Source organism: Zootoca vivipara, chromosome 9 (genome assembly GCF_963506605.1).
Source record: "Zootoca vivipara chromosome 9, rZooViv1.1, whole genome shotgun sequence".
In the NCBI taxonomy this organism is placed as follows: domain Eukaryota; kingdom Metazoa; phylum Chordata; class Lepidosauria; order Squamata; family Lacertidae; genus Zootoca; species Zootoca vivipara.
In genome coordinates this window covers 6,375,918-6,491,230 of record NC_083284.1, presented here as the reverse complement: position 1 = coordinate 6,491,230, position 115,313 = coordinate 6,375,918, and the positions used below count along the sequence as shown (strand labels likewise).

Here is a 115,313-nt window from a genome sequence, read left to right as displayed (position 1 = left end):
GACATGCTTCAAGTGAGACGGGAGGAATTACTCTGCTAAACAACCCAGCCACTGTGTCGCAGTTTTAATTTGGAAATCCGCCATATTGGAAGTCAAGACCGGGCTGCAGAATTATAAAAACTCCTTTTGAGTTCTACAGGGACAGAGGAGCAGGAAACTGACAGCCCCTGCCACCCCCTGGGTTACTTGGAAGTAAGATATCAGGAAGGTGACGACTAGCGGAGGGCAGACTCGGCAGGGTTGGTGTGCCCCATTCTGCTGCTTGAGGGCTGCCCTGCTGCTGCTGCCCCACCACTGTCGCTGGAGAAACATCATGCACTCCATGAGCTCCCACAAGATTTTTTCACGGCTTCTCCACCTTCTCATGTGTGAGCCGGGTCTGAGGCTGAGATTGGTGGGACAAAACAGAACAGCCTCCACTGTTAGGGGCTTGACATCCCCCTGTTTCTCCAGCCCCAGAGATGATGATGATGATGATGATGATGATGATGATGATTTTGATGATGATGATGATGATTTTGATGATGATGATGATGATGATGATAATAATAATAATAATAATAATAATTTATTCTTTATACCCCACCCATTTGGTTTCCCCAGCCACTCCGGGCAGCTCCCAACAGAATATTAAAAATAGAATCAAACATTAAAAACTTCCCTAAACAGGGCTGCCTTCAGAAAGTCAGATAGTTGATTATTTCCTTGACACCTGACGGGAGGGTGCCACCACTGAGAAGGCCCTCTACCTGGTTCCCTATAACCTTGCAGGGAGGGAACTGCCAGAAGGCCCTCGGAGCTGGACCTCATGTCTGGGCAGAATGATGGGGGTGGAGACACTCCTTCGGGTATGCTGGGCCACAGCCATTTAGGGCATACATTTAGGGCGGTGGGTGTGCTTGGCTTAGCAGGTTGTGGATTTCATGAGCCTGAGGTAAAGAGAAGCTAGGATTTCAGCCTGAGGAGGTTCCCCAGGTTGTCAAATCCGCAAAGCCTGAATACGGCAGACACCACAATTCCTTACACACAGGCCCGGCTCGCCCATTGACTCTAGTGGCGCAATGCACCACGGCGCCTGGGCGATCATGGGGCGCTGAGGGGCGCCCCAGCAAGTGGGGGAGCTTTGCGGCGGCCTCCCTTTTCCCTCCACCAGCCGCGCCGCGAGATCAGGGAGGGAAGCGAACGGAACAGGGGCACTAGGACCCTGTTCCACTCTGCAGCGCCAGGGTCATCCCTCACCCCGGCGCTGCGTTTCATTGGTAGAGGTGATGCCACATAGCAGCACCTCTACCAATGAAACACAGCGCCCTGTTGGCGGGAAGGAACCCGGCGTGGCCCGGCCTGCCCAGGCACCCCGCTCCACTGGGAGAAGGGAGGAAGGCCGCGCGGAGCAGCGGCGCCCCACCCCCACTCAATCCGGCGGCATCGGACAGACAGGCGTCCTCCAGCACAGTGCGGCCCTGCTGTGAGGTGTGGCGGCCGCCGTGAGGCTCCCGACGCCCAGCACGCCAGGTAAGAGTTTTCCTTTTTTTAAGAGTGGGGGGGCACCCGAGGGATCCCTGTACCAGGGCGCCCGATGACCTTAAGACGGCCCTGCTTACACACTTCCTTGAGCGTAACCCCCTCCTCCCCACCCACTTCTGATTTAAACATGAAAGCAGCATGGTCTGATTCAAAAGCAAAAGGTCAGGAACCACCAAGGTGTCTACTGTTTTTATCCCCCCCCCCCCCAAGAACATACAGGAAAACTTTTCCCATTTTGGTCGTATCTTTGAGCAGCTGGGTTTTGTAAGTCTGAAGAGAAGATTGTCGCTATTACGAAATCCGGAATCCTCCCCAGAACATCTCAACAGTGCAATTGTACAAATTCGGCTCTTAAAATGTTCTCGGCTGACAATGCATTTGCATGAAAAGATACGCACCATAAGAGAAAATCAAGCTTCTTTCTGCAAGTGTATTTTGAGCCATCTTGACAGGACACCCTCAGGCCAATCACAACAAGCAAACCGCCTTCCCTCTCTTAAGTCATCGCAGTCTCGCCTTACATCCCATGACCCGGGTTCAAGTTTCTTGGCTGCTCCCTCTGAGATCTAAAGAATCAGCGTTAGGGGTGGATCTGACAACGCAGAGGGTGGAAATGTTCCCATAGTTGATGTAGGGGTTTTGTAAAGGTGATGTGGGAAATAAATATAACCCTCTGCAAGCAGGGAGGAGATCGTTGGTTGGAGATCAGAAAGATATCCTGATTCATAACCTCAGATCTTCCTACTGCAGCTGTTAACTGAGGGCTGAAGCTCACCCAGGCTTCTAGCTGGTCACTGAGAGGACAGGATGCTGGACTAGGTGGGTCTTGGGCCTGATCCAGCATCCAGCTCTCCTTATGTTCATTTCCAGGAGATAACCGAAATTTTCCTCCGAACCCAGAGGCATCTCCTGGGGCCAAAGATTGGGGGAGGGGTGGCAATGGCACGGTGCACATGTGACATCACACAAGCATCACACGTCTGTGATGTCACACACATGACACATGTCGTTGGGAGGTGGGGACATAAATGGTGGGAAGATGCCCCTTTTGGACAGCACCAGCCCTTCCCTCCAGACTGGAGGGCAAATTGAGTTGGGGGAGGCAAAATCTATATGTGGATTTAGGCATTCCTAAAATGGAGTTAAGCTCCTGTCTCCAAGTCTCAAAAAGCTCAAATTTCAGCTATATTTCTTTCTTTCTTTTTATCAGTCAATAGTTATTTAATGTGCTGACATATTTGCTCTGGTTATAAAGATTTATTTCCTTTAAAAATATTTATGCATTTTTGCAACATTTATAAACAATATCCATTGTTTATCTCTATTTCTAGCTTGCTGAAAGAAAGGCACTTGCCATAACTGTCCACACACACACACCAGGCAGTCATGCCAAACCTCAGGGAGGAAGATCAGGGTAAACACAAGCCCCTGCCTTGGTTTATAAGAACTTAACTCATTAGAAAAGTATTTGCCCATCGCTGGACCTCGTTGATCCTCTGCAAACTGGGCACACAGACAGAGGAAGGGGTGAGGAACTGGTGGGTATCTGCTTGGCAGCCTTTATTGGCCTCTGCTGTGTGCTTTCATCATATTTGGGGGGGGGGGGTCCTTGAGCTCCCCACTATCAGCTCATCTATCTCTGTTAACAATATTCCCCACTCTTCTGCAGAAAAGGATAGAGAATCGGCCGATTTCAGTTTCTCTCAGTTTTTTGTTTCCTGCCTGAGCATTCAGTTTCCCACATTTCCACACTTGTTTGTGAATTTTTAAGTTCTGAATGAAAATGCGGCAGTACTTTACTGCAAATTTCTCCTAGCACACACATTTTTGGTGCAATTTTGCCAAATATACTGCGTTTCCAACTGTTTTCTGTGGGGTTTTTTTGCACAAATATTGCATTTACCTTACCTTTCTCGCCCTGATCTGGCCACAGTGATCCATGCAACGGTCACCTCCAGGCTTGATTACTGTAACTCGCTCTGCATGGGGCTGCCCTTGAAGCTGACCCAGAAACTCCAGCGGGTGCAGAATGCCGCGGCAAGGCTCCTTACGGGGTCCCTGCCGCCGGACCACATTCATCCAGTGCTTTACCAGCTGCACTGGATCCCGGTGGAGTACAGGGTCAGATTTAAGGTGCTGGTTTTAACCTTTAAAGCCCTATGTGGCTTAAGACCCTCGTACCTGCGGGACCGCCTCTCCTCGTATGCCCCATGGAGGACCTTAAGGTCCACAAATAACAACATTTTGGGGATCCCGAGCCAAAAGATGGTCAGATTGGTTTCAACTAGGGCCAGGGCCTTTTCAGTACTGGCCCCGACTTGGTGGAGCGCTCTCTCACAGGAGCATACCTGCCAAGTTGCTGTCGGAGAAATAAGGGACCGGGCCGGAAGTAGCAGACCGGAAGTAGCGCTGCCGCCATTTTGGAACTGGGCGGAGCATGCTCAGAAGTGACTTTTGATGCTGCTTTGCCCAGTTCCAAAATGGCCGCCACGCAGACGTCGCACTGCAGCCATTTTGGAACTGGGCAGAGCAGCATCAAAAGTCGCTTCTGAGCATGCTCCGCCCAGTTCCAAAATGGCCGCCGCACCAGAATAAACCGGGGGGAAACAAAAAAAATCCGTTTTTTCAGCTAGAAACTGCTGGAAAAACGGGGATTTCCCGGGGAATATGGGAGACTTGGCAGCTATGCACAGGAGACCAGGGCCCTGCGGGATTTGACATCTTTCCGCAGGGCCTGCAAGACAGAGCTGTCAGGGGACCACCAGGGGTCAGCGGAGAGCCCAGGAAGTGGGGACAGGAGCTCTCCGATGCAGTCAGAGCCCGGGATGTCAGCGCTTCGGAGCAGTCCGCGGAAGGTGGTGCTGACCCTCAGGAAGCGGTGCAGAGCCTTGAGGATGCTGAGAGGGCAAGGTTCCCAGAGGGAAGGTTTGGAGGGTCGGGCCAGAGCGCTCAGGAGGGGGGGGGTGCCAGAAGGGACAGCACCGGCTCCCCAGCTGGGCAGTTGGAGGGGGGGAAGAGGCACGAAGAGAGGAGGAGATTCAGGACGCCAAGGGTGTTCTGTTGGCGAAAGTCGCGACGGGCGGCGCTTCCAGAATCTGATTCGGAATAGAGCAGTCATGCATTTTGATCCTCTGCATTGTACACATGTATATAATAAAACTCTGTAAAAACCAGCTACAGAGTTTGGAGCGCTTTACTCCTGAGGAAGCAACCAGCACCATTACAGGAGCTGTTCCGCCTGGCCTTTGGGCTGGACTCAGTCTGACCCCTATGTTTTCCTCCCTTATGGTTTTGATTTGGGCTATTTTAAAATGAGGCTGCATTTTTAATTTTTTTATTTAAACTGTACTGTATTTTAACCCGTATTTTAATTAATTGTTTTTCTTTCTTTAATGTCTTATTGTAATTTTATTGGTGTCAGCCGCCCTGAGCCCGGTTTCGACTGGGGAGGGCAGGATATAAAGAAAATATTATTATTATTATTATTATTATTATTATTATTATTATTATGCAGACTTTATATGCACCCCACCACCCTGGGCATCAAGGCGTCTTTTTGTCACTCTCCTGCACAAACCTTGGCTTGGCTGCTGCTACTGTTGTTGTTGTTGAGGCAGCTGCTGCCGTTGTTCTGGGATATCCTGTCCTGAGAGAGAGGACAATGTCTGTGCAAAGAGATGAGGACAGAGGAAGGAGGAGGACAGTGATTGTATTCCAAAACTAAAGCATCCCATGGGATTTGATTCTTTAGTAGGAGCTGGGAAAACATAAGGGCTTCCCCCTGCCCCATTCCCTTTCTTTGTTCCCACCCAGTGCCAGATTTACGTATAAGCTAAACAAGTTATAGCTTAGGGTCCCACTCCCTTGGGGGCCCCAAAAAAATTTAAAGGGAAAAAACTGGATGTACATTTCAAAAATATTAGATTAAAAAACAAATAAAATAAAACCTACACACAGCAACAGTGTTTTGTATCATGTAGGCTCCTACGATGTAAGACATGGGGCCCGTCTGCTAGCCTGCTCCCTAAAATATCACTGGTTTGCTCATTTCTATATATAGGGTGCCTACATTCTGCATGGACTGGTTGCAGGGCAACATGAGCAAACGGCTTTAGATACCTATTAGGTCCATAAATTACCATATAGCATATATTTGACACACACAAAAAAACAGCGACAAAGGACAGCTGGACATATAAAATGCCTCATTACCTTCAGTAGCTTGGGGCCTCATCAAACCTAAATCTGGCCCTGTTCCCACCCCACTAAAAGTGTGGGTGAACGTTTCCTCTCCATGTTGTTTCTTGAACGTAAGAACAGTCTTGCTGATTTCGACCCACAGCCTTGGGGAGAATCCGAAGAGAGCTGCAAACCCCATTACCTTAAAGTTGCTAATGACTGCAGAAAAAGGTGCCGGCCCTTACATTGGCCAGGACTCGGGAGGCACAGAAATGTGGCACATTAAATGGTACCAACAGAAGTCCCCCCCCCCAAAAAAATAAAAAATAAAAGAAAGACTCTGTTCATGTATGCCACTAGGGCAGCCCAAACTTTTGCTTGCACAAAAACGGAGAACAGACACAGTACTGACTACAGAGGAACGGCCTTTCAAGATGTTGGAATGTGCGGAGTTAGCCAGTCTGACTAGTAAGACAAGAGAACAAGATGATCAAGAATACAAAAAGGATTGGGAAATGCTTGTAGAGTATTTTAGAAATCAGCATGAACAAGTGAACAGATTAGCAGGACTTGAATAAATTCAGCAGTAGGAGACAAAGAGTAAGAAAAGAAGGATCTGGTAACTTAGAATACGCCAAAGAGAGGGAAAATAAAAGGAACCAGGGAAGGAAAGGAAGTCCTTGTGTGTTTTGCTTTTTGTCTTTATTTTTTGCGATTTCTTCCTTTTTTCTTTCTTTACATGTCCTTTTTGAATAATATGTAAAAAAACACAATTATTATTATTATTATTATTATTATTATTATTATTATTATTATTAGAACAAATGTAGCAAGTGGGCATGTTGCAGATCTCCCCGATACCTTTGGCTTTTCCTGCTTCGGATGAACTAAATTCTTCGTTACAGGTAGGTAGCCGTGTTGGTCTGGGTCGAAGTAAAATAAAAAAATTCCTTCAGTAGCACCTTAAAGACCAACTAAGTTTTTGTTTTGGTATGAGCTTTCGTGTGCATGCACACTTCTTCAGAACTTCTTTGCACACTTCTTCTTCCTCTGAAGAAGTGTGCATGCACACGAAAGCTCATACCAAAACAAAAACTTAGTTGGTCTTTAAGGTGCTACTGAAGGAATTTTTTTATTTAAATTCTTTGGCTGACCACCAGAGGACAGCCAAGCACCACTTTCTCATTTAGCACCTTTCTCATTGCAACGGCTCTGTAAGGTAGACCAGCGCCATTGTTTGCATAATGATGTAACGGAGTGGGGTACGGGGAACATGAGGACTGAAGACATATCGAGCTGGAGCAGAAGTGCCCTGCAGCTGCCCAGGACTCAGTTTCAACTCACCTGAGTAGGAGGAGTTTAACCCATTGCTTTCCAGAGTCCTTCTCCTTGCCTACAGAAAACTAGCTCTCAATACCCAGGCCTTCATATTTTCAAGGCTGGGCTATACATGCTAAATACTCTGAGGCTCAAGGTGGGACCTATCTTCAGGTGCATATGGTGGTAACAGAGAAAGTCCAGAACAACCTAATATTGGGAATGTTCTATTATTATTATTATTATTATTATTATTATTATTATTATTATTATTATTCCTTCAACATCAACTTCGTTAGACTGGTCATGTTGTTTGGATGCCTAATTATCATCTTCCAAAGCAACTACTCTATTCTAAACTTAAAAATGGAAAGCGTAATGCTGGTGGTCAACAAAAGAGGTTTAAAGGCTGTCTCAAGGCAAATCTAAATATAAATGTCGTACAGTATAAACATCAACAATTGGGAAACACTGGCCTGCGAGCGCTCCAGTTGGAGAACAGCCTTTACCAAAGGTGTCATGGGCTTTGAAGACACTCAAACTCAGGACACAAGGAAGAGGAACGCACGCCTGGCAAATCCACACCGTGATCAACTCCCGCCCGGGAACCAATGTCCCCACTGTGGAAGGACGTGTGGATCCAGAACTGGCCTCCACAGTCACTTACGGACTCACTTTTAAAACCATGTTTATGGAAGGCAATCTTACTCGGGTACGAGTGATCACCAAAGAGAGAGAAGAGACTTAATATTTAAGACACTCATCTAGAGCACACATGGATCTCTTGAAAAGTAGGCACCAAGACTCAGTAAAAAGTACATTTAGAACTGTCCAATTGTGGAGATTTAAGTAGGGTTGTCGTACATCTGGGAATTCCTGGATATGTCCCCATTTGGGAGGTCCTGCCTGCTTATCCGGGGGGAATTTTACATTTTAAAGCAAATGTCCTGGATTTAAGGTTTTTTTTAAAAAAATGTTTTGTTCATTTATGTATTTATTTATTTTGTGCATGGGTGGCTCTCAGGCTTGGTGGCGGATTTTCTGGATTTTTACCTTTTGAAATATGGCAACCCTAGATTTAAGCCAGCTGTTAAGCAGAGTATATTGGGGAATGGATTATTGAAGTACACTGTGTGGACCAGGAACCGTATGTGGCAACCTCAGGCTTTGAGAAGGAACCTCCCTCTTCCAGGAAGAAGCTCTTTCTCCAACCTTTTCTGGTTCATCTTCCTGTTAGGGGAAGGGCCATAGCTCACTCATAAAGCATCTCCCTTGGATACAGAAGATCGCAGGTTCCATCCTCGGCTTCTCCAGGTAGGACTGGGAATATATCCCCCACCTGGAATCCTGGGACTCAGCTAGACTGGTAAAGAAAAAGTGATTTTTATGTCTTGTATGTGCGATACATCACTGTGCCGCCAGATGGCGCTGTAGAGTCCCGTTTTTCCCCCTACAGGATTTCCCTGTTTAAATTTACAACGCGTTTAAGTGAAACGCTTCTTTGAGGTGTCTAGATCCAGCCCTGGAGGGTCGCTGAAAATCAGTACCAATAATACTGGGCAGATGCAGTATTGGTCTTTATAAGGCAGTTTATGAAAGTTCACTATGCTTTTTTTCCTTCCTCCCCCCCCCTCCCCTCTGCAAGTAAAAAAACAAACCAGAATATTCCTCCCCCCCCCAACTTGGCTAACTTAGAAGAGCTACTCTCAAGAGGTTTCTTCTGTGATGGGGCTGAAGAAGCCTTGCAGGAGCAAGACGTGAATGTTTCTCTGATCTGCCTGGCTGAGCATCTCATGTCTTTTCTGCCGAGTCATTTCTTAAAGCAGCTCAAGATGGAATTTCCTACATTCCTCGATAACATCAGAGCGGAGAAAAGACAGAGAGAGGTCGCCCTGCCTGAAGGCCTCTAGAAAAATAACTGGTACTTTGGATCTTTTTTCTCTGCGGAGCCCCCTTCAAATTTTCAGCCACCCAGGGTGGCTGGAAAAACCCAGCCAGATAATAATAATATAATAATAATAATAATAATAATAATAATAATAATAATTTATTATTTATACACAGGCCATCTGGCTGGGTTTCCCCAGCCACTCTGGGCGGCTTCCAACAGAAATATTAGAATACACTAATTTCTTAAAGATTAAAAGCCTCCCTAAACAGGGCTGCCTTCAGATGTCCTCTAAAAGTCTGGTAGTTATTTTTCTTTTTGACATCTGGTGGGAGGGCGTTCCACAGGGCGGGTGCCACTACCGAGAAGGCCCTCTGCCTGGTTCCCTGTAACTTGGCTTCTCGCAGCGAGGGAACCACCAGAAGGCCCTCGGCACTGGACCTCAGTGTCCGGGCAGAGCAATGGAGGTGGAGACGCTCCTTCAGGTATACTGGACCGAGGCCATTTAGGGCTTTAAAGGTCAGCACCAACACTTTGAATTGTGCTCGGAAATGTACTGGGAGCCAATGCAGGTCTTTCAAGACTGGTGTTATGTGGTCTCGGCGGCTGCTCCCAGTCACCAGTCTAGCTGCCGCATTCTGGATTAATTGTAGTTTCTGGGTCACCTTCCAAGGTAGCCCCACATAGAGTGCATTGCAGTAGTCCAAGGGAGAGATAACTAGAGCATGCACCACTCTGGCGAGACAGTCCGCGGGCAGGTAGGGTCTCAGCCTGCATACCAGATGGAGCTGATAAACAGCTGCCCTGGATACAGAATTAACCTGCGCCTCCATGGACAGCTGTGAGTCCAAAATGACACCCAGGCTCTGCACCTGGTCCTTCAGGGGCACAGTTATCCCAGTTAGATGGGTGGGGTATAAATATATTATTATTATTATTATTATTATTATTATTATTATTATTATTATCATCATCATCATCATCACCAAAAATATTCCCCATTGCACAGCCTTGTGCAAAATTCCTTTTGCACTTCACAGTGAACAGCTACACCACCAGAGCTGAGCCCTACCCCAGATGAAGGCCAGGGGAGAGAGGTAGCTCTGCGGCAGAGCATCTGCTTGGCATGCAGAAGGTCTCAGACTCGATAGCAAACGCCTCTTGTCTAAAACCCTGGAGATCTCAGGGCGGTTCACAGCAACAAAATGCAAGATAAAGGGCAACGGGGTCATGGAATCATGCAATCTGGCAAACGGTGTTTTTGGTAGAAATGGATGCAAAAATTAAAAGTAGCAAGAGGCCAAAAGAAACGCAACCACTTTTATGCAGTTTGGTGTGATTTTATTGATTATAAAGGTAAAAAGGTAAATGACCCCTGGAGGGTTAAGTCCAGTCAAAGGTGACTATGGGGTTGTGGCACTCATCTCGCTTTCAGGCCGAGGGAGCTGGCGTTTGTCCACAGATGGCTTTCCAGGTCATGTGGACAGCAGGATTAAACCGCTTCTGGCACAACGGAACACCGTGACAGAAACCAGAGCACACAGAAACGCCATTTACCTTCCCACCACAGCAGTGCCTATTTATCTACTTGTACTGGCGTGCTTTCGAACTGCTAGGTTGGCAGGAGCTGGGACAGAGCAACAGGAGCTCAACCCATCGCGGGGATTCAAACTGCCAACCTTCTGATCGGCAAGCCCAAGGGGCTGAGTGGTTTAGACCACAGCACCCCCATAGTCGCCTTTGACTGGACTTAAACATCCAGGGGTCCTTTATCTTTACTTTATTGATTATACAAATAATGTGGCACATGGTAGAACAGGACCTATAATTCATAGGACAGTTTGGCAGTTTGGCATGCATGAAGTTTAGGTTTTCATTTTTCATTTTCTTCCTTACTCCCTATAAATTAAAATTGTTATTGATACAAAAGACCTTTTACTAATGGTTAGCAATCTAAGCATACACCTTCTTATCATTTCATATCCCCAGTAGTTATTATATATAAACTTTAACACAACTTTGTTAATATATTCAGAAACACTTATCTGAGCATAAAGTGTTGTTTTATTTTAACTCTCATTTTGTGTAATTTTTGCATGCTGTATGTCTAAATGTCATGAATGAAAGTATGTTTAATAATAATAATAATAATAATAAGGGGGGGTGCAAGGCAAAAGCAGAGGTTAAACCCAGCTGGAGCAGAGGATGGGAAATATCTCTGTGCAAGTTCCCAAAGAGCTGCTGCCAACCAGAGCATGCAATACTTTGCTAGAGAGATGCTATAAAGGCAGCATCTTGTGTTTAAAGGGGAAAGGGTGGTGGGCAGGGAACATGCTGTGCCCCATCATGGCCAGCAGGTGGCAACAGGGTTCTGGGATGGATCCTGCACTCTCCTTTCCAGTTGCATGCACGACACCAGCTTCTTACATAAGTGTAATGCCCGTCTTCCCACCCACTCGCCATCACTTTTTCACAAGTCGGATCAGTTACATTATGTAACAGATAAATTCAAGTGTTTCAAGTTGCAGATAGCACCGCGGGGGGAGGAGGATAAATGAATTAAGGGGCCGGGGGGGGGACAGGGAAAGGGCTTGCCGGGTACCTTGCCTCTGAGGTTGCCAACTTCCCCCCCTGACAGGGCTCCTGCACTTTTAACAGCTGCCCTACTATGTGGAGCAGCTGCTCTTAAGCAGCACTGGAGCCCTTCTGGGAAGAAAAAGTTGGCAACCCTGCTCAAGCCTTCAGCCTCCAACTTTCCTTCCTTCCTTCCTTCCTTCCTTCCTTCCTTCCTTCCTTCCTTCCTTCCTTGCTCGTTTAGTTTGCCCTGGGCTCTTTTGCAGAGAGAAGCTCTTTGCTCCTATCTTGCGCTCAGGACAGATGAAGAGGCTGGGCAATCCAGTCTTGGCATCCAATAAACTGTGGGGCACGTTCCAAAGAACAGGAAGAGCAAACTGTCTTTCGTGGACTGTGGGTGTCTGACAGGGCCAGCGCAAGCGTTGGGCAGAGGGAGGCGACTGCCTCAGGCAGCCGAGCATCTTTGGAGGGCAGAAGCAGCCGTGCCAGCGGCACAGAACAGACAGCGCTGTTGCTTATTTTAGTAATTGCACATTGACAGCTTCAGGTGCGTCCCATCTGATCTTGTCCAGGCGAGGAATCCAAAAGAGCTGGATCCCCATGCAAGCTTCATGGCCAAGGTAGGATTTGAACCCTGGCCTCCCAGGTCCCCATCCAACACTCTTAACGGTTAGAGTCTAACCACTACACCACACTGCCTCTATAATCTCCGCTGAGCTTTCCTCCTCCCCAGATGGAAGCATCTTTCCTCATTCCGTTGCTTGGCTTCGCAGTCATGAGTTGGCAGCCCTTGTGCCATCTCTCGACGAAAGCCTGGCTGAGTGCTCAAACGCAGCTTGCCTTCGTGTCGCTCCTCTGCCAGCTCCCAGCAGAACAGCGGAAGAAAGTAACCTGCAGCACATCGACGCCCTTATTATATAATGGCTTTGAATTTCAACCAAGAACCAACCAAGCCACCGTTGGAGTCTTGCCATTCGCAAGCAGATCAGCTGGGTTTTAAAAGAGTGTTAACAAGACTGATGGGAGGCCGGCCTGTTGGTGCCTGCTAGTGGTTGCGTTTGAAAATAGAACCTCCATTTCCAGAAGCAGTGTACCTCGTGGGGACCAGATGCTGGGGAGCCAAACAACAAGAGGTCGAGAAACACTCATATTTCTTTCTCAATAAGATCTGTATTGTTTTAACTTCAAGATGATGATGATGATGATCATTAATACTCCATCCATCTGGCTGTGTTTCCACTCTGAGCGACTCCCAACAGAATATTGAAAACACCATAAAACATCAAACATTAAAAACTTCCCTAAACAGGGCTGCCTTCAATTATTATTATTATTATTATTATTATTATTATTATTATTAATAATACCCCATCCATCTGGCTGGGTTTCCCCAGCCTCTCTGGGCGGCTTCCAACAAAATATTAAAATACAATAGTCCTTCAAATATTAAAAGCTTCCCGAAACACATGTCTTCTAAGTCAGATAGTTGTTTATTTCCTTGACATCTGGTGGGAGGGCGTTCCACAGGGCGGACGCCACTACTGAGAAGGTCCTCTGCCTGGTTCCCTGCAACCTCACTTCTCACAAGGAGGGAACTGCCAGAAGGCCCTCAGAGCTGGACCTCAGTTTCCTGGCTGAACGATGGGGGTGGAGACGCTCCTTCAGGTATACTGGACCGAGGCTGTTTAGGGCTTTAAAGGTCAGCACCAACACTTTGAATTGTGCTCGGAAACGGACTGGGAGCCAATGTAGGTCTTTCAGGACTGGTGTTATATGGTCCCGGCGGCTGCTCCCAGTCACCAGTCTAGCTGCCGCATTCTGGATTAGTTGTAGTTTCTGGGTTACTTTCCAAGGTAGCCCCATGTAGAGTGCATTGCAGTAGTCCAAGTGGGAGATAACTAGAGCATGCACCACTCTGGAGAGACAGTCTGCAGAACATGTACAAACAGTGGTACATACAGTAGCCAACCCAGTTACAGAATTCCTGCATAAATCATGATGCTATAAAAATAGGTGCATTGCTTTGTTTTGAGTGCCCTTGCAGTACTTGACCTTTCCATGTCCCATCATAAAAAGAAGGGAGGCTGAGAGAGTGATCCCCTTTATTTACATGATCCACACATAAACAACAATTCAATACCGTATTTTTCGCTCCATAGGACGCATCTGACCATAGGACGCACCTAATTTTTAGAGTAGGAAAACAAGAAGATTTTTTTTTGCTTTCTTGAATTGTCCTAGGCATAGCAGCCAACTCCTAGAGGCCTAGGTGCCTTTGCGCCCCCCCCCCTTAAATATTTGAGGAAGCTTCTTTTGCAAAGGGGGAAAACTCCATTTTTTTTAGGATCAGCTCAAAGTTGTGCAGCTTTTTTTTGCAAATAGGAAAAGCCCCGTGGGGGGGGGGGTTAGCTCACAGTTGTGCATCTTTTTTGCAAAGGGGGAAAGCTCCATATTTGAGGATCAGCTCAAAGTTGTTGAGCTTACCTTGCAAAGGAAAAAAAAATCCTGTTCTTATGGGGTTCAACTCACAGTTCTGCAACTTCTCTAGGAAAGGAAAAAGACCCATTTCTACAGTTTCCAGACAGATAATCTAATCAGCCAGTCACACGTCGCTGGGGAAACAAGCAGCGTCTCTCTGCAGACAACAATTGAGGCCTGGGCAAGGGGCCTGGGTGGGCCGGGAAGGGAGCTAGCTCCTTTATCCCCCTCCCCGATCTCTTGCAATCAGCTGCTGAGCGGGTCCTTTCAACACTCTTCCCCTCTTGTTAGCCTTTAGCTTATATATATATATATATATATATATATATATATATATATATATAAGCACAATCTGCCTTTCACCCCTGGGCAATTCGGCTCCAGGGACCACGCATTCACTCCATAAGACGCACAGACATTCCCTCTTACTTTTTAGGAGGAAAAAAGTGCATCTTATGGAGCGAAAAATACGGTATTTTCCTAGTCCTTAATGACCTTGTCTCCCACACAGCTCTTTAACCAACCAACCTGGAAATGGGAGCGGTTATTTCTCCCAGCTATGGGGTGAACCCGCCTGATGCTATCAAGCCTTTGTTACTTCACTTTGCTTCCCCGCAACGTGACACCGGATCCACGTGGATTATGTAATGCATCCGTCGTCTCGAAAGGGAATTGGGAAATGTTGGAGGTGATTCCGCAAGGAGATATGGAGCTCTTTGGTGGTGGAAATGCTTCTCTGCAGAGCTGGAAAAAACGCCACGCCTCTTGCGAGGCAGAGCAATTTGGGCCCAGGATGGAATGTGCTGATGGATGGGATGTCTGAACTTGTGCTGAGTCAGACAAAGAGGCTCGCACACGCATTCGGCTTTGGTTTCTGCCATTGCATAAAACTGACACTTGTTTTCCGGGTTTATTTGCAACCAGCTATGGAAAGGTCCCCTCAGTGAAGAAACGCATGTTGGACACTTTCCTCCTTGGATGGGGAAATTGTGGGCAGCGGAGGTCCATTGAAAAATTGGTGCACCAATCCACTCACAAGCCATAGAATCATAAAATCATAGCTTTCTCCTGATTGAAGTGCAGAAAGTTTGAGGACCGGGACATTCGCAGGGAAACAAAAATGCTTGTTTACAAAGCTATTGTACTACCAACCTTACTGTATGCTTGTGAAACATGGACCACTTACAAACGCCATCTCCAACTCCTCGAAAGTTTCCATCAACGGTGTCTCTGAAAATTTGTACACATCACTTGGGACGATAGGCAAACTAATGCCAGTGTACTGGAAGAAGCAAAGATCACCAGTGTTGAAGCAATGATTCTTCAATATCAACTTCATTGGACTGGTCATGTTGTGCGGATGCCTGATGATTGTCTTCCAAAGCACCTACTCTATTCTGAACTTAAGAATGGAAAGCGTAATGCTGGTGGTCAACAAAAAAGGTTTGAAGACTGTCTCAAGGCAAATCTAATAACTGGGAATTCCCGACAACTGGGAAACACTGGCCTGCGAGTGCGCCAATTGGAGAACAGCCTTTACCAAAGGTGTCATGAACTTTGAAGATGCACGAACTCAGGACACAAGGGAGAAACGTGCTAAGAAGAAGGCATATTTGGCAAATCCATACCGTTATCAACTCCCACCTGGGAACCAATGTCCCCACTGTGGAAGGATGTGTGGATCCAGAATTGGCCTCTACAGTCACTTACTGACTCATTGTTAAAACTGTGTTTATGGAAGACAATCTTACTCGGCTACGAGTGATAGAAGAAGAAGAAGAAGAAGAAGAAGAAGAAGAAGAAGAAGAAGAAGAGAATCATAGAGTTGGAAAGTGTCCTTAAGGTCATCTAATCCAACCCCCTGCAATGCCGGAATCTCAGCTAAAACATCCAGGACAGGTGGCCATCCAATCTCTGCTTTGCCATCCCAGCTATGTTCCTGCCCCTTCAAAGTTCTGTCCTTCCTGTTCATTTTTCCTGGCTTTTTAAAAGTACGTTCTCCCATCTTTGTGTGTAGTTTCAGAACTAATCCAGGGACGGCATTGTATTGAATAAAAAGTTTCTATTCCCATCAGCAGGATTTTAATCTCACTTGTAATGTAACAAACGCTATGGACCATATGGACAGATAACAAAATACAGACTATGAAATAATACCGGTATGCCGTTGAAAATGTTGACTATAGGACACATGGAGGGGGGGTAGTCTCGAGATTCAGAGAAATCTCTGTATTTGGTATTGTTATAAATTTGTATTTATAATTTGTATTCAAATAAAAATTATTTTTAATATAAAAAATGATATCCCTACCAATAAAAGTTTCTATTTAAACATCAAGCAATAAATGTTTATGATTGATTGATGTTTAAATAAAAACTTTTTTTCCTGGTTGGGTGGGTTTGGGGGAATTAGGCTACCGCTGCTTACACACCTTCCTGTTAATCTTTCATTCAGGACTTTTCGATGCACTCCCTCGTCACTTTACTTGGGAATACAGTAGTCTGTTTCTTGGAAAGTGGGTTGGTTGTGCCAGGGTGACAGAGCGCTGCAATTCAACTTAATTGTGCAAACCTAAATTTCCTGGTATGCTCTTGCTTCTCCCTCCCACAAAATACTGACACTCTGCATGGGTGCCACAAATGTCTTTGGTTTTGCCTCGGTGGATGCTAAGCACTAATCGGTTCTGTGTGCATGCTTTGGATTTTTATTTTTATTTTTGTGACAGTTCACAACACTGCTGTAATTTTGAAATATAGAAGAATGACTGTAATGAAAGCTCTTAAAATACACTGGTGTGGGGTTGGTTTTGGGGGCAATTTACTAGTGAATATAAGGGACGCGGGTGGCGCTGTGGGTTAAACCACTGAGCCTGGGCTTGCCGATCAGAAGGTCGGCGGTTCGAATCCCCACGGCGGGGTGAGCTCCCGTTGCTTGGTCCCAGCTCCTGCCAACCTAGCAGTTCAAAAGCACATCAAAGTGCAAGCAGATAAATAGGTACCGCTCCAAGCGGGAAGGTAAACGGCGTTTCCGTGCGCTGCTCTGGTTCGCCAGAAGCGGCTTTGTCATGCTGGCCACATGACCTGGAAGCTGTACGCTGCCTCCCTCGGCCAATAACGTGAGATGAGCGCCACAACCCCAGAGTCGGTCACGACTGGACCTAATGGTCAGGGGTCCCTTTACCTTTACATTTACTAGTGAATATATCTAACGGAGGGCTGTAAAGCTTGCTGGGAATCCAAAACAAATGCAGATCAATGAACAGGCTCTCCAGCAGGGTTTACAGGGTCCAAGTCAGAAGTAAAACCCTACACAAATGCACCATTATCCTTATGAAAATCACACACACACTCTCACTCCCAATGCACTTATGTCCCTGCGGTGGTTCTCATCCTCTGTTTGCTTATGCAGAGAATTCTTATTTAAATGACTTGCCCAAAGTTATTCCAGTTGAGCCTCCAGGGCATTTTCCCAAGGCAGCACCGGCAACCAAATCAGAAGCCGTCCAGCCTGCAACCGAGAAACAGGCATGAGTTGAGCCAAAAGGAATTCCACAGTGAGACAAAGACCATATGTCCCTGGAAAGTAGGGGGGGAGGTGCATTATATTGTCTGCAATGGCTCCCAGCTTAAAGCATTCTGTCCTCCTTAGGAGCAATCATCTCCAGATGTTACTCCTTCTGATCGCTGCTCTTACATTCCGCCACACTTGCCTTCCTCTCCTGGCACACCACAAACTTTGAGAACCACTGGGTTGGATTGTTGAATATTAGGACCTGGGTTCAAATACTCACTCAGCCAGGAAGCTTGCTGAATGGCCTTGGGCCCCCTCACTCACTCTCAGCCTAACCTACCTCACAGGGTTGCTGTGTGGATTAAATGAGGAAAGGGAGGACCAGGCATGCCACCCTGAGCTAGATAGGTGTGCTACAAATGCAATCAGTGAAATGAAATAAACATTTCAGCCTTGATTGTTACATAGCTGCCAAGTTATCCCTTTTTTACAGGGATTTTCCCTTATGCTGAATAGGCTTCCTCGCAAGAAAAGGGAAAACTTGGCAGCTATGTTGTTATCATTTCTTATTCATATTGGCCAAACCTCTCTCCACATGCATTGAATGAATGAATGAATGAATGAATGAGAGATGCCTCTTTGGCCTTTTGATGAATGGCAGGGATACAGCCAGCCTGTCTTGGGGGAAAGGGAGACATCACGGAGGAAGGTCAAATGCACCTGAATCACCACTAGCACAGCACAACCACGTCATTGCATTTTGACTGCAGTCACCGAGAAAATCCATGTGTCACCCTTTGCGCCAATTAGTCACCGAGATCTGGAGTCCATTCCCAGGATATCAAATACGACAATTAGCCTCCAGTTCAGGAATCTTGCAACATTCTTCTGTTGTTGTTTTTTTTTAAAAAAAAAAACTTTGGCTAGGAGGGGAAAGGAAATCTTTTTAAAGGACACGATGTTCTGAGTCGGACAGAGGGTTGTTGTGTTTCGTTTCTGCTTCATTTGCCGGGCCTTGGGTTTCCTGGAGGCACCCATCTACCAGCCCTTTGTTTATCAGCATGCCCTAGTAGGGAAAGTCTTGCTCTTGACTGGGACTCTCCTTTTAAAAAAATAATAATGACAACTTGGAGGGGGGGAAGAGAACAAAAGGAGATAATTCAAATACATAATCGAAAGCACATTCCTAACCACATCGATGCAGAAGCAATTCCTAATGAGGGGGTTAGGCTTGCGGCTTAACTTACGGAACTCCCTGCTACAAGATGTGGCAGGTACTGCCAGGTTAGAGCAGGACTAGATGATCCAATCATGCATTTCACATAAAGACAGTGCAGTGCGATGGTTAGCATGTTGGACTAGGACCATAGCTAACAAGTTTTCCCTTTTCTCACGAGGAAGCCTATTCAGCATAAGGGAATTTCCCTTTTTTTAAAAAAGTGAGAACTTGACAGCTATGACTAGGACCTGGGGATGCTGGGTTCAAACCCCCACTCAGAAACAAAGTTCCCTGGGACTGTCACTGTCTCTTGGCCTAACCTACCTCGCAGGGTTGTTGTTGACTGAAATCTGAGAGGGAAGGGTAGACAATGGGTGACATTGACTGTTGGGATGCTTGCAGCTCACCCCAGAATCTCCAGTTAAGGGTTCAAGCAGCACTTGATGAGTGAGACCTCCACTGGAGACCCGGAAAAGCCACTACCAAACTGAGCTACATGGAGCAATGGCCTGATCTGTTATCCAGCAGTTTCATGTGTTCCCCTTTCACCCTAGGGACTGCAGAGGAGAAAAGTAGTGGCATTTGGGTCACTGTGATACATCCAATCCCTAGCCATAGCAGCCATACATCCAATCCCTAGCCTCTTCTCAGACCTATTTGCATGCCGAACAACCGACACACTTCATTCCAAGGAACAGCGAACAAAACGAATGTGCCGATGATGAAGAAGAATGAATGTAAAAATACCACCATGAGAAAGAATGCAGCGTAGCCAGAGTCTAGCCGAAACCCTGCCGATCAGGCAGTTTGGCAACCCTGGGTTGCGGTTTGCATGCCTAAATTTCCTCAGAGACATTGCACCAACGGAATCTGTGAAGGAAGGGAGTCTAGTTAACTCTAGAAAATCTTGCAGGGAGCAGATGATTTATCGGCGTGAATGGTGTTCCCTGTATGAGTCATGGGGAGGAGAGAGGAATAATGAGGAAGCCAGCTGATGAGGCATGTTGCTGATAAGCTAGGCTCACCTTGAGATCCGGAATCATGCATAAAAAAAGCAAAAACACAGAGGTGGAGCGTTGCTTGCCCCAGTGCCAACATATTCCCTTGAAACAAAGCATGAAGGATGCACTGACCATAGTCCAAGGCTCATTTCCTCGTCACTTGACAACCATTCTCTCAGTCTCATTCATGAAGTCAGGAAAGGGTAAACATTTGTGCCTCCCTCAGATGAGCCAATGTTGGGCCAGGTCAACCCAGGGCATCACCTTTGTGAAAACTTCATAAGCATCCTCGGGTGGGTCCTGTCTCTGTTCAATTGCCTGGATTAATGCCAAATGGTGCATGCAAATATAATTAATTGCCAAAAGTTTAAGCATGCTTGGTTTGCTCTTTTGGGGTGGAAGGGGGATTATGGTCCAGGCCTCCTGAGAAGCACACTAGGGCAAAGATGAAGAACTGCTGTGCAGTAGTGTAGCCAGGCCCAAACAGAGGGTGGGCCATATGGGCCATTTGGCCCGGGCCTCCGATTCCAAAGGGGGCCTCGGTCAGGCTCACTTGTCTTATTCCAGCCTACTGTACCGCAGCTTAGCTTCCTTTCTTGATTAGCTCCTGAACCCCAGAGACAAAGGCACAGGGCAGACTCATGTAAACAAATCCCAAAATCCCTTGCAGAATCCCAAAAATTTCCACTCCCCCACCACCCCAGGGTAGGTGGGCTTACCTGGCTGGTTGCCACCCATCTTTCTATAGCTGGGGGTGGGGCAAAGGTTCGTGAAGGGCTTCATCTTTGTTTTCTTAGCAGCTATACTGCTCTTGGTCTTCGTTAGGTAAGTGCTTCTTACCTAATTCTGGGGCTGGGATACGACCTGTTGGGCATCCTGAGGATGCCGGGGGTTGGCTCCGGATAGTTGTGAAGGCCTTGGAGGCCTCCCACGGCCTGTAGGCCGATCGCAGAGCTTCCGCAGGCCCGGGGGAGGTTGGGGCTTGCCTCTGGGAGGCTGCAAGGCTTCGGAGGCCTCCCACAGCCTACAGGCCCATCGCTGAGCCTCCGCAGGTCTGGGGGAATTTGGGGCTTGTCTCTGGGAGGCTACAAGGCTTCAGAGGCCGATTGCAGCCTACAGGCCCATCGTGGAGCCTCCACAGGTCTGGGGGAGGTCGGGGCTGGCCTCTGGGAGGCTGCAATGTTTCGGAGGTCCATCGTGGAGCCTCCACAGGTCTGGGGGAAGTCAGAGCTTACCTCTAGGAGGCTGCAAGGCTTCGGAGGCCGATCGCAGCCTACAGGCCCATCGTGGAGCCTCCACAGGTCAGGCGGAAGTCGGGTCTTGCCTCTGGGAGGCTGCAAGGCTTCAGATGCCAATTGCGGCCTACAGGCCCATCGCAGAGCCTCCGCAGGTCCGGGGGAGATCAGGGCTTGGCTTCGGAAGGCAGCAAGGCCTTCGGAAAGCTGAGGAAACTCACTTCCAGGTTGAAATCTCAAAGAGCAAGCTGCTAGGATCTGGCAATGCAAATGGTATCACAAGCCAGGGCTTAAATGACTCTAGATCAGGCATCCCCAAACTGCAGCCCTCCAGATGTTTTGGCCTACAACTCCCATGATCCCTAGCTAACAGGACCAGTGGTCAGGGATGTTGGGGATTGTAGTCCAAAACATCTGGAGGGCCGAAGTTTGGGGATGCCTGCTCTAGTTCATGGGTAAGCAAACTAAGGCCCGGGGGCCGGATCCGGCCGGATTGCTTTCCTAAATCCGGCCTGCGGACGGTCCGGGAATCAGCGTGTTTTTACATGAGTAGAATGTATCCTTTTATTTAAAATGCATCTCTGCGTTATTTGTGGGGCCTGCCTGGTATATATATATATATATATATATATATATATATATATATGAGCACATGTGTGGTTTTATTTAAAATGCATCTCTGCGTTATTTGTGGGGCCTGCCTGGTTGTTGTTTTTTAATACAGTGGTACCTCGACTTACGAAGGCGATCCATTCCATGGCTCTTTTCGTAAGTCAAAACCTTTGGATGTTGAAGCGTTCATTTTGCGCATGCGCAGACCGTGCACGCCGCTTCTGCACAGGCGCAGAACGTGTGCGCCGTGTGCGTGCGGCGAAAATACTTCTGGGTTTGCCAACTTCGTAAGTCGGAACCTTCGGAAGTTGAGGCATTCGGAAGTCGAAGTACCACTGTATATGAGTACATGTGTGGTTTTATTTAAAATGCATCTCTGGGTTATTTGTGCCGCATAGGAATCCATTCATTTCCCCCCCAAAAAAATATAGTCAGCATAACTTATTTGTCAGCATTACTTTTGTAAAAAAATTTATATACTTACTTATTTATAAGACTTCAGTGATCCCCAGGGGAAAAAGGGGGGGGGCACATTATCAACTTGGCCCGGGCCTCTGCCTGGCTCTGCAAGGGCCTGAGTGTAGCATGGGTTACCTGTGTCCGGGGCATTCATGTCACCCAGGAGATTACAGCCGCAGAGATAAGAAAAGGAGAGTCGTTCCGTTTTCTGGAGAGGTTACCTCCTGGTTCGCATGGAGTAGTCATTTTCAATGGAGCCCAGCTACGGAAACACTGGGTGTTGAAATTTTGTACCCCTAACAATTTTGCTCCTGGGGCAACTGCCCCATGTTGAATCAGCCAGGGGCAAGAACGATCCCCAGGCATAATGCAGGAACAAATCCAGCCCATCTCTCCCATCAGCGTGCAGCATGCAGCTCTAGAGAGTTTCGACAACCCTTTCCCAACGATTTATTACAACTCATGTCTTGGATACACTGAGAACATATTCAGAGTCCAGCAGAGATAAAACGCAGATGGAGCCAGGCTGAGGTTGTGTAATGAAAGCTACTTTATTAAGTGTAAGGCAGAACAAAAGGAAAACAAGTCCGAAGAAGAAGAAACAAACGGAAGCAGAATACAGCAAACATCCGCTCCCGGGATTCCAACAATCTTTACTGGAATGCATAAACACAGGCATGTGACCTGCACAGTGAGAGGAATAGAAACCTAACACCCCAACGCTACGTCACTGTGGAAGCGGCTTACCTGACACTTTGAGCAACTATGCCACAGACACAATAGGCAAAGTCTCTCCCCAAAATACTCCAAAGCAGGTATGTTCGATGTTTTTAAAATGTCACCCTGCTAATTGTTGGGAGTCTTGGAAGGCCATTAAAAACCTGTAGTGGGTGGATCTGGCCCATGGGTCTAGGTCAGGGGTCCCCAAACTAACGCCCGGGGGCCGGATGCGGCCCAATCACCTTCTAAATCTGGCCCACGGACAGTCTGGGAATCAGCATGTTTTTACATGAGTAGAATGTGTCCTTTTATTTAAAATGCATCTCTGAGTTATTTGTGGGGCCTGCCTGGTGTTTTTACATGAGTAGAATGTGTGCTTTTATTTAAAATGCATCTCTGGGTTATTTGTGGGGCATAGGAATTCGTTCATTTTTTTTTTTCAAAATATAGTCTGCCCCCCCCCAGGTGTGAGGGACAGTGGACCTGAGGGACAGTGGACCCCTGCTGAAAAAGTTTGCTGACCCCTGATCTAGGTCCTAGAGCAGGAGGAAGGAGCATCCAGACCGCAGGCCAATCTTTTCCCACTAGGCTATTTCCCCCAAACTGCACCCGCCCACCCATCTGCTGACATCACTGGAGCTACTTCTAGTGGGTTGTTGCAAAGGGTTTAAGAGTGTGGGGGCTGTTTTAAAGTATTTTGCTAGCTTTCCCCCCCTCCCCCTTTAAGTCCCTGATTTTGGAGGCTTAATGGGGAAATACAGGGAGACTTGGGGGTGATGGTGTCTGAAATCCTCTAAAGGATTCAACTTAAAATTTACCTTTCCAGTAATTATTATTATTATTATTATTATTATTATTATTATTATTATTATTATTTGTTATTTGTTATTTATTCAATTTATATACCACCCTTTATCGAAGGATCCCAGGGCAATGTACAACATTAAAAACACATTACAGAACAACAATGGTAAAAACATAATAAAAAGCAGAGTGACAGGCAGCCTAATAATAAAATAATCAGCATAATAGCAAATATCATTCAAATATCATTCCAAAAACAGCTGGCTGGCCAACCCCAATCCAAAGTGGTTTGTGGTTTTTAATAGAATCTGCTATACATATATATTTGTTCATTCTTCCAAGATGTGCTCGAGGCTTTTCCACCTCATGGTATTCTAATGCCTCCTTAGAAAATCTAATTATTTGTGCAAGGCAATGACTACAAAATACATGATGCAGTGAGTGAACAGCAGGGGAGCAAAGGAGCTACGTATTCGCAAACAACTCATTAAAGCAAACTGATTAATGGCAACTGAACCAGATTGGGTTCCAAAGTCCTAACAGAGAAATCTTCCCCAGAGAAGATTTTCTATTTCAAAAAAGTAGGATTTCTCTTGTGGTTTCAGCCCAACCACCAGAATTGTCATTTCAAGTCGATCTTCTTATTTTCTTAATCGTCCTTGCTAGGTTAACATGTTTGCACACTTGTAACATTTGGGTTAAGGATGGATTATGTGAGGTCTTTGAGTTCCTTTTAAAAAAAAGAAGAATCTCGACCTACAGGATATGTTTACACAAGCTGGGATGGCTTATTTGTTTTGCCTGATTGATGTGCTTTAGGGAATCCGGGCCTATTAGCCAAATACATGAGAAGCTTTGTTAATACTCCAGTGCTTATTACATCACTCACGGTCACCTCTTTCAAAAGTACCCATTCATCCAGCGCAAAGGACTTCCCCTTCGAACAAAAACAAACTGCGGACACGACCCAGAGGCTCACTCTTTAGGTTAGAGTGGAAGGAAGTCATCACACATCCTTCTTCTTTTCTCTCGGCCATTGAGATATTAATAGCCTTCCACGGTTTTTCAATGTTGCCACAAAGGGAGCATTGAGTATAGAGCGCAGGTCTCTCTCAAGAAGCATGAGCCCTGGCCGACAGCTTGGGAATTAGCGAAAGATGCTGATTCAGTCTCGAAATTTGGGGAAGCAGAGATTATTGTCATCGGCTGTAAATTCCGCCGATAGAATTACAGAACCATCCAACTCACACATATTTTTGGACAGGTTGTGCAATTTGCACGCTTTGTTCTGATGAGTGTGGAGAACAGAATGACCACGCAGATATTTACAGGCCTGCCCACCAGATACATCAAATCTGTAGAAGCATTTAGCATTAGCACATTCTTGTTTTAAGTAACATATTTAGGGAAAGGCGACACAGCGTCAAGGATACATGGAGTGGGGAGACAACTTTTCTCCTTGTGCTGCAGTGCTCCATGTGCCTTAGTGGATAAATGGATAAAAAAGTAGGTTTTCGGTTTTTTAAAAAATCCACACTGGAGACGGAATTGTTAGAGAACAAAACAAAAAATATTTCCAGAATGTATAATTTATTGTTGGAGTGGCATACGAAGGATGAACAAGTGTAATCTGTAATGATTCATTGGGCAGAAGATGTGCGGCATAACATTATGATGGAGAATTGGGAGAGGTTGTGGAAGAAGAATATTAAGTTTACAGCGTGTAATATCTTGAGAGAAAATATGATGAAAATTATGTATAGATGGTATTTAACGCCGGTTAAATTAGCTAAGATTTATCATACACATGATAATAAATGCTGGAAATGTAAGAATGTGGAATGAACCTTTTACCATATGTGGTGGACTTGCCCCAAAGTAAAAGACTTCTGGGAGAAGATTGATAATCAAATGAAAAAAGTGTTGAAAAACACATTTATTAAAAAAAACCAGAAGCCTTTTTACTTGGAAGAAATTCCCAGAAAGGATGTTACTTTCTATTTGTATGCCATGACAGCATCAAGAATACTGATAGCCAAGAATTGGAAGACACAGGAATTACCAACAGTGGATGATTGGCAAATGAAGATGGTGGACTTTATGGAACTAGCTGAGCTGACTGGGAGACTGCTTGACCAGGGAGAAGAGTCAGTGGAAGAAGATTGGGAGAAATTTAAAGTATATTTTAAAAAGAACTGTAATATTTGAAAGGTTTGAAATAGATTTAGAAGTGGCTATAGGCTGTAGGGAAAAACATGTTTAGTATTCTAGGATTTATAGGTATAAGTGTTAAGTAAGAATAGTTGAGATTTTACTCAATGAGAGATTTTACTTTCTTGGGTTCCATGATCACTGCAGATGGTGACAGCAGTCACGAAATTAAAAGACGCCTGCTTCTTGGGAGAAAAGCAATGACAAACCTAGAGAGCATCTTAAAAAGCAGAGACATCACCTTGCTGACAAAAGTCCGTATAGTTAAAGCTATGGTTTTCCCAGTAGTGATGTATGGAAGTGAGAGCTGGACCATAAAGAAGGCTGATCGCCGAATAATTGATGCTTTTGAATTATGGTGCTGGAGGAGACTCTTGAGAGTCCCATGGACTGCAAGAAGATCAAACCTATCCATTCTGAAGGAAATCAGCCCTGAGTGCTCACAGGAAGGACAGATCCTGAAGCTGAGGCTCCAATACTTTGGCCACCTCATGAGAAGAGAAGACTCCCTGAAAAGACCCTGATGTTGGGAAAGGTTGAGGGCACTAGGAGAAGGGGACGACAGAGGACAAGATGGTTGGACAGTGTTCTTGAAGCTACCAACATGGGTCTGACCAAACTGCGGGAGGCAGTGGAAGACAGGAGTGCCTGGCGTGCTCTGGTCCATGAGGTCATGAAGACACGACTAAACAACAACAAAATAATAGTTGAAAAGAATGATAAAAAATTAGATAAGTTGATTGAAAGTATGATATGGAAATTGCTAAGGATGATTTACAGTGAAGCACAGTAAGGGGGGACTTGAGGAAGTCATAATAATGTTAAGAAATAAGAATTATAAGTATGAAATTTTTCTTTTTGCTTTGTTTTCTTTTTTATTATTGTCATATTTTTGGTATTTTGTTGTTTATTGTTGTATATTGTTTTTATGTTTGTATGCGTTTGTGTTTTAGGTGTATGCTGTATGTTTACACTCAAAAGGAATAAAAAAAATTGGGGGGGGGGAACAGAGCTGGGAGACCAGGGTTCAAATCCCCACTAAGCCATGAAGCTCACTGGGTGACCTTGGGCCACTCACTTGCTCTCAGCCTAACCTACCTCACAGGGTTGTTGTGTGGATTAAATGAGGAGTAAGGGAGAGTCATGCATGCCACCTTGAGCTCTTTTTCTTTGGAGAAAAAGGTGGGGTGTAAATTCCATAAATAAATAAGTAATAAATAAACACTTTCCAAGCCACTGCCAAAATTGCAATTTGCTGGAGTGGGGAAAGTAACATCTTTCTCCTCACAGTAGACAGCTGCTTCTAGGAGTGGGGGGGGGATGTCAACAGGACCGTGGCATGGACAGAAAGGGTTAAATAACCCTCCCTATGTGCCACAGTCCAAATCAGTCCCCCTCCTATTGCTGTTTTTTTAAAAAAACAATCAATTGTGTAACCACAAATGTGATGTATAGTTTTGCCATAGTTTCCTGTTCTGGTCCTAATTAGAAGCCTATTAGGGACGCAGGTGGCACTGTGGGTTAAACCACTGAGCATAGGGCTTGCCAATCAGAAGGTCGGCGCTTCAAATCCCCGTGACGGGGTGAGCTTCCGTTGCTTGGTCCCAGCTCCTGCCAACCTAGCAGTTCGAAAGCACATCAAAGTGCAAGTAGATAAATAGGTACTACTCCAGCGGGAAGGTAAACGGCATTTCCGTGCGCTGCTCTGGTTCGCCAGAAGAGGCTTTGTCATGCTGGCCACATGACCTGGAAGCTGTATGCTGGCTCCCTCAGCCAATAATGCGAGATGAGCGCCGCAACCCCAGAATCAGTCATGACTGGACCTAATGGTCAGGGGTCCTTTTACCTTTAGGGTGCAATAAGGTTGGTTATTGCAGCACCACGGAGAGATCCAAGTTAGCATCTTTCAGTACCACGGACAGCTCCAGGTTGAGCCCACCTCCCCTGTACTCCTTTGCTAGAGAGCTGCAGACCCTTATGAGGGCCAACATTTTGCCTTGAAGAAAGCTCCTCCTCCTTTGCTCCCTGACCTCCCTGCATTGTTGAACTGCTGAGGTAGTGTCGGAGGCTCCTGATTTCTCAGGTTTAGGGTCCTGGACTCTGGTACTACAAGCTGAGCCCTGAGAGATGGGAGTTCTGGTCCCCAACCAGTCCTGAAGCTCCCCAGGTGAACTTGAGCCAGTCACTGTCTCTCAGCATAACCTACCTCACAGTGTTGTTGTGAGAATAAAATGGGCAGAGAGAGAACTGTGTATGCCACCATGAAGGAAAGTGGGATATGCATGGAATAAATGAAGGAATAAATAAAATACTATAGTCTCAGGGGTAGCCAACTCCCAAGAGACTGCGATCTACTCACAGAGTTAAAAACTGGCAGTGATCTACCCCCTTTTTTGGACTTCAGGTCAAAGCGTTTTTTAGGAAGGAGGAAGGCCCATTTTTAGGGGGTTCAGGTCAAGGTTGTTGAGTTTTTTCAGGGAGCCACAGTTGTTCAGCTTCTTTAGCGGGGGCCAATGATCTACCAGTGATCACAATCTACCTGTTAAACATGCCTGCTATAGTGCATGGCAATTCTCCTGTTGTATTGCTATGTATACAAGCACATTCTCTTTTTGAAGGACTGTCCGGTACAAGACAGCTTTGAAGATAAAATAACCCCAAGAAGAGATATCAGTCATCAGCTGAATAGATACTCCCTGGTCAGAGGCAGTCTACCTCTGAATACCAGGTGCTGGTAATAGAAAACAGGGGAGGCTGTAGTTTTCACACCCTGCTCATGGGCACCTGGCTGATTGCCCTTGGAAATTTTGGGTTAGATCCCAACTTAGTCATGCTTAAAGTAAACGTATTGAAATCCCAGTGCGTCCACATTTACTTTGGCACACTCCCACTAAATTCAATGGGACTTGCTTCCATGTAACAATGCACAGGATCACTGTTGAATTTATCTTCACGCTGCCAGAGTTTTCAGCTGTACACAATTATTTCCCATATATTTCATAAACGTTTCCCAATATTCTTTAAACGTATGTTCTTCTTGTTCTCTTATTCTATATGTTAAGTCTGCAAGTTAAGTCTGCATATTCTATCAACTTAAGTTGCCATTCTTCTTTGGTTGGGACCTCCATTCAACATTTTAAATAAGTTTTGATGGATGCAATAATGGAAAAACTGATTGGTATAGTTTTTGTAAAATATGCAGGGACAGTGCTTTTTCTCTGGGGGTATGCAGGGGTACGCATATGCCTAAACGTTTTGTGAATCTAAGTTTAGCCTAATTGAGGGGCTGTATTTCAATATGAGTAGGAAAATGAGAGTATCCCTAAACATTTTTTTTCCAGAAAAAACCACACTGTGCAGGGATATAAGATGTGTAAAATGAACCATGGAAAGAGAAGAAGGGAAGTCATTGTTATCTTAAATAAACATGTTAAATGTTTATTTGAAATTGTAAAACAGAAAATTTAACAAAAAAATTACACACACACACACACACACACACACACACACACACAATGCATAGGATCACTAAAGTGCCAGATTTATGTATAAGCTAAGCAAAGTATAGCTTTGAGCCCCACTCTCTTGGGGCCTCCAAAAAAAATTAAAGGAAAAAAACCTGGATGTATGTTTCCAAAATATAAGATAAAAAAATAAAATAAAATAAAACCTACATACAGCAACAGTGTTTTGTGTTGTGTAGGCTCCTGTGATGTAAGTCATGGGACCCAACTGCCAGCCTGCTCCCTAAAATATCACTGGTTTGCTCCTTTCTATATATAGGGTGCCTACATTCTGCATGTGCAAATGGCTTTAGATACCTATTAGGTCCAGAAATTACCATATTTGTTGTTGTTTAGTCGTTTAGTCGTGTCCGACTCTTCATGACCCCATGGACCAGAGCACGCCATGCACTCCTGTCTTCCACTGCCTCCCGCAGTTTGGTCAAACTCATGTTCGTAGCTTCGAGAACACTGTCCAACCATCTCGTCCTCTGTCGTCCCCTTCTCCTTGTGCCCTCAATCTTTCCCAACATCAGGGTCTTTTCCAAGGATTCTTCTCTTCTCATGAGGTGGCCAAAGTATTGGAGCCTCAGCTTCACGATCTTTCCTTCCAGTGAGCAAAAAAAATTACCATATAGCATCTATTCAACACAAAAAACAGCGACAATTTGTTGCTGACAAAGGACAGCTGGACATATAAAGGGCCCCATTACCTTCAGTAGCTTAGGGCCTCATCAAACCTAAATCTGGCCCTGATCACTACGCTAGTGTGACCACATGCCGGAATTCTCATGGGTTAAATCCAGGATATGCTATTTCCACGCACGCAGCCACTTTTGAGTTTCAGCCCATAAGCCCCCCCACAAAGCGCTCTGTCGGCAATGCAACCCCACCTCCCATGAGGCAAACCCACAGCCCATCGCTGATGCTGCTTCTACAGCAACCAGATTAGCTCTACTGACGCCAAGCGCAAGGAGGCTGGTTTAAGTGGATTGTGGATTACACTGGAAGTCTGACTCTTCCCGCGCTTCTTCAACCTAGGAGGATATGAAGATGAACCACCAGTGATCCTGGCAAGTCAGAAAATGGGTGGGGAGACCATTGAAATGATCCCTTCTGCTGAAAGGCAGGATTAAGAGGGTGACAGGTTAAACACAGCCGCAGCAGAAGCTAATTAAAGCCATCTGACTCACTGCCAAGCACCAGAAATTACAGATCAGGTTGGGTTTGGGTGAGCTGGACCTCTCCACTCAAGCAGAGACCTGCAAATCCATCTACTGAAACCAGAGAGAACTATTCCTGGCACCGGAGGGGTCAGCCAAAGTTTGGCATATTTTGTCATCCCATAGAAGGGCAAACGGCTTTCAGGGGGTCTCCAGTTTCATGCTCAGTCATTCACAAACATGGTCGCCTGGAAGAGTCTCTGGTCACCAGAGGCGACTATGTTTGCGGAGCACAGATCATCTCGGGAAAGAGTGACAAGTGGGCTTGTTGTTTTCCGAGGTCTTCATAAACGACTTGGATATAGGAATTGAGGGGATGATCATCAAATTTGCAGATGACACCTAACTGAGAGGGGTAGAGGACAGAATCAGAATTGAAACAATCTTGTTAAAAGGATCTATTAAATTAGGAATTGTAGGTACCGATATTCCAAAGGAGCAGAAAAGACTTTTTTATGTACGCTGCAACAGCCGCCCGGATGCTACTAGCCCAGAGATGGAAAAAATACAAAGTCCCTACCAGAGAAGAATGGCAAACTAAGATTCTGGACTATGCCGAAATGGCAAAACTGACCGGAAAGCTCAGGAACCAAGAAGACCAAAACTTTAATAAAGAATGGGGGGAAATTTATAATTTACTTGAGAGACCACTGTAGGCAGATGAAAACATTAGCACGGTTACAATAGCACTTGCAATGTAGCAAATAAATAAATAAATAGGATCTATTAAAAATCCAGATACGTAATAACAACAATAGAATTCCTTATGCAGATAGGAAAGGTGACTTTTGTACAGCCATGATGCCCATCACATTTGTTTTTTCAGAATTTAAGCACCGTCTGTGTCTGTGCAAGATTAGCCCAGTCTTCTTCTCCACCCCTGAATTGGATATATGGAGAGAAAGAATGCAAGAGGAAATGATGCCTAGATAACAGGCTGGCTTGTTAGGACATCCATTGCGGACTGATTGCTGTCAGCCTCGGTGGAATCAATGCCATTAGTCACTTCGTTTTCCCAGAGCAAACTGATCTATTGACATTCTGCCACCAAAAATAGTTCAGCAAAAATGCCGGCCCTGTAAAACACCCCTCCGGCATGCTGATCACATCCACATGGAGACAGAATTGTGGAGCAGTGAAATCTTGGAAGAACCTTAAACAGGAGGACTGGTAGACAGAAAACACAGACAAATGGCTGTTCACTAGGGCTGGGCGATAACTGGATTTCAATACTGTGATCTATCACCAGCTAAACACCGCAATATCTCAATACATCATGATATCTGAGATAAGGAAGGAACTACACAGAACTAAGCAGGACAGTGACCTGGCAACTGTTACTACTTAAGGGTCTAAAACTGATAAATGATGATATTATCAATCATCTCATGGCCACTTTCAGTAGCAGTCCCAGATTATTTGTATTCACTATGCCTCATTGCCATACTTTGGACTGTCCTGAACACCACCATTTGGTAGACAAGCCGAAAACCAAAAGTCTCATTTGGATGCCTTCTGGCTTACCTGTTGATGAAGCAGAGTGTGTGATCATTGATAATATTGTCATTTATTATTTTAGACCCCTAATTACCGGTAGTAGCAGTTGCCAGGACATTGTCCTGTTCGCCTCTGTATACTGTAGTTCCATCCTTATTTCAGACATTGTAGTAGATTGCAATGTTTAGCTACTGATAACATTGCAACGTTTTAGCTGGTGAGTTATCTCAATATTTAGCTGGTGTGTTATTGTGATGCTGAAAACCAGATATCACCTAGCCCTTACACACATTGTGATTCACGATATATTGTCAGCTCAAATATTATGAACCAATTATCACAATGTGAACTTCAAACCGGTTTTTGGACGATACATTCGTACCTCAGAAGTCGAACGGAATTCATTCCAGAAGTCCGTTCGACTTCCAAAACATTTGGAAACCAAAACGCAGCTTCTGATTGGCTGCAGGAAGCTCCTGCAGTCAACTAGAAGCCGCGGAAGCCCCTTCGGACGTTCGGCTTCCAAAAATAGTTTGCAAACTGGAACAATCACTTCTGGGTTTGCGGCGTTCGAGAGCCAAAACTTTCGAGAACTAAGCTGTTCGAAAACCAAGGTACGACTGTATATTGATATACCACCCACCCAGTCCTACTGCTAGCTACAGATTCAAGAGCTCCAGCTGTTGGCTAAGCTGCTGTGATGTCATGGAAAGTTTGCCAACGTTCTTACTGCCCAGCGTTGGAGCACAGACAAAGGGCACAGCGTCAGCAACAGGAATGAAAGGTCAGTGTGTCTTGGATGCAGCTCACGTTTGGTTTTGACACAGGAAGTCCACAAAAAGGCCATGCTTTTTTCAGGAAAGGAGGACAGCAGAAGAAAGATGAGGGCTGAGAAGCTAATTGGAAGTGCTGGGCAGTAAAAGACTTAAAACTAAGGGTCCGGAGATTGAATTGTGGTTTGTTTCCCCACCTGCGTTGCCCCACTCCTAGGAGGATTCGTAAGGAAGCAGACCCTCCAAGTGTCCCAGTTTGCCAGGGACAGTCCTGGAATTACAGAAGCCATCTCGGTTCCTGATTTGATCCTGGGCTGTCCCGCTTGTCCTTTTTCCTCCCCTCCACATATCAGAGAACCATTAAAAGTGGCGTGTGTGGGTGCAAAAACGGAGTCCTGTTTCTATGGAAAATAAAATCCCTGCACCAAATGAAGGAAACCGTGAAGCTGGCGTACGAAGCCCTTCCTATAATTTTGAATGAAAAGGTCACCAATCCACTTTAAATTCTTTAATTGCAATGCTTCCGCAACCAGCCACTTCTTAGGAAAATGTGGGGAGTGTTGATTCCTTTACTGTAGACGAAGCCTTACACTGTCTACTCAGAAGTAAGTCCCACTGTATTCAAGGTAACTGAGTAATGACTGTGCAGCCTTACACTGCAATCCAAAGCGTTTTTACTGAGAACTAAGTCCCACTGTTCAATAGGATTTACTGTCTGTTATGTTCCTGATCATTCTCACAGTTTCCATTATCATCATCACCCTCATCTCCTGCCTTTTTCTCTGACAGGGACTCAAAGCAACTTACAGCTGCAATTTTATTTCGTTCCATTTATCTGTTGAAGGCGTTGTACACGATCCCTTCCCTCGCATATTTTTTCTTTGAGGCAACCCTGCGAGGTAGGGGAGGCAGAGACGTTGCAATTGCCTCAAAGTGAGCGATGTCGATGTTTACATGCGGCGAGAGATCAAACATGGCAGCAGCTTCTGGATGTGGAATAGGACGCCGCTATTTTCATCGGAGAAACCCTGGAGGCTATGCAATAGTTTGGCTTCTGTGCTTGCTACGAAACAACAAAGGAACAGCATGCTCTTGCAGAACACATTGTCCTCGGTGGGCTGTGTCAGCAATCTGGCCCATTCTGTCACCGTGAATATATGCAGAAAGGCCTCCAGCAACACCACAAGCAAAGGAAGGCCTCCTGCCTGTAGCTCGAGGCCCCCACGCTGCTGACTCCGTCCCCTGAAATCTCGCATGTGGAGAGAGGCCAGTGCAAGAGCAGCCGACGACCGTTTGGGCCAGGGCTGTCTTAAGCATATCCGGTGCCGTGGTGCAAAGATCCCTCCGGTGCCCCCCAAAGAGGGAAAAAGGGAGGCTCCCCACCCCCCAAAAAACAACTTAAGCCAAACTTGAGGAGGACCGGCGGCCTCCGCCTCAATGAAGTCTCTCAGGCATCCCTCACAAGCACCGCCACCGCCGCCTCAGTTCCAAAAGCTCCCTCCGCGTCTGTCCCACCAGCACCAGCACCAGGGCCGTCTTAAGCGGGTTGGGCGCCCGGGCGCCATGGTGCGCGGATCACTCCGCCGCCCCCGCCCCGCCCCGTTTCTTCCTGCGGCTGGTGGGCAGGCACAGCGCACAGCGTGGTTTCCACGCGGCTTTGCCGTGCAGCGCCCCCTGTCGACCCGGCGCCCTGGCGCCCCGCGCCACCCAGCCTACCCCTAGAGCAGGCCCTGACCATCCCCGCAGTCCATGGGGGGCCGGCAGATGGCAAGGGGCCTGGGCGTGGAAAACGGGCGTAGAAGACGGGGCTCGGGAGCGCTCGTCAGCCTCTCTGCAGCGGCCCGGGGTGGCGGTTTCTTGGGGCCAAGGGGGCAAGGAGCTGGGCAGAAACCACCCCAACGTGGTGGTGGGGGGCTGAGGGAAGCGAGCGGAGCGGGTGTGAGGGAGGCTGCCATGTCTCTGCACTCCTCGCAGAAGCCCCCCACGGGCAGCCACTCCCCGATGGCAAGCTTCCCTTTTCTGGGGCCGGAGCCCTCCCGCCGGCAGCGGAGCGCCATGGAGCCAGCGGGGAGAGCCCCAGACTGCAGGAAGGCATCCGAGCCTTCCCGCCAACAGGGATGACCCTGGCGCTGCGTTTTCATTGGTAGAGCTGCTGCCATGTGGCATCGCCTCTACCAATGAAACGCAGCACCGGGGTGAGGGAGGACCCTGGCGCTGCAGAGCGGAACAGGGTTCTAGTGCCCCTGCTCCGCTCGCTTACCTCCCTGCTCTCCCCTGAGCCCTGAGTGGCGTGGGGTGCAGGAGCAGGGAAAAGTGAGGCCGCCGCGTAGCTCCCCCACTTGCTGGGGTGCCCCTCAGCACCCCTTCAGCGCCCAGGCGCCCTGGCACCCCGCGCCACTAGAGCCAATGGGCGAGCCGGCCCTGGTTTGGGCTATACCATCAGAACCAAAGCCCCCACTCCATGCACTTCGAGTAAGGGTGCAGAGTAGGGAATATCAGCTGGCGCAGCTTTGCTTCCTCCTGAAGGATAGGACATGTTGGTCCTCTGTCCAGGTGTTGGGCCATGGAAAGTCCATTGGAATGCGTTCTGTGAGACCCAACATCAAACTGACTGTCCGGTCTCACAGAGCACTGCAGAAGGTGCTTTGTTGTTCGGGACCGTGCTGAGGATGGCTGCACTGAGGAGTAATGGTGGGAGCCTCCCCTTCCCCCTCCCCCTGCTCGTGCACCTGCATCTTCCCGGGAGCAGGAGGACAGTATAGATTTGGAACAGTGGTTTGCAGAGGGACATAGTTCAGAAATGCAGAAGCTGGGAAATACTGGATGCGGAACAGCTAGGAGTCTGTGCAGGTTGCATTTTTTCTCATAAAGCGTTAACCCCAACTTGCATGGTGTGATTTACTGCCAGCACAGTGGCGCTGTGGGTTAAACCACTGAGCCTAGGGCTTGCTGATCAGAAGGTCTGTGGTTCAAATCCCTGCGACAGTGAGCTCCCGTTGCTCGGTCCCAGCTTCTGCCCACCTAGCAGTTCAAAAGCACATCCAAGTGCAAGTAGATAAATAGGGACCGCTCTGGCGGGAAGGTAAACGGCGTTTCTGTGTGCTGCTCTGGTTCACCAGAAGCGGCTTAGTCATGCTGGCCACATGACCCGGAAGCTGTACGCCGGCTCCCTCGGCCAGTAAAGTGAGATGAGCACTGCATCCGCGACTGGACCCAACGGTCAGTGGTCCCTTTACCTTGACCTTTACTCTCCTGACAGCAGAGAGGGGTGTATGATTAAATTAACATTTCTTGCTCTGCCCACTTTTGCTTCTGATTCTGCCCGCCGCTGGGATGTCGCCCCTGGAAGTTGGCCTAGGAAGGTGTGGCCCCCAGGATAAAAAAAGAGGTTCCCACCACCCCACCCCAAACCATCCACATTGGGAAGTATCCAGAGTCGAGCTACTGCAGGAATTGACCCCAGACGGCTGTTCATGAAAATAGCCTTTGGGAAAACCCTCTCTTTTCTGGGCAGGGGATTCCCACAGGAGTAATAAGGTTCTCATTAGGACAGGCTGTCTGGCTGTTTGGCTCACACGTCCCTCCGGCCAGAAAATCCCCTTTACAAAATACAGCAATAAGGGGAAAGCTGCTTGCATCATTCACAGAGACCAGTTAAGCTGAACCCTTAAGAACGGTGCTCGACCAAAATCCTGCTGATTCCCTGGGCTTAGGCCAAGTGCCGTCAGCTTACCTGTGTCAAAATCTCAGGCAGAATTTGCGAGCTCTCCCAGTCGCTTATTACACAACAGTGCACGGGGTTTTATTTTCCTGGCACGGAGGGCTTTCCCGTCATCCCGGATTAAAATGATGGTGGCTGAAAGGCTGAGAATTACACGGCAAACCCAGGTGCTGATTATGCACACCTCTAAGAAGGGCTTGCAAAACCTTTGGCAGCAGAATGCTACCCTGGATCTGTGACAGCGATGGTAACTGCTGCCCATATCCCTGTCAAATGATGTCTGAGAACAGGGTTGGGCCACATTTTTCCTGGGTTCCCTGGAGTTGCAGGTAGGGCCATAACTCAGAGCTACAGCAATTGCTTTGCATGAAGAAAGTCCCAGGCTCGAGCTGGGGATGTGTTTGTTTTTAAACTCGCTTGCTGCTGCCCCTCGTAGAATAATAGAATTGCAGCGTTGTAAAGGACCCCCAAGGGTCATCTAATGCAGGAATCTCAACTGAAGCATCCATAGCTGATGGCCACCCAACCTCTGCTTAAAAACCTCCAAGGAAGGAGAGTCCACTGCTTCCTGGGGGAATCTGTTCCACTGCCGAACAGCTCTCAATATTCCTAAAAGGGATACTATAGTACAGTTGTACCTTGGTTTTCGAACAGCCTAGTTCTTGAACATTTTGACTCCTGAACGATCGAAACCAGGAAATGACTGTTTCGGTTTTCAAACACTCTTTTGGAAGCCGAACATCCAGTGGGGTTTCTGTGGTTTCCAATTGGCTGCAGGAGCTTCCTGCAGCCAATCAGAAGCCGCGCTTTGGATTTCAAACACTTTGGAAGTCGAACGGACTTCCGGAACGGATTCCGTTCGACTTCCAAGGTATGATTGTAGTGGGTTTCCTGGATTGGCAGAGGGTCAAACTAGATGACCATGGGGAAACCCTTCCAGCTCTATGATTCTACAATTTTGTAAATCCTCGGCTGCAAAACGGAGCCAATATCCACTCAGTTATATAAATCCAGTGTTGCACATGTATTTTATGTATTTATGTATTGTATATAGCTTGTCTCACTCCTTATGCCACCAGGAGCCACCACGTTGGGCAAAAGATTTCCCACCTGCAGGCAGGGGCGGAGGAAGGGGGTGCGGTGAGGTGGGCCGCCCCGGGTGTCACACTGGGGGGGTGACAAAATGCCGGGCAGCACTCACCGTGGGGCCTGCAGCGTGCCCGAGCCACGCATCCCTCCTGGGAGTGACGCGGTGGCTTGGGCACCAGCAGGCTCCGCGCTGCCCCAAACGGTCCACCCGCCGCCTCCCCCTCAGCTGTAGGGTGGCTGAGTGGGAGGAGGCAGGCAGACTCCTCGGAGGCCCCACAGAGCGTCCTGCCCCAGATCACCCCGCCCCGCGGGCAGCTGGCCCTGCTCCTGGGCGCAGGGCATGTGTGCCACCCGAGGCGCCTGATCGGCTTGCTCCACCGCTGCCTACAGGTCCCTTCCAACTACAGTTCTGTGGTTCTGTAATTTTATTACCGTACCTATATGTCTACAGCTGAAAGCTCACATGTCCTAAATCAGATGTGAGCTCCTTGTGGCCCTCAACTGAATTTCATGCAGAACTGGGAGCAAACAAGAGAGAAAGAAGGGGGAATGTAAGGAATGCTGGAAAATATAGAGCAATAGAAGAAGGAGGTGGAGCCCTCTGCAATCTCTTCCTCATCCAGCAGCTTGCCCCACCCATTCTTGGCTCTGGCCCCACCCACTGCAGATCACCCCTTAAGACATGTAACCCTCAACAGAAAAAAAGCTTCTCCACTTCTTCACTAAAGGGAGATTGGAATTATAGGGACAGAGCTACCTAAATTGTATGGAAATTTATTTATGTATGCTACTATAGCAGCAAGAATTCTACTTGCCCCAAAGTGGAAAGAAGCAGAAGTCCCAGTAAAGGAAAAATGGATACAAAAACTAATGGAATATGCAGAAATGGCGAAACTTACTGGAAGAATAAGAAACCAAGATAACAACCTTTTTATAAAAGGATGGAAATGGTTTATTGAATATTTACAGATAAATTGTAAACAGATAAAAACATTAGCGAGGTTATTGTAATAACCTGCAGTTTCACAAGAGTATATATATTTACAGTAGATAATTAAATGAGCAAGGGAAATGAATTTGTGTATGCAGAAGACATTTTTTAAAAAATAAGTTTAAGGAACTGCAGAAAAAGGGGGGGAAGGAAGTCAAATTTTGAAATGTTAGATTGATTGTAAAACTAATGAAATGTATAAACTTGAAAAGTATAAATAAAAACTTTTTTTTAAAAAAAGCAAATGTTTCCACCAATTGTGGACCTGGGCTTACCTTTTGGGTGTTTCCAAAGATGTTCTTCATTTAGTTCTTCATTCCCCAAAGCTCTACCCAATGAATCACTGCCTTTGACCTCCAGAACCCTGGATCCAGCCCTCGGGTGTTGCAGAAGATGACTAGAAAGGTTTGGTTTGAAGAGCAGACATGGGCTTCTGCCATTATGCAATGGCTTGCATAAATTACGAGAGTTGGCAGGTGTGGAGTTCAAGTCTGTGATGCAACACTATTCGCTCACACAAGCCAGCCTACCTTGAACTACCTCTGGAAGCCAACACACATCACGATGCGTAAAGCCAGGAGTCCACAGAGCAAATATCTTGAAGCGACATTTGCTGCAGAACTTTCGGCTTGGATCTGGGAGCGTGAAAGCAGCAGCAAAATTCCTCACTAAGTTTTTTGGGGGAAATTCAGGCCTAGAGATGGCAAAACTGACTGGAAAACTCAGGAACCAAGAAGACAAATTTTTTTTACAAAAGAATGGGTAAAACGTATGAGTTATCTAAGAGACCATTGTAAGCGGATGGAAACATTGGCAGGATTCTGATTCTACTTGTAGTATAAAAATTACCATGGACAATATGGATTGATACAAAAGTTAAGAGTTTGGAAGAAGATGCCATTTTAAATGTTTAAAATGGGACTCCATGGAGGGCAGAAGTCCTGAGATTCGGAGAAATCTCTGTATATGGATATATATTTGGCTTTTTATAACTTTGTATTGGAAAAATCAAATAAAAATGATTTCCAAAGAGAGAGAAAGAGCAGAGGCGATAGTGATGGGTGCATGTCTAACTCCACCCATGCAAAAACGGAAATGTTTCTGACTTTTGTCAGAGGCGTCTGAGACACACACACCTTTCATCATCCCCCATCCAGGCAGCCAAGAAGCATTAGGACACTTTGAGGACCCACCTTCAAACAAGGCAAAGGTACAGGGATGTGGAGATGGGAGGAAGGGTGGTGAGAGGCGTGGCTTAGTGAGGGGTGTGGCTTGGGGAGAGTAATCTCTCTCCCTCTCTCTCTCTCTCTCTCTCCCCCTCACACACACACACACACACGCACACACATTGGCTGAAGTTTTACACCAACGATCTAACTCAGAAAAATGAAATTATTGCAACTTCATAGGAGCTGCCTGGGAGGTGCAAGGAGGAGCAAAATGCAGTCCATACCCTCCAACATTTCTCCAATGAAAATAGGGACATCCCATTCCATAATGATAATTTTACTATTTATACCCCACACATGGGACGCGGGTAGCGCTGTGGTCTATACCACAGAGCCTAGGGCTTGCTGATTAGAAGGTCAGCGGTTCGAATCTCCGCGGCGGGGTGAGCTCCTGTTGCTCGGTCCCAGATCCTGCCAACCTAGCAGTTTGAAAGCACGTCAAAGTGCAAGTAGATAAATAGGTACCGCTCCGGCGTGAAGGTAAACGGCGTTTCCATGTGCTGCTCTGGTTGCCAGAAGCGGCTTTGTCATGCTGGCCACATGCCAGCTCCCTCGGCCAGTAAACGGTCAGGGGTCCCTTTACCTTTACCCCGCACCTCTTATTGGGTTGTCCCAACACTCTGGGCAGCTTCCAACATATATAAAAATATAATAAAACATTAAACATTTTTTAAAAAAACCTCTTCCCTAGACAGGATTGCCTTCAGATGGCTCGGGGGTTGGATAACTCCATACCCTCAGACATTTCTCTGGTGAAAATAGGGACATCCTAAGAAAACTCCATTCTGAAGTAAATCAGCCCTGAGTGCTCACTGGAAGGACAGATCCTAAAGCTGAGGCTCCAATACTTTGGCCACCTCATGAGAAGAGAAGACTCCCTGGAAAAGACCCTGATGTTGGGAAAGATTGAGGGCACTAGGAGAAGGGGACGACAGAGGACGAGATGGTTGGACAGTGTTCTCAAAGTTACGAACATAAGTTTGACCAAACTGCGGGAGGCAGTGCAAGACAGGAGTGCCTGGCATGCTATGGTCCATGGGGTCACAAAGAGTCGGACACGACTAAACGACTAAACAACAACAAAGGAAACACAGGACATTCCAGGATCAAATCAGAAACTGGGATGGCTTCTCTAAATCAGGGACTGTCCCTGGAAATTAGGGACACTTCGAGGGTCTGGCACACACACACACCCCAATAAAACTGAGCCCAGGGTGACTGCCCCATGCAACCACCACTGTGTGGCACCAGGAAAAGATGGTGAAACTGGCTTTGATTTATTTCATTTTCACTATCCTGCTGGGGACATTTAAACTGCGTGAAGCAATTCCATAAGCCTCACTGCCTCTAGCTGTTTCCACAATCTCTGTCTTAGAAAGGCTGCTCTTCCCACCATGACGGGGGCCTGCTGCCACCCTCACCCCCCTAAACACACAATAGCAGTAAAGTATGCTGGATTATAAAATGCTTTCTTTCCTGTTCCAGCCACACTCTTTGAGAATTGGAACTCATTACCAAGCTTAAAACCATGGAACCACCTGGGATGAACAAAGACATAGGATTCTTATCTCATTATGCATGATCAAGCTTTCTTTAGCGCCTCAGCCCTTGTTCCCCCCCCCCGACCAATTGCAGTCATCAACAGTTGTTAACAGCCATCTACAGGTTTACCACTCCCATCAGCCCATCACCCATTCCCATCACCCCACCCTCTGAATATACATAAGGGTTTGGTGGACTCTGTTTCAGTGTATCTGACGAAGTGTGCATGCACATGAAAGCTCATACCAAAATAAAAACTTAGTTGGTCTTTAAGGTGCTACTGAAGGAATTTTTTTATTTTGCTTCAACTCAGACCAACAAGGCTACCTACCTGTAACTAGAATGCTGCACCACTGTGAGACTAATAATTTGCTGTTTGCATTGTTTTATGCTATTCTTAATATCTGTAGTTATGTTTTTTATTATCATTTATTACAATTACGTATATTATATTAGCTGTGATTAAGAATATTATATATATTATATTGAGTTCTCACTGTCTCCCTGCGTCAAGCCAAATTGCGCCTGCGCACTACGGAGCGGGAAGCTGCGCCACGGGGCGCTTTTTCCTTGCCCTTCGACGGGCAAAGTCTATGGGCGGGGCCTGAAAAACGGGGCGGGGCGGGGCGGGGGGTGAAGGGAGACGCGCGCGGGGCGGAGTGTTGCAGCATCCGGGTCCCTTTCCCGCTGTTGTGTGCCTGCGTTCCATCCCGCCTGGCATTGAGCGGCGCCTGTGCCTGTGAAGCGGCTGCCAACGTTCGGAGCAGAGCAGACTCATCTCCTCTGGGTGAGTAGCTAGTCCTGCGTGTGCATTGCGCCCCCCCATTCACCCCTCTTCTCCATTCAGGCTGGGGTGGGGTGTGTGGGTCGGGATCGTTTCCAGCCTGCCATGCAAAAATGAGGTGTCTGGGTCTTTCTCCTTAAGGTCTCCAGCCTTCCATGCAAAAAATGGGCTTTTGCAGCTTTCAGCATCTCGTGCAATAAAAAAATAAAAAAATGGGGGTTCTCTTAGGTATTTCTCTCTGCCCCTGCCTGGCTGCTAGGCTGCACAGGGGCACGGCAGTCCTGTCTGTGACTTACAACAAAGAGAGGGAAGGTGCGCGTTGGGAGGAGGGTTGCTATCTGCGCTGTCTTTCTGCTTCCCAGTGGCAGCATCTATAGGGGATTATTGGGGTCGAGGGGAGAGACTAGGAAGGGAGGAGGTGGGGGGCACCCGCCTGTCCTTTCTCTCTCCCCTCTTTAGCCCCAGTTCCCCAAGGAAAAGAGCATCCGTCTGGGATGCGTTTGGCTCCGGCCACTGGATGGGAGAGAGGTGGGTGGTCTGTCCTTGTGGGTCTCTGTGGGGCGTCCGAGTGGGGTGGCGTTTCTCCAGAGAGGCGGGGCGGTCCTCTCTGCACGCTCCCTGCTCAGCTTTGTCTTCTTATGGGGGCTGAGATGGGCCGGAGGGCTCTGTGAAGATGGCCTTCCCTAGGGGCGATGAGGAGGGGGTAGATGGGTCTTGGGGTACGTCGGGGATCCCCTCTATAGGGCCGTGAGAAGATGCGACGGGGCAGTCTGTAGGGTAGTGCATATGTCGCTGTAGAGCCGTGGGGAAGGAATCTTGTCTCATCTGTGGGGCTGTGAGATGTAGGGAAGACATTTGTCTGGGGCGGGCGGGTATCTGGAACTTGGGGGGTGGGGTGGGATAGGGGGCCCTGACCTCATATGCTCCCTGAAACTGCGCTCTTTTCATTCTTTGTATGGGGCTAAGGTGGGGGGCATAGCTAGACTTGGAGGAGTCCATTCCCAGGGCTTCTGTGGGGCTGAGGAGGCATATCTCCTCCAGAGCAGCTGTGGGGCTTGCCATCCCCCTCCAGAAACAGGACAGCCATTCTGCACAACCCTGTAGTGGCATCCCTTCTGCGGAAGCATGTGATGCTGGCGTTCTCCAGGTGATGTCTGGGTTGTTCCTGGGAACTGGGAGGTGGCCGTCCCTGTGGGTTCCTTTCCTGTCAGGTTGTGGGGTGTGTTATTCCCTAAGGGGTTATTTGACACGTGCGCGGCAGTTCGAGGCTGCTGTGGGGTGTTGTTCTGTGGAGCCGAGAAAGCCTTGCCAGGTGCGTTTGGAAATAATGTGGCATCCCTTAGGGGAGATTCCAACAGCGTCGTTGTGGTGGATATATATATTAATGTCCGTCCCGAAAGGGCTGTGGGGGAAAGGCCAGGTCTCCAAGGCACTGCCCCAGTTTCTAATTCAGTTGTTGCTGTTTTGTTTGGCTGGCCTCACAAGGTTGCAATGCCCAGTCTCTCTGCTAGTCTGTATTGAGCTGGGATATGCCAAATAGCATGGGCACCACTGAGTGGCTGCGTGGATCCCATCTCCCCCCCCTCCCGGATCTGGGATGGGTCTTCCTCTGTGCTGAGCACAGGCCCACATATCTGTGGATGTGCTTGCACTTTTAGCTGTTTCCAGCTCCTCTTTTAAATGCGAACCACCCAGCCTCCCGTCTTTCAAAAGTTGACAGGAGGAGAAACAGGAGGGCGAGTTCCCTGGCTTGTTTAAAGGCAGAGATCAGACAAGATTATGAGAGCGTCTTTTATATGTCTGGAGAGGAAGTTGCAGCGATTCTCAGCGACTCCCCTCCTTTGCAAAATAGCCTTTGATTATAGAGTGAGCCAGCAAAGCACAGGAAATTCCTAACGCTGAGTAGGAGAGAGTCTGAAAGCACAGTGCTTAGGTTGTGGCGAGTAGCGGGCGGGCAGAAGTGGGGGGGGGAGTAAGCACCAGAAAGCAGAGATTGCCAAAGTGGTGCTCTCCAGATGTTTGCATGGTTAAACGCCAAGGGTGGCAGGGAATCCACATCTGCAGGGCTCAGCCAGCGTTGGAAATTTACCCCCGGGTGTTTGCAGAGCAGCTGGTTTTGATAGCTTGAGGAGCCAATGCAGTTCTCTGGCCCCCTGATGCTGGGCCTCCACCACTCCCTTTTGCAAATATCACAGGAGATGCCAAAGATTTCCTGTGTGCATGTGTGTGTATTTCTAAAGAAACTTTGGCAATGCATTTCGATTGCATATTGCTTCTCTCCTCCGGCCTTCCCCTTTTCATCTGTAGTTCCTGATCGCGCCTGCAACGTGCTTAGCAACACGGAAAGCTGGCTTAGTGGCTCTGCTTGCTTGCAGGACTCCTTCGAAATGCAGTGTTTGCTTCCCCTGCTGTCTTCTTATCCTTGTTTTGAGTGTCTGCGATTCCCACAGACTCCCCCTTTTTGCTAAGTTGCCTGTGTGCCTCTGCACTTCTGCAAGTTCTCTTCTCCTCTCTTGAAGTACAGTAGGTGTACATTGCTGGAAATATCCAGCTTTTTAAGAAATAACGTCATTCTAACAACAACAAAACAGGCTTGTGGTTTTCTCTGGGGGAGCTGTGCAAAAACGCTCAGTGTTACAGCCTGAGACCTCTCTTCCTTTTCCTCTTTGATGACAGCTGTCTTCTCTGCATGTAGCCACACGGTGTTAATTTGAGACTAGATGTTTTGGTGAAATTAAACATTAATACATAGTACGTGGAGTAGATGTGTAGCTGTTTTAACAGAGCGGTGAGTTAATTTTCAAACACCAGTCAGACTCTGGGGCGGTTTTTTGTTTTTATAACGGTTTGTGTGAATCGTTGGTTGTTTTTGTGGTAGACTTCTGTGGAACTGAGAGGTTCTGGAGAGCTGGTGTGGCATAGGGGCTAAGAGGCTGAGCTGATGCTTCTCTCCTCTCTGCCGTGAACTTACTTGGTGGTCTTAAGAGAGCCGTGCTCTCTCTGCCTCAGTCTCCCCCATCTGGAAAATGGGAGACAATATTTTTGTACAGTACACTGCTCTGTGACTCAAAGGTGGAAGGTGGTTTACAAATAGTCATATAAATAAATAATGCTAGCTTACCTGACAGGGATGGTGAAGCATCACAACTAGATGATGCATGTGAAATCCATTGAACACCTTGAACACACTCTACAGATGTTAGACATTATCACGAACATGGTTGTTCTGATCTAAAGGAAACTTGGATTGTTGAAAAAGGTAAGGCTGTAGAGAAGCAAAGAGTTCCACGTGCTTGGCTCTACAAATGGATTTAAACAGAGCTATTTGCTTAATATTTGCATTGGGAACCAGAAGACCACATCAGTGCAGCAAAATACTGGAATGTCTCAAGACAAATTGGGAGGAACAGCTTGCATTTTAAGTTCTGCCAGATTAGAGAGTCCGGATATCGTTGGTTAGAGTGTGGTGCTGATAATGCCAAGGTTGCAGGTTCGATCCCCGCATGGGACAGCTGCTTATTCCTGCTTTGCAAGGGGGGTTAGACTAGATGGCCCTCAGGGTCCCTTCCAGTTCTACGATTCACTCTGACCCTTGGCATAGAAGAACCGGGGTCGAAGATCTAACAGCCTTTCACATGGGGCTCATCCTCCCACGACACAACAGAATCAGGAGTGAGACCTTTCCTGTGTAATTGGAACATTAATTGCTCTGTTGGGTTGCCTTTTCCACCTGCGGGCTTTGTAAGAACATCCAAACGACTTTCTTTGCGCCAATGTGCCGTCCACATGGCAGGTGGCAAAGCATGTGGTTTGGGGGAATGCAGCAGTGATTGTGTACAGAACTCCTGTCTGGAGTTGTGCATGGCTTTTCACTGCAGGTACCACTTTGGTTATTTGCCTAAGATCCGGAAGCCCAGCCGCTGCTCAAGCGATGCTTGATGTCCATATCTGGCCTTGGAAAGGGATATTCTTCCAGGTCACATTTGTGCAGCTCTGTCCCTACGGCAATGGTTGCACGTCCAATGTCTCTCCCGCTTGCATTTATTTCCCTGCCAGACACAGCAGCTGACAGGCTCTTTCCTGGGCCTCTTCTGCTCTTGGCACTCTGCAGTCTGCATGACGATGGCTAATAAATTAGGAATGTTCGGTTGCGGGGAATCCTCCCTCGGAGTTGAAGGCTACGAAAGCCGAGCTTGCCTTCCTTTTCAGCCGTCTGATTACTGGACATGTGTTTAATTTCAGCTGCTATAATCTACACAAACAGAAGATCACATGGCAGAAGTGTTCCTGGACTGTGGGAGTGTGGGAGCATTCTGTTCCATTAAAATACATATATACTCCCTGCACATAGAAAACTAAGTGTCAGGGAGAAGCGTTCTAGCCTAGCCTTCTGCCTGGCATGCTGTGAATGAGGATAGGGGAGCCATTCAGACATACAGTAAATACATTTCCCCCTGACCTGCAGCCTGCAGTGTAAAGATGGGTTAGATTCCAGGTCGTTGGAGGTCCAGGGCTGATTAGAAATGGCTCTAGCTTGGGTGCTTTTAGAGCAGGCATGTCAAACTTGCGGCCCTCCAGATGTTTTGGCCTACAACTCCCATGATCCCTAGCTAGCAGGACCAGTGGTTGGGGAAGATGGGAATTGTAGTCCAAAACATCTGGAGGGCCGCAAGTTTGACATGCCTGTTTTAGAGGGTATATGGAAATGACTCTGTTCTGCTGCAGCCTTTGGTTCATGAATTCAAAGGGCTACAACTATTCCCTCCCAACCAGCGTTCGAAATTCACCAGGAGCCAGGCGCATTTTGCACCTGACTATCGCCCACTTGTGACCAAGTGAAGATTCCTGGTCCACCATCTGGAGGCGCATGCCTGGGGATCCTTGGATCTTGACCGTTTTCATGCACTAGCAACACACCCTGTAGAATTCTGTCTGTGATGTTTTATCTGCACAATCAGAATGGATTTCAGGAACCAAAAGATCATATTGAAAAGTACAACTTCTGAGCCTCCTGGTTGAAGAATGGCAAGTGGACATTCCGTTTTGGTGACTGTAACCCTGGTTTAAGGAGCCATTGAGCACCTAGCTTATATATCTGAGTTTCTAACACTATGCCCTCAATGCACACACTTTGCATTACTATGCTTTGTACTAGCGTCTAGATCTAGAAGAAATAGGTAGCCTCCATTCTGTCCCCTAAGGAGTGGTGGGGAGGGGAGCCGGTGTTCTTCCAGAAGTTGCTGGATTGTAGCTCCCATCAGCATGGTTGGTGATAAGGGATAATGGGAGCTGTAGCGCAACAACATCTGGAACACTGCATGTCCCCCACCCACGGTCCTAAAGGATGCAACACAGTGTCTTGGCCCTTTGGACCTTCAGGGAGCCATGGGAAATTCCACTCATCCCTTTCATGGACCACGCCATTGCTGCTTTAGGCTTAATGTGAATACCATCACGACTTGCTCTTTTTCTGCGACATGACTGAAGCAAACAAAGGCTTCCCTGCCGTTGTACAAGTGATTCCTTGACAACTTGCATCACCGGTTCAAACGTGTATTAAAGATTAACTAAGGCTGCAAGCATCCTTGCACAACTGAAAGCAAAGTTCTAAAACGTGCTCCGAGACCTTGTTTTGGAATGCAAGAGGTGTTCGGTGTCTCGTTTCCTTTGTGTATACAAGAATTTGCTACCCCTTTGCTGTGAGTGATATATATATTGCGTATTCGGACGCCGACTCAGCTCTGTGAAAACCCCAACACACCTGGGTTATGGAAATCTTAGACTGTGCACCTTAGCCCACGAACGTGGTAATTTTCATTGGCCTCTGTGTGGCTTGCTTCCAAGGAAATGTGCTGGGGAAGAACTGTAACTCAGTACTAGGAAGCATGCAGAAATTCCAGTGTTCAATCTCACGCGAAACCCTAGAGCTGCTGGCTGTTAGTGAAGACAAAACTAAGTTGGATGGCTGCAGTGGTCTGATTCTTCATAAGGCATCATCCTTTGCTGGAGTAGGCACAAACTCCACTGGCCATGTCTCCTAGCGCTGCTTTAACAATCTCAAAAGTGCCAAAGAAATTTCTTCTTTCTAGTATTGCAGTGGAATTGGCACACATGCCAGCATGCAAGTAACCATAGGTGTTTTTTAAAAGCAAATATGGCATGGGCAACTCGCCATAACGGATATGGTGCCACGGAGATTTCTACAGTGGTACCTTGGTTTACAGACTTAATCCATTCCAGAAGTCTGTTCTTAAACCAAAGCGTTCTTAAACCAAGGCGTGCTTTCCCATAGCAGCAGGGGACTCAATTTACACTCAACTTGTTCTGCTTCCAAGGCAAAGTTCACAAACCAATACACCTACTTCCGGGTTTGCAGCGTTCTTAATCCAAGTTGTTCATAAACCAAGCTGTTCTTAAACCAAGGTACCACTGTACTTAAATAAAGCACAATTTTCCATTGTTGTCCTCCTCTCGGAAGCAATTGCACTTGCTGTTTGTCATCGCATCTTGAGAACTGGTCCTCTCACCTGGCATTGGGCACATACAAAGGTGCGTTCCATCAAGTCAATGACTCTGCAGGATTTCAGAAAGTGGTCTCTCTCCCAGCCCTTACCCAGAGACGACGGGGATTGAACCTGAGACCTTCGGCTTGCAAGGCAGGAGGTCTTCCACTGAGCTACGGCCCTTCCCAGGCAATCCTGGACTAGACAGATCACTCATTTGATTCCCTATATGGCAGCTTCCCCCATGTGCATTATTAATTTTATTTTTGTGCAAAATGCACCTGCTGCTTAACCGACAAAATATCTCCAAGCAGTTTGCATAAAATGCTGTGAAACAGATATTTAAAACAGCGGAGCAGGTGGACTTTAAAAACAAATAAAATTGTAAAAATAAAATTTCAAAATGAAGATAAAATGATTAGATTTTTTTTAAAAAAATGTCCATAAATAATATTTAAGTTGCTTAAACAACAACAGTAAAAAGCTTTTGGCAGGCATCGAACAGAACAGAGAAGGCATCTGCCTAATATTAATATATTGATACTAATAAGGTAATATAATTGTAAACATGATGGGAGAGGGAAAAGGAGCAGATGGTTCCCTGGTTTTTACTTCCTTTTGCCAAACCTGTTCTGGCAGGAAAGTTGACACGTGGCCATTGTGTGTTGATTTATCTGCAGTGCTTTCTTAAAAAGCTCCTCCACGTGGCTTCTGTAACTCTTTCAAGTACTGGTCCGTTGATCCATCACTTCCATCCATTCCCTTGTATCTCAGATTGCTTGCAGGACTTTGGGATCAATTCCGGAACTGGCGCTTAGATGGCTTCTTTTGCTGCTTCCTCTCCTCGCTCACGCAGTCACAACCCTTATGAAGAGACGTCATAATACATGTCTGATTTTACACCAGCAAAGGTCACGCTTTGGTTTAGTGGCGGGGTGAAGTTGCCTGAGGTTTGCCTCGCATTTGACACCTTGCTCTGTCCACATTCTTTGTGTGTTTTGGATTATGTTGGTGGCTCGGGCGCAAATCAGCAGATCGGGTTAACATTTGCTGTGCGCTGATGTAACACCAGGCAGCGAAGTCACAGGTGGGCCAGTGCCCCATCTAATCCAGCGCCCTGTTCTCGCAGTGGCCAGCTTGTAGGGAACCAGCAAGCACGACCTCAGCCCTCTCCCATCCTACAATCTCCCAGTGTCTGATAGCTAGATAGGTTTCTTGTACAGTGATACCTTGGTTCTCAAACTTAATCCGTTCCAGAAGTCCGTTCCAAAACCAAGGCGCGCCTTCCCATAGCAAGTAATGCAAAATGGATTAATCCGTTCCAGACTTTTAAAAACAGCCATTATTAACATGAATTTTACTCTCTAACAAGACCATTGATCCATAAGATGAAAGCAATAAACAATGTACTGCAGTCACACAATCAATCCGTTGGTAGCTGAACTGGGTTCCACACAGTCACAGTCACACACAAAAAACCCCAAAAAGAGCTGCAAAAATGAAAACGCAAAATAAATAGCAAAACCAGACAGACCTCAGTGTAACACTCAAAACGGAGCACATTCGGCTTCTGGAAAAAGTTTGCAAACCAGAACACTTATTTCCGGGTTTGCAGTGTTTGGGTTCCAAGTTGTTTGAGTACCAAGGTACCACTGTATTACCGGTATTAGACGTTGGTGACTGGCAGCTGTTAGCCGTCACAAAGACCCCGTCTGCTTGTGCGCAGACTGGAGGGAAAGTTTGTGAGCATTGGCAACAAACTATTGTCTCGCAGCTTAAGGGTGGGGCCTTTCAGATCATTCAGACTTTGGCTCCCACCGTCTTGACCACTGGCCATGCTGGGTGTGGCCGATGGGAGTTTGGAGACCAACAATGTTTAAGGGTGTTATGGGAATCTTTATTGTTTTTCCTGTAGCGGAGTAACATGGCTGCCCATGTGGAAATTAGGGTCTTCGATGGAAGGAGGTGGAAGTTTCCTGTTGCGTTTGTGCAAATGGTCGCCTTAGTAGGTAAGCACTGTACTGTATGTTTACCTGCTTTTGACTTCTCAGCTTGTTGTTAACATCCGTCTGTCTCGGGAGACAATGCAGGAGTGCGTCTTTGGGGGTGAAGTCTTTTATGTATATATAAAACAATTTATTGTTTCCCCAAAAACAACAATGTAAAAAAGGGGGAAACCATAACCAAATTAAACCATAAATTTTGCTCGACTTCCCTCCACTCCCCCTCTTGGTTCCATTATAATATACTTGTTTATACACATCCATAAAACCTTATATACTTAACAATCCAATTTTAAAACCTTCTTCATCTTGGCTGGTCTTGGCCTGGAATTCAGTCTCGTATATCGGAACAAAGTCTTTCGTTCAAACAGTCCATCAAGTCCTGTACATCTCAATATCATAACTTCAATTTTTTTAACAACAATCATTTCCCACAATTTCTTAAAATCTTTATATGTTTTTACCTTTGGGGGTGAAGTCAAACGGTTGGAACTTGCAGAGCCTGCTGTGGCTGCAGAGAGGCATGTTTCGTTGCAGCTGGGGCAGAAGAAGGCGTCCGGTTATGCTGCTGCAGATACACCGTGACGTTTCTTCTCTCTATGCTCCTCCAAGTGCTCGTTCCTTCTCTGGTCACTGCTGTGGATGCCTGACCTGACTATCTGCCTCCTGGCACTGCGGTCATTTGCAATGGGTTGATGTTGCCAGACTTCACATCCCGTTTGTAGACATCTTTGTAACGCAGAGCTGGTGCCTGAAGCCAGCTCCCCATATCCTTGGGAATCCTGACATCTTCCATTCTGTGTGCATGACCAAGCCAGCATAGATGTTGCTGAGATGGGAATGCGGACGTCCAGGGAATGCGGGTTTGGAAGAGCATGGCTTAGTTTGAGACTGTCCTGCCATGTGCAAGTTGGAAATAAACAGTCAAACCTCGGTTCCCAAATGCCTCCGTTTTGAAACATTTCGGCTCCCGAAAACCTGGAAGCAAGTGTTCCTGTTTTTGAACGTTTTTCAGAAGCCGAACATCCAACGCAGCTTCCATTTGAGGGCAGGAAGCTCCTGCAGCCAGTTGGAAGCCGCGTCTCAGTTGTCGAACCTTTCGGAAGCCGAATGGGCTTCCGGAACGGATTATGTTTGACAACCGCGGTTTGACTGCATCCTGAAAACACCATTTCTCTCCAGTATTCTTTTCTCAGTGGGAAATGGACTCAGCTTACGTACAAAGCTGTATTTGCAACTTCCTCATGATCGGAGGAGTGTGAAGTGCAGGGATCAAAAGCAGCCTCATTGCCAGTCCTTTCGAATGGAAGTCCTTTTGCTGGAGGACTTTCCAGGTGTGCTTCCAGCTGCTCCTTGTCCTCAGCATCTGCGGATCCCATGTGAAAGGTACATATTGGAAGGGAAGTGGCGCATTGATTCACGCAGTCCATTGATCTGCTTCCCACTCTTGGCAAAGTATTGACAGCAGTAAATGGAACTCGTATCCGGTTGGAGGGTATATTAAAAGTAGGTACATGATAAAATTCACACAAATGAACCAGCTTGGCTTTATCTCTCTTCTTTGTTGACAAAAAGATTCTGCAGCAGGTGCTGTTGTTATAAAAGCCATACTGTCATATATAAAAGTTAACCCTTTCTCTTCAGCGACGCAGAGGAAGGAGAGCGCACTTTATAGAAAATCAGCTGCTTGGCAGAATGTGCACAGAAATCTTGAAAGAGAAGTTGGAAGGCAATGTTGGCCTAAACCTCAGGGGAGAGGGTTTAGAAATGTTATTTTATTGAGTTTTGAACAATCTAAACGGTACAATAAAGAGTAACAATGGTAGCAAAGCAATTGCAGCTCTCTTGCAATTTGTTCCATAAACTAAGATGTACATTGCGAAGACAGAAACAAGGAGTGGAAACGAAGATGGTCTCAGATTAGTTCATCAAATCTCCCTGCATGTAAAAGCTGAAGGTTTGCTAGCTACAGATGAAGCACTGATAAATAGAAACCATGCAGTTAAAAACATATCAGGTTTAGCCTGGCCGTTGGCTAATCTGAAAGGTTCATTTTTCTAGTTACATAATGCCTTAAGGCAGTGGTTCTCAAACTTTTCAGTCTTGGCCTTTAGCCCTTGCCCACACTATCAGAATCAAAATGTGCTTGCACCACATCAAAGTTTTTGTTGATAAGAAATATGTCAGAAAACCAAAAGAAGCAACTTCTAGCCGTGCTTGGTTTCTAACATGGAACACAACTGCTTTGTGATATGATCATGGGGCAGCCCGGAAGGCAACCCTGTTTAGGGAAGTTTTTAATGACTTGACGTTTTAATGTATTTTTAATCTTTTGTTGGAAGCCACCCAGAGTGGTTGGGGAAACCCAGCCGGATGGGCGGGGGTATAAATAATAAATTATTATTATTATTAATTATTATGGTACAAAACAATGCAGCTAAAAAAAGAACATGACTTACTCCCAAAATATAATTATAAATGAGCCTCTTACATACGTACCTTAGGTATGTATAGAAAACACAGTGAGAGGTGTGAGCTTGCTTTTGCCAGGTAACCTCTGTATTGGGTCTAATTAGATCAATAATTAGGACCCAGGTGGCGCTGTGGGTTAAAGCCTAGGGCTTGCTGATCAGAAGGTCGGCGGTTCGAATCCCTGTGACGGGGTGAGCTCCCGTTGCTTGGTCCCAGCTTCTGCCAACCTAGCAGTTCGAAAGCACGTCAAAATGCAAGTAGATAAATAGGAACCGCTACAGCAGGAAGGTAAACGGCATGTCCGTGCGCTGCTCTGGTTTGCCAGAAGCGGCTTTGTCATGCTGGCCACATGACCTGGAAGCTATACGCCGGCTCCCTCGGCCAATAATGTGAGATGAGCGCGCAACCCCAGAGTCGGTCACGACTGGACCTAATGGTCAGGGGTCCCTTTACCTTTACCTTTACCTAGATCAATATAGGTCAAATTAGACTTATGCTAGGTCTAATTTGAGACAAACAAAATCTGCTCATTTCTGATCTTTCATGTTTGTCGGAATTGAAAATCCCTGTTCCCAACAATATTGTCCTTGGTATCCTTTGATGCTCTTGCTCTCATTTTGAAAAGGTGCCTACCCATATAATGCAAATAAATAAATAAAAATATTTTGTTACTACACTGAAATGTCTAAATGTCTCTTTGATTGACCTTGAATCTTCCTGCCACGCTTGCCATCCTCTCCTGCCCCACCAGTGTGGCGTGCCACACCCTTGGAGAACCACTGGATTACAGCAAGGGGTAGAGATCCTATGGCCATACAAATGTTGTGGGACTGCAACTACCATCACCCCTGCCCAAGGCTGAGGGGAGTTGGTAATCCAACAACAACTAGAGCAGGGCCAAATTTGGTTATCCAGCTGTTTTTGGACTACAACTCCCACCATCCCTAGCTAGCAGGACCAGTGTTCAGGGATGATGGGAACTGTAGTCCAAAACAGCTGGAGACCCAAGTTTGGGAAATGCTGACCTAGAGAGTCACAGGTTCCCCACCCCTGTCTTATAAAGAATAGGCTCAAACTCTGGCCTCTTGTGACTCAGCTACGCATGCAGAGAGTCCCGGGTTCAAATCCCAGCATCTCCAGGCAGGGCTGGGAGAGATCCTGCTCCGAGCTATACAGACCATTGTTCTGGCTTTGTATAAGGCGGATTCCTAGGCTCCCAGCGCTGCTACCGGTATGTCGGCTTGAGCTTCTGTGATGTCATGGAATGTTCACCAATATCCCAGATGAAAGGGAACAGCGCCAGCCACAGAAATCTTAAAAGCAGACACAAATGAAATGGGCAAGACCTAGAGATGGAAGATGGGCCGGTGGCTGTAAAGTGAGGACAGTGGCAGAGGTGCTGGTGGTCGGGGAATCAAGTAGGAAGAGGATCGAGTAGATGCTAAGGGACCCGGGGGGGGGGGATTTCGCTGAAACAGGGCCTGGGAACAAGAAGGCATCTCTGCGATGTGAAGAGCAACAAAGATGCTTCTGGGTGGGAGGCAGAGATCTTTTGGACTGGAGAGCCCCAGGTTTAAAGAAGCACAGCAAATTACGTTTCACATACAGTGGTGCCTCACTATACGAATTTAATTCGTTCCACGGGTCTTTTCTTATAACGAAAAATTCGTCTAGCGAATCCCATAGGAATGCATTGAATTTTTTTTGAATTTTTTTTGCCCATAGCAACGCATTAATTGAATTTCAATGCATTCCTATGGGAAACCGCGATTCGCTAGACGAATTTTTCGTAAAACCTTTCGTTAAGCGGAAATTTCGTTAAGCAGGGCATTCGTTAAGCGAGGCACCACTGTATTAATATAATGTCCGTGAAATCTTATGCCACAAGAAACTGGTTAGTGTTTAAGATGCAACAAGGCTCTCTTGTTTATATTAATAACAGTTCTTCGAAGTGCTAGGCCAGGCCTTTGGCTGTGGGTCGCTGGTTATCTAACATGTGGGAGTTCATCTCGGGACAAGGAATCCAACAGAATGGATCTCTGCGCCTGGCCAGAATCAGCTGAAATAAATCCAAGGAAAGCCCCCTAAGCTCCCTCAAACAGCGTTCAAGAGTCAGACTTGCACCAGTGCTCTCCGGGGGCTGAGATAGGTGCCGTGGGTGGGGGTTATGGCAGACAACTTCACTCAAAAGAGTTTGCAAAACTGTGTCTGAGTGAGTGAAATCTTGATGGATCCAATCTGGGAACCTGCCCCTCTAACCAGCTACGGTCCCTTTGGTTGCAAAGGCGATGAGGGTGGGTATCTTGGTTTCCAATACCGTGAGCAAATCCACCTCTAATTATCCCTGCGAGTAAACATAAAATATAAACGAAGCAGGTGTGGTTGCTGCTTGGAACACACAGCTGGGATCTGGGATAGATGACCGGTCTGTTTTTTGCCAGGTAAGTCATGGACGCAAATGGCCCAACTGCTGTGAAATTGCCCGGCCTCTCTCTGCTAACAACAGAAGCATCTCGGAGGGACCTCACCTTGTAGTTGGCGGCTTGGCGCACACCTTGGACACAATGCATGTTCAGACCTTGAGATCTTGGGTAAAAATCCCACTTTCTGAAACTTTGGGGTGCCCTTACCTGAGTAGATGGGACTGGTTTGATGGGCCAAAGTCTAAGCCATTTCCCAGAATGTCTAATCCTCTTTTAAAGCCATCTTGGTTGGTGAGCCTGGCTGCCTTCCGCAGGAGCAAGTCCCATAGTTTGGCTGTATGAATAAGTCATTTCTTTTCTTTGTACTAGATCTTAATGGGATCTCCACCAGTTCTAGTGTTATGAGAGGGGGGGGGAGTTTTTGGAGAGCCTCTGCACACTTTTGGGAGGAAGTGTTTTGGAGGAAGTCTTTTGCCTCTCCTGAATCTTCAGCTTCATTGGACGTCCATGAGTTCCAGTTTTATGGAAGAAGGGGAAGACCCTATTCTCTAGCTGCCTTCTCCACATAACTAGTGCACTGAATTCTATTTTCTGCTCTTATGTACATAATAAGTTATGCGGGTGATAAAGACCGCATTATCTGTTGGCGAAGGTTTTAGAAACTGCCGCGCATTTCATTGAGGCCTAGTGTGTCAACAAACCCTTCTCCGGTTCCAAGATTTCGCAGCTTGCTCTCCGACATAAGTAAATTCTGTTTTATCTTGCCTCCCATTCTTTCTACTCGATGCCATGATAATAATAATAATAATAATAATAATAATAATAATAATAATAATAATAATAAAAACCATTCATTGTTCTATTTATGGCTGAGCCGTGCCTGTGCTTATTGGCCAGCCTCCAAAGGAGTTTCTTCCAGGTGTGCCCAGTCGAATTCTTGGCTCTAAATTTCCCCCTTTCTGAAGCGGTAGACGCCCAACCCTTATCACAAACCGCTTATGGGACTCCCTCAAATTTCAAATGTCACTTGCCATCTGGCACGGGCACCTCCTTTTCAAAGAACTGCAATCCCGGCCTCCCTTGGATGTGGTTCATCAGATCTAGTTCATGGTACAGTCGTACCTTGGGTCCTCAACGCCCTGAACTCTGATGTTTTGGCTCCCGCACACCGCAAACCCGGAAGTGATTGTTCTGGTTTGCAAACCTTCTTTTGGAACCCGAATGTCCAATGGGGCTTCCTGCTGCAATTTGGCTTTCGAACGTTTTGGAAATCGAACAGACTTTTGGAACAGATTCCGTTCGACTTCCAAGGTACGACTGTATAGAGAAGCTCCCTTAGCTTCAGCCTTGTGGCCAACCTGGTGCTTTCTTGATGTTTGGGACTGCAACTCTCATTAGCCATGGCAGGCACAGTTTTGTTGGCTTGGGCTGGTGAGAATTGGAGTCCCAAAATACCTGGAGGGCAGCAGGTCGCATGAGGCTGATCTACTGTTATGGACTGGCTGGATGCAGAAGAATGGTGGTGGTGGGGACCCCCCCCCCAACAGAAAAAGGCTCAGAGCCCAGGGATTGGTGGTGGGATGACGATGAGTGGTCAGAGGGAGAAGAGGGAGCAGACTGGGAAGAGAAGGTGTCAGAAGAGGCAACAGGGTTTAGTGAGCAGGCAGAGGCTGTGCCAGACAGCAGTCCAGAAATAGCGACAGAAGCAGAGGCTGGAGAGGAGGCAGGGAGTCAAGAGGCAGAGATGAGTCAGGCTGCTGAAGATGAAGCCAGGGACTCTCCTCCTGCTGCTGCGACCAGCTTCCCTCCCCCTGGTGTCCCAGGACACAGAGAGGAATGAAGAGGGCAGAGCAAAGAGAGACAAGACATCATCTTCTGAGCAGATGAGAGGAGGCTTTAGCCTAGTTGCCACTGAGGTGGCCAGCCTGTGCTTGGGCTGTACCCACTCAGGCTGCAGTTAGGAGCTTGCATGTTGGACTTCTCTGCCATATAAGCAAAAACATTGCATGCAGAAAAGTAGCACATCATGGAGAAAGAGCCCTGACAGGCACTCTTTCTATGTGCATGGAATGTGTATGAAGATGCAACCAACTGTGTGAGCCTATACTGCGCTTTTGAATAGTACTACATAGAAGGAGGTTAACAAACCTGAGGGAGAAGGAAATATGGGGAAGGGAACTGGCAGAGGCGAGGAAATCTTGCATCAGTTCGGAAACAGGCAACGTAATCTTTGTCTGCTTGCCTCTAGTCATGTATCTTAATGCTTAAATGTGGAGTTGGAAACTGGGTCAGTCGTGTCTAATGGTCATTACGGCCTCTAAAATATCCGGCACAGCAGCTTCCTTTGTTAAAAATAGGATGGACTGTGGCTTAGCGGAATGTACATGTAGAATGTGCATTCCACGTTCTGCAGGTGACATGTCCTGGGTTCAATTCCTGGCATCTCCTGCTACCTGATCCTTCTGGCAGGCGATGCCAAACACCTGTGTCCCAAGGCTGTGGGGATCGGCTGACAGTCAGACTAGGCCAGTATCCTCTAGGTCAGTGGTTCCCAACTAAGTACTGCAGACCACCCATTTTTCAAAAGCCAAGCCATGGGGCCCCTACTTTGGAAAATGTTGATATCTATGGTAGAGGACCCCCTGGGTGGGTTATGTCCACCAATTGGGACCACTGCTCTAGATGTTGTCGACTAGCTCCCATCACCCCCGGCCACTGGTCACGCTGCCTGAGGCTGACGGAAATTATAGTTCATTAGCATCTTGGAGGGAGGGTGCCATTTTTGTTACTCCTGGCATAGGTTGCATTGGGTTGGAATGATGGGACAATGGCTTGGCTTGTCAGCTTCCTGTGGTCCTAAGGCATTTTGGTGTTACCTAAACAGCCTCTAAAGGAGCGTCTCCAACCCCATTGTTCAGCCCAGACACCGAGGTCCTCCTCTGAGCGCCTTCTGGCGGTTTCCTCACTGCAAGAAGTGAAGTTACAGGGAACCAGGGGAGGGCCTTCTCGGTAGTGGCACCCGCCCTGTGGAATACCCCCCCCCATCAGATTTCAAGGAAATGAATAACTATCTGACTTTTAGAGGACAACTGCAGGCAGCCCTGTATAGAGAAGGTTTTAATGTTTGATGTTTTATTATGTTTTTGTATATGCTGGAAGCTGCCCAGAGTGGCTGGGGCAACCCAGTCAGATGGACAAAGTATTATTATTATTATTATTATTATTATTATTATTATTATTATTATTATTAATTTTGCCCCCCCCAGTTTTGTAGAAGAGTTGTGGTTGGGCTCTGCTTAAGTTTCCCCCAGGCTGGCCCGTGCAGAGCTTGTCTGAGGCCAGAGATGGGAGTGTTGTTGCAATAAAATTGTAAACTCAAACAGAAAAGCAGCCGTTCGGGTTACATAAGAGGGCAAGGGAGCTCGGTTAAACCAGTTTATTTTGCAACATCTCCACTGCAATATCCTTTACATAGCTGTTTATACACGAGAAGCTCAAAAGTTAGCAATCAACCGTACCTGGTGACCTGCTCCGACAGACTCACAGTCCTTGAGACATGCCACATCAGCAGCAGCCCCTAATCTGGATTAATTTCATTTATTATCTATCATCATCATCTTTTATTATTATTAATTAGCTTTTCGTTCACACAAATCGCAGAGCAGCTCACAAACTACAATCACATAATAGAGCATCACAAATGCAACATAAATCACGTGGAATAATAAACAAGCCATCAGTAGCTCAGTTGGTTAGAGCGTGGGGCTGATAATGCCAAGGTTGCAGGTTCAATTCCTGTATGGGGCAGTCGCATATTCCTGCATTGCAGATTTTCAGGGTTCCTTCCAACTCTACAATTCTGATTCAGAAAACAAAACCACTATTTACAAAACTACTATAATCACAAGCTGAAGAGCACAGTTGCAGCGGAAGCTCATATTGCTAGATTCACAAAGTACTGCATCATTCATAATATGCAAAGCAATATTAGCAATGTTAGGAAGCCAGCAACCAAAAATAAACCAAGCATTGCCGAAATCGTACACTCAGTCTTCCCACTCCCATGACTCATAATCTTACACCAGTTCATTAAAAGACACATGCGTCTAAACGCTCGTGGCAGCAGCTCCATTCTGAAGGTTTCTCAGGCTGGAGGGCGGGTGGGAAAAGCCATTGCCTGGTCTGACACTACACACTAATATGCAGTAACATGGCTGCAGATTTTTTACCATCAAAGCCTTGTAGTGCATACAGACACTTAGACAGGCAGGGCGTTCTGCCCATCAGGTGGGAGGCAGGGGGCAATCTTGGCACAACATCATAAGTCTAGCAGGCCCCTGGCGGGGACCCCCAGCCAACTTAGCTCTCCAAAGTCTGGGGCAAGTGTACCTGAAGGAGCGTCTCCACCTCCATCATTCTGCCCGGACACTGAGGTCCAGTGCCAAGGGCCTTCTGGCGGTTCCCTCGTTGCGAGAAGCCAAGTTACAGGGAACCAGGCAGAGGGCCTTCTCGGTAGTGGCACCCACCCTGTGGAATGCCCTCCCATCAGATGTCAAAGAGAAAAACAGCTACCAGACTTTTAGGAGATATCTTAAGTGAGCCCTGTTTAGGGAAGCTTTTAATGTTTAATAGATTATTGTATTTTAATGTTTCTGTTGTAAGCCGCCCAGAGTGGCTGGGGAAGCCCAGCCAGATGGGTGGGGTATAAATAATAAATTATTATTATTATTATTATTATTACTGCCCCCACAGGCATCTGTTTGGTCACCGTAAGAGCAGGATGCTGGACTTGAAGCTGCAGACGTTATTTCTCCCATAAAAATGACAAAACGAGAACAGCAAGGATTGGGTGGCAAACCCAGTCCTCGCTTATCCATTTGCTACCTACCCTGGGCAGGTTACGGAGATGAGGAGTAAGCAATTGCCAATATTTTCATTGCTTGCAAGCGACCTTTGTTCGGATGGTGGTATTTGTTTTATTTATAAGTGATTGTTCCGGTTTGCAAACGTTCTTTTGGAACCCGAACGTCCAACGAGGCTTTCGTGGCTTCTGATTCCTGCAGCCAATCAGAAGCCGCAATTTGGTTTTCGAACGTTTTGGAAGTCAAACGGACTTCCGGAACAGATTCCGTTCGACTTCCACGGTACAACTGTACTGCAGTTTCATTTTAAAAAATCAAATCATTTTACAACAGCTATAATTGCACAAATGCACACACACACACACCAATTTAATATTGCAGATCACCAGCTAACTGAAATTTTTATTGATTGCATAAGCCTAAAAGGTTTTCAGAAAATGTGCACAGGTTAATAATAGAATGTCCTGCTGTATATTATGCCCCTAAATCCCAGTTTCTGGAAACTGCAGGAGGGGAGAGTGCTGGTTGGCCACTGCAGGATGTTGGAGCAGGTGGACCGCTTGCCTGATCCAGCAAGTCTCTCTTCCTATATTTTAGAGGGCGCTTTGCTGAAATCTCTGTTGGGGGATCATTGCACTGGGCAAGAGTGCTTCATGTCACTGTCAAATGAGCCTCACCAGCTTGGGGAGCACAGACAACCAGCGGCGATCCTACAGGAGGTCTTGGGGATTAAGCTAGGATAGAAAAAGTAAAGGTAAAGGACCCCTGGCAGTTAAGTCCAGTCCAAGACGACTCGGGGGTTGTGGCGCTCATCCTCTTTACAGGCCAAGGGAGCCGGCGTTTGTCCGCACAGGCAGTTTTTCCAGGTCATGTGGCCACCATGACTAAGCCGCTTCTGGTGCAACAGAACACCGAAACCAGTGAACGGAAATGCCGTTTAGCTTCCCGCTGGAGCGGTAACTATTTATCTACTTGCACTTTTGGCTGTGCTTTTGAACTGCTAGGTTGGCAGAAGCTGGGACAGAGAGATGGGAGCTCACCCCGTCGTGGGGATTCAAACCGCCGACCTTCTGATCGGCAAGCCCAAGAGACTCAGTGGTTTAGACCACAGCGCCACCCGCATCCCTATAGAAAGGTTAGGTGGTCCCTAAGGCAGCTGGACCTAAGGGCCTCGAGCCTGGCTCTGTACCCAACTTGGTATATATTTCCTGATTGATCAGAGGCTGATGGAAGACACACTGAATCCTGTGTCTGTTTAGACAGCGATGACCCTGGTTTGAAGCAGATGTGCTTGTCAGTCAACAGCCCCTTCTTGCTCCGTCAGGGCTCTTGCACTCTGTATTAATTTCCAGCCTCGTTGCAGCTGCCCGTCCTTTTGCGGCCAGTGGGATTCGGGGTTAGTGGCGCTCTCGTTCTTTCGACGCTTCTGTTGTTTTGCGCTTTGTCTTTGAGCCGTCGTTCTGTTTTTATTTATTTTATTTTCGAAACGCTGTCTCAATGTCCTCCTCCATTAAGATGTCCAGCTTGCTGTAAGTCAGATCTCTAACCAAAGGCAGGGAGGGCCAACGGAAGACATTGAAGGAATTGTGTTTGGGGGTCAAGAGGGTGAGGGAGGCCGACCCGGGGGTCCACCAGTTCCTAATTCTGATAAAACCAAAGCTTGGTTGGGTGTCTGGATTTGAAGCGGTCGACTTTAAAAACGCAGGCTCTGCCAGGTTTATTATAACTGCAAACATGTTTGGTTTTTTCGTACAAAAAGGGGGGGTGCGTGTTTATGGGTCAGGTTTAACTTGGCGGTGTTACTGACTTTCTTACAGAGGTGAATGCTTGAAATGTTGTTCTCTTTATAACTGCATTTCCACTTGTACCTATTCATTTAGAAAGCGCAGTGCCTGCCTTCTTATATAGATATATAGATAAAATATATGTTTCAGGTGCTTTTTTGTACCATATCCAGTGCTAGCCTTTTCCTGCTACTGTACTTGAATTTAATTTGGCTGACTCAGTATTGCGTATCTTGAGATCGGGATCGCCAGTCATCACTGGTGTGAGCCGAAATATTTAAAAAATTGGACTAGGTGTGGGTAAAAAAAAAAAGCAGGTTTAAAATGAAATCTGGATTTATTTAGCTAAGTCACACTAAGAACTGAGCTCTTGAAATCAGTGACTTAAAGGATCTACTCAGAGTATGAGTTATTTGGATACAGCCAAATATGCAAACACATTAAAAGTCTACACTTATGCCTTCTTAAGGTATATAAAACAAATTGAATTTAAACTCTTAGAGATTTTTTTAAAAGGAAGAGAAAACTAGTCTGCTAACCCTCTTAATGGAGTGCTTTCCATTTTATAGGTATTTCTGAATTCTAGGTTGATTTCCCCCCATTTATCTCCAGGAGGGTTCTGTTGCCAAATCTGCAACAAGAGATGTGTTGAGCTGGCTCGATCTGCACATCATGAAGCCCTAGGTTGCGTAACAGAAAGCTGGTGTATCTGTTTTCATCTGACACTATCCTCTTGCAAGTGGAGGGTAGTGAGGTTATAAAAATTGCAGGGTTTTCGTGTTTGCTGGATCTGGCAATGGTTTTTTGGCGAACCCTTGCAAAAGACTGCCCTCCGCCCCTGTTGATGATGTAATTTTGGCCGGGGTATCCCTGACTATCAATGGGAGAGCTTAATTCTCCTTTTCACGAGAACCTCCCTGCTGCACACTTCCATAAATAATATGCAAATCAAAGTGAAACAATCTTCTGAAATATCACGCTTCTCTGAATTTTGCAAAAATAATAATAATTTATTCAGCTGGCAAACGTGTGTATAAGGAGGAAGCCTACATATAAATTAGTAAAACAAAAACAAAACAACGCATGGAATTCATTATGCCAGGAGAGATTGCTTGGGGAAAATGTGTGTCGTAGGCAAAATTGCATACAAAAGCATATAAATTTGAGGAAAAGCACACCAAACTCCAGACTTTTTAAAGAATAAAATACAAATCTTAAAGAAATGGCAGGAATGTGGTGACTGAGTATGATAGCAAAGGGGAAGAAACTGAAACAGAGATTTATCCACCCACCCCTATCCCCGACCTATAGACTGTGGCCTTGGCTTGCGAGTGTTCAGGTTTTGAGCTAACTGTTTACTTTAGCTCTGGAGCCTGTGTTCTTGCGTTGGTGTGTCACCTGGCCAACTGGGACTATTGCTCCCATGGCACCTGGTTTGCGTGGGTGCTTTTCGGCTCGTGAAAGGCAGCTTCTGAAATCACCACATCCACCTACAGTTGGAAGTTCGACAGTGTGCAAGTCTGTAAGTGTTGGAGAAGCGAAACCGATTGTTCTAGCTGGGATTCTTGCGTATAAAAGTTTTGACTTGTCGATTGCACGTGGCTCAGGCTGGTTATGTAATTCGGTAAGATGCAACGAGAAAGTAAGTGGATGCCATTGTGTTGCAATGGCGTCTTTGTTTATGTTTGATTTGGTCACACATCTCATTATTATTACTGTGTTTCTTTCCATGGGGTGGGTGCCGAGTTTGGCAGAACTACTGTGTGCAAATGGAATTTAGCTGGTGCTTGTCTTAGGGGAAAAAGCCAACAGTGAATACTGTTTTGCAACAGCATAATCTGGGTGCATTTTGGACACTCACGCTTCTGTGTCAAGGGGTTCCCCTTTCTGCTTCACCCTTCTTACTTATTTGGTGCCATCAGATGCCAAGGAAATAAATGACTATCTGACTTTTACCCAGCCAGATGGGTGGGGTATAAATAATTTTTAAAATATTATTAAATTATTATTACGAACACTAGACCAAGATTGAGGTGCCTGAATTTCCTGTCCCACAGAGCTTGCAGTCTAAATGTTTGATGCTGGACTGGTTAGAAACTCAGATATATAAGCTAGGTGCCAAGTGGTTCCTTAAACCAAGGTTGCAGCCGCCCAAACGGAATGTAGAGTTGCGATTTTTGGGCAAGACGGATCTCAAGCCTTCTTTTTCAAATGATGGACTTACTGTGATTGATTCTCAGTTAAACATCTGGCTACTTCAGATGACAACCTTGAGCCGGGTTAAGAGCTTTGAGGACTTGAAGAAAAGTCACTTGAACCAGGGACAGTCTACATATATATTGGCCCGTTCCGACCTCTTTTTCTTAATGGTGACACAGATCATTCATAACATAAGAATATTCATCACAACTGTGAGCAGGGCAGTGGGGCAATTGTCGTAGATGAGCTACAACAATTAACTATACCATTGTTGTCTCCTCCTGCTCAGGCTGCACAGAAAAAGCAATTTGGCTCCAGAAATTCATTCTGATTGTGCAGATAAAATATAACGGATAGAATTTTACAGGATGGGGTGTTAGTGTGTGAAAACAGTCTCGATCCCAGGATCCCCAGATCGTGGAGATGTCAGGCACCCTCCTGGCACCCACCCATCTTCTTCACTTTGTCGAAAGTGATCGAAAGCCAGGTGTAGCTTGGTGCCCGGCTAATTTCAAACACTGGAAGTGTGGGTTGGTAAGGGACATACAACTATTGCTGACTTTATTGTAGCACTTTTCAAAAAAATGCATGGTTTTTTTTCCCACCCAGTCATCCAGAGCCACACTAAACTCTCCTGATTTTTGAAGCCAAAACTGTTTTTGGCTGAGGTCCTTCTGAGCTGGAACTGAATGAATACTTCTATATTGAATCTTTGTGGTTGGCCTAGAACCTCCTATCGAGACTTGCAAACTTGGGGATGAATTCAAGTGAAGATTGGAGCAAAACTCTGTAAAGCGATTCAAGTGCAGTGGTAGTTAAATTGCACGGCAGAACTTGGTGCTTTGATGATGGCAGCTCCTCGGAGCCGCAGTGTTGCACCTGCAAAGCACGGTTGCAATTTGTTTGTTTCGGTACTCCTGCTCCACTCATGTGTAACGGTACTGAGAGAGAAATCTGGACGCATGCAGACAAGGCTCTTTCAAGGCTCTTTTTGGAATTAACTGCTGAGAGAGATAACTTGGAAGTGGGAAAGTGCTTGCTATGAGCTGTTTTCCGTGAACGCCCTAAGTCTTTTATCTATCCTCTTGTGCTTTATGTCTTGATGGCTTATAAAGCAGCTGTTCCCAAAACATCTGATAGCTGAAGCACAATCCTCTGCCACCACTGGCTGGATGAAAACATCACTCCTTGCAGCCAAAAGTTGTTTTATTTTTAAAGTGTGTAACTCTTGGCCTGCCCTTGGATGAGAGCATCCTCTGTCTTAGGAAAGAAGTATGCAGCTGCCCAGTCTTAGTCTCCGATGAATGGCAGCGGCTGTCCAAAGCCTCAGGCAGAGAACTCTTTCCAACATCGGCCACCAGGTCTCTTTTAACTGGGGGTGTCGGGGAACGAACCTGGAGCTCTCAGCATGCCACATCCATGCTGTTCCACAGAACTGCGGTGCCTCCAGATTTCCGCACGAATCACTGATGTGGATATCCCTGCTGCTTAGAACAAGGCAAACCCAGGGCAGGAACTCATGCAGAGATGCACCAGCCAGTCTCTTCTGTGTGCATTCAATTCAGTGTGTGTGTCCCTGGTACCTGTAGAAGGCATTAAGGCGAGTTGAAGATCAAGCTAGGGAGCGGGAGACTGGAGCTGTGGAAGAAATTCCCCATGCAGTGGGCAGAGTTTGTAAAAACCCTAGGCTAGCCGCATCATTAAAAGTCCCTTCTCAGAATGAAGGGTGCTCGGGGAAGACAGCCCAGCAGAGCTTCCCAGGGTGTTTGTATTGCTGCCACCTTTGAATGATTTCTGAATTCCCTGGATCTGATGGCACGACGGCTACCTGGGACCTCCACCGTCAGAAAGAATGCCAGGCACTGGAGAACACCTGTGGCAGAGAGCTGTTTCCTTCATGCCTTGCTCGGGGGCTTCCCAACAGCATCTCTTTGCCCACGGTGCGAAGCAGGATACTTTGTTTACGGGGTACTTGGGTCTGATGCAGCAGGGCCCTTCTTAAGCCCTGCTGAGCTTGCGGATCTGCGAGTGAAGCAAAAACCCGTTTTCGTTGGGGCTGAAAACCCTGAATCATTTAATTGCGACTCTCTCCTGCCTCTTCTCCCATACCACTCGAGACAGCATGCATGGAAGATCTTGGGTGGCCTCCCACCCAGGCACTGACCAAGATCCCAGACCTGGGTGCCTTCGGGCTGTAGACTTGCAACCGGATCGTCAAGGAATGCCGAGTCCCTGCTGTATTGCCAGGCGCCAAGGACGTTCTGCTGGCATGTTTTCTCCTAAGAACTCTCCTCTGTGACGCTGGTGAGGTTCTCAAGCTACCCCATACTATGGCAGGAATTCACCTTGGGCGCATGCTTGCGCATCTCCTCTTCTTCCCCTGCCTTCCTCATTTATTTAAACCAGGCAGCTGCATGAGGGTCCCAGAAGCTATATTCCAGTGTGTGTTTGTTGCATGCCAGTAATTTCAAAACAGTGCAGTAGGTCATTCACTGCCCTAACTGCTGCTTGGGTCTTGGGTCGCATCTGATTTCCTCAAAATAAGCAGTCGCAGCGTCTGTGCGTTGCCTGAGGTCTACACACACATTTCACAATGATCTTTTGTCCACAACATCTCCTGTTCCATATACAGTGGTACCTTGGTTGTCGAACGGCTTGGCTTCCAAACAAATTGGCTCCTGAACGCCGCAAACCTGGAAGTGAGTGTTCTGGTTTGTGAACATTTTTCGGAAGCCGAACATCTCACGTGGCTTCTGCGGCTTCCAATTGAGTGCAAGAAGCTCCTGCAGCCAATTAGAAGCCGCATCTTGGTTTTCGAATGGTTCCAGGAGTCGAACGGACTCCCGGAATGGATTAAGTTTGAGAACCAAGGTACCAGTGTATAAACATCCAGACAGAGATTATTGCAGCCTCCCACAGACTACTGCAGCCCCCCCCCAGGTGCAAAGTTAAGCGAGAAGCCTGTCTGAAATTTCCCTGCGAGTCAGTACATACAGCGCAGCAAGTTAGTATTAAGACCACTTCGTATGTTCCTGTTGTCTCCAGCCACCAGTAGGGACTGGTGGACACTGGAGTCCAACGTCCCCTGGAAGGAGCCCTGCAGGGTGACGACAGGATAATTCTTTAGCTGTGGATTGTTACGCAGTAGGATCCTTTTGGCGCAGTTGATCATGGGAACATTTGTGTGTGGCAGGCTAGCAGGGTGTGTGTGTTGTTTTGCTTTTTGGCTGCAAAGTCCTCTTTTTTTTAAAAAAATAAAATGCTGGCAGAAGAATGAAGGCCTCTAATTCCTTATAATGAGATCAAGGGCTTAATGGCTTAAAATGCTTAGAAAATTGCGGAGATTATCATAGTCCCCTCGCCCCCTCCCTTGTCAAATATGACAGTGCAGTAGTGCCCATGCAGAAAAAAAGCCCGCCGTGCAAATTCTGCTCGCTGGCGGTCAGCCGGTTCCCCCACCCTCAACCGGTGAGCGGAAAATAGCAAATTGTAATGGTACCTTCCACCTATTCAGTTGTACGCTGCGGAAGGATGCGAAGCCCTCCGGTGCCGTGAATGTGAATCCTGCCCAGGGTTTTGCTTTGGAAAGGGTTTGGAAGCCAGGCTGTGTGGTAAACCCTCCATTCTTCCTGGATGCAACATGGGCTGCAAGCTGCAAACTCTTCTCTTTTGCAACTTCACAGGAAGCAAGCATATGTTGTCACTGAATTGCGCAAATGGAGCACAGGCTCTTTAAGGGAAGGACAGAGAGTTGCAAGCCTTAAAGAAGGGGGGGCGCACTTTTGTTTGCTTGTAAAGTTTACATGTCGTATTGCTGCCACCTCCAGACACTCACGCAGGACCATAGAATCATAGAGTTGGAAGAGATCACAAGGGCCATCCAGTCCAACCCCTTGCCAAGCAGGAAACCTTCACTGCCCTCACTGGTTCTGATTTAAAAGAGAGGTAGAGCTTTTGCTGCTCCCATTTCATGCCTATCTGGGTTCTTGGAAACCAGGGGAAGAGGAGAGCTTGTCGTGCCAGGATGGAGAGACAGCTGTGCCTCTTCACCACCTTTGGCCTCCCCCATGCCCCTCTCCTGCTTTGGCTTCTGCCTCTGCTTTTGGAGTTATTAGCAAAAACATTATCTCCCCAATTTGGCTGAGCATCAGCCCTAAGGAGCAGAGCGGCTCATTCCCAGTGGTCTTCCTCCATGAAAATCAGTTGCCGAGACTGAAATTCCAGACACCTGCTCACAGCCATCCCCTCCTCGCCAGGGTTTCCCCCCAAGCAATCGGAGACCACGCCTGCATGCAGACAACCTCTCCTCTGCCCTTTTCATGTCTCTGCTGGGTCTGGGAGAGAAGTGGGGAAGGGAGTTAGTTGCAGCAGGATGGGGGGGCACCACTCCTCTGCATCCAACAAGTCCATTACATCCCATCTCACACACACACACACACCCAGCCAGCATGACAAGCAGTCACAGATTAAGGAAGTTGTAGCTCCAAACGATCTGGAGGGTGCCATGTTGAACCATCCCTGGCATAGCCAGTGCAGAAATAGTTGGGCCATTGGTCTGCTATGGAGTAAGACAACTTCCTGTGTTTACCACTGATCTCACCTGGCGCCCTTGAAATGTTTTGCGTTGTAATTCCCACCAGCCAGCAGGAGTTGTAGCCAGAAACATCTCCAGGATGGCAAAGGCTGCCCTGATGCCCAGAGCTGCCTAGGGCGTGAACGTGTAAAAGCAAAGATTATTGTGGAGATTGTGTCTACTCTCCTAAACTTCCCCATCAAAATGCAGAATCTTGCTGGCTAGTGAATGGGGGTGGGGTTTTTTCAAACCTGCCTGTCTTGTTTGATTTTTATTCTGAGTGTCATGATCTTGGCTCTGACTGTGCAGATAGGTGTTTCTCATTGGCAGAGGAAGCAAAAGCATTCCTGCTGCCCAGGATTTTCTAGGCATGTGGTGTGTGAGGTTTTCGAAATGATACGTAACAATGAAGGAGTCACGTTTTCAAACATGCAGTGTTCTCTTTTGTAGACAGGCTTGTGCAAAGTCATCTGTAGCCCTGCCAACAATAGCTACCATGACAGTATTTTTAGCAAGCTTGTTCCACGAGTTCGGTTTACAATGTCAAATACGTCAGTCTTGCTGGAGCTGAGATGCTTCTGTGATTCAAGGCAACTCTTTTATTTTATATACCGGTATATCTATAATAAAAGTAGCTTTTGTTGTTGTTTAGTCGTTTAGTCGTGTCCGACTCTTCGTGACCCCATGGACCAGAGCACGCCAGGCAGTCCTGTCTTCCACTGCCTCCCGCAGTTTGGTCAGACTCATGTTCGTAGCTTCGAGAACACTGTCTTGTTCTAAGCTTGTAGCTAAGCTTGTTCATAAAAGAAAACTGCCAAATCCATGGTTGGGCAACACCTGTCCAAGCAAAAAGTCACAGAACAGAATCACAGAATCATAGAATTGTGGAGTTGGGAAGGAACCCAAAGAAGAAGAGGAGGAGGAGGAGGAGTTTGGATTTGATATCCCACTTTATCACTACCCTAAGGAGTCTCAAAGCGGCTAACATTCTCCTTTCCCTTCCTCCTCCACAACAAACACTCTGTGAGGTGAGTGGGGCTGAGAGACTTCAGAGAAGTGTGACTAGCCCAAGGTCACCCAGCAGCTGCATGTGGAGGTGCGGGGAAGCGAACCCGGTCCACCAGATTACGAGTCTACTGCTTTTAACCACTACACCACACTGGCTCTAGTCCAACCCCCTGCAATGCAGGAATCTCAACTATAACAGGGTTCCACTCTAAAGTTTGACCGTTACAGTAAATAACTGTTCTACAGTAGATGGACCTTCAGGAGGTTATATGAGAAAATAAAATATTAAGCACAACGTTAAAAAGAAAAAAGAAAAGTGCAAAAATTAGACTGGACATTGCAGTCTCCGTGTAGACTCGGCTCCAAGATGGAGACTGCAGGCAGAATTAGGCCTCTGGCCGATGCTGCAAATATCAGGTTGCACCTAGAATTCTTGGACCAAGAAGCAATGACTGATCCCCGTTTCTGAAAATATAAAGGCTGGCTGTGTCCCAGAACCTTCCATGTAACTCGAGACCTTCAGCGCCGGAGAGTAATAATTCAGTCGGCGCTCTCCCTCTTAGAACTCGGTGCTTATTTATTTTTTGATGCGCTCGTTTTCTGAAATACACACAGCAGCGCGAGGGCCAGGGGTGGGCTTGTCACTGGAGAGCGATCACTAATTGACTCCGAGGGCTACCCCTTATTTTTTGTCCTCATTGAGTGTTGTCAGCCTGGAAGCTGGGAGATGCCAAGACTTGCAGCAAGACGTTTTTTCAGTGGCGTTTATTTCTGTCCGTCATCTTCTCATTATTCCCGTCAAATCAAAGTACAAGTCTGCCAAACTGTTATTACAACAAAAGAGAAGGCCAAAGAGATAATGCTAATGGTTTAAATAATAGGTACAGTAAATAAAATCAAGATTATGAGAATAGCATATATTCCAACAACACTGTTTATCTAAACAGAATGGTATAGGTAAAGGACCCCTGGATGGTTAAGTCCAATCAAATTTGACTTTGGGGTGCGGCCAGGGTGGATAAAAAACAATGTTTTTGTTTTTTTGGTTTTTTTTAAATAGAAATTAAAAAATGGATTTTTAAAAGTTTAAATCAGATTTTTTAAAAAAATCAGACTTTTTAAAATAAAAAGCTTTTGGAGGAAAAATCTTTCTAAAGATAGTTTTCTATTTAAGTTACATTATAGTCCAAAGGCTATTCATCAGGAAATAAGGATTTTTTAAAAGTTTTTCATGTGTGCTAAAACTCAGTCTGTTTTTTTATTAAAAAAACAACAACAACGTTTAACCACATCAGTTAACAAACATGGATACATATGCTATAATGTTATTGCTTTAGTTAAATAAATTGTTTAAATTGTTATTAAGGAAATGATCGTTTTTCTCCTTCCAATAAAGTACAGCAGAAAAGTTATCCAAATATACTGTAGTTAGCTTGTTAAACCTCACAATAATTTCATAATTATCTGTCTATGTATTTCTAAAAGTATAACCAAACCAGTAATTTTTGATATAACTGTAAAAACTACTCTGAAAATTTATTATTCCAAAAATGAAACCTTAAATGTATATATTAAGATTATACCAACAAGAACAAGTCTTTAAAAAAAAGAAAAAAGATTTAAATCAAGTCTTACTGACTAGTGATTTAAATCATGATTTAAATCAAATCCACCCTGGGTGCGGCACTCATCTCACTTTTCAGGCTGGGGGAGCCGCCGTTTGTCCACAGACAGCTTTCTGGGTCATGCGGCCAGCAGGACTAAACCACTTCTGACACAACAGAACACCATGATGGAAACCTATTTATCTACTTGCACTGACGTGCTTTCCAACGGCTAGGTTGGCAGGAGCTGGGACAGAGCAACGGGAGCTCACCCCATCGCGGGGATTCGAACTGCCGACTTTCCGATCGGCAAGCCCAAGGGGCTCAGTGGTTTAGACCATAGCGCCAGCCACTTCCCTGCGGTGATATATGTGTGGCCTTGCATGCTCATTTTCTATTTGCAAAAAACTATTTTTTGTATGGCGCCACAATCCACCATGTGATTCTTCTCCAGGCAGTGCAGTCCACAAAGCAGATGATTACCTCCTCCTCTGCAGTTTTGTGAGATTTTGGCCATGGTAAAAGCAGCTCTGCAATAATGTTTGGGGTGCTGTATTTTTTTATTTTAGAGATGGCCTGTTGTAAGGCATCTGCAGCCTGTGTTTCAAACGCTTGTGCTTCTCCTTGACTGCGGATGCACGCAATGTCTTGACCTTTTTTAAATTCTCCGGCATGTTAGTTGCTAAATCTTGCAGCTGGTGCAGACAATGCCATACTTCCTTCCATCGTTTCAAATTTCTGGTGACATTTAAACACTGTTGAGGGAGCACCAGCCTTCCACAACCCGGTGCCCTCCAGATGTTGTAGACTGCAATTCCTTTCAGCCGCATCCAGCACAGTTCTGGTGGGAGCCGTGGTCCAAAACATCTGGATTGCACCAGGTTGCAGAGGCTGATGCAGGATATATGCCAGGGATGGAATTGAAAGTTGCACGAAGGAGATGGGGCCACCAGTGCGAGAATCTCTGCTCACCTTATACAGTGGTTCCTCGGGTTACAGACGCTTCAGGTTACAAACGCTTCAGGTTACAAACACCGCTAACCCAGAAATAGTACCTCAGGTTAAGAACTTTGCTTCAGGATGACAACAGAAATTGTGCTCCTGCGGCACGGCGGCAGCGGGAGGCCCCATTAGCTAAAGTGCTGCTTCAGGTTAAGAAGAGTTTCAGGTCAAGAACGGACCTCCGTTAAACAAATTAAGCTCTTAACCAGAGGTACCACTGTAGAACTATTTCCCCCTGTTCCTCTGGGGGTTCTCCTGACAACCCCCAGAGGTAATTTGAGGGGGCACAGGGGAGAAGAAAATGGAAGCCCTATTGTGCAAGCGAGACTCATTCCACTGTCTGCTGTTAGCACAACTGTTTAGTGTATTAGCTTTTTAATTTCATCATATTTTTTCAGAGTTGGTTTGTCCCTATCTGCTTCTAAAATTAATTGGTACGTAGGCCACTCTCCTTTCATATTTCTTTTTTTACTGCCATGGCTTCTGTAGGTGATGTCCAAAGGGGTATTTTTTGTTCTAGTGTTCCTTACTATTTAGTCCATATCTTGTACAGTGATGCCTCGCACAACGAAACATTCGCAAGATGAAAGCGTTTTGCGATTTTTTTTTTGGTGACTCGCAGGACGAAATTTTCTATGGCCGTGCTTCGCAAGACGATTTTTTTGCCTATTTTTTGTTTGTTTGTTTTAAATCCTATGGGAAACCGCAATACGAAACGACTGGCGGAACGAATTAATTTCGTCTTGCGTAATTACTTTTCCGTATATTAAATAAGCGTGCCATCCGTACCGATTATCATGGCCTTCGAGGGAAGACCTGGTTTCAAACACCTGAAGGGACATCGATTAGCCATCCCTGGTCAAGTTCTGCACTCAGGAAAGATTCTGCGCCTTGTGTCGATTCTTCGTCATCTGTGCTGTGCTGTGTTTGCCATTGTGTATTGTTGCCACCTGCGTAATTCTCTTGGGCTTTGTTTAGTCACGGCAAAATGCTCTGGAAGGTGCTGGCATCTCGCCCCTGACCTCTGAAAGTCAACAGCCGCTTCTTAAATTGCACCGGACGTTCCCCACGCATTCTTCATGCGTATCTGCCCTACCGTAAGAGTTAGGGACTTCCTATTTGAAACAAAGCAGGGTTGCCAGGAAGCCGTCTTCCTTGCGTCACAAAGCGTTCGGTGTTCTTTCTGGCAGTTCCTCAGAATCGCAACACACCTCTGGGGACACAAGTGGGCTTCCTTCGCTGTAATGGGCACAATGCTTAGAGGGTTCCTCTTTCGCTCTTCGCTTTTTCCTTTCTTTGCATTCTACATTAGAGGCAACAGCTGCTCAGATGCCATCTCAGGCAAGCGAGGGCTGATGCCACAAGATTATGGAACATAATCTAGTTCAGGCATCCCCAAACTGCAGCCCTCCAGATGTTTTGGCCTACAACTCCCATGATCCCTAGCTAACAGGACCGGTGGTCGGGGAAGATGGGAATTGTAGCCCAAAACATCTGGAGGGCCAAAGTTTGGGGATGCCTGATCTAGTTCCTTGAAAAGAGGAGTTAATTTTTAGATTGTGGGTCAGTTTTGCTTGCTTGGGGGACCATCTCTCTCTCTTATTTTAGTTCCCTCAACAGTATCCACCTTTCCTGTGTAGTCAGTGAGTGGCATAACCCAGAGGTTCTCCAGGTGTTGCCACGCTACAATTCCCTGATGGGTGTCGGAGTCCCAAGATTTTGTGGAAGGTCACTACCTCCCCATTCCTGGCACAACCATTTCATCCTTGCTCCCAACTATAATCAGAATAAAAAGCATGCATTTGTGTACATTCAATCCTTGCGGCATTTATTTTCCCCTCTCCTTGTTGTCTCACCCAGGGGTTTCCCAAACTTGGATCTCCAGCTGTTTTTGGACTACAACTCCCATCATCCCTAGCTAGCAGGACCAGTGGTCAGGGATGATGGGAGTTGTAGTCCAAAAACAGACCCAAGTTTGAGACACCCCGGTCTAGCATGTTGGCCTGCTTAACACATACAGTCAAACCTCGGTTGTCAAACGTTGTAGAAGCCCGTTCGGCTTCCGAAATGTTTGACAACTGAGGCATGGCTTCTGATTGGCTGCAGGAGCTTCCTGCGCTCAAATGGAAGCCACGTTGGACATTCGGCTTTTGCTTCCGGGTTTTCGGCATTCAGGAGCTGCAACGTTCCAAAACAGAGGCATTCAGGAACCGAGGTTTGACTGTAACACTAATCCATGGTTTGTTTAACAGACCATCACGTAAACCACCAATTGTCCTACAGATGATCAAATAAACCATGGCTTACCTTCTCCAAAGTTTTGTTTTGTTTTCTAGCTGCTCATGCCTTTGTAGTCAAGAGAGCATAGTTAAGGAAGGATGCTGTGTGTGCACATGACGCCACGCCATAGTTAAAAGAAGCCAATGCTCCTAGTTCAGCCACTGGGGAGAGTTTTCGCATAACACCAAGCCATTGTTTAATAAACCAGGCCATTTTTAGACTGCAGAGTCTTTTGAGGACAGAGACCTGTCCCTCTCTCTCGGATGAGGTTACTGCATACCGTTCCCCCATACACTGCTGACCCTGTAGAAAGAACAATAAGTCTTCTTGGTATCATTCGTCTTCCTGTATGTTATATAATCTCCTGTCAGTTCCAAGGATGAGCAGAAGTGATTCTAGCAGTTTAAAATCAATACTCCCATCCCTTTGTACGCAGAGACCCCAATTAATTTGTTTGGTTCCTCCCACACCGAAGAGGGTGTACCAAGGAAATTGCAAGTTATGTAAGCCCCCAGCTTGCAAGAGTGGTGACCTTCTGCTGATCGCGCAGAGCAAGTGGCACGTTTTCCTTGCCCGGTATTGAGTATTCATGTCAGTCCTGACATGCGGTGCCGTTCCCCAGCAGGCCTGCGATAAATGAAAGCAAAACACTGGATATGACTTTTTGATCTCTTCGTTTTTGACTTTTTGATCTCTTCCTTTCCCACCAATCGCCAGAAAACAAAGAAATGGGAAAGTGAAACCTTCAAGTTTGTTGATTCCGCTCCACATTGCAAAGCTAGAATGCATGATTAAATACCTTTTCCTGGGCAGATGGAACGTTTACCCTCGGTAATGGCAGACCGTGGCTTCAAATCCTGCTTTCTGACCGATTCTGAAGTATGTTTCAGGTTCTGGGTGGTTCGTGGGCCAACTGTGCAACACACCCCTAACTTTGTCTGCTCAGAAGTTAAGTCTTACTGAATTCAGTGGGGCTTACTCCCATAGAAGTGGGTCTAGGATTGCACCTCTCAGCGTGGAAATAGCTTTCCAAAATGTCTAATCCTTATGTGCCAAAAAAAAGGCAGTGAAGCCTGAAGCTTGGCTCTGTTCCATATCTTACTCAGTATTTTTTTTATTTATTTATGATTAATTAAGAGCTGTTTGTAACTTTCCAACAAAATTCATGACACAAATATCCTGCAGAGCATAAACATTTCCTTTATTTTGGTGACTCCTGTATACTTTTTATAAAAAGGCTTTTCCAGCTCTAGACCTACATTCCAAAAGCTGCCTTTTACAACTGCATTTGGACAACAACAACAACAATTTATTTATTTATACCCTGCCCATCTGGCTGGGTTTCCCCAACCACTCTGAGCGGCTTCCAACAAAAGATTAAAAATACATTAAGACATTAGTCATTAAAAACTTCCCTAAACAGGGCTACCTTCTGATATCTTCTAAATGTCAGATAGTTGTTTATTTCTTTGACATCTGATGGAAGGGCGTTCCACAGAGCGGGTGCCACTACTGAGAAGGCCTTCTGCCTGGTTCCCAGTAACTTCGCTTCTCTGCTGCCAAGACCATATAACACCGGTACTGAAAGACCTACATTAGCTCCCAGTATGATTCCGAGCACCATTCAAAGTGTTGGTGTTGACCTTTAAAGCCCTAAACGGCCTCGGTCCAATATACCTGAAGGAGCATCTCCACCCCCATCGTTCAGCCCGGACATTGAGGTCCAGCACTGAGGGCCTTCTGGCGGTTCCCTCCCTGCGAGAACCGAAGCTACAGGGAACCAGGCAGAAGGCCTTCTCGGTAGTGCCACCCACCCTGTGGAATGCCCTCCCACCAGATGTCAAGGAAAGAAACGACTATCTGACTTTCAGAAGACATCTGAAGGCAGCCCTGTTTAGGGAAGTTTTTAATGTTGGATCTTGTATCGTGTTTTTAATATTCTGTTGGGAACAGCCCAGAGTGGCTGGGGAAACCCAGCCAGATGGGCAGGGTATAACGAATAAATTATTATTGTTGTTATCATTATTATAGTGACATCATAGTGCTTTAAATGCACTGCGTGACTGTTGCCTTAAATTGAGCAGCTGTTGGGTTTGCTGTGCGTGCATTTTGGGGGTGTTGGAGGTGGAGGAATGCAAAGGCAAGGCATGATGCAAGAAGCCCTGCTTCCAACAGGGCCAGAGTTGCCCTGGAGATAGCCTCTTGGTGAATCTGTCATTCGGAGGTTTGGGGTGGAGACGGTCATGCCCTGCGCAGGACATTGGTCAATACGTCCCCTCCCTCCTTCTCTCTCTCCCTCGCTATTTGCATTTCGTCAGTGCAGCCAGGCGGTGTTGCAACTTTTACAGCGCTGTTTCCAAATCGGCCAGCTGATAAATGGGTAACTTTTCTGTCCTGGCTACATAGTCTCTCCTCCTGATCATGAGTGGTAAAGGCAGAAGCCGGGGGGGGGGGGGGACAAAGAAGGACCACACGCAGGCCAAGTGTGTTTGGAAGCAGTGTTAGAAACTCAGCTAGGTGCCAAACAGCTCTTTAAACCAGGCTTACAGTCGCCAACACGGAACACCTAGTTGCCATTTGGAGGCCAGGCAGATCTCAAGTCGTATTTTTCATTCTGTGTGGCTTTTGGGTTCCGGAAATTCGTTTAACTGGACACTGAGTGAAGAAGCTCTTCCTTTGGCCGTCTTCCGTCGTTTCCCTCGGTTCTTGCCGGCACTGCTTTTTGCGAAACCACACTGTGAATCTCTCATCTTGCTTCCCTCTCGGGGAGAGAATAGGATCTGGGTCTTGGCATCGACCAGTGGGAACATAACGTAGCATCTTGGGATGATTGAGGATTAGATATTATTAGCTCTGTTCCAGGCAGCCGTTTCGCCCTGGCAGAAATCCCATACATGCACCCCATGTGGAAACCTCAAGTTGTTGCCGTGTTGCCTTTTTAACCAGGGAGTCTCCCAAACCCCCACTGAAAACCTAAAAATTATATCCTGGGACGTGAGCCGACTTAAAGCCTCTCGGCTGCCTCTCCTCCCTTACGCCCCTTTTGCTCAAGTTAAAAAATAGTTACTTAGAAATTGCTACCAGCTGGAGCTAAGCCTCCTGAACTTTCCCCTTCTTCTTTAAATAACATTTGTGGTGTATTCTTGGCCAGCGTTTTGACATTTCTTGGAACCAACAAACCCCTCTCTCTCTCTCCCCCCTCTCTCTCTGTCGCACACCGACACACAACACATGCACAATTATTTCCTTTTCACAGAATTGTAGAGTTGGAAGGGACCGCGAGGGTCATCGAGTCCAACCCCCCTGCAATGCAAGAATCTTTTGACCAAGGTGGGACTCGAACCATTGACCCTGACATTATGAGTCTCAAGCCGGTTCAAACGAGGTACATTTCATCTCTGATTTTCCTTAGACTTTTCTTAGTTTGTTTCTTATCTTTTCCTTTGCCCGTAATTCTTTTGGGTTTTGAGACACTCTTTCTGTCCAGTGCTAAAAATCTGAGGAATTCCTACATGGAAAACTGTATTTCCCTGCAACAGCTGTTCCTTTCCAGTTTTCTGCAAACCTTTAAAAACAAAGGGTGGTATTCAGCTAACTTGTATTCAGAGAAGACCCATTGAAATCAATGGACCTAACTTGTTCATTCATTTCAATGGGACTATTCTGAATTCTAAAAACTTAGTCAAATACCACCCAAACTGTTTAGGCAGCTAGGGAGGGCGCTTCGTTGAAGATGGGTCACTGCACCGATCCTGCGTCGTCATTTTGTTTTCCAAAGGGATGGCCATGTTAATATGTGACAGCGAAACAAACCCAGAGCCCTGTAGCCCTTTTAAAGATTAATTTGTTACGCCTTCAGCTTTTCTGGAGTAGACTCTGCTTCCTCAAAGGAAAGTCCCTCCTTAATTTGCAGGTTTCTATATTCATAGGTGTAGAGGAATGTTATTTTTTATGTTTTAGCCAAAGGTAGGGTCTGTTTTTTGGGACACAGGTGGCACTGTGGGTTAAACCACTGAGCCTAGGGCTTGCCGATCAGAAGGTCGGCGGTTCGAATCCCCGCGACAGGGTGAGCTCCCGTTGCTCGGTCCCAGCTCCTGCCATCCTAGCAGTTCGAAAGCACGTCAAAGTGCAAGGAGATAAATAGGTAGGCTGCAGCGGGAAGTTAAACGGTGTTTCCGTGCGCTGCTCTGGTTCGCCAGAAGCGGCTTAGTCATGCTGGCCACATGACCTGGAAGCGGTACGCCAGCTCCCTCGGCCAATAATGCAAGATGAGCGCCGCAACCCCAGAGTCGGTCACGACTGGAGCTAATGGTCAGGGGTCCCTTTACCTTTACTAGGGTCTGTTTTTACTTTCCCCCAGGGCTGAGAATGGGAAATGTGGTTGGAATTTGGCTGGGGATTTTTGTGGGAAAGTGGTTTTCTTTCCTTTGTGTCTGTGATTTGCTTTCCTTCAGGTGGACAGGCTTGTTTTTGCATGTACAGTATTTAATTCGCTTGTGCTTTTTCTTCTGGAGGAGAAGAAGAAGAGTTTGGATTTGATATCCCGCTTTATCAGTAGCCTAAGGAGTTTCAAAGCCGCTAACATTCCCCTTTTCCCTTCCTCCCCCACAACAAACACTGTGTGAGGTGAGTGGGGCTGAGATACTTCAAAGAAGTGTGACTAGCCCAAGGTCACACAGCAGCTGCATGTGGAGGAGCAGGGAAGCGAACCCGGTTCACCAGATTACAAGTCCACCACTCTTAACCACTACACCACATTGGCTTTCTGGTGGTCCTACGGTAGCCAGAGCCAGAGCAACGCTGGGCTCCCAACTCCCATCATCCAGTGTGGCCAATGGTTGGGGATGATGGGAGTTGTAGTCCAACAAGATATTGAAGAGCATCATGTTGGCCACCCCTAATGTAGATCTAACATGGGATACTAAATGGCAGAGAAGCAGGCGTGCAGACATTGACGGGTATTTTCAAGCGTTTTGATCAAACCACTAGCTTCTGAGGTTGATGTTGCCTCCTTTCCCAGGAAGCTACGAGTTCCTCTGGTTTGGGCTAAGCAGATGCATGTGAATTTTGAAATACAGAAGGTGTTTTGCCCAAGCCTGCAGAGAATCTGGCCCCACCACCAGCCTGACAAAGACCAACATCCTGGGTCAGGACATCTCCAGCCTTCCACGCAACAGCATTGGTGACCACATGCTTGAGGTGGTAGATGATTTTCTCTTCCTGGGTTCCACCATCAGCCTCTCCCTGGATGCTGAGTTGGACAAGCAGATTAGCAAGACAGCAAACGGCTCACATCTCCAAAAGGGCATGGGAGAATGAGATGCCAACGTCCAATTCCAAGATGAAGGTCTACCAGGTTTACATGTTGAGCATGCGACTTTATGGAAGTGAGTTGTGGGCAAATTAGAACCGCCAGGAGCAACACATGGCAGGACAGAGTCCCCAGTCCTCTCCAAAGCTCTTATGGGGAGCTGGCTTCAGGCCCAGGCCCGTTGGCAGACTGAATCTGCGTTTCAAAGACGTCTGCAAATACGACAACATGACTGGCAACATCAGCCATGTGGGAATTCCTTGCGCGGTGCCTGGAAGCAGAGAGTCAAGTCGGGCACCCACAGCAGTGACCGGAGGAGGAATGACCGCAAGGAGGAGTGCAGAAAGAATAAATTCCCTGGTGCACCTGCAGCAACACAACCAGACGCTTTCGCCTGCCCCAGCTGCAACAAAACATGTCTCTCCTGTATCGGTCTCTACAGCCGCAGCAGGCGCTGCAAGTTCCAACAGGTTGATTTTACCCCCAAAGGCGAACTCCTCTGTTGCCTCCCAAGACAAACGGATGCCAATCAGAAGGTGGCTGACACTCAGTTGTCAGGTATCTTTTTAGTGTAATAAGCTAAGTTTCCAGGGTTCAACACTGACCACGATGGAACCTCAAGCCGGATTTTTGAAAGCAACCACAGGAAATCAAATGTTAGGGTTGTGTATATCCCAAACATTCGCCTCGGGCATCCTTGTCTCTGTTGTTGTCTCTCTGTGTTGTGGTTCAAGCAATAGGGCTTTCAGTATTTCTTACTTCTTCCAGTCTTGCACCCTGCTGTAATTTTCCTCTCTGTCGCTGCTGGGCTGTTTTTGGTATCTTTCTCCGTCTCCTTTTGATCTTCCTCATGGGTCAGCAGTCCTGTCTTTCCTGCAGAGGTGTGTTAACTTCCCCTGAAACAGATTGTGAACCGTGGTTTCTAAGCAGAGTTTGGATGGCCACCTCTCATGAATGCTTTAGTTGAGATTTCTGCATTGCAGGGGGTTGGAATAGGTGTCCTTTGATGTCCCTTCCAGCTTTGTGATTCTATGACGGCTGACTTTCGCCCCACCCACCCCGATAGTCATTTGCTGAAGTCTTTGCTGATGTACAAAGCTGAGGGGAGCCAAGGAAAAAGAGAATGGAGGCAGTTTGCAGGGTGGGAGACAGAAGGCAGGACCAGAGGCAAGGAAGGGGAAAAAGAGACATTTTGAGTATGTCAACAGCTGACCACTGTTGGTGGCAGGATACTGGTCTGGTATGGGTCTTGATCTGATCCAGAAAAGCAGTTATTGGGGTTCGAATCAGCATCTTGAGACCTTACGCAATGTGAGTTTGGTCCTCAAATCAGGGTTTAACTTTGAGCCTCTTCATACAGTTGACATATTTCCAACGTATTCATTCTGTGAAAAGTGTGAAGGGGAGCTGTGCTTGCACTGGTGCCAAGTACCAAACTAGTGATTTAAACTATTGATTGATCGAAACACCGACCTTCTAACAAACGGATTACATTTACTTTCCTGTTGCTCAATCTTCAATTACCGGTTGCGACTTTGTAATAAACAGAAGCCACCTTTCCCTGTGTGGTGGTGGTGATGACATCAGAGCATGACACCAGAGCGTGGGTGGTGGTGATGACATCATGCTGTGGAGGCGGTGCTTGTGGCAAAAGTGGGCTGGGCTATTGCATTAGGGCAGCCTTCCCTGGCCTTCTGCTTCTCAAATATTTTGGATCATGGCTCCTCCAATCAGCCGCAGCCAGCATAAGAAATGGCAAAATTCCACCCTCCAGTCATTCATTTTCTTCTTCTAAACTATTAACCATCAAGAATATAGCCTCTTCCACCTTAAATCTCTCCTTTCTCAACAGCAGCCTTGCAGAGGAAAAACTTGGGAAAGTTTTGACTCTTCAGCCAGTAATGCATGGAAATATGCTTTTCTTGTCGGTATCTGGTTGTTGTTTTTATTAAAAAAGCCTCTTAATCTCTTGCCTCTGGCCAAAGGCAAAATTATCTCTGAAATGGTCACAGAAATATTTGGCTGGTCTTTCTCCCGGGGCATTTTGGCACTCTTTATTTAACGTTATCTCCTAAAGAGCATATTGAAGAATGTGACTCAGAAGAGAACGATCCCGCAGGTCGCAACGGAGTACATTTCCGAGTGTTTCTTTCATTCTCGGCTTTTTAAAGCATATTTTAAGAAACATTTTTTAAAGGGAAAAGAAAACATGTTTCCAAAGGTGGGGCAGGGGCTCCCTTGGGAAGGACTCCTGACGGCCTCTCTTAGAAGAAGAAAATAACCGGGCAGGGTTTTTTTTTAGGGGGGCGGGCAGGCGGACACTGTCAAGGGTTAATTTGTCCTAGTAAGAATTCTGCCTTGTTCTGTGTTCAAGTCACTCCTTCATCTGCTCAGACTCTGGAAATCCCTGCTGTTCATAGAACAGCTGAATGGATTTGATTATTAAAGACACTTTACTTTGTTTGGAGTTAATGCCTAGATATTTCCTGGGTAGAGGCAGTATTTGTGCCTCGCAAACAATGTCTGGGCATGTCGCAAGTATATTTTCATTTAGATTTTGCAAAATCTAATTTTTTCTGACTTCTCCATCCTAATTCTTAAGTGCTTATGGGGCGCTCTAGAGCGCCATACATAACATCACTTTTAGGTAATCGGCACGACAGTCCGGCGATGTAGTTTAGTAGTAATATTACCTTCCCTGTTTCGTTTTATCGTTATTATTTATTGAATTTATATGCCGCTCTATACCCAGAGGTTTTGCAGGGGGTGGGAGGCCTTGCCTGAGTATGGCGCTGCGTGCTGCAACATAAACGCGTCTCACTCAACTCTGGATGCAATTATATCGAGCTTCCCAATGACAAAATAAGACATTTACATTCCACCAAGAGTCCGTGACTTTAAATAGACCCTTTGCATAATTGCAGACAAAGTTGTGCCTCTTGATTTCTCAGTATTCCTTTGCGTGGTGTTTTACTGACGACGAAAACACACACCGAGGGCTCGCCCGCACTCCCGCTTGTTCCGTGCCTAGAAAGCTTGTGTCCAAGGGCGTACCCACCATGGGGCAAGTTAGGGCAGCTGCCCTACTCTAGAAGCCAGCTGCCCCCCCCCCCTCAGGCAAGGCTAAGCACAGCGGGGAACCAGGGAGCGCGGCGCGGTGGGCGGGAACGCCGAACCTGTGCTCCGCTGGGCTGAGCTCCGCCTCTGCCCACCAGCCCTGCTTCTAGGGAGGGGCACAGCCCGGCAGAGCGCGAGTTTGCCGTTCCCGCCCGCCGCGCTGCGCCCTCCCTCCAGCTCCCCGTCGCGCCCTCAGGCAAGGCCAAGCGCGGCGGGGAACCAGAGAGCGCGGCGCGGCGGGCGGGAACGCCAAACTCACGCTCCGCTGGGCTGGGCTGCGCTCTGTCTCCGCCCACCAGCCCTGCTTCTAGGGAGGGGCACAGCCCAGCGGAGCGCGAGTTCGCCGTTCCCGCCCGTCGCGCCGCGCTCTCCCTCCAGCTCCCCGACACGCCCTCAGGCAAAGCCATGCATGGCGGGGAACCAGGGAGCACGGCAGGGGGGCCTTCCTGCCCTGGTGAACTCCTGCCTTGCTGCCCCCTTTCCTGGCGCATCGGCGGCTGCACTATTGCCGGCGCCTCCCCAGCTTTCCTCTCTGTGCCAAAGGCGCCCGCCTTTGGCCAGGGTCTTTTCGATTGGGCCATCGCGAGGCAGCGGGAGGAGCTTGGCTCCGTCATCTGCCCGCATGCAAAACTGTGCAGGGGTCGGCAGTTGCTGAGAACAGGGTCGCAAGGAGAGAGGGGCGTCTGCGCGGTTCCAGATCACTCTTTCTTTCTCTCTCTCTCTCAATCTCTCTCTCAATCTCCCAGCTGGAGGGAGGTCGCGCCACGGTGCACTCTGTCGGGCTGTGCTCCGCCTCTGCCCATCAGCCCGGCGCCTCTGACTGCACTTTCCCCGCCCACTTTGTGGCCCCTCCCCTTCCATGCCTTGGCCCCTCCCCTTGCCCCCCCCCCTAGTTTTGATCCTGGGTACGCCCATGCTTGTGTCCAAGACCTTTTTCCACTTGCCTCCACACAACATGACCAGTCCAACGAAGTTGATGTTGAAGAATCATTGCTTCGATACTGGTGATCTTTGCTTCTTCCAGTACACTGATATTAGTTCGCCTGTCTTCCCAAGTGATGTGTAAGATTTTTCAGAGGCACCGTTGATGGGAACTTTCGAGGAGTTAGAGATGGCGTTTATAAGTGGTCCATGTTTCACAAGCATACAGTAAAGTTGGCAGTACAATAGCTTTGTAAACAAGCACTTTGGTTTCCCTGTGAATGTCCCGGTCCTCAAACACTCTGAAATTCAATTGGGAGAAAGCCGCACTCGCAGAGCTCAGGCGATGCTGGATTTCGGCATCAGTGTTGACCCTTGTGGAAAGATAACTGCCTAGGTAGCAGAAGTGAAATATGTACATCGTATAGGAGCCTACACAACACAAAACAGTGTTGCTGTATGTAGGTTTTATTTTATTTGTTTTTTATGTTATATTTTGGAAATGTACATCCATTTTTTTCCTTTACATTTTTGGGAGCCCCCAATATAGGGGGCCCCTAAGCTATAGCTTGTTTAGCTTATATGTAAACCCGCCACTGCCCACTTCATAAAAGAGCAGTGATAAGGCTGCAGGGATGTATTATGTGGAAGATTAGGCAAGTGAGGCGAGCAAACAGCAGGCTGAGAGCACACAAAGCACACCCTTGCCCCACCTTGAGCAAAGTGCTCTCGCACCCCCACCCCACCCCAGCCCCGATCCTCCGCAGCTGCTTATTCCTTGGGATTTCTGAAGAGCCTCTCAGAGGCAATGCCACGAATCTGGGTTATTTGCAGTCTCGATTTGGCTTTTCGTTTTTTAAAACGTAGCCGTTTCAGTCTTCTGTTCTTCTCGAGCCATGTCTGTGGTTTTCGTGCCAAGTTTGCCTTCCTTTCAGCTTTTTCCCTTGTTCTCCAATGGATGCAAAGTGCAGAAAGAGAATCCCGTTTTGTCTCCTCGTGGCCTTCAAAGGGGGTTTCGCCCAATTCGGGGAGAGATACGGCTGTCAATGGCTACGAGTCATCGCAATGGCTTTGTGCTCGTTCCAAGATCAGAGCCACCATGCTACAGTAGGGGACCCCAAGGTTCCAAATTTCAGTCGCGCCCTGCGCAACGCCACCCCTCTCCCTCTCATGCACTATTCTTAACAGGATGGGTAAAAATCAATTGTTATTTTTCAACAAAATAAAAAAAATCAGTGTTTTTTAGAATTTAAATTGGATTTAAAAAAAATCAGGGTTTTTTCAATTTTAATCGGATTTTTAAAATAAAATGCTTTTGGAGGAAAAATCTTTCTAAAGTTTTCTATTTAAGTTACATTATAGCTCAAAGGCTATTCATCAGGAAATAAGGATTTGTTTGAAGTTCTTCATGTTGCTAATACTCAGTCTTAAGGTTGTTCTTCTTGTTGTTTTTTTAAAAATTGTTTAACCACATCAGTTAACAAACATGGATAGATACATGTGCTATAATGTTATTGTTTTAGTTAAATAAATTGTTTAAATTGTTATTAAGGAAATGATCATTTTTCTCCTTCCAATAAAGCACAGCGGAAAAGTTGTCCAAATATAAACAGTTATTAACTTATTAAACCTCACAATAATTTCATAATTATCTGTCTATGTGTTTCTAATAGCATAACCAAATCAGTAATTTTTGATATAACTGTAAAAACTACTCTGAAAATTTATTATTCCAAAAACGAAACCTTCGTCTGGTTGCAAATATTAAGATTATACCAGCGAGAATGAGTCTTTCTGTAAAATAAAAATATGATTTAAATCAAGTCTTATTGACTAGTGATTTAAATCGTGATTTAAATTGATTTGATTTAAATCTAATCCACCCCAATTCTAAATCATAGCTGTGGCGTCCCCAACGACATCCCTGAGACTCTGTGCCCAGGTTGACCGAACCATTTACACCCCCTAAACACCCCCCTCTGCACTCTGCCTTTGAATATTAACTTCTGGGTCGTGCAAGTAGGGAGAGTGTTTTGTCCCTCTCGTGACCTGCTTGCGGACGTCCCCTGGGGGCACCTCATCAGACCAGGCATTGTGTCAACACACAGCCAAGTGCCAAGGTATGACCCGCCACCATAGCTGCCAAGTCTCCTGTTTTCCCCGGGAAACCCCCGTTTTTACTTACCTTTTTCCGGTGGTCCCCCGTATCACTTCGTCTCCCGTTTTTCTCCGTTATTTTCTCCTGCCGGCGGCCATTTTTTTTTCTGATTTGCCCTTCTATGGGCACAAAAAATGGCCGCTGGCGGCTTCAAAAGTCGCATCTACGCATGACCGGACGGAAGTGCATAGATGCGATTTCCGGTGTCGGCGGTGGCCATTTTGGTGCCCATAGATGGGCAGTGCGACACCGGAAATTACGTCGACGCAACTTCCGGTGTCACACGGCTGCCGGTCCCAGGTTCTGCAGTCCGGGACTTGGAAGGTAAGCCCGCCACGGAGGCCTTGCTTGGGTTTCCCATACTCCTCTTTAACTTGGCACCGCATTCAGCACCTGACAACTTCTTGCTTGCATCCGTCTGGCTCGGGAGACACCGGAGGAGTGAGTGCGCCTTTGGGGTGAAGTCAAACTGTTGGAACCTGCAGCGCCTGCTGTGGCTGCAGAGACCGATACAGGAGAGACATGTTTTGTTGCAGCTGGGGCAGGCGAAGGGCGTCCGGTTGTGCTGCTGCAGATGCACCAGGGAGTTCATTCTCTTTGCACTCCTCCCTGCGGCCATTCCTCCTCTGGCCATTGCTGTGGGTGCTCGACAGGGCATGGTGGCTTACTGTGAGTTGAATGCATGCCAAGTAGGCTGTGTATTCCTGTGGCAGTAGTCACAGAACCGCCACCCCCATTTTTTCCCTCTTTTCACCAGTCAACCTTATTCCAGGAGGTCAGGGAAGCTGCAGAACAGCTCTGGCGAGAGAGATTTTGCTCGGGGACTCCTATGTCTGTTGGCTCCACCCAAAAAACACATACGTGCACATTCTCTCGCACGGATGTGCAGCTAATTATTTGTTAACCAAGGTGCGTTTATAATGTTTACCTCATTCACCCTCCTAACGAACTTAAGTGAGGCCAGGACACAGCAACTTGCCCAATTCTGACAAAGGAGCTAGGCTCTGAAATTGGATTTCCTCCAAGTCTAAACCTAATACTCGACACCGCTTGTTCCCAAACACCTTCTGTCCTTGCATCCCTATATGAGTTACCTGTCCTGAAATAGATTGATTTAAAGTATTCATATACTTCTTTTCAGGTGGACCTCCCCCAGCCATTCTGTACGGCCCCCAACAGAACACTAAAAGCAAAATAAAACTTCAAACATTAAAATTTCCCTAAACAGGGAAGCCTTCAGATGTTTTCTAAAAGTCAGATAGTTGTTAATAAAAATTAGGCAATGAGACAAGACACAGAATTGTTTCTGCCATTCCCTGCCTTTCAGGGGGTTGGACTAGATGATTCCTGGGGTCCCTTCAAACTCTGTGATTCTGTGGTTCAGGGCAATATACATCTTCAGAAGCCCCTCAGTTGGAACATGCGCAAAGACGCAAATGCTAGGAAAAATCATGCATTGCGGGTTACCCAAATGGATTAGTTAAATTAGCGGGGGGGAACTGTTTGCATAAATGCATAAATGTGCACATTCAAATGGTGCTGACCTTTAAAGCCCTAAACAGCCTCAGTCCAGTATACCTGAAGGAGCGTCTCCACCCGCATCATTCTGCCCGGAGGTCCAGCACCGAGGGCCTTCTGACGGTTCCCTCCCTGCGAGAAGCCAAGTTACAGGGAACCAGGCAGAGGGGCCTTCTCGGTAGTGGCACCCGCCACCAGATGTCAAAGAGAAAAACAAACACCAAACTTTTAGGAGATATCTTAAGGCAGCCCTGTTTAGGGAAGCTTTTAATGTTTAATAGATTATTGTATTTTAATGTTCTGTTGGAAGCCACCCAGGGTGGCTGGGGAAACCCAGTTAGATGGGTGGGGTATAAATAATAAATTATTATTATTATTATTATTATTAGGCAAGGTTGCACAAGCGTATGTGTCCAACAGGACACGGCCGTGCTAAAACGCCGGTACGTTTTCAATAAGATAAGAGTATGTGTGTGTATATGTATATGTATATGTATGTGTATATATATATATATATATATATATATATATATATATATTTAAGCGACCATCGCAGACTGATGTGGAAATGTGGGGAACTGAACCTAAAAGATTGGAGAAACGAAAAACAGAGAGAAACTTTATTTGAGCAGGTTTGCCCAGGCTTCATGGTGGCAGCTCCCCTGACTCTATCTGTAAGTCTTCTTAAGTCAGAAAATGGCTCCAGAACAAGGTGAGGGGGGTCCTCTGTGTGTGGGTGACACTTGTTTTGCACACTTTGCCGTCAGGAAGGCTCTCACTCCCATCAGCGATACCTGGCGTGGCCAGTGGTCAAAAATGATCAGAGTTGTAGAATTGCCCAACGACCCTGCGAGGTAGGTTAGGTCGAGAGGCAGCGAGCTTCATGTCCCAAGTGGGCATTTGAACCCTGGTCTCCCATGTCCGAATTCTGACGCTCTAACCCAGGCACCCCCAAACTGCGGCCCTCCAGTTGTTTTGGCCTACAACTCCCATAGATCCCTAGCTAACAGGACTAGTGGTCAGGGATGATGGGAATTGTAGTCCAAAATATCTGGAGGGCCGAAGTCTGGGGATGCCTGCTCTAACCACACACACACACCCCACTGGTTCTCTAGTACAGAAGGCTGATAAAATCATCATCATCTGAAATTCAAAGTTGGGAGGAGATACTTTGACATGCAGGCTGCAGCGAGGAGGCATTGAGGGGAGCGTGGGATATTCTGAACACCTGCGTAATAAACGTAAGACAGATAATGAAGCTGGTGGCACACCTTTGGGAGCAACCGTTCGGCGGCTTCGTAGAATTGTAGAGTTGGAAGGGACCCCGTGGGTCATCTAGTCCAACCCCCCGCCCACAGCACAGGGAAAGATTCTCCCCAGAGGAGTATTACTCGCCAGAGTTTGTTTTGCAAAAGAGGTTTGTGCACAAGAGAGAGTTGTGCTTGCCCATATCTTTGTTTGCCCAATTAATTAATCACTCCTATCAGTTAACCCACACCGCAACCTTTTCATTACTGTTTATAAAGTGCAGGGAATTCAGGCAGCAGTGCTAGTGACCTAGTTTTCCTGCTGGTAAAACTCGAGTGAAGCAAACATGTAAAAAAACGTCCGCGGAAGCACAGGGGCCTTAACCCAAACAGCCCCGTAACTCGATTCCGCCTCTTTTATTTTTATCCAGTAGCAGCAGCAACACACTATCCTTGTTGCAGGGAGAGTGGGCCAGGCTCCCTGTTGGGTGCAGAACAGCGTGAGGGGCAGGCGAGACCCTTTCCACGAATGGCGTCACTGGCGCTGTCCAATAGGTGCTTGCAATAGCCCTGTCTCCATAGCCCATGCTCAGTGTGTAATCAGAATGGCAGAAATCTCACTTGCCCCGCAGCAGATGACCCTGTTTCGAGTCTCCAGTAAAGGTAGCGCTCGCCTAACAGAAGCACTCTCTTAAGATAGCAGCATCTGAATCCCCGGGCATAAGCAGGATGTGGTGTAACAGTTAGAGTGTCAGACTATGGCAGTAAGAGACCAGGGTTCGAAACCCCACTCAGCCATGAAGCTCGCTGGGCAACCTTGGGCCCGTCGCTGTCTCTCCCCCCCCCCCCCCCGCAATCTACCTTGCAGGGTTGTTGTGAGAATAACATAGGGAGAACCAGGAGCATCGCCTCGAGCTCCTCCGAGGAAAAGGTGACGTAGATGCAATAAGTAAATAAACAAGGGAATCTTTGTTCTATTTATTATAAAAAGTATTTATAAGCCGCCGTATCACAAAATGCCAGGGCATTGCACGGCAACATTTTTTTAAAAACCCTTCATGCTGAGTAGTAACCGCTGTTGTCTCAATGAACCTGTTTTCAGCAGTGTAGAAAAATGCCTCCCCGTGTCGACAGCTTTCTCAACACAGCTTGAATAAGCAAACCTTTCTGCATGAGTTCGTCATGCAGTCAAATGATTGACTGAGTAGCAGCTTGGCAACGTCCTGTTTGATGCTTGAACCCTCCGTGCACAGGAATAGCCCACACAGCCAATCAGATACTAAATGGAGCTTTTTTAAAATAAAAAAGTAATATTCCGAACATGCTTGGGGTCTATTTCCTCCTTTACCTACCTGAAAATCAAAAGTGGCGCATTAAATATCTACCTCTTTTCCATCCTTTCTCTTTTGCGCAAATTGGCCTACAGATAAAGTCGCCAGCTTTTCCCTAGTAGAGTCCCTTCAACCATGAACTTGCAGAAACTTTAGCAGGTGGAGTCCCGGAATTGGGCATGAACGGCTAGGGGCATGTTTGCGTGCTGAATTTCAGGAAATTCAGGAAAGGCTCGTTCGTGCAAATGCAGTGGGAGTGTGAATATGCTTTGGGAATAAAAATAGAATTCCATTATACATGCTGTTTTGTTGGCTGCCAGGTGAAACATTTCCTCCTTTTGCTGGGGGCGTGCAGGTCCGTGCAGTTGAAAGACTTTTCAGCCCCACTCCTCGATGGAAAAGGCTCCCTGAGGAGCTTGCAAGGGTCAGTAACCAATAAGCCTATTCTAGGCTGCATCAACAGAAGTATAGTGCCCAGATCAAGAGAAGTTATATTCCCGCTGTGTTCTGCCTTGGTCAGAGCTGGGTAGCTCTATTGCTTAGAGTGTGGTGCTGATAATGCCAAGATTGCAGGTTTGATCCCTGTGGTGACAGCTGCATATTCCTGCATTGCAAGGGGGTTGGACTGGATGACCCTCAGGGTCCCTTCCAACTCTACAGTTCTATAATTCTATGACCACACCTGGAGCTGTCGCTCTAGCCACTACACCGCACTGCCTCTCGCCTGCGCACATCACTTGGTGACTCGCCGCTTTTTTATTTGTTGTCAGTTACATTTATATACATCACCTTTCTCTTGCAAGGACCTTAAGGCAAGGCACGTCGTTCTCGCCTCTCGCCGTTTCATCCTCAAAACAAACCTGTGTGGTCAGTTAGGCCAAGAGATGGCGACTGGCCTGAAGGTCAGCTTCATGGCTCAGCGGGGTTTCGAACCCTGGTCCCCCGGGTCGTAGTCCAACACTCTAACCATTACACCACGCTGACATGTGGGCAGAGTGGTCTGTTTGGGAGCCAGTAAATATGCTGGAATTCAGGGTGTCCATTCCTGGCAGCAACTCTCCAGGAGTCAAAACAAGGTCCTCCTGCAGGGTGCAGAGATTGAACCTGGGCTCTTCTGCATTCAGGACAGGTGTCCCACGACTGAGCCACCTTGCATCTCAAGGAACAGTTCTTAAAGTCACAAAGCCGTCCACGGCACAGATTTTGCGTAAAATATGCGCACGTTGGTTTATGTGCATAGGTACAAGTTAAGTCAGTGCGGGACGGGGGTCTCGCAAGCTCCGAGCTTTGCAACATGCCCAGCAGCTCTGCTGTTGCACGAGGATTTGAACCCTGGTCTCCCAGGTCCTCATCCAACACTCTAACCCAGGCATAGGCAAACTCAGCCCTCCAGATGTTTTGGGACTACAATTCCCATCATCCCTGACCACTGGTCCTGTTAGCTAGGGTGTGTGGGAGTTGTAGGCGAAAAACATTTGGAGGGCCAAGTTTGCCTATGCCAGCTCTAGCCCAACGGCTCCTAAACTTTTTTCTCTGGGCCACCCTTTCAGAATGAAAATTTTTAGTTGATAAGAAATACATTTGGGTGGGGGGGAACCAATTCCTAGCAGAGCCTGATTTATGACACAGAACACAACTGCTTTATGATACGATCGTGCCACATCCAGAAAGTAGAAAACAACCCTGCTAAAAAATAACATGAATCGTTCCCAAAATATAATTATAAACAAGCCTCTTACATATGTACATTAAGCATGTATAACTCCATGAGAGGTGGGAGTTGGCTTTTGCCGGGTAATCTCATTTATGTTACGTCAAATTTGTGGGGGGGGGGGAGCGCCATGTGAAAGTTGCAAAAAAAACCATTCTTGTGACGCTTGTAATTTTCCTCTGTCTCTGCCACATGCTCAATGGAAATCTCCTCCTCCTCCTCCTCCCCCTGAAAGCCAAACATAATAAAAGCTACGATAGGGAAGCCACGCCTGGAAACAAAAAGGGGAAACTGCTCTCTGCCTATAGGATCAGTCTCCGGGACCAAGCCAAGGCAGGGATCAGCTCGGAGCCTTGGAGAGCAGCCAGGTTGAGCAGCGGAGGCTGGAGCTTCCAGGAGGGAATTTCTGCCGGATGAGAGGGCTGTTTCTCGCAGCTGCCAAAAAGCATTATTCATCTTAGCCAGGAGCCACTTAGAAGGAAACTTTCTCCCGGTCCGTTCTTTAACCATTTTGCTTTCGTGTCGCTACGATGCCGCACAGCATGTGAGTCCTAATTTTGCCGGAATTGTCTTAAGCGCCTCTTTAGAGGGCTGCTTGTATGAATGTCTGGGGAGTGAAATACTGAGAAGATCAAATGAAGAGGAAGGTGGCAAAAGTTTTGGCCCTCTGCTTTGTTTGGTGGGTGTTGCCTCTGCAGGGCTGGAGTTGTCAGCCTTTCTCAAGGTGGACAAACCAGCTTTGCATTTAGCATCTACACAAACCTCCATGTTGTCTCTTTTTCGCAAGGGGGGGGCAGGCTGAAGAAGGGAGGGACTTGGTTAACTCTGCCTTGTGGCAAAGTTATGGCGAGGGCACTTTGGAAGCCGCCTTATTTCTCTCTCTCGGCTCCTCCAGGTTTATTCTCTGCTTATTGAGCATTCGTCCTGATTTGCTTTGCTTACGCAGAGGTTGGACGGCATCCGGACTTTTATTGAGCATTTATTCCAGTTTGACTGCGGGACTGTCATACAACCAGTGCTTTTTTTCTTTGAAAATGTTTAGGGGTACTCTCATTTTCCTACTCATATTGAAATACTGCCCCTCAATAGGGCCAAACATAGATTCACAAAATGTTTAGGGGTACGCGTACCCCTGCGTACCCCCAGAAAAAGAAGCACTGTATACATCTATGTACTCCACGTGTTCAAACCTAGCTTATCTCTAGGAACAAGAACAGTGTTACTGGTCCTGGATTATTATTATTATTATTATTATTATTATTATTATTATTATTATCTCTCGCTTGGACTACTGCAATGCGCTCTACATGGGGCTACCTTTGAAGGTGCCCCGGAAACTACAATTAATCCAGAATGTGGCAGCTAGACTAGTGACTGGGAGCAGCCGCCGAGACCTCACAACACCAGTCTTGAAAGATCTACATTGGCTCCCAGTACGTTTCCGAGCACAATTCAAAGTGTTGGTGCTGACCTTTAAAGCCCTAAACGGCCTCGGTCCAGTATACCTGAAGGAGCGTCTGCCCGGACACTGAGGTCCAGCTCCGAGGGCCCTTGCTGGCGGTTCCCTCGCTGCGAGAAGCCAAGTTACAGGGAACCAGGCAGAGGGCCTTCTCAGTAGTGGCACCCACCCTGTGGAACGCCCTCCCACCAGATGTCAAAAAGAAAAATAACCACCAGACTTTTAGAAGACATCTGAAGGCAGCCCTGTTTAGGGAAGCTTTTAATCTTTAAGAAATTAGTGTATTCTAATATTTATGTTGGAAGCCGCCCAGAGTGGCTGGGAAAACCCAGCCAGATGGGTGGGGTATAAATAATTTATTATTATTATTATTATTATTATTAATTGTATGCCACTCTTCTAACTGCATTGCACCAGCCATTCTGGGTGGCTCCAAACAGAATATTAAAAACACAATAAAGCCTTAAAGCTTTATTGAACAGCTGCCATCTGCTCCTTCCATCAGACCTCAATGACCAGACAACAGCTAAGGTTGCTAGCTTCATTGCTGGGGCAATTAGAATATGGGCCACCAACTGGTTGATAATTCAGGATTCTAATTTGTGCTTTTATCAAATCTGTTTGTGTACACACTATCGTTTTATTGTTGCAATGGCCTTTGGCTAATGTGAATAAAGTTTATTATTATAAAGCATTAAAACTTCCCTGTAGAGGGCTGCCTTCAGGTGTCTTCTAAAAGTCAAATAGTTGTTAATTTCCTTGACATCTGATGGGAGGGCGTTCCACAGAGCCGGCGCCACTACTGAGAAGGTCTTCTGCCTGGTTCTCTGTAACCTCACTTATCACAGGGAGGGAACTGCCAAAAGGCCCTCAGAGCTGGACCTCAGTGTCCGGGCTGAACGATGGGGTGAAGACGCTCCTTCAGGTATACTGGGCTGGGGCTATTTAGGGCTTTAAAGGTCCGCACCAACACTTTGAATTGTGCTCGGAAATGTCCTGGGAGCCAATGAAGGTCTTTCAAGACTGGTGTTATATGGTCCCGGTAGCTGCTCCCAGTCACCAGTCGGGGATGATGGGAATTGTAGTCTAAGAAACAGCTAAAGACCCAAGTTTGGGAAACCTTGGGTTAGACTATAGCTGGTCTTTATTGAGCATTCGCTCTGATCTGTTTGCAGAGAGGTTATACAGTGATGAGACACTTCTACGACAATGAGCATTTATGATGATTTGCTTGCTTGGTGCAATGCCACACAGGGCATCTTCTTGCTAACTGCCCGTCCCACACTTTTCATTGCGTTTCTCTGTCATTTTTTTAAAATAATGTTGTCAGCCGCTTTGGGGGTTCGTTGAAATCAAAGGTACAATGTTTCCAGGAAATAATAATTCAGAATTCTCACCGCCTTGTTTTTTGTTTCGTTTTTCTTGCCAGACCATCCATGAGCTCAGATTTCCAGCATTACAGTTTCAGGATGCCAAACATTGGATTTCAGAACCTGCCTCTCAACATATACATTGTGGTCTTCGGCACGGCCATCTTTGTCTTCATCCTGAGCTTACTCTTCTGCTGCTATTTGATCAGGTAAGGACATAGAAGAGCAGCAGGTGGGCAAAGGCCGCTTTATTCCAAAGACAGGCTGCTAGGGGACTGTGTGTGTGTGCGCGCGCGTGCCAAAGGCTGGAGGAAACCCACCTTGGTGGCATACGCCATTCGGAAAGAAGGAGGCTGTGTTCAGCTCGGCAGATGCAAGGAAATGTCTCAGATTCCTGTGTGTAAGCCACCCACACTGTGAGGCATGGCTTCTTGCCAGGGGGTTCCTTTTAGTCTTCCCCAGTCTAAAAGGCGACAGCAAATCCTGCTGCCTCTAGAGAGAGCAGGCGATTTGTGTCTCCCAACTCCCTTGCTTAGGAGAACTTTGCTCCGAGGTTTCCACCGGCAGAGTGGAAGCGTTCCTTTGATGTATGGAGCTCACATTGTGCCGTCCTAATGTGGACAGACTCCAGTTCCCATCACTCCTGGGCCATTGACCTGGCTGACCGAGACTGATGGGATCTGGAGTCCAGGAATATTCAGAGGGGACCATGTTGTCTACTAAGCAGGCCTGAGGATCCTGGTTCAGAAAAGCAATTTTCCGGTTTTCGAGAGGCTTCGTTTTTTGTGAGTGCGTCTTTCCCGGTGCACAAGGGAAGTAGTTTCCATTTGGCGATTTGCGCAAGAACCTGCCGTCTCCCTTTCACAGCTGTCGGGATGCAGAAGCGAGCTTTTCAAGGAATTTGCTCTTTCTAACACTTCAGGGCATCCATCTCTCTCTCTCTTTCTCTCTCTCACCCTCTCATGCGAATAACTTGCATACTTGTGGTTAAGAAATTGTCTGTATTCCCCCCCCCCCCGCCCACCTCTCCAAAGTGTCTTGCATGCAAGCTGCTCTCCCAGCAGCACGGTTCAGAGGTTAGTCGATGAAACAGGCTCAACTTGTTAATCTGAAGAAAGTGGGAAAAGGCAGCCCTTTCCAAACCAATTGCCACTTGGGAAGTTTGAATATTCAGTGGCGCAGACCAAACAGGTTGGAGTAGGATATTTACATGGTGTGTGTTTAGCTTTAAGAAAGTCTGCATGCCGGCCACCAAAACAGCAGGTTAAGTCCGGTGGGCATAGCTGCCAAGTTTTCCCTTTTCTCGCGAGGAAGCCTATTCAGCATAAGGGAAAATTCCTTTAAAAAGGGGCAGCTATGCCGGCGGGTAGTCATTCAACGGGCAGCATTCTGGCTCTTTGTCAGGAACAAAGGGATTTTATTGTGTGGGATTAGCTCCTATTGTGCCACATCTTGCACAAAGATTGGTTTTCTAAACTATCAGCTCAGCAGTGACAGGCTGTACATTTTGCACCCATCAGAGAGAAAGACACTATTTGGCCACTGCTCCAAGCTATAATTTAGTGTGACGAGAATGAGTCACACTAACACATGACTTTTTCACACCCCACCATGACTCCCTCCCTCCTTCGTGGCCTCAAGGAGGAGTTTGTACTTCTATTCTTGTTGAATTGTAGTATTGTGATAAGGTAAAGGTAAAGGGACCCCTGACCATTAGGTCCAGTCGTGACCGACTCTGGGGTTGCGCGCTCATCTCGCATTATTGGCCGAGGGAGCCGGCGTATAGCTTCCAGGTCATGTGGCCAGCATGACAAAGCCGCTTCTGGCAAACCAGAGCAGCACATGGAAACGCCGTTTGCCTTCCCGCTGTAGCGGTTCCTATTTATCTACTTGCATTTTGACGTGCTTTCGAACTGCTAGGTTGGCAGGATTGTGATACAAACCAGTAAATTGTGGTTGATATTTTTAAAATATATACTATATATATATATATATAGTCATACCTCAGGTTACAGATGCTTCTGGTTGTGTGTTTTCGGGTTGCGCACCGTGCCAAACCCAGAAGTTCTGGAACAGGTTACTTCTGGGTTTCGGTGCTTGTGCATGCGCAGAAACACCAAATCACGACCTGTGCGTGCACAGTCGCGGGGCTGCAGGTTGCGAATGCTGCGGGTTGAGAACGCGCCTCCCGCACGGATCATGTTTGCAACCCGAGCGTCCACTGTATTTGGTTTTTCAAATTAAAATTTTACAATCACATATCCTACATACAACATAAAAACAAGATTCCAAGGAATGTCCTGGACTTCCCTCCTCCCCTTTGTGGGTCCTTTTGTTAATCATTTCCTCCTGCATCTTTTATAATAATCCAAATCTTTTCTCTCTCCATTGTATCCAAAATTCACTGTTAAACTACAAGTGATATTCCAATCCTCCTGTTTACAATGGTCTTTAGGATAAGTTATAAATTTTCCCCATTCCTTATTAAAAATTTTGGTCTTCCTGATTTCTGATTCTTCCAGTCATTTTAGCCATTTCGGCATAGTCCATCAACTTGATCTGCCATTCTTCTCTGGTAAGGACTTGATCTTCTTTCCAGGGATGGCCCAGAAACTGTGGTTGAGCTTAGCTTGTTTCAAACAAACCATAGTTAACTTGGAATGATGGGCTTTAAGGCTGAGTTGTTTAAAGGAACGACAGTTAACATTTGTTGCAGCTGAGATGTTGGAACAAAGATTAATCTGTGGCTAATTGGAAGTGAAAGCTTCAGAACTCACCGGAACTCGGTTCTGGCACTCCTGATACAGGATTGAGAAACCCAAAAGAGCATGCAATTACATGTGACCTTTAGCCCTCCGGCTAAACTACAACTCCCATCAGTCCCAGCAAGCGTAGCCAGTGGCCGGGGGCGATGGGAGTTGTAGTCTAGCAACATCTGGAGAACCAGAGATTCCCTCCACCTGGTTTAATTGTATTTTCCCAGTATTGCCTGGGTGCAGGTTCCTTTATGTAGCTACGTTGGCTGATTTAAACAAATCTTAGTCAATTGGTTGTGTGGGTTTTTAATTTAGTTAGCGATTCTTCCAGGAAGCTTTTGGTGGCGTACTTGAATTCTTCCCACAGCCCTTTTATTCTCACCACAACCTTCCAAGGTAGTTTGCACCCAAGGTCCAAGGTCACCCATTGAGCTTCATGGCCAAGGGAGGATTTGAACAGAGTGCCACCCTAGTGTGACACTCTTAACAGCGACACCCCCTGGCTCTTGCCACTTAAAAGTACACATGAGCAAAAAAGCCCGATAGTTCTAAAACAAAAGGCATTCTTCCTTTGATTTTTAGATTTTGGACCGGTTTGTTGCAGGCGTCATCACCTTAGAAGTGAGTTTTGTTCCCATTTGGAGGGCAGGTTGATTGGGGGAAGAAGCCTCTTAAAATAGACCTCACTAAAGTATAGTTTTCTATTACTATTTCTTTTCTTTTTTTAAAAAAAAGCAATGTAATTAAATTGCAGCACCTTTCTAGTTGATGAAAAGGTTTTTAGAACGATTCAGCTAACCAACTAATTGATGTAAGTGTTGCCTTCTCAAGTAGAAACATTCAACATCCAATTTTCCCTTGAAGAAGAGCACCATTATGGGGTCCTAACTGCCACCCCAGTGGCGATGCTCTCTTCCAGCTCTGTGACATTTGCATGTTGCAGCTAATGCCTTTTTGGCCAAAGCATAGCAAACAACTGCATTTTAAAACACAAAACTATCGGGGGAGTGGGTTTGTTTTCAGCTCAGATCCAACAAGTTGTTTGTTGTTCCTCTTGCGAGGCCAAAGATGCAGTATCTCTCCGTCCCACGATGTACATAGATGCCGTTTCTATTTCCCTGTTAAATGTAGTTATTTATACAGAATTATGCGCTGTCGCGGCACCAAGGCTCGGGCGACTCTGTCTACAAAGATTGCATTCTGCTCATTCGTATAGAAAAAGAGCATCTTATCTGAAAGCACTGCACAGATCTCCATTCTTTCGGACGGCAGATTTGTCCGTCAATTGCCACCGTGGGTTGTGAATGGGCTTTCTGGAGACATTGAGGGGCAATGCATGGCACGGAGTTCGTGAGATAGCTCCACCACATAATGTACCGGGAGGCTCGCTTCCTTTTGTCAAACCCCCCCCCCCCGCATTAGAAAGCTAGCACGTCAGCAAGGAGGCTGGACCGGTTGTTTCACACAGAGGAAGATTTTGCAGCCTAGGACCCTCATACTTATGGGACCACCTCTCCTGGTATGTCCCACAGAGGACCCTAAGGTCCGCGAATAATAACAGTCTAAGGGTCCCGGGCCCTAAAGAAGCCAGATGATCCTTCACCAGGACCAGGGCCTTTTCAGTGATGGCACCGACCTGGTGGAATGCTCTGTCCCACGAGACTAGGGCCCTGCAGGACTTGATCTCCTTCTGCAGGGCCTGTAAGACAGTTATTCCGCCTGGCCTTCAATTTAGCCTGATCCCCCATTCCTTTTTCCCTTCCCTTTTTCCATGAAGAAACCTTTCTGGGTCCCCACATTCTAAATACTTCCCTGGTCTCCTTGCTGGCCATAGCAGGACTAACTTGGTCAGTTAGGCCTGGTGATGCTACATTTATGTTGTATTTCATGTTGTTTTTAAGCTGTTTTTAAGTCGTTTTTAATCATTGTTTTATATTTGTTGTTAGCCGCCCTGAGCCCGCTTTCTGGACTGGGAAGGGCGGGGTATATATAAAAATTTATTATTATTTATTATATGTAGTAGCATGGATTATTCCTCTGTGTCTACTGCAGAGATGCCATCCTCTGGGGAAACCCTGTCAGATGGGCGGGTTGTTGTTGTTGTTGTTGTTATGCTATGATGAGCTCGACCTGTGAATGCCCTAAAACTATTTCGACTCTAAGCCAGAGCTGTCAACCATGAGTGCCAGCAGGATTTGGGATAAAGGAGACCTCCTTTAAATAGAAATGCTACTTGGGTCCTTTATCGTTCAACTCAAGGATGGAGAACTTGCAGCCTTCCAGATGTTGTTTTTAAAAAAGCCCAGCTCACATCATCCTTGACCGTGGACCACACTGGGTTGTGGCTGACAGGATTCGGAGTCTGGCACATCTCGGGTGGCTAAGGGTTCTCCCAACCTTATTTCAACTGGTTCCAAGGAGTATATCCCGAGGAGCAGAATCTGTGTGTGGGAATCTCAGGCCCCTGTGATGAGCACCACTGAGATCTGGTGGGGTGGAAAGACGGTGGATTCCTCTTTTGTGTGGAAGCTAGGGCTGAAGCAAAAATGTTTTTTAAAAAAGAAAAGAAAAAGAAAACAGAAGTACCAATTTGAACATCAATCTGCATAGGTCTTTTTTTCCATTAGTTGTTAAAAAATACCACAATCGAAACAACCACCCAGGAGTATTTATAGCAGGAAAAACAAGTTCCTGGTCTTAAAACTTGTTGGCGGTATTCTTAAGAATTCAAGAGCCCATGGAACAAGAAGCAGAGAGGAGATTTATAACAGGCAGATGTTTCTTTTCTTTTCTTTTTTCTTTTTACCACCTTTAGAAGGTGGTAAAGGGAAGGGGCACTGAGCTAGCATTTCCACCCTGGGGTGTTGTGCATGTATTAGGTCCACAGAGACATACTGCCTCTTTAAACGCACCCCTGTTGCAAACTGTCAGGTTCCGACGAGCTTCCTTTCCTAACTGTCAGGTTCCGACGAGCTTCCTTTCCTATGAGCATGCTATTAATGCTCATGAGCATGCTATTAATGGAGGCAAATCTACAAAAACATTAATCATTTTTTTCTTTGCGTTTTTGCATAGCGTTGGCAACTTGCAAAGTGTTCACTTTCCTGTGTACGAGTGGCAGAGTCCAGTAAGCCTTTCACTACTCTGTTTTCATTTGGGCAGACCAGGCCTAAAAATGACTGCCTGGTGTGATCTGTTCCGAAGGGTGGCGATTCTGATGTGCTGTTAGAGTCATAGAACTGTAGAGTCGGAAGGGACCCCAAGGAGCATCCAGTCCAACCCTCTGCAATGCACGAATTGTTGTTCCATTCTGGGTGTTCTATCTACCTTCTTCATATTCAATCTTCTTCCTCTTCTTCTTTATTTTCCAGGCTTCGACACCAAGCCCACAAAGAGCTTTATGCCTACAAACAGGTAAGCTTTTCTTCCTCTTTGTCCCCTGCTGCCGATGTCGCTACCACCCGGCCGCCCTGACAAATTTCAATCAGGGCATAGTTGAAAAGCTTCCCTGAGCTTTCACTTCAACTAAAAGGCCAAATTGTTTTCAGGCTGCAGGCAAGCGAGCAAAACGTCTCAGGTGGTGCTCTCAGCCCTTTGCAGGCGAACAAGCCATAAGATTTGACCCCTGCCCCAGGGAGCTTCCAAATTAGAATTCACCACCAAGGGATGGAGATAGATATATATATATATATATATATATATATATATATATATATATATATATATATACCGTGTTTCTCATATTATAAGACATGTCTTATATTTATTTTTTCCTCAAAAAAACACACTATGACTTATTTTCAAGGGATGTCTTATTTTTTTCCTCCTCCTCCTGCCGCGGCCGGCATTGCTGCTGCGCCTATCACTATGTCTTATTTTCGGGGTATGGCTTATATTCCTTGAATGCTTAAAAATCCTGCTATGGCTTATTTTATGGGTATGTCTTAAAATATGAGAAACAGGGTATATATTCAAGGTTTTTGTGGGAGGGAAGCAATGGCACTAGCTGCAGTACGGATAAACTCCATGTGCAAACAGGACCTTCGAATTGCTCCTGAGCAAAACATGCATAGGATTACACTGCGCCTTCTCTTTCATGATCCCATGGAAATATATATTATTTTATTTTTTTTAAAAAAATGTCCAGTAACACCTTAGAGACCAACTGCATGCACACTTCATACGAAAGCTTATACCCAGATCAAACTGGGTGCTACTGGACAACTTTTTTTATTTATAGTATATATATTTCGACGGCTACCTACCTGAATCATGATCCCATGGAGGCAGTGCTTTTTTTTTTCTTAAAAAAATATTTAGGGGTACTCTCATTTTGACTCAAGAAAATCACCATTTTATAGTTCAAATCAGGGGAAATAAATACAGTAAATGGACAGAAGTACAAAGATTCACAAAAATGTTTAGGGGTATGCGTACCTCTGCATGTTGTGTTCCCCCCCCCAGAAAAAAGCACTACATGGAGGCCATTCAATGCATTAAACTATTCCCCACCCTCCCTTCCCGTTTCTATAAGTTGTTGATACGTTTGTGGGGCCCTTTTTAGCATGCCCAGTGGGGCAGGTGTCCTTCAGCTCTGCTTTTCAACTTTTGCAAGGCAAGGCTTTGGGAGCAAAGGTCTGCTGTGTCGTCCGGCTTGTGTGCATCTTACAAGAATTCAACCCCCGTTTTGCAATGTTTGTTTTTGTTGTGTGTGGGTGTTGTTGTTGTTGTCCTTTGCACAAGTACAGGCACCTCCGTTTTCTAACTCTCTCTCTCTCTTTCCCCTTGCAGGTTATTCTAAAGGAAAAAGTCAAAGAACTCAACCTACATGAGGTAAGCTGGCTTTGTCACCCACGAAGAAAATCAAACTGATGTGGAAACAAGGAGAACTGAATTTAAGGATGGGGGGAAATGAGAAATCGAGAGAAACTGAAGGACAGATTTGCCCTTCCGCTAGCCACCAAGCAGATCTATACCACAGCCCCAGTTTGCCTTAATCTTGATTCCAACCCTCCAAGAAACTCTGGGAACTGTAGTTCTGTGAGAGATTGGCTAGCTCCCATCAAAGAATTCTGAACAGCCACCCCATTGTTCAGCTTCCAGGGTATTTGGGGAGGGGGGTTGAAGAGGAGTCATGGCAGTTAAATAGATATAAAACTAACTTCATTATTAATAATATTTGATTAAGAAGATTTCAGTTACATCATACTGAACAATATGGGATAATTTAAATCTTTGTTTTGTGTTGGTTGTAAAATGAAAAGTATAAAGAAAAATTTAAACAGAAAAGAAAAGAAGTAATTTCAGTTATAGAAACTAAAGTGAAAAGACAGAAAAGTGCAAATGTAAAGAAAGTAATATATACTGTATATATAATATAGTACACTAAATATACAGTCTTACCTCGGCTCCCGAACGCCTTGGGAGTCGAACGTTTCAGCTCCCAAAGAATCAAAAATCGGAAGTGAGTGTTCTGGTTTACAAACGTTTTTTGGGAAGCCGAATGTCCGGCGTGGCTTCCACTATTGTTTCCAGCACACCTGCACAATCGGAAACCATGCTTTGGTTTCCGAACATTTCGGAAGTTAAACGAAATTCCGGAACGGATTCCATTCGACTTCCGAGGTACGACTGTAATCAGAACCAACATAGTGCCAACAGAGACATGAAACCCATCTAATTTTCAGAACTCTGTCACATAAGCTGTGCTCTCCCCTTGTGAATAATGTAGAGCCGCCTTCTCCAAAAATAAGTCAGGGGCTTTCTTTTCCATCCAGAGTCTTGTGAAGTCTGGAATCTTGCCTCCTCCCTTTGCCGGTGAAATAAAGCATCACCTTGCCTTCGACCTTTTCCTGAGCTCAGCAAGGATGTTTTCAATCTCTTGTAACTCTTGAAACCTGGCAAGGTGGGAAGAGACATCGAGCCGAGGAGGGAAAGAGAAGTTCGAAACCCTCCTCAATTACCGTGGCGCCATCGGCGCTGGCAGAATGAGTTACAGGGCTCAAAATTTAAATTTTGGAGGAAAGTGGGGAGTGTGCTGGGCCCCCCGGTATAGGTGCTCAGAAGGCTGGCCTTTCAGCAGCACAAACCTGACACCGTTATCGCTCTGCTCGGAGGAAATAAAAGCCAAAAAAGAAAGTTTGGTTATGCAACTGGGCTGCCCCTGCCAGTTGCCACACAGCCGGAGAAGTTATTTTTATTGGCTATAAAACCTTACCACTGGGTGAGAGTCCCAGCAGGCCTTAGAGGAGGCTAGAAAGTTCTGTCAAAAGAATTGGCTCCGACTCGGGCACATTTCCCTCCAGTCCTTTTCATAGAATTGCAGAGTTGGAAGGGGACCCTAAAGGTCCTCTAGTCCAACCTCCTCCCTGCAATGCAGGAATCTGAGAATAATGCAGGAATATTGGAGACAAATGTGTTTTTTCTGAACTGGGAAATACAGCCCTGGGACCCACAGGGTACTGTTCTCATTTCTGGTAAATTGTCCTGCAAAATCAGGACAGTCCAGGAGCCAGCACAGTTATGGGTACCGTCAAAACTATTTCACTTATTTTTATTTTACCAAAATTATCTCCCACACAGTCCCCGGCATCCTTACCTTTTAATCCAATCAAAAACATTCTTGCTTTGTGGCATCAAAACTCTTCTTCCAATGCAGCAATAGCAATTCAAATTCTTTTTTAAAAAAAAAAAACATAGGAAGGGCCTGCAGGATCAGGCCAGTGGTTCTCACCTTGTCCAGCATCCTGTCCTCAAAGTGGGGGAACAGTTGTCTGTGGGAAACCAGAAATCAGGATTCGAACACAAGAGCAACTCGCTCCTCCTGCAGTTTCCGGCAACTGGGACCCTCATGCATTGCTGCCTCCAACTGGCAAATATAAATATATTAGCTGCAGCCAGTAGGACTGTTCCTGTGCACCTAATATTGTTTTCTTCTTTTGAAATCTATCTGAGTCCATCATCCCTGGATAGCTCAGTTGGCTAGAGCATGCTGCTGATAATTCCAAGGTTAGAATCATCGAATTGTAGAGCTGGAAGGGACTCTGAGGGTCATCTAGTCCAACCCCCTGCAATGCACGAATTTGTATTATTATTATTATTATTATTATTATTATTATTATGGGTTGCCTTTGCAGGGGCTTGGATTAGATGGTCCTTGGGTCCCTTCCAACTATGGTTCTGAATGCAAAATGCTTCTTTCCCACCCCCTGTCTAACTGACCTTTCTTCTTCCTCCCCTTGTTCCCCCCCCCCCGCTCCTTTCAGATCTGTGCTGTTTGTTTGGAGGAGTTCAAGCCCAAAGATGAGCTGGGAATCTGTCCATGCAAACACGCCTTCCACAGAAAGTAAGTGCGCAGAAAGGTTTGGAGAGAAATGTTTGCAAAGGCCTCCGGCCTCTCTTGGAAACCCCTGGGGCCTGTGGGCAGCCTGTAAATTTTGGGGGGGGGGGTCAGAGGGGGAGGGAGCATCTCAGCAGGTGGGCCTTGGCCGTGAGGACGGTGCCTCCTTATTTCCTCTTGAGGGTTGCACCCACAACCTAAGAGCCAGAGTGGTGGCCGCAGAGGAGAAAGCCTTCCCTGTGATTCCAGGCCATGGGGACATCCATTGGGAGCATCCATTGTCGTGTACGATAAACAGAGCCAGACCCCCATCAGCGCTGCCTGCAGAAAGTGCCAAGCTCATTCCCCTGGCAACGCAAGTTCGAAGGATTGTGGGTGCCAGAGCTCAGAAAGAAAGACGACCAAGCCAAGAGGCTGGCAGTCTGATGCAGTATAAGGCAGTTTCAAATGCAAGCAGGGTGGCTTTATGATTATTAAATTTATTAGTTGCCGCAGGCAACTCAAAGCGACTTACAAAAAAAGATATTTGCCCATTAAAAGTCAAAGGCTTGGTTTAAAAGGAATGTATTCGCTTGGCACCTGAAAATAGGTAATGACAGGAGAGCCTCCCTGGGGAGAGCATTCCACAAGCCGGGAGCCACCACTAAAAAGGCCCTGTTCTCATGTTGCCACCATCCAGAGCGGTGTTAGAAACTCAGATATATAAGCTAGGTGCCAAATGGCACCTTCAATGAGGTCGCCACAACAGAATGTCTGTTCGCCGGGGGTTGAACTAGATGACCCATAGGGACCCTTCCTACAATTCTACGATTCTGTGATTTTACGAGTCCAACTGCATTGCTTGGCTGTAGCTTGCTCTTAAAACAGTTCACTTGTCCCAGTATGCAAGAAGGGGGAACACACACAGTGGAAATGGAAAATGGTGCCTGGCTAATTTCTAACACTGATGAAGGCGCCAGGCGAGCCTCCCTAGGGAGAGCTTCCCACAAGTCGGGAGCCGCCACTAAAAAGGCCTCCATCTGCGCCTCTTGTGGGTTTTTTTAGAATATCAGAATATGGATCAAAACAAAACATCCATCTAGTCCAGTAGTCTTCAAACAGAAACCCTTGAGAATCTTGCAAGCGGAGCAAAACAGAGCCACGTTTATTGCTCCTTGCCCCCAGCAGCTGTTCCTTGGAGGGATCCTGTCTCTCTCTCTCTCTCTCTCTCAGCCTGATGATCTCTGGGTTCAGAGCGCTAGGGAAGGGGTGGCACACAGGCAGCCGCCAGCATCTCTTTGAAGGATCGGGGAGCAGGGAGGGAACGGAACGGCAGACTGGGGAGCAGTAGGCATTTCCTGCACGTGGTAGATAAAGGGTCTGGCCCCAGGGTTTTAGGCGGGCAGGGACCGTATCTCGGTGCTGTGCTCTGCATGCAGTAGTTCCCAGGTCCAATCCTCGACGGATTTTGGATATCTAGTCTGAAGGTGACCTCCTTCTGTCTGGGAATATTGAGGGTGTAAGGAGAGCCCTGTAGCCAGTGGCCCACGCAGTCTGGGATCCTGTCCTCCCTGTGGCCAGCCTGATGCCTGTGGGAAGCCCGCAAGCAGGATTCGAACACAAGAGCAACTCTCCCCTCCTGTGGTTTCCAGCAACTGGCGTTCAGAAAAATAATAATATTATAATAATTTATTACTTATACCCTGCCCATCTGGCTGGGTTTCCCCAGCCTCTCTGGGCGGCTCCCAACAGAATATTAAAAACACGATAAAACACCAGACATTAAAAACTTCCCCAAACTGGGCTGCCTTCAGATGTCTTCCTAAAGTCAGAGAGTTGTTTATTTCCTCGACATCTGGTGGGAGAGTGTTCCACAAGGTGGGCACCACAACCGAGAAGGTCCTCTGCCTGGTTCCCTGTAACCTCACTTCTCGCAGGGAGGGAACCACCGGAAGGCCCTCGGAGCTGGACCTCAGTGTACGGGCAGAACGATGGGGGTGGAGACGCTCCTTCAGGTCTACTGGGCCGAGGCCGTTTAGGGCTTTAAAGGTCAGCACTAACACTTTGAATTGTGCTCGGAAACACACTGGGAGCCAATGCAGATCTCTCAGGACCGCTGTTATATGGTCTCAGTGGCCACTCCCAGTCACCAGTCTAGCTGCCGCATTCTGGATTAGTTGCAGTTTCCGGGTCACCTTCAAAGGTAGCCCCACGTAGAGCGCATTGCAGTAGTCTAAGCAGGAGATAACCAGAGCATGCACCACTCTGGAAAGACAGTCTGCAGGCAGGGAGGATCTCATCCTGCGTACCAGATGGAGCTGGTAGACAGCTGCCCTGGACACAGAATTGACCTGCGCCTCCATGGAGAGCTGTGAGTCCAAAATGACTCCCAGGCTGCACACCTGGTCTTTCGGAGGCACAGTTACCCCATTCTGCTGCCTCCAACTGGCAGAGCACAACCATCTGTGGGTAGTAGCCCTTCTCTTATGAGGGTCCTCCTTTGCTTGCCCCAACCAGGAATACCCTCCCTAAGGAGGCTAGTATGGCCCCAGGCGAAGGAAAGTCTCTTTGTTTTCGAAGACCTTGTTTGATGCTGTGGCTCTCTCTCCCCTCAGCCCCATTATCTGCAATTTTATCATTTCACTTTTGATCTTATTGTTTTAATTGTGTTAATGCTTCCTTGGCCACCCTGGGAAAAGAACAGGGCTGGGAAAAGGAGCTGTAATTAATCTAAAATGAAATAACAAGCTTTTCATTGATCTGTCCTCCATGAACTGGGTTTTGCACGTGGCCAAGCAATGTGCAGCTGCATGTCAGGAGCCCCCGAGGAGCAACCATGTTCCCAGAAAATGCCATAGAATTGTAGAGTCGGAAGGGGACCCCCGGGTCATCTAGTCCAACCCCCTGCCATGCAGGAAGCACACCTAAGAATCCTTGACCTATGTCCATCCTATGGTTCCCCCTTTTTTTTTTTACTTCGGGCTTAGCCAAACTTCTTTGGGGTCTGAGATTTCACCTGCTTGTCCAGTGACATCTAGGCAATGGGTCTGAGTAGTTGCTGTTTTGTTCTACTGCTTTCCCTGGGAAAACCCGCAGTTTAGACCCAAATCAGAGCAAACATCAGTCGGGTTTTCTGTAGTTTTCTCTTCATTAAGATCTATTTCATGTTGCCATTCAACTGCCAGAGGCAAATCAACTCGGTGGGGCTCAGGAGCCCAGTTGTGCCTGCAGAGCTGGCAGCCTCTCACCCTTTTTCGAATACCCTTGCGGAGGGTTCCCTCAGCCTCCTCTCCTCTCCCCTCTCCTTGGGAGTCCTCCGGGCAGCCACTGCTGCCGCCCCTGGTCTCGGAGCTGCCCCCAAGAGAGGTGCCTCCTCACACTGCCCCACAAGGGCCTGGGACTTGTCTTTCCATTCGCAACAACAAGGGCTGGCAGACTGGCAGGCTCGACTCCCCTGCGCGCTTGCTTCCCTACTCTGAGGGCACCTCAGTTCCTGGCAATCAGCGCCCCCTGGCCAGCCCCAGAGGCACCGTTCGCCTTCAGAGCTTGTAGCCAGGGCTGCTGCAACAAACAGCCACACAAGCCTTTGGGAGGCAGAAATGCAAGAGGGCATCAAAGGAAGGGAGGGAAGGAAAGAGGGATGGAGGCCAGTGTTGCCCACGGCACCCCTGACCATCATTCAAGGCACCCCAGGTTGTCGTGGCATACTGGTTGAAAACCACTGCTTTATTTGGGTTACTATATTCCTAGTTTGAAGGCTGCCTATACTGAAGGGGCTGCTTTCTCTCTCTCTTCCCCCCCCCCAACCACAGGTGCCTCATCAAATGGTTGGAGGTGCGCAAAGTCTGCCCGCTCTGCAACATGGCCGTCCTGCAGCTGGCGCAACTCCACAGCAAGCCGGATGCCCACGGACTCCCCCAGGAGCCCCTCCCCGGGGCGGCCAACATCGTATAGCTCCCCGCGAGCCTCTCTCGGGCGCAGCCTGCTGCCCAGAGATGTCCCGCTCTCTGAACCTGCTGCTTACGGCCTCGGGGCCTCCGCCGGGGCGTCTTCCATCTCGCGAGGAACTCCCAGGACACACTTGAAGGAGGGGGAAGGCGCGGGTGCTTGGACCGCAGAAACATCCTCAGCACCGAGACCACCGCCGGTGCAACAAGAAGAGGCCTTTCCGGGCTCGGCCTTTTCCTTTCTTCCTTTCGACCCCCTTTTTCTTTCCGTAAGAGCACTTTACGAAGGACACATGCAGGTCCGACGCTTCCATTTGGACTGAGCTGCACACATGCCGGAGCGAGGGATGTGAGATCGGACAAGCGCACTCTTTGCGCCTCGGGATCGAAGAGACCCTGCGTGGTCCTTTTTTGCGGGTGGATTGGGAACAGTGTCCCGAGATTCTGCCGCTCAGCGGTTACCTCATACCGAATTGCCTGTGGCTTCCAGAACAGAACAGAACAAGGCAAGGGCCCGGCATGGTTGCAGAACGATCCACAGCAGCAGTCCGTGTGACTCTCTCGTACGCTGTGGGACGGAGAGCAAGAGCAGAGCCCAGCTCTGCAAAGGAAGAGTGGGTGCCTAGAGGCCTAGCGGCAACGCACAGAATATTATTTGGTTACCAGTCAGGCCGACGTCCACCACTGCCCTGCTAGGCACTTGAGATCCACACTGGCTTGATTCCTGCCTCAGAAAATGATTCCTTAAGTGCCCCGGGAGGGAGGCGGGGGGAAGCAAACCGCGCAGATTCCTGCCACGTTAATGGACAACTCAGAAGCCAAGGAAAAGGCTAGGCCCTGCCAGCATCCCACAGAAGAGGCAGCTTTGGGATTCTGCAACAGGGGAGCGTCCCTTTTTAAAATCCCACAATGTAGCAAATCCCTTTTTTTAACCAGGTTTGAGTGCAGAAGGGCATTTGCATGCGTAGAAGCTAGACCCGATTGGAATTTAAAATAAAAATGACAACTATTAGGAACCCTGGGATCCGCAAGCTTCTTAGCAGCTTTGCGTAGAGTTGAGCGCAGACTTTTGGCGGGGGGATTCATCTGAAAAAGAAGCCTGCTGGATCAGACCAAAGACCCTTCTAGTTCAGCTTCGAGTGTCCCACAGCAGCCAGCCAGACGCCTCTGGGGAGCCGTAAGGGTGATAAGCCTCTCTCCCATTGCAGTTCACGAGCAACTGGGGAATCTCTGTAGGCCTCCTGCCTCTCAACCCGGAGGGTCTCCCATCATAACCAGTAGCCATTGATGAGTCTCCGTTTTCCAACGGGAGTTTCAATTCCATCAGCCCAAATCTAAACTTTGTCAACCGCTAAGGCGCCAAGCAAATATAGTTCGGCGTACACGAACGTAGAGAATTCATTGGATTTGTTCAAAAATAATTGTTTTCGGTTCCACTAGATAACCCGTCAGGGCAGGTTGGAGTCCAATTCATGTTCCCTTATCGATTTGTGAAAATATTATTTTTTAAGCAAGTTTCTGGCCAGAGAAAGTTCTGATGGTGGAAAGGTCCATTTCCAAGATTACCTGCGCAGATAATTTCGGGGTCTGCTAAGGAGGCAGGATGCTATCCTCAAACCCCCTTTTGGGCAGTGTGTTTTGTTTCTGTGTCAGCACTTGTTCAAAAGACACAGGGAAGGGATTTTGCAGTATTACGTTGTACAGCGTGAGGTTCCCTTTTTGCTAAAAATAAATTAAAATGGCACAGACTGTTCTTCCCAGTCCTTCCATAATAGGGGCAAATTTCCAATAGCCGGTTCTTAGTATGGCATGACTTTCAGTAGCCTTTTACTGTTTTCGTCCATCCGGGTTCAACCTGATCTCTTCCTGCCCCGCCTGCCGCGGTCTTCTTTTTGTAAATAGCGTGTGATTCGAGAGAGAGAGTTTATGAACCTTAGACGTCCTCCTGGAGGAGACATTTGTACACTAAAACAAATAAATAAAATTCTGCAGCAGAATTTTTGGTTTTTTTAAAGAGAAAAGACACAAAGAAAACATGCTGGGTTTTTATTTTGTAAACTATATTTTTGTATATTTAATTGCTATTTTAAAATTCTAATGCATCTTTTTTGCTAATCGCTATTCTTAAATGCGGGGAGGGTGGGGGAGGGGAACGTTTGCATGCGATTTGACTTGAACTGTAAATAAAGGCAGATTTTGGAAATAACAGCAGAGTGGTGGAATCTGTGGCTGCTAATCTATATATCCGTTTGGAAAGTCAAAACCAGCTTTAGGTAATCTCTTAAGGGATAATATGAACTATGGTTGCAGAGCCACTAAGGGGGCAGAGGACAGTGGATGCTAAGGCATTGAGGGGGGGGGAGGTGTTTGCCGATTTACTTTGGAAAAAACCAACTCGCCAACAACAAATGAGATAGAGGAAGCCTGAGGAGAACACATGCAGATAGCTGTTTTCTCAAACCTCCGTCACTCTTTTCTGTAAGAGCTCTGGTTTCAGTATATTGAAATGAGTTCACCAAGGAGCCGTGGAACGTTTATGAACATTCTTAGCTGCCTGGAAGTTTTGAAAAAGAGCTTATTGCAGGAGTGGAGTATATGTTTGGTGGGAAGGGATGCAGTAGGCAACATTACCATAAATGTTTGCCCATTGTCAGGAGTGAGCAGGCAGTAAATCACACCATGAAAGTTGGGACTTAACTTTTCATTCGCAAGAATACGATCTGCACAGACTTGGATGGCTGTCAGGCCTAATGAGCAGAGCACTTCATCCCCGGTAGGGTCAGTTGCCGAGGCTGAAAACCCCCACCTCCCCACAGCCGTCTAAGTCCCCTCCTCTCCAGGGCTTTTCCCAAGCAATCAGAGACTGTGCCTGTGTGCAGCCAACCTCTCCTCTGCCCCTTTCATGCCTCTTCTGGTTCTGTGAGACATGGGGGGAGGGGAGCTGTTTGCAGCAGGGGGCGGAGACTGCACCAGCCAGACTCATCACTGCCTCTGGGCCTTCCTCTCCTTCAGCTTCTGCCTCTGATTCTGGCCTTCTCTCTGCCACAGACTCTCTCCGCTCACTAAGTCCTGTTACATCTTCAGCTTCCGACACCACCTCTTCCCAGTCCCTCTGACCACTCATTGTCGCCTCACCTCCAACCCCGGGCTCTGAGCTTTCTTCCTTTAGGGGTTCCTCAGCTGGTTGCTCCCCCCACTCCTTCGCATCCAACCAGTCCATTGCACATGTGTGTGTGCAAGAGAGAGAGAGAAACTATGAAGGCAAAGCAGATGGAACACAAAGCTCCATGCACAATTTATGTTGGTCTGCGCATCTATTACTCCTATGAAGTGTCTTCTGAAACAAGTGCTGCAACGATCGATATTCTCACAAACACCCCTATAAGGTTGAACACATCTGGTCCAGCATCCTGTTCTCACAGTGGACAACCAGATGTCCCTGGCAGAACATGACTGCAACAGCATCCTCCCCATGGTAAATGGGAGAACAAAGACATTGCAGCTAGGAGCCATTAATAGTTGCCTCTTCCGTTATTTTATCTCATTCTCTTTTAAAGCCACCCAAATTGGTGGCCATCACTCCCCCTTGTGATAGTAAAGTCCATAGTTTAATGATGCTCAGTGGGCATACAATTCTTTTGCATCTCCCAGATCTTCCATCATTCAGCTTCTTGTACATTCTCAATTTCTACTGTTGCAAGACAGACAGAATTCCCCTGTGCACACATGTACACTTTTTGTATTTTTATACACCTTTATCGTGTCTCCTCTCAACCTAAACACAAAAGCCCCTGCAAACATGCCTAAGAAGTGAGTTGCTCCATCCCATTGATCATGTCGTTTGCCTTTTTCCCCCTGAACCTTTTCCAAGTCCATGCTTTGATGGTGTTTCCTGCTTGGCAGGGGGTTGGACTGGATGGCCCTTGTGGTCTCTTCCAACTCTAGGATTCTATTCTTCTAAGTCCACGATGCTCCTTTTGAACTGAGTTGAGAACTGCAGACAGATTCCCCAGGTGGCAAGGTGGCAAACAAATGGCAGCTGCTTCTCCCTCATTGCTTGGGCATTTGGTTCGCCCTTTCCTGAGCTGCGTTTGATCTTGAGCTCCCACTGTTCAAGGCCTGTCAGCTGAGCATTGATAGAAAGCAGCTCTTGGCTGTGGGTGGCGGCAGCTCAGGCGTGATGCTAGCTGGGCACATCATGAACAATCTGGAGGGGAGTGGGGGGGGGCGGTCTGCCAGGTACCTGGCCACCTTCCAGAATATCCAACGGGTGCCAAATGTGGTTGGCAGCGAGAGCTGTTCTCTGCAGGTGCTCAAACAGAGATTTTAAAAACAAATAAATGTGGTGCCTGCGAGGCGCAGATACGGGAAATCTGTCCCCAGAAAGTACAGCGTATCTGTTTTTGAGATGCTGCATATTTTAAAGAAAAGCCATTGCGTTTGGCCTTGCTGGGGGGAAGTATGCATTAAAACGTGCATATTTTGCAATACTTATTTATTTATTGAATATATACACTCCGCCCTTCCTCCCCGAAGGAGCCCAGAGCTGCAGATGGACAATTTTAAAACAAAAAACAAAGGCACAATATTCTGAAACCCTTGAAACAGTCTAAAAACAAATGCAACATTTCTGCAGCAATTTGCAGGCTTTTTAAAAATAACAATTAAAAAATTATATATTTAAAAACGTAATGAAAACTCACCAATATTTTGGCGTGACTTTCTCCTAATAGCACAAAAAAAAACCTTTTGCATGTGATTATCTATAATCAAATGCATTACAAATGCTGTTTTTCACTAATGTATTCATTTTTATGTACACCTGTCCTGATCATATGTAATTTTTTGTCCGTCGGTTAGTTGTTTGTGATGCTGCATTCCCAAAATTTAGAGAAGTGCAAATTTCAAAGGATGGCTACATTTCAGTTCTCATATTGTTTCAGAAAGTGCAAATTAGGTGGTTTTGCCTTAAAATGCAAACGGAATCAAATTGCGCCCCATCCCTAATACCCGCCTGTTCCATGCCCCTCCACCATTAAATCCAGATTTACCATTCCCGAGGGAAATTTAGCAAATTAAAAAACAAACACTGCTCATGACCCGTTTGCAATATAACCCAGCAACCTCCTTAAAAGAGTAAGTCCTCTTCTGAAAGCACCCTAAGAGCTCAGAACCACCTAAAAAGTGATGTCAGCCTCTCTCTCTCTCTCTCTCTCTCTCTCTCTCTCTCTCTCTCTCTCTCTCTCTCTGTTTGCAGGAAACCTCCTGTGTGTTCCACACACAAAAACAAAAGGCCCCTTGGCAATTTCTTATGTCTTGCAACAACACTTTGGGGAAGACTAGCAGGCCCAAGTGCTTTGTTCTCTCTGAATACTGTGCTTCTCTGGCTTTTCTACCCACCAGCCTTTTAAAAGTTGCTTTTCCAATGCGAGTCACTATTCCAGTATTTGCAGCCAGTGTGGCACAGTGGCTGCAGTGTCGGAATAGTACCTGGGAGACCAGGGTTCGAATCCCCGCTCGGCCATGATGCTCACTGGGTGTGACTTTGCACCAGCCTCTCGCTGTTCTTTTGCTCAGGTCCTGCTTGCACAAGCTTCTGGGTGGCCACAGTGAGAATAGGATGCTCAACAAGATGGCATTTGGCCTGACCCAGGAAGCTCTTCTTCTGCTCCTAACCCGCACCAGTTTTCTAGAGACTGCCTTTGCTGTCCTCGATGGGCAGAGGCAGTGAGCAGAAGCAGGTGAGAGACCTGATGTTTCCAACAGGTGTTCCCAGCCGTATAGGTGCTTGTTTGGTTACTTAAAACCATTTATTTTGTCTTATCAGCGAAACCTGTTCCTACATGAAAAGGTTCCCAGCACGAAGGCTGCCTTTGCCTCCTCGAAGAGCTGATCAGTTGCAATTCTGCATAGGTGGACATCGGCTGCTGTCCTCCTGGGTCTTCCAGTTTCCCAAAGGTGAGAAGACTGATGTACAAACTCAGTGTCAGGGGCTTGCCAGCAGTAAATCACACCATGCAAGTTGGAGTTAACTCTTTATTAGCAAAATCACGATCTGCCTAGACTTGGTTAAGTGTCAGGCCTCCTGAGCACAACAGCTCATCCCTGCTAGAATCAGTTGCCAAGACGGAAGGTCCTTGCCTTCCCATGGCTGCGCAAGGCCCCATGTCTCCGGGGTTTCCCCCCCAAGCAAGCTGAGACTGCACTTGTGTACAGCCAATCTCTTCTCTGCCTATTTTAAGCCTCTGCTGGTGGTTCTGGGAGACCAGGGGGAGGAGAGCTTGTCAGGAGGGGAAGACCCCTGGACTTCTTCACCCCCCCAGACTCATCTCTGCCTCTGGGCATTACTCCT

The 115,313-nt window shown here is 46.9% G+C and overlaps 1 protein-coding gene and 1 non-coding gene across 9 annotated transcripts; both read left to right on the top strand.

The window, feature by feature from the left end:
* The first annotated feature begins 41,979 nt into the window (after positions 1-41,979).
* Positions 41,980-110,215, top strand: RNF24 (ring finger protein 24). Of its 8 annotated transcripts, none has more exons than XM_035103049.2 (7): positions 41,986-42,087; positions 78,054-78,182; positions 95,000-95,149; positions 101,068-101,110; positions 102,488-102,529; positions 104,962-105,041; positions 108,827-110,215. In XM_035103049.2, exons 2-7 carry the CDS (start codon positions 78,106-78,108, stop codon positions 108,966-108,968), a joined length of 534 nt encoding a protein of 177 aa, XP_034958940.1. In that variant the 5' UTR covers positions 41,986-42,087; positions 78,054-78,105; the 3' UTR covers positions 108,969-110,215. The 8 variants fall into 8 exon arrangements, with proteins under 8 accessions (XP_034958943.1, XP_034958940.1, XP_034958945.1 ...); XM_035103054.2 differs by lacking the exon at positions 78,054-78,182 and adding an exon at positions 50,503-50,596; XM_035103052.2 differs by lacking the exon at positions 78,054-78,182 and having other exon boundaries at positions 41,980-42,087.
* Positions 59,218-59,292, top strand: TRNAI-GAU (transfer RNA isoleucine (anticodon GAU)). Its single transcript has one exon. It is a non-coding gene; the product is annotated as a tRNA-Ile (tRNA).
* Positions 110,216-115,313: the final 5,098 nt, after the last annotated feature.

Coding starts and splice junctions, on each gene's coding strand:
- RNF24 (XM_035103049.2), top strand. CDS start 78,106: ATGCAAGAATCTTTTGACCAAGGTGGGACTCGAACCATTGACCCTGAC. Junction 102,530..104,961: donor AAGAACTCAACCTACATGAG/GTAAGCTGGCTT, acceptor CGCTCCTTTCAG/ATCTGTGCTGTTTGTTTGGA. Junction 105,042..108,826: donor AAACACGCCTTCCACAGAAA/GTAAGTGCGCAG, acceptor CCCCAACCACAG/GTGCCTCATCAAATGGTTGG.